The sequence below is a fragment of the Citrus sinensis genome, chromosome 9, assembly GCF_022201045.2.
Source record: "Citrus sinensis cultivar Valencia sweet orange chromosome 9, DVS_A1.0, whole genome shotgun sequence".
NCBI lineage: Eukaryota > Viridiplantae > Streptophyta > Magnoliopsida > Sapindales > Rutaceae > Citrus > Citrus sinensis.
This window is the reverse complement of record NC_068564.1, coordinates 3,755,951-3,900,129: the sequence shown is the minus strand read 5'-3', so window position 1 is coordinate 3,900,129 and position 144,179 is coordinate 3,755,951. Positions and strand designations below refer to the sequence as shown.

Sequence of the window (144,179 nt, the reverse complement as noted above, 5' to 3'; positions counted from 1 at the left end):
ACAAGTTTTTTATTTTTTGCTTTGAAGGATATACTATCATAATTGACAGTATATGGAGTTATAAGATTTATAAAAGGAGTTCCCAAAATGATGGCATGATGAATATCATTTGTGAGGACAAAAGACGTTTTAAAATCAAAACCATTATTATGGATTGAGGCTTCAACCTTGGAACTGACATTCAGTTTTGAATTATTAGCGGCATAAAGTCTTTCTCTTGTTTTTTCATGAAATCTTTTGGAGACAATATCTTCTCTAATGCAATTTAAATTGGCGCCAGTATCAAAAAGAGCAATGGCGTCCATTGCAAAATCATCAGAAAAGATTAAAGTGACTTTAACCAAATACTTTCTTGTGGTGATTTGCTTTAAAACAAATAGGAAATCATTGGGTATTAACTCAATGTTTTCTACTTTAATGTCATCACCATCATCAGGATTAGATTCATTGTCTGAATTATCCTGCAATTGTTTTTGTAAAAGAAGTTGGATAGTATCAGAATCACTTTTTTGTTTTTCTTTTAAATCTCTGATTTCACATTTGATTTCTTTTATCTCTTTCTGAAGATCTTGGATATTATGAACCATCTTCTTTGTTTACTTTTTATCCAAAATTTGATTAAGATCATAAGAATTCTTTTTAACAATTAGGACTTTAGAAGTCTCAGCTTTATTAAAATCCAAAGTTTTCAAAAGTTTATCAAGATATTCTTTTTGAAGGTTTGGATCAGAAATATGCTTTACAAGTTCAAGAAAAGTTTCTTGGTCTTTAGTCAAAACATTGATTTTCTTTAAATATGAATCAGATTCAGATTCACTACTGCTGGATACAGAGTCATCTGAGTCAAAAAGCTCATCAACTTGATATGGATCACTGTCTCCCGACATGGAAGATTCGGAATCAGAAGATTCGACAAGAAGGGGGGCTAATTTGGAAAGGATCTCTTCATCGAGGTCAAGTTCATGAAGCTTTTTGTTCATCCTGCAATAATTTGCAGTATGACCTTTCATGCCACATTTATGACATATAGCTTCTTTGTAATTGAAAGGGGTCTTTGGTTTAGCTCTAAACTCTTTTCTTTTAGAGAATTTGGGTTTCTTATAAGGCCTCGAAGGTTTCTTATAAGGAAGTTCTCTAAAATTACGGAAGGGTTTCCTAAAATTTTTTGATTTGTAATGTTTCCTGCGAGGTTTAGTAGAACACTCGCCATTACAATCCTTGGAGATAGAAGTTTTAAAGGGGTCATAATTGAATTGTTTACAGAAACCGTCTAATTCTTGTTTAGACTTCTTAAGCTCCCACTTAAGTCGTTTCTGTAATTTCAAATCTTGACAAATCTTTAATCCTTCTTTATTGACAAAACTGACGAGTTCACCATAGGTGAGCTCATCATAAGAAATACGGTTATCATAAAGGGCTTTAATGGAATTTCTTACCTTTTCACCTAGAAGAGTAGGTAATCCAGCGAGAAAATTTTCTTTCCAAGTTATATGATTTGCATCATCCCTTAGAAATAGTCTGGTAAAGAATGAGGTTTTGTAACTTTGAAATTCACTAAGTTTCCTACATCTTAAATTATGTAGTAACTCAGCGTTTTTATCACGAATGTGTGAAGGGTCACCAATGAAATGGAGGGAAATGGTTAAAATTAGAGTAGCAACAGCATCCTGAATTGGATTGTTGAACTCATCAAGAATAGGGACTCCATTTTCATCGACTTGAATGGAATTTAGAATGTCTAATTGTTGCTGATTAGTGAGAAGATGATCCCACCAACCTTTTAATTGACCAGTAAAACCGGCAATGAGGATTTCTGATATAGCACGATCAGAAGTTCCTGCTTTGGTTTTATAGGCATTGGCTGCCATTGTCATTTGTTGCAACAATCCTAGGATATTGTATTCAGACATGCCGTCAATATTCCACTCATAGACTGAAGATGCATTATATCGGGATTGATTTAATGCACTTGGTCTATTATCTATTGCTAGATCCGGTGGAGTCTTGACAGTGGGAAGGGCTAATTCCCAATGAATTTTGTTGGCTTTAGGAGTAGAAGGTTCTTCTTTGAAGGCTTCTATATCAGAAGAGGCTATAGACATTTGGTCTTGTTCTAATACTCCAATCTTGCTAGATTGAGGAGTATCAGGGGCTATCTGAACTTTGCTAGATGAGGAAGAAGCAGCTTCTATCCTATCTAATTGTTCTCTAATGGCTTTAGCAAAATCTGATTTCGACTCTTGAACAAGCTTTTGGCTAGTTTTCGAAACCTGAAAGGGTTTGAAAATAGGTTCCTTAAGCTTTTTGTCAGAATCTGATTTTGTTGGAATAGGATAAGTTGATGGAACAGTAATAGTTGACTTCTGGATTTGGTTTTCTATCCTAGTCAACTGCTTTCCGATTGTATTTAAGTTAGTATTACAGAAATTATTCTGTTGGATAATACTACTTAAATTTGCCTCTGAATCATTTGGTTTTGAAATTTTGTACGGTGAAGCTCGAATTTGGACAGGAGGTTCACCGTGATCAACGGTTACACTCTGAAGAGGTGGGTGTTCAGACTCTATAGTTCTTTCACTATCAAGAAGTTTCCATTCAGGAACTTTCTTCCTAATAGTAATAGGGTTTGACTCTTTAAAAGGATAAGAGATGTTATTATCAGAAGAATATATCTCAAACCAATCAAAAAACAATATATGAATTTTATGAAAATTCACAAATTCATAGTAAGTTTGTTGGATTTCTTTTCTTTGGTTTAAAAAGTGTTTGAAAAACCAAAGTCTTTTTTCTTTGTTTAAATCAGAATAAAAATCATTATGCAGAGAAGTTTTATCTAATTCGAATTCTTTTTCAATGACATTAATGACATTTTCTGTAACAGCAGAAAACGTAGGGGAAGTTGGAGGAGAAGGTTCCTTCTCTTCCTGACTTTGTACATGTTGATTACTAGTGTAGATCGGATGAGGAACACTAGTGGTGTAATCAACTGATCGGATGGAGGTACTAGGTATATCTGAAGTAGAAAACCTAGGTTGACTTTTTATGGACTGAAAAGGGAGATTTATAACAGAGGGTATTTTTGTAAATTTCCTTTCCAATGAAGGAATGTCTGAGCACGAAGCTTTATCAGAAAATTTGGATGAGGTAGATCTCCTGAATGACAGTTTGACTTTACCGTCGGAATACTGAGTCACATTTTGCAACTCTGTATTAGGCTCAAGTTGTTTTGGAATCGCTGGTGGAGCGGCTCCTTCAAGGATCCATTCCTCTGGGAGATTTACATCTTTCCATTGGGCTATTGATGTATGTATGTATGTATGTATTCTATTTTGAAATTTTAAAATGCGGGAACGTTCATGAAAACATATAAACCGTGTTGTTTATAGTGTAGACACCCTTATTTTTTACATACAAATAGACTTTTAAACTGTAAGATTTAAGAGAGTTAGTTTTAACTTTTTTAAACTGCATTAAAAAAATATGTGAGTGTCTACATATATATATATACACAGAGAGAGAGAGAGAGAGAGAGAGAGAGGCTATGTTCCTTTCACAAATTGACGCCTGTCCCTTTGCGTCCTCATCATACAAATAAAAATTGAAATTAGGGCAATTAGATTAAAGGTGAGATGGAATGCAAATATGGAATCATTGATTATTGTACCAATCTAATGGTCCTTTCCCTTTCAATACTTATTGTATGTATTTGCAAGGAAACCTCTATCTTTCTTCCAATTAAGACTTTTTACATCCAATTAGTGTCAATTACTTCTCAATGTGTTGACGAAAAAAACTTGAAGACTTGAGAGGGCCAGCGTTAATTCAAAGTCAAGACTAGCATTTTAGCTTGCAGAATTATTGGTAGTGAGAGAAAAGGTTAAAAAATGCTGGGGAAAAGGTTTTTCAAACTACAATTTATAAACACGATTGAATATGGGAGTAAAGAAAATTCTTTTGAACTTTAAACCTTTAATTGCTTGATTAAAGTTGATGAATACATTTACAGCTATAGCACTAATCTAATAAGCCATGATTCACTATCCTTCATAAAGGATAATATACATTTGTCTTATATAATTCCCTATGCTTATCCATTGAGCTATCTAGAGTTTTCTGAATATGCTGAATCACCCGTTGAGCCATCACATGTGCTGACTCTGTTGCCATCTCAATGCTTTTTGGAGAGTGAGGCAATATTGAAGTTCTAGCTGAGGCTACTCACATTCATTGTGTTAAGATTGGGTGTCTTGATATTCAAAGTTTGAATATCAAAATCAAACTTCTAGATATTCAAACTTTGAATATCAAATTCAAAATTCTAGATATTCAAAGTTTGAATTTTGAAATTTTGAACAATAATAAAAAATACGTGAATAGTAGCCAAGATTTTTGGCTATAAATAAAGGGACTCATTCCCTCATTTGCTTATCCAATTCCATCGAGAGAGAAGCATTGCCTTCCTTTAGAGTTAAGAGTATTAAGAGTTTAATAAACTCTTGAGTGATTAGTGTTCTGAGAGTTTGGGTGTATTGGGGTTGTTGGGAAGTGAGCTAAAATATTACAATACTTGTAACTCCTTTTCACTAGTAAAATATTTCCTTCTGTCTTCGCCCGTGGACGTAGGCTAAAAGCCGAACCCCGTAATTTTCGGTGTCTTCTATTGTGCTTGTTCTTTATTTTCTTCCAATTTTACTTTAGCTGCGTGTCTGCTTCACCCACCAATTTTCTAACAGTGGTATCAGAGCTATTGGTTGTATTTTTTGGAGTCGGATACTGTTCACGTAAGGGATACTATTCATGTATATGGTACTATTCACGTATATGGTACTATTCACGTATACGGTACTATTCACGTGAAACAGTGGGAGCAATCCAAGAATTTTACATTGCAAAGCAGGGAATAGTGGTGTGAGTAAAACAACTGTGTGGTTTTGTACATGTCTAGGAAAATTCTGTCACAAAGGCGATAAGAGCTTAAGGAGTCTGGGTTTTAAGTGGGACCATTGTGACCCCTCCAGTCTTTCCTGGGAACTTTCCTAATGTGCATTCTCACACATACTCACAACTATTCAAGGTGGTATACTAGCTTGTGTGCAGTATTTATCAACAAAATGGCGGCAATGTATGAAATTGAGAAATTTAACAGAAATAATTTTTCGTTGTGAAAAATGAAGATGAAAGTTGTATTGAGGAAAAATAATTGCTTGGCAGCAATTGGAGAAAAGCCCATGGAGATAACTGATGACAAGTGGAACGAGGTAGATGGCAACGCAATTTCTGATCTACACTTGGCACTTACAGACAGAGTATTATCCAATGTGGCAGAGAAAAATACAGCGAAGGAAATATGGAATACTCTTACAAAATTGTACGAGGCTAAATCACTACACAACAAAATCTTCTTGAAAAGGAAACTTTATACTCTTCGAATGGCGGAATCTACAATGGTGACCGACCACATCAACACTTTGAAGACTCTATTTTCACAACTCACAACGTTGGGTCATAATATAGAGGAAAATGAACGTGCATAGCTTCTACTTCAAAGTCTACCAGATTCATATGATCAACTCATCATCAACCTGACAAACAACAATCTAGTGGACAGTCTAGTTTTTGACGATGTTGCAGCCTCCGTATTAAATGAGGAGAGCAAGCGGAAAAATAAGAAAAACAGACAAGCAAGTTCGCAGCAAGCGAAGGCGCTATTGGTGACAAGAGGGAGATCAACGGAACGTAGCCCCAGTAGGAGTCAAAATCATGGTAGATCAAAATCCAGAAGTAAGAAGAATGTTAAATGCTACAACTGTGGTAAGAAATGGCACGTCATAAAAGAGTGTTGTAGTAACCAGAAGAGAAAAGAGGGAAAAAAACCTGAGTCATCAAATCCTCAGGGGTGTGTAGCAAATACCTCAGATGATGGCGAAATTCTTTACAGCGAGGCAACAATTGTTTCAGAAGGCAGAAAATGACTATATGATGTTTGGCTTATAGACTCAGGAGTTACCTGGCACATGACCTCTAGGAGAGAATGGTTTCACACATATGAACATATCTCAAGAGGATCTGTATATATGGGTAATGATCATGCCTTGGAGATTGCTAGTATTGGTACTATCAAAATAAAAATGTTTGATGGTACAATTCGCACAATTGGAGAGGTACGACATGTCAAGGGCCTGAAGAAAAATCTATTGTCTTTGGGACAAATGGATAGTCATGGGTACAAAACTCATGTGGAGAATGGAATTATGAAGATCGTTAAAGGCGCGCTTGTATTGATGAAGGCAGAAAAGATCGATACTAATCTATTCATGCTTAAAGGAGAAACACTACAGGAGGCTGATGCGTGTGTCGCGTCAAAAGGAGAAGAGTCAATGATGATGCGGCATCTCAAACTTGGCCACATGTCAGAACAAGGTTTGAAGATTCTCTCTGAGCCAAAATTGCTTCCAGGGCTCAAATCGGTAAGTTTACTATTTTACGAGCATTGTGTTATAAGTAAGCAGTATAGATTAAAATTCAGTAGATCTATTGCTAGAAGTAAATGCATTCTACACTTGATTTATTCTAATGTTTGGGAATCACCGGATATATCCATAGGAGGTGCAAAGTACATGGTGACTTTCATTGATGATTATTCCAGAAGATGGTGGGTGTATCCAAATAAGAAAAAGTCAGATGTATTTTCAGTGTTTAAAGAATATAAAGCGCGGGTGGAACTTAAATCTAGTAAAAAGATCAAGTGCTTAAGGACGGATAATGGTGAAGAGTATACAGACGGCGAGTTTCTTGCTTTCTGTAAGCAAGAATGTATTCAGAGGCAGTTCACTGTACCATACACTCCTCAATAAAATGGAGTGGCAGAGCGGATGAATAGAACTCTTACAGAAAGGATAAGAGCTATATTGAGGACTGCTGGTCTACCCAATTCATTCTAGGCCGAAGCAGCCAAAACTGCCTGTTATATAGTAAATCGATCGCCATCTACAGTTATTGGGCTGAAGACAACGATGGAGATGTGGACTGGAAAGCCAGCTGATTATTCCTACCTACATGCATTTGGATGTCCTGTGTACGTGATGTACAATGCCCAAGAAAGAACAAAGTTAGATCCAAAATCTAGAAGATGTATCTTCTTGGGATATGCTGATGGAGTAAAAGGGTATCGTCTGTGGGACCCCACTGCCAACAAGATCGTCATCAGTAGAGATGTTATCTTTATAGAAGATCAACTGCAAAGGAGAGATGATGATGATAATAGAGTAAAAGAAAAGTCAAAGACTATACCAGTATATGTAGAAAATAATCCAGAAGATTCAGATTCTTCGGAAGCAGCACCAGAGTACGAAGAACAAGAACCAGTCGAGTTCGAGGCTCCAGAAGTTCGTCGGTCAGCTCGTGAGAGACGACCACCAACGTGGCACTCGGAGTATGTCACAGAGATCAATGTTGCGTACTGTCTTCTAACAGAGGATAGAGAGCCATCAACTTTCCATGAAGCTTTAGAAAGCTCAAATGTTGCTTTGTGGATAACAGCAATGCAGGAAGAAATTGAAGCTCTACACAAGAACAAGACATGGGAACTTGTACCACTACCATGTGGTAGAAAAACCATTAGAAACAAATGGGTCTACAAGATCAAACTTGATGTCAATGACCAAGTGGAGCGGTATCATGCGAGATTGGTGGTGAAAGGATATGCTCAAAAAGAAGGTATTGACTTCAATGAGATATGTTCTCCGGTGGTTCGACTCACAACAGTCAGAGTAGTCTTGGCGATGTGTGCTACATTTGACTTACATCTTGAGTAGTTGGATGTGAAAATATTTCTTCATGGAGAACTTGAAGAAGAAATATATATGCTCCAACCAGAAGGTTTTGCAGAAACAGGAAATGAGAACTTGGTTTGCAGGTTGAACAAATCTCTATACGGTCTCAAACAGGCGCCGAGGTGTTGGTATAAGAGATTTGATTCCTTCATTATGAGCCTTGGATACAACAGACTCAGTTCAAATCATTGTGCATATTACAAGAGGTTTGAAGATAATGATTTCATTATTTTGCTGTTATATGTGGATGACATGTTAGTAGCAGGCCTCAACAAAGATCGAATCCAAGAATTGAAGGCACAGTTGGCTAGGGAGTTTGAAATGAAGGACTTGGGACCAGCAAACAAGATTCTAGGGATGCAAATTCACCGAGATAGAAATAATAAGAAGATTTTGCCTTCACAAAAAAACTACTTGAAGAAAATCTTGCGGCGCTTCAACATGCAAGATTATAAGTCAATTTTTACCTCACTTCCTGTTAATTTCAAATTATCCTCAAGTATGTGTCCTAGCAATGAAGCGGAGAGGAAGGAGATGTCTCGAGTACCGTATGCATCAGCAGTGGGAAGTTTAATGTTCGCTATGATATGTATAAGACCGGACATTGCACAAGCAGTGGGAGCGGTCAGTCGATACATGACGAATCCTAGTGGAGAGCATTGGATAGCTGTGAAGAGGATTCTGAGATACATCAGAGGAACCTCAGATGTTGCATTATGTTATGGAGGATCATAGTTTACTGTCAGGGGATATGTGGATTCAGATTTTGCAGGAGACCTTGATAAAAGGAAATCCATTACTGGTTATGTGTTTGTACTTTCGAGAACAGTTGTAAGCTGGGTTTCGAAACTGCAGACCGTTGTGGCTTTATCTACAACAAAAGCAGAATACATGGCAGCTACACAAGCTTGCAAGGAAGCTATTTGGATACAAAGATTATTGGAGGAGTTCGGGCACAAACAACAGAAAATTTCTGTGTTTTGTGACAGTCAGAGTGCCTTGCACATTGCAAGGAATCCAGCATTTCATTCCAGAACAAAGCACATAGGAGTTCAGTATCACTTCGTTCGAGAAGTAGTGGAAGATGGAAGTGTCGATTTGCAGAAAATCCATACGAAGGAGAACCTAGCAGATGTTTTGACCAAGCCGATAAAAGCTGACAAGTTTATCTAAAGTAGATCCTCCTGTGGCCTAGCAAAAACGTAGGCAACATGATTATGGCGAAGCAGAAAGGATGGTGTGGAGATTGATTGTTTTTCAATTTAATCTCCAAGTGGGGGAATGTCAAGATTGGGTGTCTTGATATTCAAAGTTTGAATATCAAAATCAAACTTCTAGATATTCAAAGTTTGAATATCAAATTCAAAATTCTAGATATTCAAAGTTTGAATATCAAACTTTGAATTTTGAAATTTTGAACAATAATAAAAAATACGTGAATAGTAGCCAAGATTTTTGGCTATAAATAGAGGGATTCGTTCCCTCATTTGCTTATCCAATTCCATCGAGAGAGAAGCATTGCCTTCCTTTAGAGTTAAGAGTATTAAGAGTTTAATAAACTCTTGAGTGATTAGTGTTATGAGAGTTTGGGTGTATTGGGGTTTTAGGAAGTGAGCTAAAATACTACAATACTTATAACTTCTTTTCACTAGTAAAATATTTCCTTCTGTCTTCGCCCATGGACATAGGCTAAAAGCCGAACCACGTAATTTCTGGTGTCCTCTATTGTGCTTGTTCTTTATTTTCTTCCAATTTTACTTTAGCTGCGTGTCTGTTTCACCCACCAATTTCCTAACACATCGAACACTCGACTTGTTCTAATATGATATGATATGTAGGATATATCACTCGCACGTTAAAATTATATACATTTTCCCCAAACATGGACCCGGATTCATTTAAAGTAAAGATTGCCATGCTTGAGTCTCTAGTTTAATAAAGGTTTTGAAGTAATCGGCAATTAATTTTCTTCCCAAAACCTTTCGGAAGAACATTTTGAATATTCAACTTTTCGTAAGAACTGGGCTAGAGCCGAGTCAACTTTCCTGTAATTTCTTTGAACAGCAATGCTGACCCAGCCAGATAGACCCCTTGGCCCTTGCCAATCGATTAACCGCTATAGGTTGTGACAACTATAACACAATCCAACGGACAAAATGATCCATCCATTTTTGGTGAGTGTCTGTCGATTTGTGCATGTGACATGATACTAGTTGACTGTTATATTGAGTTAAAATGAACTTACCCACATCATTATTTGATTTTAATTTAATCGATGTTAAAATTATCATTTATTAGTGTGGACTGATTTTTTTTAGTGGATTAAAAAAAACAAAATGGTGAATTTGTCTAACATTCACATAATGCAGTCCTCAAGTACTCAAAATTGTTTTGTTCCTTTCAAGTTTGCGTTGAGTACCTGTCCTCCCGCTTCTTCATACCAATAAAAATCGAAATTTTTGTGTACAAACTAGCTATACTAAGATAATTGATTATTTCCCTCCATAAATATCATTATGAATAGGCTTGGCAAAATCTGAGCTCAGTCCGGGTTTTGGTGTTGCCCGGGACTGGACTGGATGAGTGAAATGCAAGATTGGACCCGGGTTAAAACCTAGTTTTTTTGGATGCGGTCCGAGCTCGAGCCCAGCACCTTCCGGGTTTGGGTTTTGATCCGGGCTTCTAAACCCGCATGTGATAACTTCAATTTTTTTTCTTCAATTTTTTCTATCATTTCTCTAACAATGTAAATTTTAAAAAAGAAAATAATCAAACAAACTCATTCAATCTCAAGCTTTAAAAAAGAAAATAGTCAAATAGAAATATATAACACACTAACAATGCAAATTTTGCACAAATGATAAATAAAAATTATTTCAATTTACTTTCTAATACCTAAATGCATTCAATTTCTAACTTAAACTCATTCAATCTATATATAAAATAAATAAATTAAATTCAACAACACAATAATCACACAATAAATTTAAAAAACATCCAACATATCATAAATTCATAATTATACATTTATATTTTTTTTTAATTTATTAAAAAATTGGGTCTGGTTCGGGTTTCCCAATTTTTTGTGTTGAACCCGGACCCAGGCCCGAAAATGTCCAGGTTTGAGAATTTCAAACCTGGGTTCGATTTTTATGTGCATGTGGTCCGGGTTTTGCCAGGACCGGATTGGTCGGGTCCAATCCAGGCGGGCTTTTTTGACACCCCTAATTATGAAAGTGGCAAACATATAATTTAAAAGGAGGATTCTGTGTCATGGACACGTCAGCTAAATAGAGACAAATAGCTGATTCTCCCGGAGCATTTTAGCTCTTTCCAAAAACATTGCAAAGATAGTTTCTATTCAATTTTCCTTCATTTTAATACCTCTGCAAGTGCCAAACAGATGCTTAAAGTTTTAGGAATTTGAAGACAAGAAGGACAATTCAGTCTTTTCGCAAAGTTATAGAACTATAAACATACTATTTGACTAAATATTGAAAATTATGGAGGAGAAGAACTTGAAGACTTTTCCATATATGTAAATTAAAAAGTCAATATTGGCTTGCAGGAAATTCGGTCTTGACTTGAAGAACTTTCCTGGGTGTGAGAAAAAAGAAATTAAAAGGAAGATGCAAAGAAATCAATAGAAGTATACCGGGCTGTTTATCGAGTTTAAAATCTCCAGTTTCCAACACTAATTAAAGAAATTGAAAAAGAGTAAAGGTAGTGCAGGCATAGGAAACATGAGAATGGCTGTTCTGGTGTTGTTGCAGATAATTTTGCTGCTCTGGTCAATCGAAGTGTCAGCACAACGTATTTGTCGAAGTGAATGTGGAAATATCAGCATCAGCTATCCCTTTGGTATCGGGAAAGGGTGCTTCCTTGATAAGAGTTTTGAAGTAATCTGCAATTACTCTGGGAAATATCCCAAAGCTTATCTTCCTGGCATCAACAATCTGGAACTATTGGACAGAGACTCCTACTACGAGAGTACTATCAGAGTCAACTTTCCTATAATTTCTTTGAAGAACTCAAGCAATGCAAAAGGCGTCAACCTATTAGGTAGCCCCTTCATATTCTCTAACATTTCCAATAGATTCGCGGCCATAGGCTGTGACGACTATGACACGGTTGATATTAACAATTCAACCGTTTCTGGTGGGTGCCTGTCTATTTCTACATGTGACCCTACTTCCAAGAGAGGCTGCTATGATTTCCTATGCGCCCTTTCTCCAAATATTACTCACATTTTCAACGCAGATTTATCATACTTTTATTCTCAAAATATTAGCCAGAAATGCCGGTCTGTTTCCGTGGTTGAAGAAAATTGGGTCGGCTCAAAATACCTGGAAAATCCTCGTGTTTTGAAACAACAAGCACGTGGCATTCCTGCAATGTTGGACTGGGGAGAAGAGATAGGCAGTTGTTTTGAAGAATTTAGCTCATATTCTACTATTTGTGGTGATCGGGAGAATGGATGTTCAATAAAATTAAGCTCTGGCTATATATGTCGTTGCGATGCAGGTTTTTACCGACCGCATGGACTCTGCTCAGGTACACATCGGTCTATTTCTTAAAAATTCTTAGGATTACATACAAATGAGTGAAAACACACAGGGACACACGGATACATACATATATAATTCTTCTCTGGAGTCTTTTACAATGCAGTAAACGAACTTTTTCACATATTTACAGTGCTCTAAAATTATACGTCTTTGTGCAAATGTCTGCACCTAAGAATTTATATATAAAAAAACTTTTGTTGTGGCATCCCGTAAATTAATTAATTTGCTGAATCCTGCAACAAGGCCATTGCTTCTTTTTAAATTTTTTGCACATAGTGGGCACAGTGGGATCCATGCGTCTTTGTTTCATTTTTCACATTCTAAAATCATTGTGCGTGTATGTATATTCTCTCTTTCTGTAAAGTTCTATCTAACAGAAAATTTTCAAAATGAAAAAAAAAAATAGAGAAACGAAGAAAAAGGGAACTAATAACCGATAGCCATGATTTACTTATGATTTTCTCTTTTCTGTTTTCACGTTTTGTAGGTACCTTGCTCTGTATAAGTGGCCATAATTGCTCCAAGTGTCCTTACGGTTATTTCAGGTACCCAAGAAACTCAACTGATTGTTACGGCGGGACTGCTTATTATTCATATTTCACCAGAAAATCTCGGGTCAAGTACATTATTATAGGTATGCATTTACATTTTTGTCCTGTATCCTGCATCCACAGTAATGTTTAATCCTAGAAAAATTTTATTAGGTTGCAGTGGTGGGCTTGGACTTCTGTTCCTACTCGTTGGAATATGGTGGTTGTACAAGTTCGTAAAAAGAAGAAAGGAAATCAAGCTCAAACAAAAGTTCTTTAAAAGAAACGGTGGTTTGTTACTGCAACAAGAGCTGTCTTCAAACGAAAGCAATATTGAGAAAACAAAATTGTTTACTTCAAAAGATCTGGAAAAGGCCACTGACAACTACAATGCCAATCGGATCCTCGGTCAAGGAGGCCAAGGGACTGTGTACAAAGGAATGTTGACAGATGGTAGAATCGTGGCAGTCAAAAAATCCAAATTAGTGGACGAGACTAATGTTGAGCAGTTCATCAATGAAGTCGTAATTTTATCTCAAATCAACCACAGAAATATTGTTAAGTTACTGGGATGTTGTTTGGAGACAGAGGTTCCTTTGTTGGTCTATGAATTTATTCCAAATGGAACTCTGTATCAATACATACATAACCAAATTGAGGAGTTTCCAATCACATGGGAATTGCTTTTACGCATTGCTGTAGAAGTTTCAAGTGCTCTTTTCTATTTGCATTCAGCTGCTTCCATCCCTATTTATCATCGAGACATCAAGTCTGCAAACATACTTTTGGACGATAAATATCGAGCCAAAGTTTCGGATTTTGGTACTTCAAGATCTGTTATGGTTGATCAAACTCATTTGACCACAAAAGTTCAAGGAACTTTTGGATACGTAGATCCAGAGTATTTTCAGTCAAGTCAATTTACTGAAAAAAGTGATGTTTATAGTTTTGGAGTAGTTCTTGTTGAGATTTTAACTGGACAGAAACCTATTCGTGCAATCAACACTGATGAAGACAAAAGTTTAGTGGGATATTTTCTCCAAGCAATTAACGAGAACCGTTTGTTTGAAATCCTTGATGCTCGAGTTCTTAAGGAAGCTAAGAAAGAAGGGATTATGACTGTTGCTACTCTTGCAAAAAGATGCTTGAACTTGAATGGGAAGATGAGACCTACAATGAAAGAAGTGGCATTTGAATTAGGGGGGATAAGAACATCAACTGGAGCTTCAATTTTGCAGCAGAATTGTGAAGAGATTGATTTTGTGGATGGTGATATAAGTGGACATTCTTTAGAAACTGGTTCATCTTCTACGGGAATGTCAATCTTAAACAGTAGTTCTGCTTTTTCTATAGATGCACACCCTTTACTTTCAAACAAGTGGGGATGAAATAAACTGGTTGTCTTGTACTTACTATATATTTTCATTTCATGAATAAAAGTGAGATTTTTGCAAAATATCCTATTGTTTATTTTGAACAATGCAATTGGGATCAATGATAATTAGGCCAGTCCCAGAGTAGCCAATACTGAAAGAAATGTAAAGGTAGATCCATTAAATCATCAGGTCAGGTGGTGCCAATAACCTGGCAATTGAAAGATTCGAATATCTTAAGAAGCAAGATTCTTATCCTAAGAAGGATATTGCAATTGATAGGCGAAATTGAAGAAACAGAGGACTTGCACTACAACTTAGAACTGGTGACAGATATTAAAGCATTTGCTGAGTCATTAGCCATGTCAGCAGTTAGTTATGCAGGCAGATTAGTTATTTAAGAGTTTGTTATAATTTTCTCTCTCAAAGTTTGTTACAAGTGCTAAGGTCATGCTCATGCTTTCGTTGCTTATAGAATCTTCTGGACATGTGCATATAAAGCTTTGCAATCCTTCAGTTTCTGATTTTTATTGATGGAATGAATTCAGTTCAATAATTTTCTCTCTAACCTTCAGAATTTTCTCTTCAACCAAACACAGCATTTTCTTTAACTACAGAGAATCCTGCATGCAAGTCAATGACGCACAACTTGTGTCCTGTCCATCCAACGATTGAGTATGGGAGTAAGGAAACATCTTTTAACATTAATGTCTTCACTGATACTTAGAGTTGATGAATACATGTACAGCTATACCACTAATCTAATAGTCATGATTCAAACATTTGTCTTGTAGAATTTCTTATGCATATCCATTTGGCTATCTAGAGTCTTCATGAGTATGCTGAATCACCCGTGTAAGTCATCACATGCTGCTGAGTCAGTTGCCATGTCAACTCTGGCTGGATAGTGGGGCGATGTTGAGGTTCTAGCCGAGGCCAGAGGCTGCTCACAGAGGCATTTCATCGAACATTTAATTCATTTTGTCAAACACGTGATTAATTCTAACATATGACCTGTAAAAGGTATTTTATCACTCTCAAGTAAAAATTTTCTACATATACCCAAACATGTACCGAGCTTGATTTTGTCGTATGATTTGGGTCCTACAAACCTACCAATTTATAGATTCACTCACATGGTTCGCAATTCAGTCGTTTCTCTAAAGACAAAACGAGCTAGCTGTACGCAAAAATAATTCAACATTAAACAATTAACCAAAAAAAAAAATTTATCATCAATCAAATCGCATAACGTGTAAAGAACCATATATCGTCCTTCATCATTGATGCTCTGTGAAACATGATACTATACTAATTACTTCATTTTAATCTTGATTAAGTAAGAAGAACATATTCTAAACCTTTCGGCTGTTAATGGTAGACATGAATCCAGTACTTGTTCTTACACGATTAGCGTATAATCTTGTAAATATTCCACGTTTTGAACATACATAGATTATTAATTATTAATGGAGTATCAAGTATCTAATATCTTTTAGCATCCAGTTTCTTTTCTAGACGCTTGAACAAAATCAACAATAAGAATTTTAATTAATTACAGAAAGCATGAAAGTGACATATAATCAGCCACACAAATGAAGATTTTTTTATGGATCCGCCTAAGTTACAGCTCTTGTAACTTACGGCTCTTTTGTCTTTTCTTACTTTGTTATTGTAAAATTTCATTGAAGCCCTTACACTCTGTTTTATTTTATTGAAATCCTTAGAGTATCAAATTTAAATTCCGAAAATATCTTCCATTTAATTAAAAAATATAATTATTATTAAATGGATTATAATTTTTAAATAGATTATTATTATTATTAACAACAATAAAAGATAATATAATTAATTAATATATTAACAATAATTAACAATAATTTTTAGTTAAATTGTTTAATTATTATTAATCATTAATTTTTGAAAAATAATAATCACAATAACTAAAATATAAAGTAATAATTATGATAAAAATTAATTAAGAATTTAATAGTAATTTGTTACAGTTTAACTCATTATGATTTTGATTCTAAGACAAAGTAAACACATCAAGGGCAATACAATTCATTCTAATTATGATTCCTACAATTCATATAAATAAATTGTTCTGATTTCAATTCTTCATTTCGATTCTAGCTATTCTCATTCTAACTCATTCTAATTTCAGTTAATTTTGATTCTCGTTCAGTGAACATACTATAAAATTGTAAACATTTCATATTTTTTTTCCCATTTCTTATTCCCTCTCTCACTCTCTCTCTATGTACTGAGTCTTATGGTGGCTTTAATTGTTGATAAAGGTTGTTGAAGAGAAATTGATAGTGGAGAGGGATGGATTCAAAGGGATTTTTATTTTATTTTATTAATCCTTTTATCATGAAAGTAGTAATTATTATCAGATGATATTATAAAGAAGATGAATGGTAATATCCTTAAAAAAATTGTTGATGATGAGTGATGAAAGATGAGATGCCGTAATTTTTCAAGAGAGAAAAACGCTTTTTTTTAGTACTCATTTAAGTATATTTTTGTCTTTTTATTAATATTAGTGTGTTATGATAACTAATGCATCATGGTTGTAAACAAAATTTCTTTTGACACTTACAAAAAAAATAATAAGTAAAAAAGAGTATAAGGAGATAAATTGAATTTTCATAGTATAAATAAGCAGAAAGTTTCATAATACTTATAAATAAATTATAAATAAAACAGAGTAGTACAATAGTTCAATGAAATTTTACAATATCAAAATAAGAAAAGACAAAAGAGCCGTAAGTCGGAAGGTTTTACATAAGGCTTTGCGTAATCACATACGGATCCGGGATGACGTTGCCTGTGCTATGTCATCTTAGTGACGTCATCGCAAGAAATTAAGTTGAGCACTGTCAGGTCCCATCTGTGTCGCATGCAGGGCCAGAGGGTCTACAGCTCAAGATACCCACTTGAATCATATGAAACAAGAAACAACTATTAATTAGGTAACAAAAAAATATAGCCGAGGAATTAGGTGCTAGTCCTAATAATTAATATAAGTTTTGTGGAGAAAGATCATAAGAACGACAATTTGTTTATGTATATTCAATTCATCTGGGATCTATCATTTCTTCAGCGAAATTTTCGATGTTATCATCTAATGTGACGTATCAAAGTGATATAGGTAAGAAAGAAAATTGCCGACCCAGAAAGACAATTGTTTTAAAATTTTGTAACAAATGATGAGTTGCCAAATCTATAGGCCATCGTTTTTGGCTTATCTTCTTGTTAGAAAATAGAAACTCAAAGCAATCATGCAACTGGTGCACCAGTTCATGAGGTCAGATAGTCACCGGTTGTCGGTGAATGGTGACGTAACGCTGTCAAGTTCAGTAGTATCGTTTAATTTCCTCTCACCACCTCTGTATTGTCTATAAATAGGATGTCACCAGGACCTTCGGTTTCATCAGGAAATTACAATTTTAATTAGCAAATATAATCAAGCTCTTCGTTATAGGCCTTTGGACATGGCGGCAGCCACCACTAAGCTTCTACTATCAGACCTTGCATCTACCGTCAAGAGTGTTCCCTCTAACTATATCCGCCCCATCTCTGACCGTCCAAATCTCACAGAGGTTCAGATATCAGACGGTTCAATTCCTCTTGTCGATCTCCAAGTCCTTAACGGTCCTAGCCGCCTTGATACCATCAAACAGATTGGACAGGCATGCCAGCATGACGGCTTCTTCCAGGTGAGGAACCACGGGATTCCAGAAACGATAATTAATAACATGTTGACAATTGCTAGAGCATTTTTCAAATTGCCAGAGAGTGAGAGACTGAAGAGTTACTCTGATGATCCTTCAAAGTCTACAAGACTATCCACTAGTTTTAATGTTAATACGGAAAAGATTTCCAACTGGAGAGATTACTTGAGACTTCATTGTTATCCTCTTCAGGATTACATGCATGAATGGCCTTCGAATCCTCCATCCGTCAGGTATAATTAATAAGATTGTGTAATCTACTTATTTTTTATTTTTCACATGTCCAGTTATTTTAACTGCTGTTAACACTTGAAAGGGAAGTTGTGGCTGAGTACTGTACAAGTGTAAGAGGGTTAGTGCTGAGGCTACTTGAGGCCATATCTGAGAGCTTGGGGCTTCAAAGGGATTTTATAGACAAGGCATTAGGCAAACACGGGCAACATATGGCTTTGAACTACTATCCACCCTGTCCTCAGCCCGATCTAACTTATGGATTGCCAGGACACACTGATCCAAATTTAATAACTGTTCTTCTTCAGGATGATGTCCCTGGATTGCAGGTACTTAGAAATGGGAAATGGCTTCCTGTCAGTCCTATTCCCAACACCTTCATTGTCAACATCGGCGATCAGATGCAGGTTCTTAGCAATGATCGATACAAGAGTGTGCTCCATCGAGCTCTGGTGAATTGCGACAGGGAGCGCATATCCATTCCAACGTTCTATTGTCCGTCACCTGATGCTGTGATAGCTCCTGCTAAGGATTTGATCGATGAACGTCACCCGGCTGTCTATAAAAATTTCACGTATGCTGAATATTACCAGAAATTTTGGAACAGGGGACTTGACGAACGTTGCTTGGACCTGTTCAAAGCTTCAACTGCTTGATCTTGTCATTAATTATGTCTTTGAAGATCAAATAGCTGAACGCTGCTTTCGACATGTTCAAAGCTTCATGCTGCTTGATCTTATCATTATTATGTAGTTGGAGATCAAATTTCATTAGCTCTAAATTAATAATTGATCATATTTCATCTGTTATCAAACAACTTGCTAGGTATAATTGTACTTCTAAATCTACTTTGTTTTAACCGTTTCAGATTAATGATATTTTTATATTTGCTGCTGAACTTGTAAAATTAATTTGATTGTATGGCTAGGGTTGGTAATGGGATGGGATGAGATTGTTCCGTATATGCAAGTGGGATAAAAAAAAAAACTACTTTTATTCTTTTTTTTTTTTGGGACAAAAATATGTCTCAATCTCATCTCGAAAGAGTTGAGATCCTGCGGGATCCCCTCTTAATTGAAAAAATTTTCATCCTTAGTCGCCAATGAGACGGGATGGAACGGGATTTGTCAATTTCAGCCTCATCTCATATATGCAAGTGGAATAAAAAAATGTCTTATTCTCCTCTCTATATATTTTTGTAAGACAAAAATATATTTCAATCCCGTCCTAAATAGGATGGGATCCCATAGGATCTTATCCCATCATGAAAAATTGCAATCCCTATTCATGGCCTGTTTGGGATTAAATGTTGCAGCTTTAATCCATGAGAAATTTTAGAACATACCATACGTAACATGTCATTCATACAACAAATAAATGATGTTATTGACATGCGTATTGATACATGTGCATATTTATTCTAAAAAACTACTATGTAAGTTGTGATTATAAGTTCAATAATATATGTCATACATGCACTAACTAATTATATTACTTCTGATACATTCTATAACTTCTCTTAATTCACAATTCTTGTGAAAAAAAGGTTACTAGTACTAGGTAAATATTGTCTTAATCTTTATATTTTGGATTGAGTACTCGGTTAGTCCATTTATTTTAAAAAATGCATCAAAACATCCTTACTGTTGAATATGTGATAATCATGCTCTTATTTTTCTTTGCTTTTACAATAATACCCTTGTGATAATATTCTTGGGAATATTAATTAAATTTTCTATAAAAATAATTAATTAACAAATTAACCTTAAAAGTAATTTTTTTATAAATAGTTATTAGCAAAATTATTGCAAAGGTATTAAATATTATTTTAAAATTGTAGTAAAGGTTATATTGTAAAAGAAGGGAGAAAAAAAAAGCAAATAAGGGTATAAATGACACATATTTAATAGAAAAAATGTCTTGAGATATTTTTTAAAATATAGGGATTAAACAAGCATTTACCCCCTAGTAATAAGGTAAAAGTTGTGTTTACCAAGTTTTTAAATTTGAACCGTTTGTAAAAGAGAAGATTTTGTGTGTTGCATTACATTATATTTGTTGTGTTGCATTTTTGTGTATTGTATTTAGTTATAACACAATACCATATTTTGTCTAGTATGGACAGTATTATTTTGTCATATTATTTTTTATTAGTATTAAAATTAAATTAATATTATTTAAACTTATTAATATTTTGGATGTTATATTATGAATTCTTTAAATTATTTATTAAATTATTATTTTCATATATTAATTTTTAAAATATATAAATAATTTAATAATACACTATCATCAAATAAAAATATTATAATAATATCATACATTATTGTACTATTATTACCTAGTATTATATTATAATTTAATTTATTTTTATATATTAGCTATTATAATATAAATTAGATTACATAAATTACCTAATATAGAATAAAATATAATATTAAATATTAAATATAATTATGAATTAAATTTTATTTATTAATGTTGAATACAATTTCTAATTAAATTTTATTTTTAAATTTAATATTTTAGTAAATAATAAATGATTAATTAACAGAAAGAATGTCTTGAGACATTTTTAAAATATAGGCACTAAACAAGTATTTATCCTTAGTAATATGGTAAAATTATATGTTTACCAAGCTCTTAAATTTGAACCATTTGTAAAAGAGAAGATTTAGTGCGTTTGGCACACTATTGCATTACATTATATTTGTTTTATTGCAATATGGTGTATTGTATTAAGTTATAACGCAATAACATATTTTGTGTAGTATAGACTATATGATCTTGTCATATTATTTTATATTAATATTAAAATTAAATTAAAATTATTTAAAATTATAAATATTTTGATGTTATATTATGAATTCTTTAAATTATTTATTAATAATTATTTTCATAAATTAATTTTTCAAATATAAAAATAATTTAATAATACACTATCATCAAATTAAAATATTATAATAATATCATATATTATTGTTATGTTATTACCTAATATTATATTATAATTTAATTTATTTTTATATATTAGTTATAAATTAGATTATATAAATGACCTAATATATAATAAAATATAATACTAAATTTTAAATTTAATTATAAATTAATTTTTATTTATTAATGTTGAATATAATTGTTTGATTAAATTTTATTTTTAAATTTAATATTTTAGTAAATAATAATGATTAAATCATTAAAATACTTTTTACATATTTAAAGTAAAATAATTAAAATGATGTTATGTAATAAAAGTAAAATAATGTATTATCATTTGTTTATTAAATATTTAGGTTTATTAATATTTTATATTATCATTTGAATTAAATTTTATTTAAATATAAATTTAATTTATTATAAATCATTGAATAAAAAAAGTAAAATGATTAAAATTTTAAATATGAACAATATTTTAATGTAATACAACATAAACCTTATCCTTACAGAATTATTTTATGGTTTTTTTATTGCATAAGCCACCTTTTTTCTAACTGAATAAAGTCATTAAAATTCCTTTCAAAATAATTTACAATTTCAAACTAGAATATTAAACAAAAATCTAACTTTAGACGGCATCTTTTCAAGCCAAATTTTGCAATCTATGAGCTTTAGAATATTGAACATAACGTGTCTTTTTTTGTTTTTTCTGCTTACTTTCATAAATCTCCAAGACGGAGCATTACATTTCCTTATCCTCCACTGAATGTGTACATCATTTTTTATCAGATTCAAAGATAGGGATCAGAACAGCCTTTTGACAACAAAATTCTAAATTTGCAAAAGGAAAATTATTTCTTGCCTTCCATGACTACATCTATTATTCTTCTTGTTTAACCAAAGAAATTACAATTCAAACAAAACAACAAACAGTATACGTTTTGTAATATATTAAAATAATAAATTGCCGCACATTCTAAGATATGTGATTCAATACATATTTTTCATAAGCCTTTTACAAAACAAGTAAAAGAGCCAAAAAAGAAAGTACTATTTCAATTAACAGTTCATAAGGTACTATCTTCATTCAGTAAAAAGAACAAACAATGAGAAGACTATTTACAATTACGTCTCTAACCAATTCATCCAACATAAAACAAAAATTAACATAGTAATTAAGCTAAATGAACTCACCCATTAAGAAACTTAGCCATGGTTAACTAGGTTCTAACAAACCATCACATATGTTCTTTGTTGAGGAACATCAATCTCTACCGTGAATTTCATACTTTCAACAATTTTTTATTTAATGACTAATTTATGTTCGTATGGGTGATACTTAATTATGGGGACGTAATGAAATTGGTGGATTAGATCACGCTTTCTAAAACAATTGTCCATACACAAAATCATAATTTATGATTTTTATTTGTGAATCCCAACGGTATGAGAGAACTTTACTAACGGGGGGTAATGAAACTTTTACCCATCGATAAAACATCGAGCTATAAGATAAATCAAAATGGAATGCGTGCATATTACAAGTCAAACAACAAATTGAAACTCCAACGGCCGCCGAGCAGCCAAAGAAGAAAATTCATGCTAACCTGCTCACAATTTCTGTTCTTAATTCAACAAATTTGAGGGAAAAACCAACTACTCAAGAAGCAACTCGTATCCAAGTTTTGTGCTTTTACGAGCTAAAAAAACAAAATACTATTCAAACAATTGACATAAAGAAAGGGTACGGGGACCAAAAAAAAAATTCATTAAAATAATATAATAAAGAAAGTAGGTACCTCAATGTGACTGAAAGCTAGTTTCACTTTATATATAGATAAAAAAAGATAAAATTATAATAAAGTTAAAATGAGGATTAGATGAGATTAATTTATTGAGAGAAAAAAATTAGTTAAAAATTTTTCATGACAAGTTCATTTAGATTTATTTTGAGATAAAACATAAGTGCTTCACACTCTAAACCATAAGCTGTGCTTTTCTCTGGACATGGATGATGAGAAAACCAGGACATAGAGAAATAATAGAATATGTTTTATAGATCCAACAATTCTTGTTATTTAGCTGGTCATGAAATACTGCTAGGCGTCATTCATGACTTGTAGCAACCTTAAGATCATTATTGCTAAAGGATATTAGTAGTGCGTCTTAAGGTCATTAGCAAAGTACTAATTGATGACTAAAGAGTTTAACATCTTTTAATGAATAAAGAGTTGTCAATAAAATAGTTCTACTATCGTATAACAAAGAACCTAAAAGGTCACACACCTAATAAAAATTTTAAAAAAAAGTTACTAGAAAATGAGAAGTTAAATTTCTGAATTTTAGGAAGATCGGTATATATGTTACAATTCATTAAAGAATGAATATGTATCTTAAATATGATTTAAGATACAAATTTTGATGTTTCATAAATGGCTTAAGGAACAAAATAAATTTCATAAATCCTTAATCAAACATTAGGTTTAAGATCGAGCATATAAAATGACCATATTGGACATGTTTTGGTTCATAAATGATTATGGACTTCTAGACTAATTTTGGGTAAAGATTTTTGGGCTTTTATTGGACCTAATATGGATTAAGGAAAAAGTATTAAAAAAAAAAGGTCAAAAAATAAGTCCACAATTAGCCATTTGATTTGATCAAAATGAACCTAATTTGTTAAGGACAAAATTAAGTGATTAGACTATTTATTTATTTAAAATTAATTTAATTAAATAAATTATTGAAGTGATAAAATAACATCTAATTCAAAATTAATTTTTTCTTTTAAAAAAATGCAATAAAGAATGACTTAGTGGGTGGGTCTAACTCATTATAATGTTTGGTGTCATTATTGAAAAGATAGTAGTGACTTTATTTGGTGAAATAAAATAATCATGAACCAGTAATCATGTCTTATTCATTTTTATCCCTCTCATTTCAAAGTGGAATTTTGGTGATTCCAAATCCTATGAACTCCTATAAGATTTTTAAGTGGATTGATTAGAAGTAGCAAAATTGAGTTGCTTAAAGGATCTCAAATCGCGCAAAAACAAAAGATGTTAGTGCAGTGGTCTATTTCCTGGACAGTCTTCATAACTTTCTGTTTTTGGTCTTTGTCTCGTACCTCACGAAGTTGTTTTTCAAATTACAAGTGAGGTAATTAAACTTCAATATTTCCTCTTGATTATTTTTTTGAATGAAGCTAATTCGAGGTTTCTAGAGTTTCTTCCATTCGTATCAATTTTACTACTTAAAAGTTGTGTTTTCAAGAGCCTCATGAACAATTGTTGTCCTTTAAGTGGTATTGAGCCATCTTCATTCAATTTTGAAATTTTAAAGTATGATTTATATTATTTGCATTTATAATAGCATGACGGATGATCATGGAAAGACATAGATAATTTATGATCTATTTTTATCACGTGATGATTGAATATATGCATGTTGTATGAGCTATTGGTTTACTTGTTGATTTTGGATGATTTCTAAATGCTTAAATGGTTGTAGTATTTTAAATAGGGACTTGCATAATCCCTCCCTCTATTAGAATCTGATTGTATCCCCTTAACCCTAAATTTGTACTCTGATTCTTCTAAATATGTAACTTCTACAATATGATTGTATATAGAAGGATGGCGTGTTTACAATGCCTTTGAGTAAGAAGACTTTATGGATCATTGCTGCACTTCCAATGATATTTTGGCCCTTCAAAGGGAAACTGATAATTGTTTTAATTTGAGGCATAAGATGTCTCAAAATCATTATTGCTTGTTTGATACCTAGATGGGCCTTAAAACCCATTTTGGCTCAAATTGGTTTTATTAGAAAATTCCATGACCATTCTTCATTTAGTTTGTCTATAATATGTATGAGATGTATATGAGCGTAGACATATTTGATTATTGAAAATGGAATAACATCTAAAAAGTGAAACTATTATAAAAGAGCAAATACTCCTAACTAAAATTAACATAATTATTGTTCAGTTGTAATGAAGGATATTAAGAATATCTATCATGGCCTACTAATACCAATGGAATGTTTAAAATATTTTATGCTTGGGCTAGTTTTCATGGATACATGAGCTACTCATTCATTAAATGTTTGAAAAACAAACTATATATCATATGATGATGCATAATTCGCACATTAAGCTACCAAGAATAGTTATGTGAGGTTGGTAAGATGTTTTAAAATATGCAAGGGCATTAGGGTAAACTTAACTAAATCATTTATTCTAAGAATTGTTAGGTGAGGTATTTATGATTTGGAGGCCGAAGGATAATCAATACATGCAAGAGATGCATTTGGTAAGAGTTATCTACTCATTAAAATAAGTAAGCGAAGAACCATTAGGTAAGGTAAACTTAAGCGAGAAAGAATTTAATTCCTACTAAAAACTTTTACCAATGAGAGTTTTCGTTTCTTGCGTATAGGAGTGTAATGAAATGATAAAATAGTGGGAGGTGCTATTTGATTTAAAGACAAAAATCAAATAGATTATAATAAAAATAAAATGTTAATAATTTAATTTTCTGCAGTCATATTTAATAATGAATAATCCATTGGCACGAATTCTAGATAACTACCGTTTGACGGTACCCAATTATGTTGATTGCTTACAAAATTTAAGACTTATTCTTAATTATGAGAAAATTAATTATGTTCTTGATGCACCTAAGCCAAATATAATTCCTGAGGGAGCAAGTAAGGAAGAACTTGTCGCTTATTACAAGTGGCAAGATGATGATCTACGAGCTAAGAGCTATATATTGGCATCGATGTACAATGAGCTACAAAGGCAATATGAAAATATGCCTAGAACAAGTTCTATGCTATTTCATTTGCAAGAATTGTATAGTGAACAAAGCAAGATAGTTAGATAGGTAATATCTGAGAAACTGTTTAGAATGAGAATGACTGAGGAGTCAGTCAATGAGCATGTACTCAAAATGATTGACTATATAAAGCAGCTGAAAGCTCTTAATTTCTCAATGGATGGAAAATTATCTATTGACCTTATTCTACAATCTTTGTCAAATTCATTCTCTCAATTTATCATGAATTTGACATGAATAAAATGGAGTGCACTCTTGTTGGACTGCTAAATGCTTAACGTTGTTGAAACTTGATAAAGAAGCTAAGAGATGTTATGGTTATGAAAGGGCACTCAATTAAAAAAAAAAGTAAAAAGAAAAAGTTTTAATCCAAGGCTAAAGGTGGGATCAAGAAAGGGAAGGCCAATAAGCTCAATGACAAGGGAATATGTTTCCATTGTAGTAAGGATGGACATTAGAAGAGGAACTGCAAAGCTTACCTCAGCAACTTGAAAATCAAGGTTAAAGAGAATCCTTCTGAAGGTTTACTCATTATTGGAACTAATACTTCAATTACTCATTATACTTCTTGGATTTTAGATTCCACAGCTACTACACATATTTGTATGTCAATACAAGATCTAAAAAGAAATAGAAGACTTAAGCAAGAGAGGTGTCTCTTAGAGTGGGAAATAAATCAATGGTTGTTGCCTTAGCTGTAGAGACATTTTTCTTAAAAATGTCATCTAAGGATGTAATAAGTTTAAATGACTACTTATTTGTTCCTTCTACTGCAAGGAACATAGTTTCAATTTCATGTTTATGCAAAGAAAACTACAAATTTTATTTCAAAAATAAAATTTATCATGAGAATAAGTATGTTGTACATGGTACTTTGGATAATGATCTATATGTACTAAATATAAAAGAAAATAATGAGCATGCTATGAATGTAAATACCATGACACAACAACGTGAAAGAGCATAAATAAACCTCAAGTATAAGTGGCATTTAAGACTAGGTTATATTGGAGAAGATAAGAGTCACAAGATTGGCTAAAGATGGACTGATAGGTCCATTTGGTTTAGAACCTTATCCAACTTGCGAATACTGTCTCTAAGGAAAAATGACCAAGACGCCCTTCGTTGGGCGAAGTATAAGGGCTACTAATTTACTTGAATTCATACATATTGATGTATGCAGACCATTTAATGAAATGGCAAGGGGTGGATATTACTACATCATAACTTCTATCGATGATCTCTCAAGGTATGGTTGTATGTACTTAAGGATGCATTAATCTAAAGCCTTTGAAAAGTTCAAAGAATACTGAAATGAGGTAAAGAAACAAACTGGAAATGTTACTAAAACCCTACAATTAGATTAAGGTGGTGAATATCTTAATGGAGAATTCTAGTCTTACCTTAAAGAAAATGGTATTGTTTCATAATGAACACCTATTGGTGCATCAGAGCTTAATGGAGTATCCAAAAAAAAAAAAACCACAACTGTTAGACATAGTTCGATTAATGGTGAGTTATATTGGCTTACGGATTTCTCTTTAGAGATATGCTCTCCTTACTACAACATATGTACTAAACAGAGTGCCGTCCAAGGTTGTACCTAAAATACCATATGCGATATGGCATAAAAAAACTAAGCCTAAATTATCTTAGGAGTTGAGGATGTCATGCTTTTATCAAGAGACTCAAGAGTGTGAAGTTTGAAGCTAAAACGGATAGTGAGAGTTTCATTAAATACCCAAAGAAATTATTGGGTAATTATTTCTACATTCAATTTGACCAAAAGGTAGTGGTCAATAGAAATGTCAAATTTCTTGAAAAAAAATTTATTCAAAAAGGTGAATAAGGAAGAAAATTAGAATTTATAGAGAATTCTAATGAAGATAAATCCAGTGAAGAGCCTGTTAAAGTACAAACAGAAGGGACACAACAGCTCCATAGATTTAGTAGGGTAATTTATCCGCCAGAAAGATATAATTTACTTTATTAGATAAATGATATATTTTTATTAGGTGATATAGATCATAGAGATGATCCTACTAGTTACGAAGAGGCAATATCGGATATTGATTCTAAGAAATGCCTTGAAGCCATGGATTCAGAGATGGACTCTATGAAAGCTAACTAAGTCTGAACTCTAATGGATCCACCTAAGAGTATTATACCTAACGGATGCAAGAAGATTTTAAAGAGGAAGATAGACTTAGATAGAAGTGTAGAAACCTATAAAACAAAATTGGTAACTAAAGGTTATAGTCAAATACAAAGTATAGACTATGAGAAAACATTTTCACTAGTAGCTATGCTGAAGTCCATCAAAATCTTATTGGCTATAGTAGCACATTATGACTATGAGATTTGGTAAATGGATGTCAAAACTTCATTTCTTAATCAGTACATTGAGGAAGATGTCTATATGATATAATTCGTGGTTTTGAATCTAAGATAGATCCTCATAAAATATGTAAGCTAAGAAAATCCATTTATAGGCTAAAACAAGTCTCTATGAGCTGGAACATCCGATTCGATAATGCAATCAAATCGTTTGGTTTCATCAAGGACGTGGATGAACCATGTGTTTACAAAAGAGTCAATGGGAGTGCAGTAACACATATAGCACAAGGAAAGTTATTTCATATTAGCCATATTGGTCATACACTTATCTCCATACAGCCAAACGTGACCGCTATAGCTGGATCTTTTTCTTGATCAGGAATTAATCTTTATGCTTTCACATTACATATATGTCTATGTATAAGACATCTGTGATGCCTCAGGTTTAAAGACCATTACTAAACATAATGTCTATAATAATGTACAATAAGCCATTAACACTTAAGACCAAATGGCTTATTATTATTTGGTCAAGTTTAGTAAATTTGTTCTTGCAACAAGTATGTATGTGTTTGACGCAGCATCTATTTTGATGTCTAGTCCTAAATCCACCAATAAAAACTATTTTAGAAGTATAGTACAAATGATACAAGTTTTATTAATCTAGAGAATGTGTTCCTTAACTATTTTACTTATTAGACTATATTCATTAATATAATTTATGAATATTGATAACTTTCCCATTTTATAAATATCAAAATACTAATAAAAAATAATAATTCCCTAAAAGCAAGTGCCAGTCGATCGACCTTTACGGCATATCACTAACAAAAAGAGTATAGGGACAAAAAAAAAAGTTTATATTTAAATGTGACTGAAAACTAGTTTCATTTTAATATGAAAAAAGATAAAATTATAATAAAGTTAAAATGAGGATTTGATGAGATTAATTTATTGAGAGAAAAAAATTGATTAAAATTCTTTTGGTGAAGTCATTTAAGAAACATGGCCTAATGTGATAAATTAACGATATTAAATATCATTACTTCACTTATTGGATTTAAATTTTCTTTTTTGCTTTTAAAAAAAAACTAAATAAATAAAGTTTCTATCGCTTCGTCATTGAGGTTTATTAAAAAGTCGGTAATATATGATAACTCACTTTGTATAAATTATATTTCTGTGTAGTATTATTATTGTTTTCAATGTAATGAATGAAAGCTCTTTTTTTCTTGGAAATGAATTTCATTCAAAGATTAATAATGGCCAACAATAACATTCAGTTTAAATACAATATATAGAATATGACCTAACACTGAAGTTTAAAATAAATACGGCTTCTATCAACCATCACAAATAATAAAAAAAAAAGAGAAAAAAAAAATCCACTTATTAAAACTACGTATTATAGCTTGATTGCCATATTCTTCCCCTTCGAGTCCCGCACTTACAATGACCTGGAAGCTGATAATTGCGTCATGGAAGCGGCACGCCAGTCTGTCATTTTACTGTTGGAATTTTAACTTGTCAATATTCCAATCTTAAACGGACGTGACTTTGTTTTTATTTGTTTCTATTGCTTGTGCGTTACTGCTTTGGCAGAATTAACGCAGCCAATCGATGCTTATTTTATGGTCCAATGAATTATATGTACTGCATGTACTTTTGTTCGGTTCTGTAACGAAGCTACCTTCCTTTTGAATTGTTTATGACCCAATTCTGTCCCTATTGTGATTTTCATAATAAGAATCTTAACCGTGATTAAGCAAGCCTTTTTACTTTATCTTTTGTCGCCGCCCTTCAAGTAATATTATAATAACGTTTGACCTATTCTAGATTTCTAGGTTTGGTTTTCGTGCAAAAATCAGAACAAGTACAAATAGTAATTATTGTTTCATATATCTGGCTAAGCGATGCTTGGAGGTTGAAGCAATAGTAGGGATGACAAGGAAATTCGAATTTAGCTCGTATTTGTGGACTCGCCTATGTTGCAACCGTTGCAACTGTACCACTACTTTTGTCATTTTGTAGTTTAATTACACCACACCACTTTATATTTTCTGTAAAATTGAATAGGTACTAAAAGTTACAAACTTTTACATAGAAGTCCTTTTTTGATAAAATAGCATTTGAAAAGAATTTTAATTATTGTTATTATTTATTATTAATATCATTATTATTATCTAATATTATTGCTATTAAATTTTATTATTTTAATTATCATTATTTATTATTATTACTATCATTAATGTCATTAATAATAATAATATTATTATTATTAGAATTTATTACTTTATAATTTTAATTGTTATTATACTGTAATCAAATCATTATTATTAATATTAATATTTTTATTATTAATATTATTTTTATTATTAAAATATATTTAACTTTATTATTTTAATTATTATCATTATTAATATTAATATTGCCGTTAATTTCATTGTTGTTGTTATTATAATAAATTAATTTTTTGTCTAATGATAATAATAATTATTATTTTAATTATAATATATACAAATAATATTCGAGACATAATTGACAAATGACATTTTAGTCTATTCTGATTCTAAAATAAAGGGAATGCTATTCATTGTGATTCCAATTCCTATAATTCAAGTAAAATAATTTATTCTGATTCAAATTCCTTATTACGATTCCAATTCATTTCTATTTATGTTTAGTAAACGCACCATTAGAGTGTGTTTGGAACATAGTATTGTCTAATATTATACAATTGTTCGCATTAATTTATTACTTACCTATGTTTGGATGTTTTGAAAACTACATTGTGGTTCATCATATAATTCACTACAATGCGCCAACTTTTTCCTTAATTGAAATACTAAATATATTTAAATTTTTATTTTTATTATAATAATTATAATAAAATTTATTTATAAAATTATTTTATTATCATATTTTATTTATATATTAATAATTAATATAAAAATAATTAATAAAAATAAATTTAAATAATGAGAGTAGATCTAAAAATGATAGCAATAATTGGAGAATTATGAAATAATTAAGAATTTGTGGAATAAATCAAAGGATTTATCTTTCTAAAGTTAAAGAGCAAACATAGACTTTATTTTATATTTAAGGGATTGTGGCACTCATAAACAAATACTGAAACATGCATTGTAATTGCCTAATATTAATAATAAAAGTTCTCTCAAAATTTCCTACTTTATTTTTATTCATGTCATTTAACAACTTAGCCAATAAATAAAATAATAATAATTATATTTTTTCCTGACATTTCAAGAAACATGAGGGATTAAAATGATAATAGCCTAAGTAAGTCCATCCCCGCCGTTGCATTTACTTTTGCCATTTTTGCCTTGAATCCAATGGTTAGACAAGAAAAAGACCAAAAATGTGGTATTATACAATTGTTGCAAAATAGGCGGACCCCATATTTGTGAAAACATGAAAAATTTTGATTTTGAAAAGATTTAAATCTGCATAATAAAAATACACATGGATCTAAATGTAATTGAATATTCGAATCGACATTTTTTTAAAAATAAATTTAATACACGCACACACCATACAATTTTAAAGTATTATGAAAAAAATACTTTAAATCACAGATTTTAAAATTTTTTAAAACTTTTCTACACTTTAAAATCCTGAATTAAAAATTTTATATATATATATAACACAAACTTTTGGATAGAAACACATTACATATAACACCATAACACACCTGAGTATCCATTACCCAACAATCATCACCCACTTCAGCTGCACACCTAAATTGGCAAATCCTCACCCCAAATCCCTCATCGGCAGACGGCAGCAAATAGTCCGTTCCCCCAAAGCGGCAGCCCACGCCGTCGCTGATCAGTCATCACTTCGTCACGCTGTCGCTGGCCTATGCCGTTCAGTCATCACTAGTCTTCACAAGGTCAAGCCCTCGTTCCTCAGTCCTGAAGAAACACCGTCGCTGCTCAGTCCCCTCCCGTTGTTGCTGCTCAATCCCTTCGCGCCGTCACTGCTCCACAAAGTTTGCTTACTCCCAATTGCTGTGGATTTGCCATTTATGGTGTTGTTAGACTTGATCGTTAGTAACAATTAATTTAGATTTGTTTAGTATTTGATTTTTTTTTTCAATTTCTTTAACAAGTAAAATGCTGTAAATTTGTGAATAAATATTTTAAATTCCGGATATACATATTTTAGAATATCCTTCTAAAATTATACAAGTATTATCCGTATTCAAATCTATATTTATTTATTTATTTATTTTGCGGATGCAGATACAAATCCTAAAAAAACAATCCAGATCTAAATCCGAGTTAAAAAAGAAAAAACAAAGGATCTCCTTTTTATTTTAATGTGGCTCATATGAAGCTGCAAGGGATTTACTTCAAATTAAAAAGATATTCTACTCCTATAATGTTTGGAGACTTGAAAAATGTTACTTATTAGGACAACTGCGGGTCAAGGCAACAATTTGATAAAAATGGAAGACAAGTTCCTATTTCTGGAAATGATAAAAACCCGGGACCCATGTCAATAATTCGATTTTCTTTTTTCTTTTTATCAATTGTAGTAGTATATCAATGCATCAATATCTTAACCAATAAAATATTTAAGAGTCGCCTGGCAATTGAAATTTCAATCCATGAATGCAAAGATCACTTGTTGATTCAATTTAGTGGTCATCCTATAGAGTGCGAAATGGGGGATCTCGGATCCTTATAGCCACATTTTTCGAGGTCGTCAATGTTTAAAACCTCAAGACCAAATCATATCTTTTAATATATAATAATCATTTTTTGTTTGTGCGAACAGAAAGTTTCTTGTATCCCAAAAGGAAATCGAAGGAACTATTTGTTTGAGACAAAAAAAAGGGGTAATTATAACAAAATTATCTGTTTGAGATAAGAAAAAAGGGTAAATATATTAAAATTTGGGCACCATCTCATATGATCAATTTATATTAAAATATAAGATACCATTTTAATTTTTGTGGGTGAATTTTGGGTTTAGCGATTTTATATAATTTTCTTTAACCAGTTATTTGTATTCAAATTTTGAAGAAGATAGAAGCAAGCCACCCACTCCATATCACTTTTTAAAAAATATTTATAAAGAAGACTTAGGGTAATACTTTAATTTATTATTTTAGTAGATGTTGAAGATTTATTTGATACAAATAAACAAACGATGTCATTATTTTCTAGAATGCGAAAGCTAAGGGATCTAACTAGAGTTATAACCCGAAACTAAATATGTAATTTTTTTTAATCAACATGCCAATTTCCGGAACCGACCAAATTTTAGTGGCCACTAAAATAATCCACTATTCTCTTCTTTGAAATATTTTTTTAAGTCGATATTCAACGTGGAAAGTACTGGCCAAATACGATGTTAAAGATGTAAAATTATAAATTATTCTCTATTACTCCTCGCTGTATGAGTGGGATTTTTTTTTCCAAAGTGAGAAATGCTTTCATATTGTCGAAGTGATTATCAGAAAATTGAAAATACCATCTTCCTGAATTTATGGTCATTGCAATTGGGCAATGTATGTAAGTGGACAAAATAATAACAAAGAATTTTAAAAAGTATTGTGACAAACGAGAGGAAATTCTACAAAACCCAATCCAAAAATATCAAGTGATCAAAATCGAATGAATGCGTGTCACATTTGAAAAAAAGTAAGGGATTATTGCGTAGGGACGCATGAATGAAGAAGTAATAGGGCATTTATTTGTGAACCTATGAACAAGGAATTAATGGACCCATTGATTAGATACGAATACAAGATGATGAAAATCGAAAGAGACATTTATGAAGTCCCTATCTCCCCTAATATGGAAGGAGAATGAGAAGAATGTACGTTACTGACCTGACAACTTCGTCTCTGCTTGCTCTACCCATGTGCAACTTTATCTCCCTCTTTTTGGTTAATCTATAGTCAGAGTGTGTGTTGCGTAACATAACGGCTGTAAAATAATATGTTACGAAAACTTCGGTAATAACACAATAATATCTCTATTATTCTAATCACACATTTCTCATAATAATTTTATTAAATTTAAATGTCTCAAGTTTTTGAGTTATATTTGTTTTTGAAGAATGAAAATTCGAGACACATGTAACCAATAATTAAGAAATACAGTAAAAAAAAATTAATGGTGCTCACTTTTTCAGCTCATTTTTTAGATTAAAAATTTAAGTCTTTTAATGTGTATTGTGAAGTATAATACTTCTTGAATTTGGAGTATATCTCTCATTCCTTTGAGCAGATTTCCACACTGAAATTTAAAGCACTATGTCAAGTAAGATTGTAACAAATTTTATAATTGTATTATTGATAAATTTACAATGTAATATTAACCCAAAAAAAATTGTAAGCTTGTAGCCGCCGTTCCTTTTTTTTTTTTTTTTTTTTTACACTAACAAGTACCAAATGTCCAACTCTAAGAAACTTGTTACAGGGTCCTGAGAAATTCCATCAATTTGTTATTCCAAATAATAAATTTTCATGTACATGGGGACAAATGTAATTCAAAATCGAGATAAAACAACTTGGTATGCTCGAAAGTTGAGAAAAGTCAATAATGCATTTAATAAAAATAACTATCTAAATAATTCTATTTATATGAGATCAATTTGTGTGTGTGTGTGTGTGTATAATTATTTGTTGTTTTATCATATTTATCGTGTAAAAACATGACATATTTTCTTGTGAGTCAATAATATTTCGTAATAAACATCATCTAACGGCAGCCCTTTTATGTAATTAAATATATGTCACAAACTATTTTCAAAATTTTTGACATTAATCCGAACTGAATTAAATTTTATTTTGTAAGTTTGTATAGGTGGATAATGCCCCGGTCTCTAGTTTAGATTAAACATTAAAGAGTCTACTTCATTATGATAGAATGAGTTATGATGACTACAATTCACTAGTTTTTATTAACATTTTTGTATTCTCCTTTTGTCATCTTCTTTTGGATTTAGGCTTGATTGGGGCGACCTTTTTCTTTTAATTGATCCTTTAGTTTTATTAAAAAATATTATATATATGTTGATGATCATCATATATTATTATCAATAATAATCTAATTAATAAAAATAATACAAGAACGCCAACATTTAATATGAATCTTCGTCTACATTTTAATTAATGTGACATTCATCTATTTATTTGAATTTAGTGCTGAATTGATATTTTTGCTAATCTTTTAAAAAGATACAATTAGTAGTTATTAGATAAGAATATAAAAATAATTAAATATTAATCGTATATAACAATACATCCACGTGTAGCGAAAAGATTATAAAGGATTGAACATATATCAACTCAATATTAGATCCAAATTCAAATTCGAATAATAGTAGTTTGTGCTTGTTATCATTAATAAATAAATGTACACATATAGTTGAGAGATATGAATTAAGATTTGAATATTGAGATTCTTAAAATTATTAATGTTAATAAGGTAAGCTATTATTATAAGGCAAGAAGTAATAATACAATCGATCTGTAAACTTTTTAATCTCTCTTTTTCGCGTCTAACGTGGGAATTTTTCAAATCTAATAACCTTGAAAGGAATTAGGTAAAATTCCCATTAAAAAAATTCCAAAATATGTAAAGATTTTCTCCAATTTAAGCACAAGAACAGAATTTGTTTCTTTTCTCTCGATGGCTCGAAATGGAATTAGCCAACTCAGCAAAGATTTGTTTCCAAGTTGAAAAGCCAGAGAGCAACACACGAGAAAAACCCAAGGGGCTGAGTTCGTTCAATTCATGTTAGGGTTTGGTAATTGGTCGGAAGTGGGGCCCAGAAATGGAAAGGGCAAAAAAATGTTAGAATCTTCAGAATATTTTTTGTGGGGTTTCACATTGTTGGTTGGAGCTGTGCATGTGAGGGAAAACGCTTTCTCGGGAAAATTTGAACGTTAGAATGGAAAATGGAAAAAAAAAAAATCCAGCAGATTTGGTCATTAATATTTAATAAAGCGTGGAGACGCCGAAACTTGTGCACTCTCTTGTTGGCTTTGACGACTGGGTTTGGCTGTCACTCTCCCCCCATCCCTATCACTTCCCATTTTCCACTCTCACCGGCTGCAGTCGGTTATAAGAAGGTCATGGTGTATAATTTTTGAAATTATTGAATAAAATAGTGTAATCGTTTTTTACAACTGTTTACATATACTATAGTTGAAATTCTAGAAACTTCTACTCATAAAAACATAAAAACGAGAAAATTTACTTCCATAGGCCAAAATATTTATTCTTGAAAAAAATTAGACTTCAGACATATAATACAACTAGAAAATAGAACCGCGTTTCACGCGGCTTTGAAAAAAGAATTTAGTATTATCCTTTTTTCTTACTTTACACTTGATAAAACTGATAAAAAAAATAAATTAATTTTTTTAAGATAAGACAGCTTTATAAAAAATAAAAAAGCTATTAGCCAGCAATACAAATAAAGAAACAACGCAAGATAAAGAATAAAATGAGAGAATATATTATAGAGTGATTTTATTCATTCCAATTGTGTGTGTACAAAACAAAAAAATGAGCTCTCCTTTTATAGTTACATAATCACTCAATGAAATTAATAAAAAATTATGGATCATAATTTCTTGTGAGATAGTGAAAGTTATAGGGAAGCTAAAGGTTGCTAATGGGAGATAGTGGAGAGACTAAGAGATATATATTATGAACATCTATATTTATTTTAATAAATTCATAACACTCCCCCTTGGATGTTCATTACAAAGAATATGCCTCATTAAAAGTTTTACATAATTGTTATTGTGTAATAACAATCAAATTAATTATGAGAAGATGAAAAACTAAATCTAAAAAAAAAATTCTCTATTTATTAGATAATAGAGAATATACAAAGATGAGAAATGGTGATGCCACATCACCTCCTCAAGTCTCAGCTTTTTATATATATATATATATATAGATATAATCTCCATGAATGAATACCCAATAAATTAATAACTTTGATTACATAATAAATTTTTATAGTCTTGACTTGGGTTAATAAGCTAAACTAATAACTTTGATAAATTAATAAGATAATACTTTTTTTAACACCATCATATAACTTTATGGTTCCATTCATATTATGATTTAATAATTTACTAAAATTACAAATATAATTGTTATGATATTTTATTAAATAAAATATGGGTAGTTGTTACTTATTTTTCTTAAAATTTAAATATAGTATGATTTCATCTCATGTTCTCGAATTCAATTTGCTTATTGCTTGTAGTAGTTATGAGTTTGAATTCCCAAATTGCGAGAATTTTTTTTTGTTGTTAATTTATTCTATAGTTAGTGGGTTAATTTATTTTTAATTGATTAGATGGGTAAAATACGATGAATTTTTAGTTGATTAAACGCATGTTCATTAAATTACATATACACTCAATGAATTAATAAATTAATAATTTATCAATCAATTAATACCTCTTTAAATTAATAGATTTTTGTGTGGTTCCAATATTATTAATTTATAGATGGTTTACTTTAGCTTCATATTGAATCTCTTTAGAAAGAAGACTTTTTTTATCTTATAGTTGCCCATTATGAGACTTTTATTGTTAAGTTAGTCATACACTTCACATGTTTCTTGTAATTTACACGGCATCATCAAAGACACAAGTCTTTGGTAAGAATCTGCAACGCACTAGAACCCCCTTATTGACAATTCTTTATTTTGTGAGCATATAGGGTTTTCCTGAAAAATGTGATATGTACTAATCTTAATGATACAATTTAACATAAAATGTTTACTTTTAAATAAAAAGAAAACTGCTCCGACAATACATATGGAGAGACTCAAACCTTTGCCTCAATAATTAGGTGAGGAAATGTCCATCGCTAGATTAATGACTAATTGACATTAATTAATATACTTTTGACAATTAAAAACTGCATATGATATATTACATTTTATGAATATTAAGAATGTTAAATGTCAAGTATAATCTCAAATATTCAAATTGTTTTTATTAATGCTTTATTAGTTATGTTGTAATATGTAAAATAAACTATCATGAGTCTTAAAGTACATTGTCTTTATAGGCATAATCAAGTGATTTTAGTCTCTTTATTCAACTAGTCATTTGAGTTTGACTCTTAAATGAGTTAGGGGTTAAAAAGTATATTTAAGCCTTAGCCACTCACTGATATTCTTTTTCCTTTTGAAAAAAAAAAAAATCTTGGATCACACAACTATAAGTAAAATGTTATTTTATTTTATCCAATAAATGGATCACTATAAGAAAAAGGTTAAATAATGTAAACTCATAATTCTATTGTCTTAAGAAGTATAAATATAGGTTAAATATGGTTTATTGATATTTGATCGGATAAATATCAATAAAACGGATTTCAAGACCAACCGTAGTGAAATTAATGGCGTTTTGAAAGAGAAAAAAGTGTATCACTCAAATCATTCATTGCTATGAAATTTCATTGTGTAATAAATCAAAATTCAAAATCATTATCGGACAAATACAATGTCAAATTTAAGAAGACCATTTTAATGACATTCACTTAAAATGGATAATAATTGTTTTTCTTCTGATAAGGTTAAAAATTATAAATGATTATGATCGTATTAAAATTTTTAAGAAAGCACATCAGTAATGAAATTAACTTTTGATTGTTGAGTAAACAACTCGAAACAAATTTTCTCCAAATTTGTTTTAATGACCCAAATTAAAAGCTCTAAAATAGGATTAATGTGTACACGTATATATTCAGACACAACTGGTGAAGCCGGTTACCCACGCGGATTCTGTTTGTTTTCTTGCACACTCATAGAACTTCAAATACAACAACTCCTATAAAGAAGCCGCTCTCCCTCTTTCTCACTATTTCCCTGTCTGATAATGTGAAAAAATAAAAAAAATAAAAAAACAATCTTAAAATCACTGAAAATTTTCCAAAAAATCCAAATACAAACAAAAAAGTTATATGGCTTCGTTAAGGTTCTTGTCCCTGTTTCTGGTTCTTCCAATTCACATTGCTTTGTTTTCAAGCCTCTGTTTTGCTGAAGACGATACTATCTTCTACGATTTCAAAGTCTCTTACATCACTGCTTCTCCTCTAGGAGTCCCTCAACAGGTTCACCTTTTCTTATCTGGGCTGTTATTATTTGGTTTAAAAAGTTGTAAAAATAGTAGTTTTTCGTTCTGTTGAACTCGTTTTCTGTTTGGTTTTGGTTTTGGGTCTACTGGGGTGCCACTAAAGAGTAAAGGCACTGTTCTTTTGTTTTTCACACTCAATTTTTTTGGTTAATGTTTAAAGTTTTATGCTTTATGTTGTGCTAGCTGTTTTTATGATGATCTTGTGATCTGGGTTTTGAATTTTTTTCCTCTCCTTTTACAGTATTTGATTTTTTTTTTTTTGTCATTCTTGTAAACGGGGAATGAAGTGCTAGTGAATATGTTCATGATACATATATTGTTTTTTTCTTTTTTGGGTTTATTTTTGAATGTTGTTGGATTTGATAGTGCAGTTTGAGGATTGTTGAAGTAGTCTAAATGTAATTATAGGCCAATCTTGAATATGGGGTTCGTGCTTTTGATTTTATCTCTCTTTATTTTGTGGCAAAGGCTATTTATTTAGCCACATTGGATAGTGTGGTTTCATTGTTAGTGAAGTGGCTTAATGATGATACGATAGTGGTGTTTTAATGTTTGTTGAGTAATGGTTGGTTGTGTGTTGCTAATGTGCCACCTCCGCAAATTTGAACGAGTTTTATTTGCTCATTTTCATTCGCACGTTCTCCCCCCCAGGGGCCCAAAAAAAAAAGTTTTCTTAAATCACAATGGTCTTTATTGAATGTGTGAAAAAGTTTTTGAATTGAGTAGTATGTTTGCTTTTTAGTGTTTTCAGTAATCTATGGTTTATGTTTCAAATTTTATTGTGTGAGAAACTATGACTTTGCTGATGGTCAATTGGACTAATTGTACTTCTGTTAAATTACTTGTGGATGCAGGTTATAGCGATTAACGGAAAGTTTCCCGGTGCGGTTCTTAATGCTACTACTAATAACAATATTGTTATTAATGTACAGAATGATCTGGATGAAAGTCTCCTAATGACTTGGTATGTTTTAGCCAGAATTTCTTATATATATATATTATTTTTATTAAAACCAATTTCAGATTCAGTTGTATCCATTTCCTGCCTTTTCTTGGGTAATTGATTTTTGCGAAAATTATAATTGATGCATTTGCAGGCCTGGGATTCAAATGAGGCGTAACTCATGGCAGGATGGTGTCCAAGGAACAAATTGTCCAATCCCTTCGCAATGGAATTGGACATATCAGTTTCAAGTCAAGGATCAAATTGGAAGCTTTTTCTACTTCCCATCTCTCAATCTTCAAAGAGTGTCTGGTGGTTTTGGTCCTGTTATTATTAATAACAGGAAAGTTATCCCAATTCCTTTTGATCAGCCAGAGGGGGATATTATTTTTCTGATTGGTGACTGGTATACCCGCAACCATACGGTTAGTTCTTTTTTTGAGTTGATTCTTTTTCTGAACACGGAAAGGATAAACTCTATTTTGGACTCTAATGCTGGCTTCTTTCTTGATGTAAGGCGTTGAGGACAGCACTTGACTCTGGGAAGGACCTTGATATGCCAGATGGAGTTCTCATTAATGGGAAAGGACCATATCGATACAACACCACTCTTGTTCCTGGTGGCATTGAGTATGAAACTATTAATGTCGATCCAGGTAATTGTTCTGTTGTTATAGAGAAATGTATTTTTCCATAATTTTTTTTAATCTTGCATTTCTAACAAGTTTGCTTTGTGCTGCTTAGAATACTGTTTCTTCTTTTAAATTTAGACAAATCAGTTGTCTCTGCTGTTAACAGTCGTTTAGTTGATAAGCTTGTTTACCTACTTTCACGTGATTGACTTTTCATAATTTCATGTTCTTGACTAAATGGAAAAACTTTAGTTATTGCAGCCTGAAATTTCTTTTACAAATGTGAATAGTGAGAGGCTAATTGTTGGTCATATACCAGCAGTAGTATCTGCAGAGAATTGTTTGAAATACTAACTGCTTGTGGCATAATATTGTGCAGGCAAAACATATCGAGTTCGAGTGCACAATGTTGGGACTTCAACTAGTTTGAACTTCAGAATTCAGAATCATAACCTGCTTCTAGTTGAAACAGAGGGACATTATACATCCCAGCAAAATTATACCAGTTTTGAGATTCATGTGGGCCAGTCTTATTCGTTTTTAGTTACAATGGATCAGAACGCAAGTTCTGATTATTACATTGTGGCCAGTGCTAGGTTTGTGAATGAGTCAGTTTGGCAAAGAGTTACTGGTGTTGCCATCTTGCACTACTCCAATTCTAAAGGAGCAGCAAGTGGTCCTCTGCCTGAGGCACCAAGTGACATTTACAACCAATGGGCAGCAATGACGCAGCCAAGGTCCATCAGGTATGTTCTTGAACACGGAAAGTTTCTAAGACAGAAATTTTTCTCTCTTGGCACTGTCTTTAAATATTATGTCAGAGACATTCTCTCAGACATAATGGTTTATTTACTTCTTGTGAAATTGCCTTTACCCAACTTGTCATCTATTTTAACTATTAAGGATACTGATCTAGCATTATTTTGACATAATTTTTTTTTATGGTTATTACCTATTTATCTACCTTTATTAAATTCACAATTTTTCTGTTGATTAGGCAAAATACATCTGCAAGTGGAGCTCGTCCAAATCCGCAGGGTTCTTTTCATTATGGTTCAATCAATATTACTGATACATATGTGTTAAGGAGTTTGCCACCTGTGACAATAGATGGGAAAGTTCGTTCTACGCTGAATGGGATTTCCTTTGTGAAACCCGAAACACCAATCAGGCTTGCTGATAAGTACAATGTGAAGGGAGCTTATAAGCTAGATTTTCCAAATAAGCCGCTGACTAGACCTCCCAGGACGGACAGATCTCTTATTAATGCTACATACAAGGGATTTATAGAAATCATATTGCAGAACAATGACACCAAGATGCAGAGCTTTCACATGGATGGTTATTCATTTTTTGTTGTTGGGTAAGAATTTTTTTCCCCACTTTTCTTTGAAATTCACTTATGTGGTGTATTAGTTCAAAGCATCATAATAATTGTGCTTGAATGCAGGATGGACTTCGGTATATGGACAGAAAGCAACAGAAATAGTTATAATAAGTGGGACGCGATTTCTAAGTGTACAACTGAGGTTTGTAATACGTATCCTACAAGCTTTATTTTATACATCAATTGCTTAATATGTTTTTAAAGGATTTTATAGATTTCTGCTGAATTTTGAGTCGATTTAACACCATATCTAGTTTGCATGTAAAAATGAAGCATCTTATTTTTAAAAGCAAATATGGGAATGACTCTTGACTTTGATGGTACTCACAAAATATTTGTTCTTACTTTTTCCAGGTAATTTATCTAATCTTTCTTCTATGTAGGTTTATCCTGGGGCATGGACTGCAATCCTTGTTTCTCTCGATAATGTTGGAGTATGGAATCTTCGAGTGGAGAACCTTGACAGATGGTATCTAGGCCAAGAAACATATATGAAAATTGTCAATCCAGAGGAAAATGGCGATACCGAGATGGGACCTCCCGATAATGTTTTATATTGTGGTGCCCTTCAAAGCAAGCAGAAGTAGCTATCTGAAACTTTATTATATAATCTCTCTTTACTCACTTTTTAACAAGCATGCCTAATGCTGATTAATTTGTTTTATTGTGATTTTCAGGGCACAAAAACGTCATCACTCTTCTGCAACATCACTTGTAACTGGAATCTGGAATCTCGTTCTTACTTTGGTGATGGCAGTCTCTGCTGGAATTTTGCTCTGCTGATAGGTAACGAACTGAAAAAAAAAAAAACACAAAAAGCAAAATACTGATTCTCATTTAATTGTAGTCAGTGATGTGAGTGAAGTTAAAGGGTTTAGAAATTAGAATAGATCCGCAAATTTAGTCTTGTTTGTAAAATTTTTCATTGTTTCTGACATTTATTTTGTAATCTTGCCCTTTTTTTTAAATATTGTTAGGTCATTGGGGATCCATCATTCTTTATGTTGTTGGAAGATGCATACTGATGATTAACCCATTCTCAGTGCCATTTTGACTTTTTCATACTCTGAATTTACAGAACGATAGCGCTTCAACTTCCTCTTGATTTGCTAATTAATTTTAGATATTTTGTGCACATCGCTACCCCACACAAATGAAATTATAACATATGATATAATTGTAATATTTTGTCATCATTTTGGCAATGATATCAATAATGCATCATTTACCACGGTGATGCGTGCTTTCAAATTCCAGGGAACAATAGGGATGGGATAAAAAAAACGTTACGTTCTTGTTGGGTCCAATACAAAGGGATTTTTAGGTTATGCCTGAGTGGTGATTTATAAATAAGATTTATGAAATAACATGATCTTGATAGTATAAAATGCATCAATGCAACAAAAATACTAAGACTCAGTTCAATGTTAGAAATTTATTTTAATCGTTACAAAATTTAAAGATATATTATAATATGAGGTCTAGAGAGATACTAAATATATAGTTTTGAAGTATAGTATGACAGAGACTCTGGATACATATAGATTTATATACAACTCAGGTTTTTGCCAAAACTAAATCGGAAATCTACTATGAAGAAATCTATTCATATTCTACATTGTTTGTGGAGAGAAGAAAGAGTTAGTTCTCATTAAAGTTTCAGTTGGTGCCATCAGAATTTGAGAGCGCCAGTTACATGTTGGACGACAAGTTCAATGACTCAATGTTTAAACTTTGATACGAGAGTGTATATACAAATAGCTAAACTAAATTGATTGTTCATGAATTGGGATGATTACGCAGCTCCATATTACTAAAATTGGGACCAAAAGTTTTCTCCTCCCTTAAGAAAGAATTGGGAAAATCAAAGATGGTATTCCTGTGATGTGGCGGAAGAGTCAAAGGAAAATTATTAAAAAGAAGAGACTTATCCTGCGTCTCAAGTAAAGCATGCCTGATCATTAGAAAACTCTCATGACTAACTTGAATAATTAGTAAGCAAATCCCATGTGACTATTGCTTGAACCTCGCTACGTGTAATGGTTTAATTGGTTAAAAAATGTGTAAAAACTCTTAAATGCGTGCTTTGAGGGGACAATAAGCTGTCTTCTTGGGTCCTAGAAACATGATCAATCAGTAGATTAAGAAATTGTTGGCTCTAAGCAGAGCAATTCATTTTTTTGTAAGTAAACAATAATAAGTAGGGTTAATATATAACAACATTAAGATTCTACTGCAAGTATTGGATAATGTTTGTGGGTAGAAAGACATAATAGCAGTCACATGGACTTGTTACAGAATGTGCAAAAATATGATGTTATCTTCTCACACAAACAACATTTTAATTAATAAAACCCTAATTATTCAGTCACCCACGATCACTGCGTTGTTCATTTCATGCGCACTTCTATCTTTGACTACACAGTGCACTCTTTCTTTCAGTTCCTGATCAGAAGGAGAAGAAAATGCATGCCCCACATCAAATTGAGTCAGAGATAAGCACTGACTCCAATACTAGTTGGCTATTTTTGTGCTCCTAGGATTCTTTTTGTTTATTAACTGTCTCTTTAGAATGTGAGATATTGGTCCACGAGTACACCACTCACTATGATTATGTCGTTTGAAAATTTTGAAAAATCCCATTTTGCTTAAAAGTTACAATCAGCCTTGACTTCACAACAAGTAAACAATCTGTTCATATAAATATATAACATGCTGTAAAAGTTTGAAACTATAGAGCGGCAGATTCCTGGTATCACTCCTTGCCAGCTCTTTCTTTTAATTTAGAAGATAGCCGATAGCTCTAGCTAGAGAGTTTCTTAATTCTACCTTCATTCATGCTCATGCATGCATGCTTCTCATTCTTCTTTGGCCTATGCAAATCTACTATTTCGCCTTGCCTGCGTTCTCGCATGCAACGAGAGAGACTAGCAAAGACTGTCTAGCAGGTAATGAATTTAATATACTTGTTCTTTATCCATATGCGAAAGTAATCTTGGGTTATCAAGTTCTTGATATCTTCCATACACATTATCTCTCTTTTCAAAGTTTCAACAAGCTTAATGAATCAAGTTATTATTAATAAAAGAATGACCATTTTGCTTCTTCCGCCACTTATTTCATAATCTTCCAGCAGATTATATTAACGCACAGGATCCATTTTTCTCGGAAAATGACACTTTCCTCTTTTCGACATCCATTTGCTTGTCCTCTTTTGGATGAAGTATTGAAACTTTGTTATTCTTTCAGCTCATGTTTAAAGCTTGCTGCATGAATAATATGTGGTGATGGTGCTACTGTTTTGGTCACACAAGATACACTTGATCACTTGCCGTGCATGCGTCTCTGCACCGCACGCTCCTTTTTTTTTTTTTTTCTTTTTTCACTCTAATGGATTTATCTAATTTATTTATGGTGTATATTTCCCAATAGATTATTATCACGTATGTATTTACTCTTACATAATAAGTTTAAAGGGGTAAACGTGCAAGAATCCAACAGAAAATTGTGTATATAATAAGAACACCTAAACTTTCTATTAGTTCATGCTAATAATATAAGTTCAAGAGTATGATTGAATGGTTTTCTTTAGCTGACTACCCGAATTTAAATCTTAAGAAAAGTAAGAGAGCAAAATAATTGATTTGGATATTACCACTTTCTAGTTGTTCTCTTTTTTTTAAAAAAAAAAAAAAAAATTAGAGGACCCTCAACTAATGAGCTAGCTTTTGGCTATCGCACTTATGCTTGTTAACCAAAAAAATCTATGAAATGAAAGTCTTACGTAACTTCTAAATAAATATATAAAACTTAATGATGCCCAAGAATCCAAATCATAAAATCAATAATATTTGTTTGTCTTCTAAGCTTTCAAAAAGAATATTAGAGTGCGTATGTGTCTTTGCCATACTTCACAGCAAAGCATTCAGTACATTACCATTGAACTGTGTACAGAACACTTTGCAAAAGTCTATTGCATGTTACGGTTTTGAATGTCCAATAATTAATTAATTGAATTGTTGGATAACGTTTACTTCAAATTTGGTCTGATTTACCCTTAACCATTAGTCCTCGTATATATCGAGCATTAAGACGCTTTGTCTTTCAGACCCTGTAAAATAGAACATGTACATTTGGAACCCCATCAAAGCAGAAATTCAATATGTAGTAAAAAGAAAAAAAAAATAAAGTAAATTGTAAGCTAAATATATTTCATCGAGTTGAACATACAAACTTATAAGCAATCGATCTCCCTGTCGATTCCATAAACAGCACATGTGGCTCTTAAATGTGCAGGCTAGATAAAAGGCCTTTACATATATAACCAGACAAATATATTTGCTGCAACTCCACATCTTACAGCAACTCACTCAGCTCCACATTCAACCTAATAACACTTAGAAGTTAATACTAGATTAATTTGAAATATTAACTTAATACTAGGACAAAGACCTAGAAGCTCTCCAAGAGAGCCTAAAGTTATAATATTGTTATGTTTTATTATTTACAGGAATTTAGATCGTAATGATTTCTTCCCTTTAATTAATTACCTGTAAACTGAATGTCCTATAATCAGTATATACTGTTTGATAGTTATTATGAATAATATGTGTCACTTCCATAGATCAATTTGACAACTGGATGTTGAGGTTGAGGCATTTTCCGGCGCCATTTCTTGCTTGTTCATCAGCTGTCTCACCAGTACATTATTTGTCTGCTCATTTCCCCGAAAGACGTTGTTATTGGCAGCAATTGAATCCTCCTGGCTGAGCTGAGAAGCAACAAACTTGTCGAGAACTCGCCAGTCAGTCACTTGATCCACTGCCTGCTCATAGTTTTGATCCCTGCCGAAAAATTGCAAGTTTTGTTGCATATGTTCTTCCTGTGTAAGTGATGAAGACTGCTGCAAAGTGCTTGCATGGTTCATGTCTAGACCATATGCAGTCATGGGGTTGCCGTTTACATTGGCAGCTGCTTGCATAAGTTTCGGGCTCTCTAGAAGTGGGAGCTGAAGGAAGTGTTCATGGGGAACTTGGTATTGCAAATGATGATCTAGCTCTTTCTTGCAGCCGTAGGGGATATGGTAAGCCAAATTGCTATGCTGTGAATTTGGCTTTGGTGAGTCTAAATCTTGCATGAATGAGACTTGATCTTCATACCAGCATGGAGATTCATGCTCACTCACTTTCCTCATGGTTGTTATTCTCTTCTTAAACACTCTACACACAACCCAACCTTCTTCCTGATTCAATTCACCCAAAAATATTATCAATAAATTTACTGCAAATATGATCATGTCTGAAAAATCTTCTTCTTGGAATAGCATTAAACTAATTGAATCTCTCAATTCTTCAGTTAAATGGCTAAAATGACAATTTCATCTCTCTTAGAATTTGTTTCTACCATTTAGGTTCCTGATATATTTTTAAGGCCTCATGTGTAAACAACAAGAAAAACACTTATACTATTCATTGGTAAATGTGACAATTTTGTGAATTGATTATCTGAGATCTGTTTGAATTAAAATTAGTCAGTGTTTTAGTTAAAATGTCACATTTATCCTTTAACAATATTTTCATTGTTACTGTTTTAACAACAAAGTATTAAAATCTTTTAGGGACCTGAGAATCATTCATCCAATTCATAAATATGAAGTTTTATTGCGTGACCTTAGTTACTTACCTGTGGAGTTCCGTTTTCATCAGTTTCAAGCCGGTATTCATGCATAATCCAGTCTGATTTTTGCCCATTTGGAGCACGGCCTTTATAGAAAACTAATGTCTTCCTCATACCAATCAAGTCTTGCTTAGAATAAATAGCCTTGTCTCTACCAGTTGCTTTCCAAAATCCTGCAGCAGTTGCTCTATTTGTGCGAGTCCCAGTTGGATACTTCTTATCTTTATGGCTGAAGAAATACCATTCGTTTTGCTCTTCTGTCCCTATCCTGCATAGCTCTATTTTCACAAAATTTTCGAACATATGCAACAATTGTAAGTTATATGATCCTTTGAATTAATTCCTTCAATTGAAGTTGATTATATATATTAATTATGATGTCATAATTTTGTTATTTGCACTATACCTTGAAGATCCCAAGGCTCAATTTTGTAAAGGTCTACATCTTTAATGACGTCGAGATCAATCCTTCTTGAAGTGATTTTCTTTCTGAGGTAATAATCAACAAGTTCTTCGTCAGTCGGATGGAATCGAAAGCCAGGGGGAACATGGGAAAAAGCATTCATTTTCTCCTCTTCCAGTTCTTGAGTCCTGCAATTAATCTGCATTTCACCAAACTCCATATCAGTATATAGCTTTATTCTAACAGCAAGTATATATGTTAATTAAATAATAATAGCATAAGTAATTTTAAATCCAAGGATATTGAGTGTATAATTCTCGCGTTATTAAATTCATTACATAATGAAAGGAAAGAATTTTGTGACAAACTTATACAGCAACCCATATGAGGAGAAGCATATTACTAATATGTTGTTAATTTCCAATTTCAATGTTAAGATTGACAAAATAATGTAGGTAAGGAGAGCTAGACCAAATAAATAATTTTAGGGGAAAGCATTGTTCTCTATTTTAAATTAATCGGAATGTCTAATTAAAATGAATATTATACGAGTAATCTAGAAATTAGGAATTAATTATAGAACATTAATACATCTATCTCTACTTGTTGTTCATGCCAAAAGTGAACTGATTGAGTTGATCTATAGGTAGTTAATTATCAATATAATCCATTAGTGAAGGTTATAAATATAAAAGAAAAAAAAATAGGACAAATTTTTTTGAAGTTTGCTATAAAATAAAAACTCTTTTATCATGATATATTATATGTCAACAATAACTTTCTTTTTTTAATTATCTCTATCGAAGTGAGAACTTCCCTCCTAAATCCTTCTCATACAGTGTGATATCTGGAATTATGAGATTGCTCTGTCATTGTGTGTTCATGTGCATGTCTTTGTATGACTAAACCCAGCCTTGTGATACAAATGAATTTAATCTTTTCATTAAGACCACGAAAATGAATAAATTAAATACAGGCATTCTATGTTCTAGCAAATAATTATTTAAACATGTGTCCTTAGAAAACATGTTAAAACAAATAAGTAATATATTTGCAGAATTTCTATTTAAACAGTGTATTATGATATCTATTGACTCCATTTTATTTATATGCTTCTGTCATATTTGTTAAAAGTGATGCCTTACATAACATATACTTGCACCAAAGTTTGTGAAGAGGATAAAAAATTGATTTCTATTTTCCCGGATGACCAAATATTTTTAAACCAGAAGAGGACATATGCATAACACATAGCTAGACATTAATGATGAATGCAAACTTATATTTTCGAAGAAATTATACAATCACTCCTGGACTTTAACAAAGTCTAGGAACCTAGACCAAATAAGTACCCTTATTTTTCGTGCTTGATATGATATAACATCAAACATGTATGGAAGCTGTATTTGACTTGGCCAAAGAAGAAAAAGGAAGTACTTCATGAGCTCAATTATAAGCAAGGCTAACTTTCCAAATATATGTATCTATGCAAACGGTAAAATGGAATTGAACTAATATTGTATGATCAATATTACCGTTGTTGTGATTTTGTATGCATTTTTATTTTTCCTTGACAAAATGTAATGATCATTATTTTGTTTTATGAGAGGGGTCAAGAGAGGAACCGAATGAATAATGATTCTTTTGAATTTTGGTGCCCATTTGATGAACAAACAAATGAAGAAATAAAAATTTTTGAATTGACGACTAAGATTATAAGAAAAAAAAAGAAGAATATCAATTGAGCACATGATTTATATGCCCTTGTTCACTAGAAGACCTATAAGTGGAAGACGAAAATGTCAGTTGTGAACGTGATAATGAAAAAGCGGAAGGTTATCATGAAATATTAAACTAGATGAATAATTTCATTTAAACAATAAATAAGTAAATAAGTAAATAGCTCTCCTAAGGTCCTCTCGGATGAATCATCATCCAATAGCTTGTCGTCCTTGTTCCTGTTACAATTAGAAAGATAATTTCTAGGTGGACGATGATTAATGTATGGCTTATAGCAAATTTACTTTCATAATTCAGATATTAAAGATAATTACATGCTTTCTGATATATATGTTGATTATTAATTCTTATAGTGGAATATCAACAAAAAATAATTACTTGATAAGAATTAAATTCATGCTCAAATTGTTGTTCATAATCATCATGATTTTACAATGAATCTGGATTGCATAAAATAAGATATATATCAAATTTCAAACACAGAGATCAGACATATCAAAACATAATAATCAACATAAAATGTTGCATCAAAAAGATAAAAAAAGGAGATCAGAGAAGAGAGAGAGAGAGAGAGAGGGCTCACGAACAAGAAATCAAGATCTCTAGCTAGCTCTTGTAAGTTGTAATACCACAGATCTGAATTGATTGAATCTTCTTCCAAGAATCAAATTTGTCTTCTAGTTTCTAAAAACAAAAGAATCGAGGGTTTCTTAAGAAGATACCCACTTCACTGCAAGGGAAACTAGACAACAAAAAGAAAAAAAAAAGTATCCTCGGGAATTGAACCACGGCAGAAAGACTGTTGTCGAGTTGTCGGATTATTTAGCAGATCCCGAGAGAGGAGAATCACACGAAAAGAGAAAGACTGCGAGGAGTGGAAGAATGTGAGAGTTGATAGGGTTAAATAAGGAGCAAAAGCATAAAAAAAAGTGAAGAGAGAGAGAGAGAGAGAGAGAGAAACCCTAATGATATGAAATAATTATTATCAAACTTATTACTTGCTTAACATTTCTATCAATATCATAAGCTCTCATTGTCTCTCACTCACTGTCGGTTTGAGCTAAATTGGTGCATAAGCTTTGGGCGGGAAAAAAGGTGGCGCAAGATAGGGCAATATTAGGGCAATAAGCTAACTGTTAATGTGCCTCTTCTTGCTGCCAACTCTACCCGCAACTGAAAGAGACACAACTGAATGTTTGTGTTTGAGTTTGTTTGAATATATGAATGGAAAATGAGAAAGAAGTTAAAGAATAAAATAAAAAAGCGAACGGTGAAGTCAGTCAGAGGAACTAACGGCACAGACCAATGAAATTTCAGTCTCCAGAAGAACCCAAAAAGGGTTAATAAAAAAATGGGGTGATATTGGAGGTGACGTAACTGAACAGCCACCAGCCAAAAAGTTATCTCACTGAAAGTGGGGGATAATGGTGGCCCTGCTGCTGTGAGCCCCAACTCCATTCCTAGTCCCTACCATTCAAGAGTCTTTTAACTGCTGCTGTGATAATCAAAATCAATATATATGATGATGTTGGAGTGAGGATGCGTTTGGTGTAGCAGTAATCTTGTGCAGATGTAGCCATAGAATTTGAGAATTGGCTTTATTCTCTTTTAGATGTCATGTCTTTCTGATTTGTTTGGTTTAAGTAATTAACATTTCGTTAATTGTCATTTCTATGGGATTTGAGTTAGATGGATGCATCAAATTCAACAATCTCATAATTAATCTTCATCTTTGTCTCATATGATGTCTTTCCAAGCATGCAATCCTCTGAACCAATACTCCTGGACTATTTAGTCATTGAAGATGGGAAGCATGTTATTATCATCACTCAGCTATGGCATCAATTTATGTAAATGAACATTTTATCAAACAATAATGATGTATACTTCAGTTCATATGCAAATGTATCAAGTATATAGTATTGACAGTCACATAATTGCAAAAAGATATGTGTGGAAATCACGATCAAAACATTGGTGTTGTACCATGAACTTCATACTACTACTAATAAAATTAGTTTGTTCTAGCTTGCGAGTATAGATCGATTGCTCGTGAATACACTTTACACTCGCAATTACTCAAGTTTAAGTAATAGTAAAAAATAAAAATTTTTATTTATTGAGTAAAATCTTTTATTCCCATCTAAACTTCAAAAAATAAACAAGAATTTATTAACAACCACGTAACTTTACTCTCAAAATTACCCTCATTCATCAAGCTATATTCCTATTAGCCTATGACCTGATGAAATTATTCGACGTATCGGTTTTGCTCGTGACTAATACGCATTCGGCTCCACTAATAACAGCCATAATGACACATTTTTTATATACAACTTTTCCAGCTCAAGTACATTATTACGGAGCCCAAGCCCCGTTCCAACAGCTCACAGATTAACCCGGGTCCGTCCCGGTTTTTATGGGCACTTTCGGAAATGCATCAACAAATAACGTCTACGGCCGCAAACGTGTCTCCGTCTGGTTGGTTCGTAATCTCTGCGGTTTCTGTTACTAAGTTTTCACAAGTGGGGCCGCCTCAAAGTGAGCCCCACCAACCGACTAATATGATGATATCAGAGAAAGAGACAGTCCTCCAAATATTGGATTGAGCCGGCTTAATCAGCTGAGCCGAGCTACAGAAGGCACGGCACGGACACGGAGGGTATGGTGGAATGCGGGTCCCACGCCCGGAAATCAGTTATGATGGCCCCGGGTCTCTGTACTTGGCGGCTTCCGGTCCGGCGTGGACTAGCCACTATCATTGGGCTCGCAACTTGATGCGATGAATTTTGGGGCTTTTGGCTGAGTTGTACTTGTAGGGCCCGCCGTGGATCCCACTAAACTCTGATCGTGGGTCGCACTCCATGGTCTCCATTGTCCCTTCGCGTGGTCCCCACTACCTCCCACATCTTTCCCACCCGTTTTATTTTGTCACCAGTTTACAACACGGGAAAGCACTAGTAAATTAGTAAATTAGGGTCCGGTTACGTTGGAAACATTATAAAGTAGAGTATGCGTTCATAATTATCTATTAAAGTTATAATTTATTTTTTAATATTTATTACTTCATATATATGGTTATAGTTTGTACTTTATTTTGGAACAGCTCCAAAATAACTATTGTTGGCAAATTATTATAAAGCAATTTTAATTAATTTTCATAACTATCCTTTTACTTGAATTTATTTGTATAAATATAACTTTATCTTAATACTTATGTTACGAGTTATGACATAATTCAAATTTTTGGATTCGAAACATATCAAAATTTAAATATATGAATTCGTAATAGAATTATATGACTAATGAGTGATTTTTAAAGTAGTGATATTTTTTTAACTGATACTTTCTAAATCATTGTATCTAACTATATTTATGATTACTTTTCCCCAATTGGTACCAAAATAGCTTGTTAAATTAAGAAGTAAAGCAAAAGTTGGACACGTTTTGATTTTTAATTTCGCTACTATCAATTCGAAATTTTACATCACCTTTACGTGTTAAATTTAAACGCACATGGCTCAAATCAATTGGACACAATAGGACCACGGAGTCCCTGACGCTCTCTTGTCTTCTCCTTTTGTCAATTACAAAGGTGCACTTTGTGGGCGTGGGGCTGAAATTTAATCAAATGGGTCCCCACTAATATTAATCATGATGGCTCCGAGGCAACCATGTGTTCCCTTCGGACGTTTCAGGAGAGGGGAGAGGAACTCCGTTTGATCTGACGTGTCGCCGTTTGGATGGTTGAGCTTGCCCGCAACCAATAGGGATGCGGCTTCCCTAATACTCCTTGGGACCCACTTAGATGTCAATTTTGATTTCATCATGACTTCGCTATTCCTGCAGGTTCACCCTATTGCCTACGGACACACGGAACGTTTTATTGAATTTTTTAATTCGAATCAGCACGTTCCACGTGGACGGAATTGCCCCTGTTGGGATTAAAATGTTTGTAATTAGTGAAAATAATTACAACTACATTAGTTGTGAGTTAATTTCATGATTAACTCTGTTAGTGTCTCCTAAAGTATCTGATTTCCTTTTATTATAACTATTACATCATAGCTAATATTTATAGATAAGTATTTTATCGAAACTTCCTCAATTAGCCATTTGTTGATTCGATTCGTATATATGTAGATTCAAAATAAATCGAATTCACTTTCAAATATTTGGAAGTAAATGAACCTCTAATTTTTTTCCCTTGAGCTTAATACTTAACTTTTCCTTCCTTTTACTATTTTATACATCTCTAGATGAGTGATGGTAAATCATAAATTGATTTTTTTGAGCTCCCATATTTTCCTAAATAAAAAGGAATATATCAGAAGTTTCATATGCTTATATACAGAAATTTATATACAAAATATTGTCTTCAAATAAAGGAAAAACAATAAATCAAATTAGTCATCTTTGTATACAAGAATAAAAAGGTTCAAGCTAACTTTTTGACGTCTTTTACCTCGACTAATCAAAGTATGAATCTTCATTCCAAGTTAACATCTAATTTGATATGAATCTTGAACATACAAACTTTTAAGAAGTATGTATATATAAATTTGTTTGTTTAAAAAAAAATGATTTTAACTCTATCGAACCAACTCTTAACTCCATCGTTACACATATCAAAGGGAATCACTACTACAGCATGCACTTAATTTCTTTGTCCATATGTAATATAACACTTCACGATATATATTACTACGTGTGACATCGTAATTTGAATTTGTGAAACAAATTATTATTCTAAGAAGTGTGAAAACAAAAGACTATTGAGATTCTTGGCTCTTGAGAAGAGTTGAGCTAATATCGTCCATTCGATAGTAACTTTTATTTTATATATATAATAGAAACTGATAGCAAAGACCATGACTTGTAAATTTAATTGCTACAATAATCAATTCAACTTCGACTAATATGCACTAATATATGATTAACCATGTAGCATGACTAGATTATTTTCTTAGCAATTAATTAATTTGTATCAAAACCATTAGCTAGGGTTTGATTCTCAGCGAAAATGGGGTAATATAGGAATTGAAATAATGAAAATAAATATCTAAAAGGTATAATGTACCACCTGCCAGAAGTATGGAATACTCAATCTCAGAGTATGAATACAGGGTAGGCCATGTGTGAGTGTGATAGAGAGATATTTTATACATCATCATTTCGTATACAAAATTTTGAAAGAACAGACAGTCTAGCTACCAGCCGCTGCTTTCAATTTCCCAATTTATAATATAAAAAAGAATAAGAGCCAAAACCAAAATCAAACTCTTCGTGGGAACTATAGGCCATCCAATTTTAGGATCGTGCAATTGTAGCATTCAAGTTATCTCATGAATTCGATGCCATTATAGCTAGCTAGAATGAACATGAAATTATTGGTCCCCCAATCCTGGCCTGCAATGTCTCGATTGTACAGCTTTCTTCTTCTTAGATATTTTGTTGGTTTTTAATTATGAACCTTATTTTTTGTTTGTTTATTTATTCATCGTGGCAACTTTTTTGGATATTTTGTTTGGTTATTAATATTGATCTCCATATGTTATTTATTTACTTAACCTCCTATTTTCCTGAGGTTTGAACTCAGAGTGACTAGTTAAATAGAACTGTCTAAACCTAACGAAGTGCCTGGAGTGATCTTCATATGATTTTGCTTCCACATGATTTATAATTGATGACTCTTATAGGGTACTTGTATTATTTTAGTATTTGTTTTTTCATATGTTATAAGGTATATAATTTTACCATTTCCTATATATAATTCTGTTCTCAACCTCGCATGCCTTGCAATAAGTCAATTCATGCGTGCGCCGTTCGATAATGAACCCTATAATTTTCACCATCGATTAGGTTACTGCTGTAGGTTATAATTTGGTTCACAACTTGGACCATTTTTTTTTTCCTCCCTTTTGCCGTTCATAAGTCATAACTTGGATATAGGTAAATTTCTGTCAGTCACTAGGACTAGGTATGAATTCTCAATTGATCCTTGTAATTTAAAAAATATTTCGAAACATCCAACCATTACTTTTATTGGTATTATATATTAATTTTGTAGTATGAAAAACTACTATTAATTATTTTTACGAGTAACGGCAGATTTGTTAACCACTTTTCATCAAAAAGTAAATGTTTAGTCTCCTTCAGTCCTTAGGATTTGAGTCAATTGCCCCGCTAATCCATGTGCACTTTTAAAAATTACCCAAATGGTATTGTGTTTATGTTAAAAACCTACCTCATTATTTTCTTTTTTTTCAACTATTTATTAATGCATGTATGTTTTTGTTAGAATTTTAAACTGTACTAGGAAAAAATTTTACTAAAAAATTTAATTTAAATAGATATAAAAGTAACAACACAGATGTTTTAGGTAATTTTTAAAAATACAGAAATTAACTAGTAATTAGCCCAAACTCTAATGACTAAATGAGAATTTACTTAATTTTATTTACATTTGAGAAATAGTTGAGAGTAAGTAGAAAAAGTAACAATTATGTTACAATTTAATTATTTAAAACATTTAATTGGAGTGATGCTATACTTACTTAGTTGGGATATTTAGTTTGTATCTTAATTGATCTGTCATCAAATAAAATTTCACCATTTGGATTAGAAATGATAAATCTTAATAATTAACCATCACTTGAGTCAATCAAATAATGACACATCATTCGCCACATTAGTTGGGATACAAACTAAGGTGGCGTTTGTTTTTTTGTCTAAAATATGAATAGATCTGAATTAATCTAAATTCTGAATAGGTCTGAATGTCTGAATCTGAATAATATGTTTGTTTTTTCGTCTGAATCTCAGAAAATAAGGATTAAGTTGTTTGTTTTTTTTTAACTTAAAAAGCTGAAAATATGTACTTTTACATTTGTATCCTTATTAAATTTGAATGTCAAATAAATAATATATTAAATACCACAATATTTTAACATTTATAAGTAAAACTATATTCAAGTGAATACATAATTATTTTGGAATTTTAATATATAAAATACCATAAATTTCAAATTTTATGGTATATAATATAAGAAAGAAAAAACAGGGATATTTTTATGTGGGGTAAATATCTATAGGTGAGTTTTGGAATAGACATGAAAAATAAATTATAAAAAAAAGGATATTTTGGACATTAGCAAGTAATTGACTTAATTCAGATTTCTCCATTAAATAAAAAGCCAAAAAAATTAGCTTATTTTATTAAGTCAAAATTATCTAAAAAGTCTCATTAAGTTATAAAAACAAACATCTCTAATTAACTTAATTAATTAAGTTAAGTCACTTTAAGTCATTAAGTTAAAAAACAAACGCTACCTAAGTATCCCAATTAATTAAGCATAATATTATTGTTTTATATGATCAAATATTTCTTTTAAACCTATAAAATAAAAAAATTGATAAAACTATGCAAAAATCCAAGAATTTATTACATAAATAAAATTAACTACCTAGGCAGGGATGGACAAAAAGTCTGAGCCACTGAATTAACCGAACCAAATCTAAGATTTTTAAATTGTGAAAAAATCGATTGGTTTAAAGTAGAAAAAACTGATAAATACAAAATATTTAAACTAAAAAAATTGAAAAAACTAAACCGAACTAAACTACATTTGAATCCAATTTCAGTTCGATTTGATTTATTATTTTTAATAAGTTAATTCGATTCAGCTCGATTCAACGAAAAATCAAAACGAACCATGCTCATCATATAACGATATGATTTTGCACGAAATTACCTTACTTCAAAACTTCAAAGAAAAAGTTAGGATTCGCAAGTTCACTTAAAGATTCGAATGGACCATACAATTTTGAATTATCTCACCATCGCAAAAGAAGGGGGCAAAAAAAAAAAAAAAAAAAAAAGAGAAGAGAAGTTCAGTTAAAGATTTTGTGAAGGCCCATGAATCATTTTTCTTTTTCGAGTGCACACGCGCACACACACACACGTTAAATCAAATTGGTCCACTAAGAATGACTTTATTGATAATAATACACTTGATTTCAAGAATAATTGTGTTTTGGTGTCTATTAATTCATTGTGTTGTTCTCACTTTTTTCTTTGAAATGGTAAATCTTACCTAAAAGCAAATTATTAACAAGACGGGAGAATTTTTTATCATTGCATTTTGGTTTATATGTCAACATCAAGATAGTAATACCAATTATAACTATAATTATATGAACAAGAAATCGCAACAAATAAAGATTAAACAGTGGAAGCTAAAATGATTGTGATCGTGTTTCTAGGCTTCTAGCCAAGTATGTTAATTCAGATAATTTAGATGCTGACGTGTGGTGGGAAGGGTTTCAGCCATTTCATTCGTCTTGAACAGATTGATTGGACACGCCCTCGAGCTATTGAACAGATTGGGCCATAAGAATATGTGGTCTGGGCCTGTTCGGAGATGATCTGCTAATCCGTCGAGTCGTTTATTTGAGAGTCAAGACCAAAGGTTTCACTAATTCTCGTGTTGTGATTTTGGGTGGCGTGATAATGGACCTATTTCTAGATGGTGGTGTGAGAACGGAGTGCACCGAGTGAATAATGGAGAACAACAGCAAGGTTTTACGCGAGAAAGCTTAGGATGCTAGTTAACTGGGCTGCAGAATACGGACAACGCTTGACATCATAGAACTAATTTTGTTTCTTTTAATCAGAAAGAAAAAAAAAATGACTTCACACACCAAAGAGATCTAATGATCATGCACGAAGTCTGGCCTGCTCTTGACACTTTTTGTTTTTTCTTACCCATTGCAAGTATTGTAACTTGTAAGTAAATGCCTCATTAGAAAAAAAAAAAAATTATCCACCGTGCATGCTAAGATAAGATAAAATGTAACAACAAAAACAATAAATCAAATAGTCAATAAAATCAACTGCTCGCAAAAACAAAATTAAACATACACAATCATAATTCCGTTGAATAAGATATGTACAAACCTTTCTCGTTCGGTAGCCATTTTGGTCTCCGTTTATCGAACAAATTTGTCAGTTGAAGACTAAAAACTATGACTTGTCGTTTATCACTTTATTGGCATTCTAATTGAGGATAAAATTGTCATTTTAGTAAAAATTGTGAGTCGGGGTTGGAGATGATAAAATGTGGGGGTTAATTAGGAGGACCCATTTTCTTGTTTATTTCAGGTTCGATAAACCAGGATAAGGATGTTCATGTGATGGCTTATGGGCTTTATTTCAGGCTCAATAAGACAAGTCTAATGTTGTGTTTACTTACTGGAGTGGGAGTGAAGAGTGTGGATTTCTCCCACTCCAGCGTTTATTTATTTAAAATGGGAAGGGATTGGGAATCCCACTCCGTAGGCCCCACCTATTTTTGGAGTGAGGAGTGAGAGTGGGACTCCCATTGGGGGAGGTGGGAGTGGATTCCCACTCCCACCTCTCCCATTTCTACTCTTTTTATTTTATTTTATGTTTTATAATTAATAAAATAAAATAAATAATATTATATTTATTTAAATAATAATATTATATTTAACTAAATAATAATTTACATTGATTCTAAGTTAAAATTATTTTAAAATAATATTATTACATTAATAGAGAATTAATAAATATAATATTATTATATTTATTTTAAAAATAATAGTACTATATTTATTTAATAATAATAACAAATACTTTATTCTAAGAAAATATTAAATTTGTACTAAATAATATTATATTATTATTTTATATAATAATAAATTTAATATAATTATATTAAATAAAATAAAATAACATTTCATTTTATATTAAAATTACAATTAATAATTTATTGTTCATAATTAAGAATATTAATAATTATAATAAATTTACAAATATAATAAAATAAATATTATTTATTAAATATATTTTTTATTAGTTTTGTAATTAAAAATTATAATTCTTAAATAAGAATAAAATTATAATTTGAAATTATTTACTCCCAATCTAAGACAAAGTAAACACATAAATTGGATTCTGATCTCCATTCCATGCTTCCATTCCAGTGTAAGTAAACAACCTACTCTCACTCCCACTCCACACTCCCAATCCTAAGATTCCCACTCCTCAGAATTCCCAATCCAATCCAAAAAATAAACACTACCTAATTTACTAAATCCCCAAACTTTCTTTGTCCCCAAGAAAAATAATAAAAGTTTCTGCCATAGTTAACAAATAAAAGAAACAAAAAGAAAATGATTCATAGAATAAAATTCTTAATTGCCTGTATTTACTACTTCATAATTATATTTGGAATTAAAAATTTATAATTATTCTCCTATTATTACGTGACTTAACTTTCAAGTACCAAAATATAAAACGTTTTAATATTTTATTAATAAATAACTAATTATTTTCTAAATAAATCCGGTTCAAGCCGCTAAACCCTCACCCTGTCAGCGGCGCACCCCGGTCCCCTCCCCAGGGTTTTATCGGCCCGCCACTGATTGAACACCACAAAACAGGCAAATTTATTTGCTCACAATCACCTCCTTCTTCTTGGGGTGGAAAAAAAAACAGAAAAATTCATTCTTTTCATCTGGGACAGTGTCAAAAATGGATTTTTGTGTTTGCTAAATGAAAGCCCGCACTGTGTTACAATTTTCAAAAGAATGGTAACAAGAAAGCCTGGTTCAAGCCACTTCTTGTCTAAAACAAGAAGAAGAGCAATAACAAGTTGTACACTTGAAGTTGAGCGAGAGCCACTGGCAAACGTGGCCTCAGCGTCACAATCGACCTTCAGTGACCACAAAATGTTTTGCTTCTCCTTAGCTGACCAACTTATTAATCGTGGCCTAATTGCATCTGCCCAGCAAGTAATTCAGCGCCTTATAGCTAATTCTGCCTCACTTTCTGATGCACTTTCAGCAGCTGATTTTGCAGCTGTTCGTGGCATGAGGTTTGATTCGGGTAGCTATAGTGCGCTTATGAAGAAACTGATTAAGTTTGGTCAATCCCAGTCAGCTCTTTTGCTTTATCAGAATGATTTTGTTGCTTTAGGTATTGATCCTGACCCTGCTATTTTGAATTCTGTCATTATTGGTTACTGTAAGCTAGGGAATATAGAGGATGCATTACGACATTTTGATAGGCTTATTTCAAAAAATATTGTTCCTATTAAACTTGCATGTGTTTCTATCCTCCGAGGGTTATTTGCAGAAGAAAAGTTTCTGGAGGCTTTTGATTATTTTATTAAAATTTGCAATGCTGGCGTGGATTTGAATTGTTGGTCTTATAATGTTTTGATTGATGGGTTGTGCTATAAAGGGTTTTTAGATGAAGTTTTGGAAGTTGTTAATATAATGCGTAAGAAAAAAGGGTTAGTGCCTGCACTTCATCCGTACAAGTCTTTGTTTTATGCTCTTTGTAAGAATAGACGGACTGTGGAGGCTGAGTCGTTCGCCAGAGAAATGGAGTCGCAGGGTTTCTATGTGGATAAGCTGATGTATACTTCTTTGATTAATGGGTATTGCAGCAATAGGAATATGAAAATGGCAATGCGACTTTTTTTCAGAATGCTCAAGACAGGTTGTGAGCCTGATAGTTATACTTGTAACACATTGATTCATGGGTTTTTCAAGATGGGTTTGTTTGATAAAGGGTGGGTTCTGTACAGCCAAATGAGTGACTGGGGATTTCAGCCAAACATGGTGACCGATCTCATTATGATCAGTAATTATTGCAGGGAAGGGGAAGTAGATGCTGCTTTGATGCTTTTGAATAGCAAGGTAAGTAGCAATTTAGCTCCTAGTGTGCACTGTTACACAGTTTTGATTGATGCTCTTTACAAGCACAATAGGCTAATGGAGGTAGATGAATTGTACAAAAAGATGCTGGCCAACAGGGTTGCTCCTGACCATCTACTATCTTTTATCCTTTTAAAGAACTGCCCGGAGGGGACGGAGCTTCAGCATGCTCTGATGTTGTTGTGTGAATTTGCCAAGATTGGATGTGGTATTGATCCCCTGGCTCGCTCAATTTCTGCTACTCTGAATCCCACTGGGGATTTGTGTCAAGAGATTGAGCTTCTGCTTAGGAAAATTGTGAAAAGTGACCCAAAGCTAGCTAACGTGGCATTTACTATTTATATCAGCGCCTTGTGCAAGGGAGGAAAATATGAAAAAGCTTATGTTTGCTTGTTTCAATTGGTTAATTTTGGATACAGACCTTTGGTTTTTACTTGTAACACTTTGATAAAGTGCTTCTATCAAGTGGGTTTTCTTGAGGGGGCTAATGCCATAGTTGAACTTATGCAAGATACTGGTACGGTTGCGGATGTTGAGACTTATCTGATAATGGTAGAGGGAAACTGTAAATGGGGTAATCTAGATTCAGCCTTGGACATTTTGGATCAAATGGAGGTGAGAGGACCAAAACCTAGTGTTGCGATTTATGATGCAATTATTGGTCATCTGTGCAAGGAGAAAAGAATACTTGAAGCAGAGGATATGTTCAAGAGGATGTTGAAGGCAGGAATAGATCCTGATGAGGTCTTCTTTACAACAATGATCAATGGCTATCTCCAGAATAGAAAACCTATTGAAGCTTGTCAGCTGTTTGAGAAAATGAAAGAGAATTCTGTTCAGCCGGGATCCTATCCTTATACTGCTCTGATCAGTGGGTTAGTGAAGAAAGGAATGGTGGATTTGGGATGCATGTACCTTGATAGGATGTTAGCAGATGGTTTTGTGCCAAATGTTGTGCTGTATACTGCTCTTATCAATCATTTCCTAAGGGCGGGCGAGTTTGAATTTGCCTCTAGACTAGAGAACTTGATGGTCACAAACCAGATAGAATTTGATTTGATTGCTTATATTGCTTTGGTCAGTGGTGTTTGTAGACGAATAACTGGTAGGAAGAAATGGCTTGACGTAAATAGATGTTCTGACAGTGGAAAAGAAATGTTGTTCCACAAGCTTCAGCAAGGAACTCTTGTGACACGTACAAAGAGTACAGCATTTTCTGCTGTTTTTTCTAATGGGAAAAAAGGGACTGTACAGAAGATCGTGCTGAAAGTTAAAGATATTGAGTTTATGCCAAACTTGTACCTCTATAATGATATATTTTTGTTACTTTGTGGGGTAGGGAGGATGGATGATGCTTATGATCATTTCCAAATGATGAAAAGAGAAGGATTACGTCCCAATCAAGTGACATTTTGTATTCTCATTAATGGGCATATTGCAGCTGGTGAAATTGATCAAGCCATCGGGTTGTTCAATCAAATGAATGCAGATGGTTGTGTTCCAGATAAAACTGTTTACAACACTCTACTAAAAGGTCTTTGTCAGGCTGGTAGATTGTCTCATGTGTTTTCAGTCTTCTATTCAATGCATAAGAGGGGATTTGTCCCTAAGAAGGCTACTTATGAACATTTACTGGAATGTTTTTGTGCTAATTGTTTGAGCATTCCTGCTTTCAACATGTTTAAAGAGATGATTGTGCATGATCATGTACCTTGTCTGAGTAATTGTAACTGGTTGCTCAACATCTTATTCCAAGAAAAACATTTTCATGAGGCTCAGATAGTGCTTGATGTGATGCATAAAAGAGGGAGGCTCCCTTGCAAATCCACCAGAGGATTTTGGAGGAAACATTTTATAGGCAAAGAGAAATTCAATTTTTAGACCAGAGATGATATCCTTACTTCTGCTGGTTGGTAAGGAATTACCTTGGTGCATCTTTTTATAATTGCCTTATCTTGTTCTCTCATTTCTGTTCTTAAAAAATATTCTCATGTTCCAAATGCAGTCATAATGAGGCCTCCACAGCCAATGAACAGAAAGTTCAATTTGGGTCTGATGGGGCTCATGGAGAAAATTCTATGGCGTTTCTGCTAACCATCAGGTAGATTATCATTATTATTGTTATGAAAAAAGAAATTCCATTGAACTAATTTCTATACTGAACTCAGAGTTCTAAAATTGATATTATGCATACAGTAATAATCAAATGCTTTTATATATTCATGAACGATAGCAATACATGAAGGATGCCATTTTTAGAGAGGATTAGCTTTTTGACAAAACATGGGACTTTTATTTTGTTTTATATATTTGGGCATGTTAATCTCCTTTCGTTAAGGGTTCCTGGTCTCAATGTCTTGGCAGTTCAATAATATTGTCTTGGATGGGATAGAAGAGGAAGATGGTCCATGTATTCTCACTAATTAATTTGAAGCTTGCTTTACATATTTGCTGCAACTCGGAAATATTCAAATTGAGCCTTTTATTTTCCTTTGCCTGTTGGGCATCCAATAATGGAGTCCCAAAGTTCTCTCTCACTAACTGAGCCTTATTTAATCCAATGGCTTTTATTTCTTTTCAGTTTTTCGCTCCTTGAGCCTTTGAGCTCTTTGCTGTGCGGGAAAATGCAAATAAACTAAATTGCTTTTCTTCATTTTTACTTCTTTAAGCCATATAAGGTTCTTTATTTCTCTTCATATTTGATTTTGTGATATGGGTTCTTTGTTTTCCTATTATTCTGCAGTATTTTGGGTTTTCATGTTGTGTCTGCACTGAATTAGTGAAGGGTATTTAAGTGCCACAGTAGATTAAGGTCCAAACATGTCATTTGAAATGATTATTTTCTTGGCATGGTTTTCTTCTTTTAATTTGTCTTTTTGGGATCATGGTTCAATGTATTGAAATAAATCTTCAGGAATTATATCCTGATTGGTGATTTTTGTTTCTCCAGCAATGAGTGCATTGTAATCTCTGTCGCTTTTAAATGTTGCAAGCTCTGTTGTCTGTTTCAAATTTGAATTTTTTTATGAATGGAGAGGCTTGTTTTCCCCTACTAATTTTTTTTCCCTTTTGTGACTTGAGTTTTTGGACCAGCGACTGTTTTTGATCAATGCTGGAAGCTGCCTTGGATGGGAAACTGAGTCCACATCCTTTCGGAGCTGTTATGGTACGAATCTGGACAGAGTCATACTTCCCTTTCAGGTCAAATTGAACTGCAGTAATTTTTTCCTTTTTTTATCACCAATTATGATTTTATGTAATTAACTTTTACGATTTGCTCTCTTTTCATTTTTGGTGTTGAACAAATGATTTAACCTGCTATGCTGCTGGTATTTCATTGTTGTTTGCTGATAGGTACCCATTTATGTTATTCCTCTTTCATTGCCCCAGCCATATGGTTGATCTTTTCTTCTTGCTGCCCGCGAAAGAGTAGAAAAAATAATTCTTGAAGTAAGGCGGTTCCATAAATTCAGAAAGGAAACAGAGGGTTTGTTACATTGTCCAGCGCATATCAAGCTGACTTGCACACATCCATTCTGAATTAGAGAGTTGATCCTTTCCTTCGAATGAAACCGGCATTTTCTTCAAAAGTGGTAAGGTCTCAGTGAAATCATTTTATGACTTGCACGGAGATTTTTTTTTTTTTTTTTTGTCCCCTCTTTTGTGATGTTTGGACGGGGGTACAGTAAGTTAGTTTAATGAGTTGTTAAGAATCAATATATTGTTATTATATTTAACCACTCATTAATACAAGTTAGAGTTGCTAATATATGGCTAGTTTTGCTAGGTTAGGAGTAAAGGCTAAAGAACTAGAAATTGATATCAGTACATGAAGGTTATTTAACCATATATGAGAGAACAATTCAAGATTTAGAAAGGTCATAATTTTTTTTTTTTTGGGGTTTTTTGTCAATTCTTGGGTCCAGACAAGCAGACAAGGGCCTTTAAAACTTACAAGATTCAACTCTTACTCAAAGTTGATTTGAGATTCAATTTATTTATCTCACTTCTTGTCTTAGAAGCAAACAAAATGGACAAAACAGATCTTGTTGATTTACTGTTTATTTTCTTTGTGCCCATGGTGTATGTCGATGTTCTATTATCAGAGGTTGTAATTATTTTGTCTATTGGATTATTAACTTCATTAAAGTGCATCAAATTAAAAAAAAAAGTTGATTTCCATGTTGAATATGTTCCTTGTTTGTGTTTATTTTAGAGGTGCTTGATTTAGCTGAATTAATAGGACATTGGCTAAAGGACTCCTCATACAGTCATACGAATAGACCCAAAAAAGAAAAAAAAATGAAAAAAGAAAAGCCCAAATTCACTCTGGTTACTAGAGATGTTCAGTTCATATGCTTTTTTGGTACATCTGCTGATGGCGCTTGTGGATACGCTGGATTAAACTTGGAATGGCCCCAGAAAAGGTCTAAGAGTTTCTCTCGTTGGCTAAACCGAACAAAAATATTACTTAAATCATTGTCTCATCATAGAAATAGGCCATTGCTAAAGAACTCAAACCATGTCCTCTCTGGATAGGAGAGATTTTCAACGTAGATGTTTTTTTGGACATCTGCTGATGTTGCTTCTTCCCTTGGCTAGAAATTGGATTAGATTGACCTGGAGTCCACTTTTGTTGAATCTTATGCTTAGCTGGTTAGTGATAAATCAAGCTGTTTATTTTCTGTGATATTAGCTATTGGAATTATGGTTGTTTAGATTGAGTTGTAAATGATGATTGTTAAATTATCTTTTTACCCAAAAGCTTAGGTCATATGTATTAGCACTTGCCTGAATAATAGCTTTTAGACGGTCACACACCTCTCCACAAGCAAGATACATGAACTAAAACTCAACCACACCCACAAACTTCACAACCAACAAAAGCAAACATAACTTATTATAGTCTAATCACTTCAATTAATCAAGTGATTCAAACATTTGACCACTTGATCGAAATTCGGATGCAATACCATATCAAGTTTCCTCTTGACTCAAAAGCTTAAACTCTTAGGTATTATCAACCATACTAATGTTTCATATTTCTTCAGTTGACCAAAGTGAATCTTTGAAGCTGCGTCCAACAATAAATTATGTCAAAGATTGTTGTTACAGCTTCAGAACACAGAATAATTTTTTCAGGTAGTTTCCATCTGATGTACTTCAGTTCTATAATTGTTTTACACGTGTTTGACCTGAACTTAATTTTTTGGGCACTTTGGTGAATCCTACATGCAGGCTTAAAAAGAAGCAGCTGAAACTATTCTCTTAGACGACTTCAAACAAAGCAACTGGATCTTATGGAGGACATTTCCTTGATTACAATAGCTCAGCCCTGACATGTCTCATGCACTTTTGTCCTGACCCACATCAGCAATGATGGTACCTTTAACTCTTTCTCCTCTTTGTTAATGGATATTTTTGCTCTCTGTTTTTTCTTGTGATTGATTTTTTAACTGTTTATTTTTTCCTAAAAGTCTACAATTATTAGAACTAGAACTGATACTAACTTTAGGAAATGGTTTGATGTTATTCTCGAATATAGTGATGTCAGCTTCAATTCATATCAGATGACTATATTTAAACTGGATGTGCAATATTTTTATTTTCACTTGTTGAGACTTGTTATATTTAGATTAAATTACAAATAAAGGAGAAGAGTTCGTGTATTCTAACAAGTTTCTGCAATTAATGCCATGTGCAGTTGATCCTGATGCCGTCATAAGCTGCATGAATTTATGGAGCCGGCAGTAGCTGTGAATTTGGAAATGTGTAGTTCTCGAAGTCTTTAACCAGCCTGCTTGGTTCGTTTGATAATTGATGCCATTCTGTTCTGTATCGAAAGTAATTTTTATACCCTCTTGGATACGTGAAGAAGAATTTTATTTCTGTTCCATTACATTTGGAATTTACAAGGAAACAACTTGTACAATCACTGAGTATTAATCCCACACGCAATTGAATCGTGAAATAATTAAAGAACAAAATAATAATAATTATAATAATAAAAACAAAAGGATTGCTACTAATGTTGAACACGATCAAAGGCCAGACCTGAACGGCACACCAGTCGCTGGCAGCCACGAGTTTCCGGTAATGAAGCTTCCAACTGTGAACTTTGAGGCTTCGGTAGCGCTGGTTATAACCCGGTAGCCGCGCCACTTCACTCTTCCACTAGTTGATGCAGCCGGGCCAATGTTCTTATACTCCCCATAAAACAGTGTGTTGAGAGCAAAATTGCCACTCCATTCAAGCCAACCAGCAGGATCAACCAATGAATCAAGGTACGTTTGCATGTAAACTGTACGTGAGTATTCTTTCCATGGTCGTCCTAAGAACGTTTTGAATTTGCTTAGCACTGGCACAAGATCCGGTGCTGCCATAACTCGAGAATTATGTATCGAAATCCCTGTATTTTGATTAGGGTCTGTTCTGCCTTGGGCGGTGACCACGTTCTTCTGCTTATCCATCGGCCTTCTTGCGTAAATCATACAGTTTTGCAGAACAACGGCGGCATTTCCAAAAATGAAGTCAACTGTGCCATAGATGTAGCATTCTTTGTAGAATTGTCTTTGTGAATGGACGTAGAGAGTATCTTGGTAACCTTCAAAGCCACACTGGTAGAATACCGAGAGATCAGAGCCTGCTCGGAGGGCGACTGCTTGGTGGTTCTGTGGGCCGGCTGTGTTGCGGAATGTGATGCCACGAGCAATGAACCCATCTCCGGTCACAGCTGAATCAAGCAAAAGAACATTAACCTTCGTTACTTAAAATAGAAAAAATTTGTAAAATAGATAAATTATGAACGTGCTTATATACCAACAGTTGCAGAGTTGAAAGTCGTAAAGCCACCGCCAACACTTCTGCTACCGGTAATGATAGTGTATCTCAATCCATCACCAACCAGCATAATGTTTTTCATTTTGTTACCAATCTCAAGATTCTCCTTGTAAACTCCTCTCTTAACATGTATCACGAATCTCCCACTGCCCGTTCTCTTCGCCGCAGCATCAAGCGCTGCCTTGATAGTCCTGTAATTCCCTGATCCATCTTGAGCCACCACAAGATTTGGTCTCACTGGAGATGTTTGTAACAGCTTCCTGTCACCGGGTTTGACCCAGCTGGGGAACCCGCCTTTGTAAGTTTCAGGAACAGTTGAAGCGTTTCTCAGAGCCAATGTGTTGCTTATGAGCTTTGTGACATTGTTAGACATGAGGGGGAGTACGTAATCCGGCACGCCTAGCTCAACGAACCCTGCTCGACAAGTTTCAAGGTTCGTTAAAGCAGTGCTAAGCCAAGTTTGGGCATCAAAATCGGTGCATTTTGTGTTGGAGTCAAGGGTATGGTTGAGTTGATTGATGGTATCTTGATAGAGCTTCAAGCAATCAGCCCATGCAACCTTTTCTTTGTGGTTCCTGCATTTGGAACCAAGCCACTTGTTGTGATTCTGAGCAGTGAGTGCCCGGTCCAATGCAAGGCTCATTGCCATTCTACGAAACTCGGATTTTTGCTTAGGGACGGCGAAGTGTTTGGAGTTTTGTTGCATGAAGTACTTGCATGGTTCTGGGTGTGGAGTTTTGCTGCACCAATAGTCGACGCCATTGGAGGCCACGCTTGAAAGAGCAGGGGCAAAGAATGAAATTAAGGATATGAATAATAGGAATACGCTTAGCTTCATTGCCATTAATGCGGAAGCTCAAAGAATTGAATTAATGCTTGTTTTGGTAATGAATATGTGTGGGAATGAATCTATATATATATAGGAGATCGCCAATAGGTTGGTGGTAGCGTGACAGACTGGCAACGTTTGAACAAAGAGAAAATTACTGCGATTTTATATAATGAATTCTAACAAAGATAACAATACAGAGATTCTCTATCGTTGTCTATTTTTCTTTCTTTAGAAAGCCCTCGATCGCTGTCTTATTGTTGTTGTTTATACATTATGTATGTCGTGGTCTTATTTTTGTTGTTTATTCATTATGTACAAGTTACGATACCCCTTTTGGTCCATGCGTGAGGATATGGTGTTTGCGCATATTGAAATGGGTTAGTTTCATTTGGCCCCTAATATTTCCTAAGAAACTTCAATACCGCCCCAAATTTATTGTAGTTCTACATTCCATCCCATGTCTTTACACTTCATAGTTAAAATACGCGAGGTTCCAGGTGAAATTGTTTTTTTTTTCCTTTTTTTTTTTGAAGTGACATTGCATCCCCACCCTTTTCTACCCTCAAATTAAATTATACCATCCTCTTAGATTTAAACTCGTGACCTGTTGTTTTCACTCAAAAGATACACAAACGAGATTTTAATTTAAGAATAGTTCAAGGTAATTTTTTTTCCTCAAAATCATAAGAAGTTTTTTTTTTTAAAAAAAAAAAAAAACTATTTTCAATGATCTTTCTTATTTTTCTCTTCTATCTTTCTTTAACAATTGCAAATGTCTTGCCCAATTGGCTAACCACACATAATATGAGAGGCCGTATGTGGCTAGTAGGTATTACGACCATGCAAAGATATTGATAATCGCTTAATTAGATTTGATTTGGATGATTTTGAGTTTGATTAGCTCTACGTAGGTTTGATTTTGGATTGCTGATTTATAGAGCAAATAGAAAATTGAGGGAAGCGGGGAGGGGGATTGAGAAATGAATTTTTTTTTTCTAAAACTGTGTAGTAATTTAACACCCTTTAAGATTCAAGATGCTAAGCCACTGCCCAGGAGACTCAAGTTCTTGATCAAACAAGTTGCATAAGAAACCAAGATCAGATATCTAGTATTCAACTCAATCCCAATAGGCTCTAGATCTAATGATTAATATCAGTGTTTTAACCTAAACAAGAAACAATTCACAATACACAAGAACAGAATATTACGTGGTTCAATTGTGCATTACATGCACAATTTACATCCACGGGAAAAATCACAGGAAAAGCTTTATTGATGAATCAAGAAGACACAATACAGAGCTTCTAAACAAGAGATTACAAGCAACAAGAATAACCTCTCTCACTTTCTGATCTCTCTCTCAAGCTCTTTCTCTGAACCACGCTATTTCTCCCTCAGTGACTAGTTTTATACCACTGATGCCGAAACCCAGATTGCACAGAATCTGGACACGTGTGTAACGGCTTTTAACAGCCTTGATTCCCTTCTTCACGAGCTGGCTCACGTGCTTCACTTATGTTTCTCCAAAACGACAGTTGCTGAGTCATTTAGCCTTTGAACTTTAAAAGCCACGTATTGCACGTGACAAATGACTGAATCATTTGATCAAAACAAACCGTTTTGGGACTTTGAGTTTTGGATTCATTTCACTCAAGTCCACATTCTCCACCTTGAATCAAAAACTCCTTTTCATGCTTCCTTCTCCTTCTGCTTATCAACTTAAAGGCTGCTCAGACCAGCTAAGTCCAAGCATATGTTGAACTTTGCTGAGGGAACTGCCTTAGTCAGCATATTTGCTGGATTCTCATCTGTATGCACCTTGGCCATCTTTACAGCTCCTTTAGACACTTCGTTTCTGATGAAATGAAGCTTTATGTCTATATGTTTGGTTCTTTCATGGTGTGCAGGGTTCTTGCACAAATGAATGGCACTAGAACTGTCACAATGTATAGTCACTGACTTCTGCTTCACTCCTAATTCACCAAGCAGCCCCTGCAGCCATAAAGCTTCCTTTACAGCTTCTGTAGCAGTTGTATACTCAGCTTCTGTAGTTGAGAGAGCAACTACATGTTGCAGGGAAGCTTTCCAGTTGATAAGGCATCCTTCATACATAAACATGAAGCCTGTGAGTGACCTCCTTCTATCCAAGTCTCCTGCATAGTCTGAATCAACAAACCCCAGCAGCCCATCATTTCTTCCTTTGGATCTTCCATATACCAGTCCATGGCTTAAAGAGCCATTTAAGTACCTCATGATCCATCTAACAGCTCTCCAGTGTTCTCTCCCTGGTTGTGCCATATATCTGCTAACCACACTCACTGAATGGGATAGGTCTGGTCGAGTGAGTACCATAGCATACATTAGGCAACCTACAGCATTTGCATAAGGGACATTCTTCATATCAAGCTTCTCTTCATCAGTTTTTGGACACAACTGATTACTTAGCTTGAAGTGAGCTGCTAGGGGAGTTAGTACAGGCTTGGAATCCAGCATCTTGTAGGTTTCCAGAACCTTAGTCAAATATCTCTCTTGACTGAGAAATATTTCTCCCTTTGTTATGTTTCTTTTAATTTCTACACCCAAAATCTTCTTAGCAGTCCCTAAGTCTTTCATGTCAAATTCTGAGTTCAGCATTACCTTCAACTTTTCTATTTCATCCCTTCTTTTGCAGGCTATTAGCATGTCATCTACATATAGGAGGAGATAGATGTAGAGATCATCTTCTAGCAGCTTGAACTACACACAGCAGTCATAATTGCATCTTATGAATCCATTTGTTATCATGAACTCATCAAATCTGAGATACCACTGCCTTGGGGACTGTTTTAAACCATAAAGAGATTTCTTGAGTAAGCATACATGTTTAGGTTTCATGGAGTCCACATACCCCTCAGGTTGAGTCATGAAGATTTTTTCTTGGAGTCTTCCATGCAAAAATGCAGTCTTGACATTGAGTTGATCAAGTTTCATGTCTTGTACTGCAGTCAAAGCTAGGATCACCCTTATGGAGGCATGCCTGACAACTGGTGAGAACACCTCCTTGAAATCAACCCCTACTTTTGTGTATACCCTTTAGCCACCAGCCTGGCTTTGAATCTCTTTGGTTCATCTCTTGTCAAACCATCTTTAACTTTAAAGATCCATTTGCAGTCTACAACCCTCCTCTTATCAGGTTTCTTAACCAGTTCCCTGGTGTTATTCTTATAAAGGGACATAATTTCTTCATACATGGCTTGCTGCCACTCTTTGCTAAACTTGCTTTGGACTGCTTCTTTGTAGATTTTTGGTTCATCTTCATCAATCTGATGTGCAGCTGCTAGAGCATATGAGATAAGGTCAGCATATCCATACCTTCTGGTCTGTTTGATTTGTCTCCTGGCTCTATCTCTAGTTAGTTGGTAGTCTTGCTCATGTCCTTGAGACTCTTGTTTTTGTTGAGGAAGTTCTGGATCACCTGAGCTGTCAGTAACTCCACCTGAATCTCCAGCTTCCAGTGAGTCATCAGACTTAGAGAGCTCTACCTCAAACTGTTGCTTTTTACCAGTCTTAGTATCTTCCTTAGTTGGCTGTTGAGCTAACTTCTGATTTAGTAATTCTTTTTCATTAAATGTCACATCCCTGCTTATTATGCATCTGGGTGGACTTAAGTCTGTGCACCAGATCTTATAGCCCTTTACTCCCTCTGGATATCCTATGAAGAAGCCTTTCAAAGCCCTAGGAGCTAGCTTTCCTTGGCTTGTATGAGCATAAGCTGGACAGCCAAAAGCTCTCAGGTTCCCATAGTTAGCTGGTTGTCCTGTCCACCTCTCATAGGGTGTTTTGAAATCAATTGCTGTAGAGGGACTCAGGTTAACCAGATGACAAGCAGTTAAAAGTATTTCTGCCCACAAAGTCTTTGGAAGCTTGGATTGAACCAGCATACTCCTCACCCTCTCCATGAGTGTCATGTTCATCCTTTCAGCTAACTTATTCTGCTGAGGTGTTAACCTCACTGTTTTATGCCTAGCTATTCCTTCCTTTGCACAGAAGCTATCAAACCTTTGATTACAGAATTCTAAACCATTGTCTGTTCTGAGCTTTTTAACCTTCTTACCACATTGATTTTTAACCAAGTTTTTCCATTCAAAGAACTTCTCAAAAACTTGGTCTTTGCTCTTAAGAGTATAAACCCACACCCTCATAGAGTAGTCATCTATAATGGATAAGAAGTAACTATTACCACCTAGAGACACTTGTTGAGCAGGTCCCCACAAGTCAGAATGCACATATTCCAGCTTGTCATTTGACTTGTGTATTGACCTATTAAAACTAGCTCAAGTTGCCTTCCCTAAGACACAACTCTCACAGAATTCCAAATCACCAATCTTATCACCTTCTAGTAAACCTTGCTTATCTAATTCTTTAAGCCCTCTCACCCCAATGTGCCCCAACCTCAGATGCCATAGTCTGGTTTTATCAGTATTGGCATTTACTGACACCCCAACTTCACCAGTAACTACTTCCCCATCTAAGATAAATACTCCATTCTTCCTTAAACCCTTCATGATGGTTTCAGTGCCTTTAATTATCATCATTTCCCCAGATTCAATCTTAACACTATATCCCATTTGATCAAGCATTCCTAAAGAAATCAGATTTCTCTTAAGATCAGGCACAAACCTCACATGTTTAAGCTCTCTTATGGATCCATCATGGAGTTTAAGCCTTATGTTTCCAATACCTATGATTTTACACATGGCATTATTGCCCATCATAACTCTAACCCCATCCGAGTCATGATACTCAGTCAAGTAATTTTTATAAGGGCACATATGGAAAGTACAGCCAGAATCAAGCACCCATTTACCTCTGTCTTTGCTCTCTGTTGCTACACATACACCAGCAGATTCATATCCTTCCTCCTCTACAACAGCTGCATCACCATCTTTTCCCTTTTTCTGAAACTTCTTTTCTGGACAATCCTTCTTGAAATGCCCATCTTTGTGACACAAGAAACATCTCAGATTCTTTTGCTTTTCTTTATTCTTTCCTTGCTTCTTTTTCTTCCATTCTGGTTTTGCTTTTACAGTTAACCCCTCACCAGAGCCATTTCCAAGGCTTTCTTGCTTCCCTTGCAATTCTTTAGTGCTAAGAGCTGACTTCACTTCATCCAGTGACAATGTCTGCCTTCCATACATCAAAGCATCAATAAAGTGCTCGTATGACTTAGGCAAAGAACTTATCAGAAGCAAAGCTTTATCCTCATCTTCCAATGCTGCATCTATGGTTTCAAGAGTGTCACACACTTTATTAAACTCATCAAGATGTTTATCTAGAGATGAGCCTTCAAGCATTTTCAACGTGAACATCCTCTTCTTGATATACAATCTGTTGGCCAAGGATTTTTTCATGTAAATGCTCTCTAGTTTTGCCCATAGGTCAGCAACAGTAGGCTCTTTAGCTACTTCTCTTATCACAGAATCTGCAAGACTCAAGATGATAGTTCCCTTGGCCTTCCTGTCAATCTCTGCCATCTGTTCTGGAGTTTTTGATGTAGAGATATCTTTCCCCTCCTTCTTGGTTATTGGTAGCAGGGCATCTCCAAGACCATGAGTTATTAGTACTGCTTCCATCTTCACCTTCCACATATTGAAATTGTTTTTCCCATTGAACTTCTCGAGATCAACCTTGGTAGAAGTCATACTTGGATCTTGGACTTCAAGACTCCAGCTCTAATACCACGTGTAGTGATTTAACACCCTTTAAGATTCAAGATGCTAAGCCACTGCCCAGGAGACTCAAGTTCTTGATCAAACAAGTTGCATAAGAAACCAAGATCAGATATCTAGTATTCAACTCAATCCCAATAGGCTCTAGATCTAATGATTAATATCAGTGTTTTAACCAAAACAAGAAACAATTCACAATACACAAGAACAGAATATTACGTGGTTCAATTGTACATTACATGCACAATTTACATCCACGGGAAAAACCACAGGAAAAGCTTTATTGATGAATCAAGAAGACACAATACAGAGCTTCTAAACAAGAGATTACAAGCAACAAGAATAACCTCTCTCACTTTCTGATCTCTCTCTCAAGCTCTCTCTCCGAACCACGCTATTTCTCCCTCAGTGACCAGTTTTATACCACTGATGCTGAAACCCAGATTGCACAGAATCTGGACACGTGTGTAACGGCTTTTAACAGCCTTGATTCCCTTCTTCACGAGCTGGCTCACGTGCTTCACTTATGTTTCTCCAAAACGACAGTTGCTGAGTCGTTTAGCCTTTGAACTTTAAAAGCCACGTGTTGCACGTGACAAATGACTGAATCATTTGATCAAAACAAACCGTTTTAGGACTCTGAGTTTTGGATTCATTTCACTCAAGTCCACAAACTGTAAATTTTTTATTTTTACACGTTCAAGGGCAAAATTGAATATTGGAGTGTAGAGTAGATGGTGACGACATGGGGTGGAGAGCAGAGTTGCAATAGATTTTGGAGTGTATTTACGTTTGCCAACAAATGATGGGGTGGAATGAAATAAAACCCACTAATAGACTTAGGAGAAACACGTACGTGGAATAAAGTCAAATCATATTCGCAGCGCGTATTTTGATTGGATTTTTTCAGCCATTAGAGCCTGCACACAGCACAGAGCAGCTGGTATCCTTTTTCAATGTACGTCCAGTCCTCCAGGAAACTTCATGCATGGTGAATAGGATTACTCAATTTTCATTTTCCTTCTTTGGTTTTAGAAATTTTGAATGGGCCAAAATGTATTTAATGATCACTTAGACAAATGGATTGTACACGATACACTTTGGTAAATAAACATTGAGTAATAATTGGCTGTTGACAAAATCGCAAAAAATTATATTTATTATTTGAACGCTGATTTTTGAGTTGGGTGACCGTGACCCCAATAATACAGAATTAGTGTTGAATACGCAGTACTTTTACGCACGTTTACATTCTCTTCTGAGGAAGAGGTGGCAGCCATGAGCCACCCACCAAATTTGAAAGACTAAACTTTGCCATCACAATTGAATAATGGATTCTATTCATATTAATTCCAATCATGGCATTAACCTGTTAGCATGTAACTTGCATGCTTTTGTTGTAGGGCATGGCCGTATATACAAAACCAACGTGCAGCCAGGCCCAGCGGTGTTCTGGTAATGAATAAGAACGCCAACAAGAATGCAATATTAATTAATTAAATAACTTTCAAAAGATGTAATTTGACTTTTGATTCTTAAATTAATCCTAAAACGCGTCATGTCATTCGAAATGGTAGCGAAAACCGACATGGCGAAAGAATGTCGCCGTGGAACTTGATGACTTTGATAAGGCACTATGAAGCCTGAGCAAGCGAGCATAATTATCAACTCTTCCTTTTGTTCAGATCAATTTTTTAATACTTCCAAATTAAAAAAAAAAATTCGAAGAAGATTATTATTTTTTTCTATTTTTGAGCTTAATAAAAAAAAATTCCAACTGCCGGAATCAGTGGTTCGTCCTGCAGCTTCAGCATTTTAGGCTTATTATGGCAAAGTTTTCCCCTTAAGGATGATTATGGCACTATTCAAGCACTAAATAGAGAAATAAACAGTAGAACTAATTTATTAACTATGATTTGAAAAAAAAAATCAATTATTTTGATGAGATAAAGGCATATGAAAAGTAATGTATAAACTTTATTGCATCACCCTCAAAAAATTAATTACTTATTAAAAGATTAATGTGAGCTAAAATATGAAAGCATTTGGGATTTGTTATATAGGAATCAAACTACGACATATATACACAAGCTTAATACTAAACAAACAATATCCTTAGCATCAAAATAATAGTGATTACTTATGATTGGTGGAATGTCAATATAACATAAAATATTCCTTAAATTTGCTGCCGGACTTGGAATTCGTTTTCTCTTTGAACCATTCATTAATTAAGAGCTTGATAATCAAATCATTAGTGATATAATCAGGCTGGAAAAGAATTAATATATAATTAAATGAATTAATTTATAAAATTAAGTTACAGTTTTGTCATTCTGTGAGCTTTGAATGATGAGTGGTGGGCAAGAGGTCACATCTCCAGGTCTTATGTGATCTAAATAATATATTACACGAGTTTGAAATAACATACAGCTCTCACATTAGCTGGACGACTTGCAACAACTGGGCTCAATTTTGCTCGCCAGCAGGGAAAGAAATATAATCTTTAATGATGCTCTAACTTTCAACGTTCCTAGATCATCTTTTATATTCGGCGTTGGGCTGTTGGCTAACATCAGCTTGGATTTGTAAAGAAATTTAGATTGTGCATTCTTCGTGCTTGAAATTTTATTAGCATTATCTTTCGTATTATCGCTTATAACAACTGCCTGACAATTATTGTTATTACTGTATTTTTTACTCCCGTAATTGTACAAAAACTCAAATCATTCGTCTTATAAATAAGGTGAGGATTTGCCAAACATCTCAATTAATAATTGCTGGTGCTCGACTATTATTGCCTAACTCAGTGTGTGTGTAATTTAAAAAGAGGTTATAGGTTTAGTCCAATACATACTCTTTCATAAGGCTGGCAATATTTCCACCTCATTATTTTTATAAATTCACCTCACTTCAAGAAAATAATTATGACAAATTCACATTATTTATAAAATAAAAAATTAAAAAAATATTTAGATAATTAATCAATTAAATTCTTCATACATTTTTTTTAAATAAGTATGTTTGACCATTACACACGCTTTATTTTAAGAATGATTTTATTTAACTAGTTTACCTTTATAATGTAAAATGACCAAATTACCTTAAGAAACATGAGCTCTTGTAGCTTAGGTATTTAATTTTATTTGATTAAATCTCTAAAATTTTTCTTTAAAAAAATTATTTAAAAATAATGTATTTATTGTGATTATTTATTATAGGTAGGGTGAATTTCTAAAACTTGTGGGGTCAAAATATCAACACCCATCATACAAACTTTACTTTTGGGCTCACAAGTCAGGCTAATGCTTGGGCTTTCTTTGGGCTCCCGACCCATAATGTTGATGAACTTAAAACTCTCTCCATCATATTCCGATCAATTTATATTTCAGTTTTATCAAAATTTTTGTCATGCATGTTTTTCTATCATGCTTCTTTTTTAAAGTTTATGGGTTTTTATTAGATATTACTAGATCTTTTGATGTATTTTTTATTGAATTAAACTTTTGTATACGGCATTTTTAATTCAGAGACCGCAAATATAATCGTTGCATGTACACTTCCTTTTCTTGAAAAGATTAATCCAATTGACTTTGTAAACAAATATCAAGATAAAAAAACCTTTTTTGTATAGATAATTAAGGAATAAATCAACTACGAGTACAAAAGCATCGATGCTTCGAAAGAGTGTTAATCTCTCAAGCAAAAAGCATTTGGAAGAATTCCAACTTAAATTACAAGTCTTGCTAGATTAATCCCTCTCATTAAATCTTTCAAGAAACAATTTTAACTGCACAAATTCCTTCAAAAATTAGTCAGTTCACTTTGTTTGAATTCACTTGAATTGTCACCGAAAATTCCCATCCTAAATAGAGGATGTTAGTATCACAGTCAAAAGAAAAGATTGTATCCACGTTGGATTCTTTAGTTCTTTTTCTGGGTATATTAATCATCCATATTTTAATCATATAATATGATTATACATATTCTAGTATAAAATGTCTGAATTTAAGTTTAAATCACACAAAATAAGCCTCTATTAACAGATAAAGACAATGAATAATGATTAATTTACAGGCCTAAAATGAATGGCACACCAGTTGCCGGCAGCCATGAGCGGCCGGCAATAAGGCTACCAACGGTGAACTGCGAGGCAACCTTTGGGCTTGTTATAACATGAAAGCCTCGCCACTTGACCCTATGTCTAGTGGAAGAACCAGGACCGTAATTCTCATACTCCCCATAAAACAAAGTGTCAAGTGCAAAATTGTTGCCTGGTGACCAAGTTGACCAGCCAAGCGGACTGACAAAGCCATCGATATAAGTTTTGAGAATCACGGTTCTTGAATACTGCTGCCACGGCCTCCCCAAGTAGGTCTTAAAATTACGAACCACTGGCTTAAGGTCATTGGCAGGCAGGACACGGGAGCTGTGGATTGAAATTGCAGTGTTTTGAAAAGGGTCATTGCGGCCTTGTGCTGTGATCACGTTGGCTTGTCCCTTCAAGGGTTTTCTTACAAAGATGATGCAATTTTGGAAGACCACAGCTGCATTGCCAAATATGAAGTCGATTGTGCCGTAAATATAACATTTTTTGTAGAATTGTCGTTGCGAGTGGACCATGAGGGTGTCTTGGTATCCTTGGAAGGCGCAGCGATAGAAGACTGAGAGATCTGAGGCTGATCGTAGAGCTACTGCTTGTCCCTTTAAAGGACCTGCTGTGTTTTGGAATGTGATGTCCCGACCCATGAAGTGAAGTCCATCAATGCCTACAGGAAATTGGTTAATTAATTATAATACATATATTAGCCGAGGGTATATTTAACTAATGACTTAGGATAGTAATATATATTAGCGTACTGGTAACAAGAATTAGGTACGTCAAAGTATGTACAATAATTGAATAGAATCATGACATATTTAGAAAAATCTACACATTTAATGCTTCTATTGGTTGGTTGTACGTAAAACGAATGCCTCTAAAAGATCTTTTCACATCTTATTATAACTTTGAACATTGGGTGTAATTACAATGTGCACACTTTACATATATATATATTTCATGATTTTACTGGTCAAGTTGTATATATGCCGGTTGTATAAAATTTCTATCCTCCTAATCTAGTGCCACATCCACATGTAATTATTGCATGATCAGAAAATTTTCTTAAAATTTATTTTTACTAATAAGTTAAAATCGAAGCAAAATTATTTTCTAAGAATTTTATTGTATATATATATATATTATATTCTTACCGGCAGTTGCAGAGCTGTAAGTTGTGGAACCGCTTCCAACACTTTGGCCGCTTGTGATTATTGTATTTCTCATGCCTTCACCAACCAGCATAATATTATTATTATTAAGACCAACCTCAATATTCTCCCTATAAACCCCTCGCTTCACATGTATTATAAATCTCCCACTTCCTCTCCTTCTTGCAGCAGCATTGATAGCAGCTTGAATGGTCCTATAGTTCCCCGAACCATCGGTTGCCACCACAAGATTTGCCCTTGCTTCTAAAGATGAGGACTCCAATAAGTTCCTTTCATGCCCCGAAAGCCAACTTGGAAACCCATTTGTGTAGGTGACATTTTCACGCTTCAACAAAACCCCATTAACAGCCAAACTATTGCTGATTAGTTGAGATAAATTATTAGACATTACGGGTGTGATGAAATCGGAAACGTTTAATTCCATGTACCCTGATTGGCAAGTTCGGATATTTGTTAGGGCAGTGCTGAGCCATGTTTGTGCATCAAAATCAGTACAACTCCGGTCGGATTTCAAGCCTTGTAAGGTGCGGTTTAGTTGAAGAACGGTGTTAGCATATAGCTTTACACAGTCGGACCACGCAGCTTTCTGATGCTTGTTTTCACAATTTGTTCCGAATTCCATGACTTGGTCGTGCGCTTTATGGGCTTGCTCTATGGCTACCTGGACTATAATTTTCCGAAAATCGGACCGATGTTTGAATGTGTAACGGTGGTGGCTGCGGCTCAAGAAGTACTTGCATGGTTCAGGATGTGGGGTTTTGCTGCACCACCACGTTATGTTTGTTGCCGAGGGTCTCCTTGATAGAGCAGGATAGAAAATTGAAGACAAGGATATGAAGATAATCAGCAGGCTGATGTTCTCTTTGGCCATTTTTGTGTATTTCTTTTGCTTCTGTGAATTTGGGTTCAGGATTTTTAAGGGTCATATTACTAAGAGATTTGTTTATGAAGGAGAATATTGACGAGATTGTTTGGAAAATGGACAACGACTTGGTATATAAATGCCAACTCATGGGCAAAAATTTCCATGATGCTAAGATATTCCATGTTAGCTTTGCTTCCAATTGTGTGATGATATGTTTCCTTCTTTACGTAAAAATATTCCATGAGACATGAGATCTTTCAAAGGAAACGAGAGAAAAGAACTACAAAATATCATGATTTTGAAGAAATGTCTCACAATACTATGCATAATTAATTCATCAGAGTATTAATCAAATTATAACTTTTGTCAATGGATTGAGTGGTAACTCAGCAAGTTTATAAATTTTCTTTCAGGAATTTAAATATGTCACGCCATTTTCAATCGAGATTTTAATCGTCTAATGAATGTATAGTATATCATCGCGAGCCTTTTTCTCCACGTTGAATAATATTCTAGGTTTTGTTAATGCATTAATTTGATTAATCATTGTTTTAAAAATCCACTGAAATCTGCCTGTGCCTGACATTACGATATCAAACAGCTCGATATTCTTTTTGGAAGGTAATTTAGTCTTTTTGTAATAGATAAATTTAATAGTTGAAAAATGATTCTGGCAGATTTTATTCATAAAGGAAAATTGGGTAAATTCGCCAAACAAGAAGGGGATTTTTGGCCCTTTTCCTAATTATGTACTCGAATAGAATTTGACAAGTTGCTTAAGGTTTTATATATGACTTGGACTTTGGTAAAATTGCTAGCGTTGCTTGCGGTTGTCATTATCAAGCTAAGCAAATGGTTGAGTAGACTTTATAATACGGACCAATCATATATCATGTTCTACACACATGAAACCGTGGACGAAAGAATTGTTTTTTGTATTTGTTGAGTATATTAGTGCTCACTTGAGCAGAAAGTAAGTATCCCTTGAAAGGAAGAAGCCATGTTCTTTTAACATACTATCTCCAAACAACACCTAAAGTCACAGGAATCCATGTGCATTTTAGTTTGCAATACACGCTTGCCATTTCTCTTAGTGTTCAGTAATGAAATTTCACCCCCAGGCTAAATATATAAATAAATAAATAAAGCGAGAAAGCAGCTGAATGGTGATCTCTCAATCTAAGTGTGAATACTTTGGTTCTTTTCAGATTACAGCTTCAGGTAAGCAATTTTCAACTGCAAAACTTGGGAGAAAAGATTTCTTAATCTTTGCCAGTTGACTTGTCTCAAAATGTTTTTACCCTCTAGGTTTCTCTTTCAAATTACTTATTACATTACTAATGTTTGAATTTTACTGCTTAAGGATAAATGTAACATCTTAACATACCAAACCTTGTTTTCCAACAATCGGACTTGTAGAGCGCTGTAAATTAAATAACTCTACAACGATAAACTTCAAGCGTTTTAAAAGTTATGTAGTGATATTTTTTCGGTATAGATACGTTGCCCACAGAAATTTAACTAGCTAGTTTTTAGGTAAATTTCTTTACTAGCCATCTGTATTTAAATTTTAGAAGGACTAAAATGTCAATTTGGATTTTACCTACTAAAATTCTAGTTAGGCAATCCAAGAGGGGGGTGAATTGAGTTTTAAAAAAAATTCTTCAACAATTGTATCGCCCAAATTTCTATTATTTTATTTTGTTTTAATAGAATTTATAAATGACATTATTGCCCTTATAAATAGGGTTATTCATGGGGTAATTTTTTGAAAAAAACTTATTTTTTTTTCTAAAATTAATAGGGTTTCTCGAGACTCCCTATAAATTCCTACTTTTCCCTCTTCCCTAACCCTAAGTACACAATGTTTTTTTTTTCTTTTTCTTTGCTACTCATTACACTCTTAATCATACCTTAGGATTCATATATATCTTTGTTTAGGAGAGAATCATAACGGTTGGGTTTGGAGGTGTTTGAGGCTCTTAGAGGCTTAGAGGTGTGTTAGTTCAAATTCTTTTGTCGAGATAAGTAACTTCATTCTTAATGTACCGGATATGTATAATTATTATAAGTGTTTTAATACTACTTAAAAGATTAATTGATTTTCATAACAAATTAAATTAGTTTATGTAAATGTTTTCAAATCTGAAAAATTATTTTACTTTTATTATTTTTAACAAAATATTTTATAAATGCTTTTAAATATATAAATTATTTTGTTACATGACTACCTTTTATGGTTTTGTCTATAAAATATTTTGCAAGTCTAAATTATTGTTATGGACATTTATTAATCAAATACGATTGTTTTGTCCCTATGTATGATTTAAATTATTTATGATTGTACATGGATCACCTCTTGAAGGTCAGAGCGCCGCAAAGTGCCACATATAGTGTAAAGTGCCACGTATAAGTCATTACATATGAAAAATTGATTTGAATGTTTGACTCATTCTCCATAATTATTCTGATTCTGACTCTGATCGTATTATACGATATATATGCTCTGGACTAGTACTAAGTTTTTGTTCTAAGTGTGCACATGATATTCTGATTTTGATTTTGATTATGTTTCTGGCCGGGTCACCGAGATTACATGTGACACTATGTGACATTAGCTAGCTTTTTGTTTTATGTGTATGTGTTATACGATTTGCTTTCATATGTTACTATGCGCTTTTGATAATCTGAATTACTATGAATTTCTGTCATCTTATCGTGATATGTTGTTTTATGAAATTTATGAATTATAATACATGTTTTAATAAAAAAAAAGTGCTTGCAATATTTTGGTATCGATATGGCTAGTGTGTTGCGAATGATTTTACTTATCGAGTTGACGGCTCACCCTTCGTCATTACTTTTTACAAATTAAGTTCCGTATTGAGAGGTGTGCTTATCATTGGAGTTAAATATTTTGTTTCCTTTTGCTAATTGAATAAGAGAATGATAGACTCATGTTTCTTTTTAGTTTATTTATTATATGAACTTGTAATTTGGGAGTTTTGAGACTTTTGTATATTTATATCTTCGAGAGAGATTATTTAGTATTAGACATATGATTTGTGGATTTTCATTTTTAAAAATATTTGAGGTATTTCAATTTGAAATTTATGTGTAAGGATTATGATTGGTAAGTAACCTTCTTCATCACGTGCATTGCACGTGTTAGATTTGGGGTGTTACGTAACATTTTAAGCGAATCCCACATCAGTAAAGCACGAGAGAGATACTGTATTTATAAGGGGTGATCCACACTTTAATTAGCAAGACGTGTTTTGGAGTTTATAGGCGCCTCAAAAACAAAATCGTTCAGACTTTGTTAAGGCTCAAAGCAGACAATATCTTACCAGGTCTGGATTGGGTCATGATAGATGGTATCAGAGCAGCTTTGCATGTCCTTTTGAGCGATGGTGGGGCAAACCTTAGCAATGAAGTTGAGTCCCTAAGGGGGGTGTATGTAACACCTTAGGCGAATCTCATATTGGCAAAGCATGAGAGAGATACTTGGTTTATAAGGGGTGATCCACACCTCAATTGGCAAGACGCGTTTTGGGGTGTTTGGGCGCCTCAGAAACAAAACTGTGCAAACATTGTTAAGGCCCAAAGCGGATAATATCTTACCAAGTTTGGGTTGGGTCATGACAACATCAATGTCATAATTCAATATCAACAATTACCACAACCAATAATAGTAATAATTTCAACAAGAAGTAAATTTAAAGGGTTAAGGATAGCGAAAATGAACACGACAATTTTATGTGGTTCGGCAACCCGCCTATGTTCATGCCTCCAAGAAAACCAAACATAAAGATTTCACTAACTAAGCCTTACAAACCAATCAAGAAGTTTATAATTGATTTCTAAGGTGTTAATAAACCTTTACAATTCGAGATTATTGCACACCTCTTTTCTCAAGTGTTTCTCACACTTATAATCACTCGATTTTTAATGTTGAAATGAAAATTACAAAAATCTCACTCCTCACAAGAGTATATAAGCAAATAATAGCTCAATAATAAATCAATGTTTATGAATAAGCAAATAAAAGCTCAAGATGATTTGTATGAACAAGTTTAAGCTTGATAAAGATTTAAAAAACTTGCTTGAAAAAGTTTGATTTGGCTTTGTTTAGTTTTAATAAAACGATAGTTGTTATTCACTTTCTGGGAGTTATCGAATCACCACTAATTTTGAAACAGATCACCGTTTGGCTTATGTGATAAGTTACCATTATGAAACGATTTGAAAATTCGTCGCCTAAGAGTTATCAGTTTACTATTTAATTCCAGAGACTCCTTTGCTTGAAGTTGGCTTGCTGCTTGTGAGTAAATGGTTTCCCGTTTAGTTCTAGAAAGCTCCTAGAATATTATCAGATAGCTGCTAATTCTCTAAAATTATAGTTTGGCCCTAAAACTTTATAGAATTATATTACCGTCCAAAATGTTATAGAACTTTTTAAATAGGTCTATTTCATAGTTTCAAATAATACTTGTTTAGTTCAAAGTTCTCAAAAAAAATTTCAATTTAGTCCATAAACTTGAAAATAATCAATTTCATAAAATTATTTTTCTTTTAAGTATAGAACCTTTATATTATGAAAATAATAATTTATTTAAAATGTCAAAAAAATAATTTGAGTTTTTAAATGCGTAATCATAAATACATTTAATCATACTAGCTTTACAAAAAATGTAACAAGAGAAATCATTTAAGCTAGTATCTTTGATGCTTGTTCTTGACCTGGTTTGCTTTTTATCTTTATCCATTGAGTGTCTTGAACTTGATCTCACATGTACAATTTTTGCCCTTCAAAAACTAGTGAGATTTGAAACATATACGTATACATATATATAGTACATCTTCTCCCCCCCCCCCCCCCCCAATATACTCTTGACACATTGTTTGTTATCATGAAAATCAAAGTCCATATAAACTGTTTAGGCCTAGCACATACCCCTATAAAAAATTGAGGATTTTTATCAAATTTTTTTTGCTTATAACATCTACTCTATTCATTACGCTCAAAAGTTTTGGCAGAAATTAGTTGCACAATAATTAATATCGATTATGATGCCAACTTAATTTGTTTTTCGAATTTTTAATTATATGCTAGGTTGGGCAATTATGTAATAAAAGAAAAAGAAAGGGCATCACATGGAAAAAAATATTGATAATCATAGTTATATTTAATTAGATCAATTCTAATTGTCTAAGGACAAAATTAAATCAATCATAAATGTTTAATTACTTAACTGGACCTACTAAAACTTCAAAACTTATCATGACCAAGTTACTAATTGGCAGCTGCTGGAAATTTTAGTTAATTGATTATATTTTTAAAATTTAAAGGACAATCTAATTGACTTAACGTTTGCAGTAACAACAAGAGGTTACGGGTTTAAGTCCAACGAGATAGATTTAAGTTGAGAGTGGGAAAGGGCGAGGTGCAATAGAAAAGCAATTAATAACATGAAGAATTTGTTTAAACCAATATAAACATGGACTATCGGAACTATATTAACAATTTACAATAATAATCACTACACATGGGGAAAAACCACTTTCCTTTATTTTAAAGAAATACCCCGATGCCCTTGTGATGATTGAATATTGAATCAATTGGACATTCTTAGGCCATATTGAATGGGTTCTAAAATTTCAGCCCGAGTGCCCGACCCAAATTATTTTTATTTTTATTTAATTTTTTTGAAAATGACCCAACTCATTTTCTTTTAAATTTCAAAAGTTTTGAAGCACTTGGTGTTACCATGACGTTAAGGTCGGGAGATTAATAATTCATACAAGTCTAAGCAATTTCAATTTTCAAATGAATTGTTTAGCTAAAATACTAATTTTTTTAAAAAAAATTTAGCTTTATTACAATTTGACATATATTTAATAAATTATCTTATTAAAACCTATTTATTTGTAATAATATGTGGATAAAAACATTCATTAACTTCATATTAGCTTTTAGAGTAACAGGTTTAGAAACCCATAATTGTTTTCTTCAGTTACAATTTTACAATAATAAATTTATTGCTATTATCATATTGGCGGTTACAAGTTTTTTTAATGCGCCATCAATATTTTTAATCATTTAGGTTAAGTATATTTTTGAGTTACAAATAATAAAATAGAATAGAAGAAAACTGCCAATATCCACAGCCACTCGTGTAGAGATGGACTCTGCGGCTTTAGGACAATGCCATTTAATTTGCGTGCCTCTTCCAGTCTTCCTGCTTAATTAAGGTTTGGTTTTGTTTTCCGTAATCCATATTTGACTTTATATCCATGTTTTTTTTTAAATATTTCATACTTTCTTGCTACATGTTTTATATTTGTTAGAATGGCTCTTTCTCCATATTTTTTAAGGGTTGGGTGTTCCTTCTTTCCAATGTTATGCTTGTTTTTTGATTCAAAATTTTCAACAATGGAGTGAACATGAATAATAACAATAATACAATGATATCTGGACTATCCCACTTGTGATATTAGCATATGATATGTGAGATTGGACTAAAATTTTAATATATCAAATGCCATTAGCCAATTTTAATTACCACTCACAAATTGCAAACAAACCCTAAGTTAGGTGAAAAAGTAAATTTTGCTTAAAATTTGGAAAGGTACTGTTGCTTGAGCACGAGTGCAAGGGATATCCCCGAAAGCTTTAACAACAAAGTTAATTCAGTTGCATTCCGCAATCGCTATCTTCACTATCTTCAATCAATCCTCGGAGTCAGCTGACCCACGTAAAGGTAACCAACTTTTTTCAGTTTCCACGTTCCCCCACTTTTATTTTGGGCTCTCATATCATATCTCGTTAGATTTTTTTTTCTTTCGTCTCTTTACACAACAACTTAATTATCACTATCAAAACGTTTAAAGTGGAAAAGTTGTGAGGTTACGTACGTACCCATCAATGCCTGAACAAGCATTCCTTATTTCCTTCCACTTCAGAAACAAGGATTTTAATGCTTTTTTCTTTTTTCTTTTTTTAAGTTAATAAGATAACTTACACGAGTATTGCTCTTCATCCAAATACAGTGAAACTACCATTCACCGGCGGCTCCCCGAGTGCAAGCCACCATTTGTGTAAATGCAACTCCCTCTCAATTGTGAAACAAAAAGGGTTCTTCTAGTATTTGATTTCTTTACTCATACGTGCACCTTCATTTTGTGTACATATATATAGATCCTCGATTCAATGGTAGTTTCAACTGGAGAAAGAAAAAGAGACGTGTGAATTATACTTTGATGGAGAGATGAAGACGACGAGTTTGTTAGTGGTAGTGGGGATGATGGCAATGGCGGCGGCGGTGGCGTCACATGATTATGGAGATGCATTAGCGAAGAGCATTTTGTTCTTTGAAGGCCAAAGGTCGGGGAAATTGCCTCCTAACCAGAGGATGACTTGGAGGAAAGATTCTGCTCTTGAAGATGGCTTTCAGATTGGGGTAAGTCTCCCTATCTCCTGTCTGTTTTGTTACTGCTTTTAATTCCTATCTATGCTTGGTGGCCCCCCTAGTCTCCCATATAATTTTTAATATTATATACTACTGTATATTTACATCAGAAATCTGTAAGGAAAATGAGTATGTTACCAATTGTAAGAGAAAAAGTTAGGTGGCAGGTTTTAATTGGATTTTCTAATATTGTGCCCCGTGTTTCAAATGTTACATGTGATGGTAGTTAGAGGTAGAGTACCATTGGCATTAAAGTTGAATACTAATTCTTATTATAATATACAATTAGCTAGACAGAAAAAGGCTCCGAGTCCAAGATGATGCAAGACACTAAATTAGTTTAATAATTGTCCTCAGGTTGATTTGACCGGTGGATATTATGATGCCGGTGACAATGTTAAATTTAACTTTCCGATGGCATTTTCAACAACTATGCTGGCGTGGAGCGTGTTAGAATTTGGAAAATCCATGGAGTCAGACCTGCAACATGCACTAGATGCCATTCGATGGGCAACTGATTACTTTTTAAAAGCCACTAGTATTCCTGGCATTGTTTATGCTCAAGTTGGCGAGCCTTATGGTGACCATGATTGCTGGGAGAGACCTGAAGACATGGACACGGCTAGAACCCCTTACGCTGTGAGCAAACAGTTTCCAGGATCTGAAGTCTCAGCTGAGATAGCTGCTGCTCTTGCCGCTTCTTCCATTGTGTTTAGATCAACTGATTCTACATATGCTGTTAAGCTTCTCAACAGAGCCAAAACGGTAGGTTTAATTAATTTATTAGTCCTCTCTTAACAAAAATTATTTTGTACATCAGAGGTAACACAACCAATTAGACTAAGTATTCTCATTATTATTTTTCGTATGGATAGGTTTTTGTCTTTGCAGATAGGTACCGGGGATCCTACAATGATTATCTGGGAAAATGGGTGTGTCCCTTTTACTGTGATTTTAGTGGCTATGAGGTAAGTCTGTGTAAAGCTTAATTAGAAAAAACTTCTCTTCATCCACGATAACAAATAAAGATTCACATATTTGTATCATAGGATGAATTGGTATGGGGAGCGGCATGGCTATACAGGGCAACTAAGGCACCTAATTACTGGAATTATGTTGTGGAGAACATATACAACCTAGGATCCGGAAGAAAAATTACAAATGGTGTCTCATCTAGTGGTGGTAGTGTCACGGAATTCGGATGGGACAACAAGAATGCTGGCATTAATGTACTTGTGTCCAGGGTAAGTATTTTCACTTCTAAACTCATCAAAACAGGACACTTTATGCTCAGTCTCAATATTTGTTTCTTGTTATGTTGGCAGTTTATTAATACAATAAACTCAAATTCTTCCAATCCCTTCATTCCGAAAGCAGACACATTTGTGTGCTCTCTGTTGCCTGAATCACCTACAAAATCAGTCTCATACTCGCCCGGTAATTTTCCAAATTTTGCTAGCATCGATCCATTGTTCTTATAGGATATGAGTTTTCTCCGTTGATTTGTCTTGTCTTGTTTTCGGAAATTCACATTAGGTGGCCTTCTGTTCAAACCGGGAGGAAGTAATTTACAGCATGCAACAACTTTATCCTTTCTCCTCGTTGTTTACAGTCGCTATTTAAAACAAGCTAACAAAGATATACACTGTGGCAATGTTGTTGTCAATCGGGCTAGGCTCGTACAAGTTGCCAAAGGCCAGGTATACATTCTTACTTGAACAACAAGTAATGCAATGGTTTGCTCAGAGGCTTACATTTGCATTTGGAAATTGATATGCAGGTGGATTATATACTTGGAAGCAACCCATTGAACATGTCATACATGGTTGGATATGGCAAAAACTTTCCTCAAAGAATACATCACCGCAGCTCGTCTTTGCCTTCCGTTGCTCAACATCCAGGGAAGGTAGGCTGTCAAGACGGAATCGCGTATTATGACAGCAAGAATTCAAATCCCAACGAGCTAACAGGGGCTGTTGTTGGAGGACCTGACGCCAACGACTCGTATGCTGATTCTCGATCTGATTTTGTACATTCTGAGCCTACCACTTACATCAATGCTCCTCTTGTTGGCCTTTTGGCTTACTTCAAATCAAATTCAAGGTCTTTTTAGTCTTAGAGACTAATTGTATATGATTGATTTTAGTACCACAAAAATTGTAAAGTTACAATTAGAGTGTAGAAGCAAAAGAAATTCATTAGTGACAATCAAATTTGATGATCTCAGCAATTGTTCAGCTAGAAATAAGAAATCTTTACATTCTTTTCAGTTGACCTCACATTGTGTGGCCGAATCTTTCATCTTTGCAATTAACTCCACTTTCACCATCCATGGGTCTACAAAGATATTCAGCGGGGTTCAGAAACTACTCTAGTTGTATTTATTGTGCTATCTCTTAAGCCCACTAAGCCCAGTCCAGAATAGCGTATTCCACGGCATGTTAGGGTTTTGCATTTTCTTTCTGTTTTTATTTATTTATTCTTGGTTTAGTATTGTTTTTTAAGCTTTACGTAGAAAAAAAGGAAAAAATTGAAATATGGTGAATAAATGAAGAATTAACAATAAGAGAGTATAATATCCAAATAAAAGTGAAACTACATTCAACAACAGCCCCGGCATTGCTTATTTGGCTTTTGAGTTGATGCATATCTCTCTATATAAAAAGAAAAGTTGGGGCTTTTTGGTACCGTATATGTATCGTATTTACATCTTTTGAACATTGACCATCATGGGGGTGTGTATGTTTGTGTGCGGAGGGGGGGGGGGGGGGGGGAGAGAGTAATTGTCAGAAATTTTTGGCGAGTACATGTATTTTTAGCTAAATTGTGAATTCAAAATCTGTAACATGTACCTAAGTGAAAAGGAATGTAAAAATTTCATATTGCCTAGTTAGAAATGAGGTATATATAATAAGTCATTTACTACATAGTATGATATCTTTTGAGTGGATCTAAAATAAAAATAATGGGGGCTCAAATCCAACGTCTGACAAATCATATTGTGTGAGAGATAGATTAGTGATTCAAAAATAATTGTTTATTTTTATTTTGATAAATTACCTCATTCTATCAGGATTAGATAAATAAAATAATACTAAGATGAATATAGAGAGATATGTGACAACGTTTTATGAAATGAGAGAAATGGACGAGATATTAAACTAAATATTTCACCTAAAATTTTCTCAGCCATCAGAATAAAGTGAAATTTTTTAATGTGTTTAATAATAATATTAGGTAAAATGTAAGACAAGTAACAAATTCAAAGCATGTGACTTGTTGATTCCACCTAAATGATAATTTCTCAAAAAAGTGAAATAAAGTGAAAAGAGGTTCTATTTGGGATTGTGGTTGGATAATTGTAATTTAAAAGTTATATGATTAAAGTTTTTGATAAACATTAGCTGCTATAACTGAAAAATTGAGTTTATTTAATTTTATACTTGTATGATAAAAAATTTATTATATCTTTACTAATTTTGTCAAAATTATTGTTTAAAAATTATATTTACTATATACTATTAATTTTTATTTTATAATTACAACTTTTTTTTTCCACAATAGCTAATTAGCTATACTTTTTAAGATACAACACCTCAATATCAAACAAGCCTAGAGTCATATAACTCCTGCAAAACAAGCTAATATTGTTAAATGTGGTGTCAAGAAGGCATACTTTGCTTGTTAGATAAAACGTGGGCAATAAATTAAAGCATGTGACTTGTAGAAGGTTACGTATAATTTTTGTCTCTTTAGTTTCCTAAGAACGTGAAGAGTTGGGCAAATTAGAGACCGAGTGATGGTGGCATTGAAGTTAAATTTACGTACGTATATGACACTATACAGCTATTATATTGCATCGCGCTAGAAGCTTTTCGAGCTCACGCCTAATGCCTTATATATCTTTTTTTATTTGAAAAAAAAAAGTTTATACACCTTTTAAATTACAAAAATGAATTGATTAATCATCTAAGCTACTTTGTTTCTATGGTAGAATATTTGCCTTTTTCCCTTCCACTTGGTGGACATAAAAATCCAATAATGTTTTGCTGGAAAAGCAAAGAATAAAAAATGATTGTTGATCGCTCTAATTGTTAAAATCCTGAATTCTCCTTCTTTTTATTCTATATTGAGTATTAATATACTTATAAGAGCTAATGATAAATGAATAAAATCATAATAAAACAACAATAAATTTTTTGTCTTTTAATTAATTTTGAAGATTTTTAGGAAAATAAAAATATAAAATCACTAAAGAAAAAAATTCATGAAAAGATGATTTTTTTAATTTTTTATAATTTCTTTATAATTTTCCTACTGATAAAATTAAAATATAAAATTTTACCCAAATTAATTAATAGGTGGATGAAATCATCTTAGGATCTTGGATCTTAACTACTAGTCCAGACGACTCTTAAACCCCAAGAATTCTTTTTTTTTTCTTTTTAATATCAAAGAGTGGGACTTGGCACTCCTTCAAAATTCTCATAATTAAAACTTCCTTTTTAATAATATTCTATTTAATGACAAAAATACCTTTATTTCTAAATAAACATTCTTTTTCATTTGTAAATATTTAAAATTTTCTCTCTTTAAAATCTAAAAAATATAAATAATCAATACGAATAAAGAAACAAAAAAGAAAGATTTGTTTTTAATTAGTTGCGAAACCAAAATGAATTTAGTAAAAATGATAACCATCTAATATTCAGAACTTGTAAATGAAAATAAGTAACGCTTAATAGGTTGTGGCCACAGTATTTTGTTTCCTTGAAGCTCCTATGATTGCATTTCATGCACAATGTGTGCGTCTTATTCCTTCTCTTACCAAAAGCTTCATGTTCCTTTTTCATTTCTTCTGCTATTTCAAAAGTGAAAAAAAAAAAAATTGAGATCTGAGCTACTTAGGAAAGAACAAATTGGATTTAAAATTGAAAAAAATGAAAAATCATACTTGTGAGAGGGAGAGAAAAAAAAAATAAATTGGGTTAATTCTTTTTGCGTGTCTTTAAATGTAATTGCAATACCAAATGGTTTTATGATATTAATAAAGGGATGCCAACAATTCAACACTATATGCAATTCAATCAAAATCAAATATAATTGAAGTCCACTTAAACGTACACTCAACCCAACATAAAGTTCAATACAATTGGAGTCTATTGAAGCTCAATATAACAATAAATCCCTACAACCATTGAGAAGATTCAAATGCTCTACCTTAGAGTTGAAGAAAGGAGGTGTCGACCAACCAAACTAAATAATTATTGGCTTAAACACAATATTTTTTTTTAAAAAAAAGCTTATAAGATAAACAACCCTATAGGAGAAGTAAAAAAGAAGATTTTATTATTCAAAATTATGAAAATGAATGAGATTACACACAGTAAACTAATTGAAATACTACTCAAAATAAAGCAAATAACCTTTTATTCCAATTGGATTAAAATACTAAAATGCACTATAGCTCAAACATTAAAAATAAATTAAGATAAATACTATTAAAATAAAAAAAACTGAAACAAAACCAAATAATTATTCTAGACTTCTAAAACTTGTCTTTCTTTAAGAAAAGAGAACCTTATTTGCCAAATTAACATGATAAATTCTACTCTTATAATATATGTAGGAGAATCTAATCCTCAATCTCAAGAAAAAGGTGATATGTATCAACCACTATCGCAAAAAAGAAAAATCTTTTAGTCTTCGAATTCTTAACATGTACCTTCATTTTGGAACGATGAATACTATAAATATCTTAGTTACATTAAGTAGCTTCAACTGAGGAAAACAAAAGGAGAAAAGAGCATAGTTCTTTGGCAAAGAGAAAGGGGGAAATAACAGAGAATTAAGATGCGTTCAATACAGAGTTTTCTGTTCGTAATACTAGGGTTGATGGCAATGTTGGGGACAGTGGCATCACATAATTATGCAGATGCATTGACTAAGAGCATCTTGTTCTTCGAAGGCCAGAGGTCTGGAAAATTGCCCCAAGACCAAAGGATGACATGGAGGAAGGATTCTGCTCTAAATGATGGCGCTGACATCGGTGTGAGTCTTCCTCTCTTCTTTCTATTGATTGTTGCTTCATTTACTAGCTTGCATTTTTGTTCCATATTTCATTTTCCTTCTAATTTTATAACTTATTTTAATTCCTTGGTTACAAACGTTAGCTAAATTACATGATTTCTTAGAGCTTTGATGATACTTTTTGATGCTTTTAGTACCAACATTGATGTTAACATATGATACTGTATATTGCTTGTTTATCTATGATATATATGATAGAAATAATCAACACATTGATTGAAAATAATTCTTTGAATTAAATTGTATAAGTTTGGTCCACTCATGAATTAACTTTTCAGTATAATGCTAGACACTAAGTGCTGTTGTGTGATTTAACTTTATGGAATTGCTCCAAGAAGCTAGATTGGGATACTTTTATTTTTTGTTTTGTATTATGTGCATGTATTTTTAACAATTTTTTCGAGGTCTTTTATTATAAATTTTAATTTTGTACATGTTTTAAAGGTAAGGTTCATTACATCCCTTAGTAAATGATGATCAATGAACAGAAAAGAAAATACAAATTATAATTTTTTTTTTTAAAAAAAACTCTGATTTGTTATTTGTAAAGGTTTTTCTGAAAACTTCTAAAACTTACGCTCGAATTATTCCCTTAGTTTTAAAATGATAGTACCAATTACCAAATATGCGAAGATTAGTAAGAACAATAATCAGAGAGTATCATTAAATTGAAGAGTCGTTGGTAATCTTTATCATCTTCAATCATTCAAAAAATGTGAACAAGGCCCCCCAAATAACGCCCGTATTTAAATTAATTTTTTCCCTCTCCCTTAGGTTGATTTGACCGGAGGATACTACGACGCCGGCGACAATGTTAAATTTACTTTTCCCATGGCATTCACAGCAACCGTGCTGGCTTGGAGCGTGCTAGAGTTTGGGGATTCAATGGGCCCAGACCAGCATCATGCGTTAAATGCTATTCGATGGGCAACTGATTTCTTAATGAAAGCCACTAATAAACCTGACACTGTTTATTTTCAAGTTGGCCATGGTCAAGAAGACCACAATTGCTGGCAGAGACCTGAAGACATGGACACACCCAGAGCTGTTTTTGCTGCTACTATAGAAAAACCAAGTTCTGACGTTTCTGCTGAGATAGCAGCTGCTCTTGCAGCCACTTCTATTGTGTTTAAATATTCTGATCAAGCATATTCTGCCACACTTCTCAGTAGGGCAAAAAAGGTAGGTAAAATCAATTTTATACCCAAGTATCTGGGAGGTGTACGTGTATTGAAGTCATTAAACGAGGGGTATATTGAAGTGTATCAAAATATTTTAGGGGTTGGTGAAAATCTTCTCAGCATAATAATTTACATAATATGGAAGAATTATAATTTTATAAGAAATATAGTTTTTATAAGGTAAAATGACATGTTCTCCCATAAATATTATTTTTATCATTTTAACACTGAGAATGTAATCGGATAGGAATTTTCTAAGTTAATATTTTAAAGTGTGGGAAAATTCGAAAAAACTTTAAAACCATGTAGTTTTAAAGTGTTAATTTCATAATGTTTTAAAATCGTGAGGTTTTAAAACTTTTCCGAATTTTCTGCACTTTAAAATCACGGATCAGATCCCGAATCAGAAAATTACTAGGTAACCGGATACTACAAATTTATCAGGGATCTAAGTGCTCAAAATTAAGAAATTTTATAAGAGATAAAGTGTCCTTCTCCCTTCTTATAATTAATTAGTACATATATTGTCATTATAATTTTTGCTTGAAATAGGTGTTTGAATTTGGCCATAAGCATCGGGGAAGATACAGTGAAAATTATGCGAAACCCCCAGGGGCGGTGTGTCCTTTTTACTGTAGCGGTGGAATCGCAGAGGTAAGCTCTGGAAAGTTTAGTGCAATTGCTTTCATTTTGCCTTTAACATAAGTGCCAGAAAGATTGTTGTATTTAAGGTCACAAAAATTTCAAGTGATATTGTCTCATATGTATAGTGTACATAGGATGACTTGGCATGGGGAGCGATGTGGCTATTCAAGGCAACCAATTATGATCATTATTACTGGAATTCTGCTGTAAACTCAAGTAAAATTCTGAACCATAATCTGCATGAATTTGGATGGGAAGGCAAGAATGCTGGCATTAATGTACTTGTCTCCACTGTAAGTATTTTATAACTTTCATATTATCACGACAGAACCCATTTTACCCAATCTAAGTTTTTGTTCTTGTGAACCACTTGGGCTTAACCCAAGTGGCTAGAGCCACTCCCTCACAATTGCGAGGGAAGTGGTTCGAACCCCCGCAAATGCATTGCGGGGGTTTAATTTAAATGTCCTTCCTTGGAGCCTCAAAACTTGAGTGAAGGCAGTCTTTCTCCCATAATGGGAGTTGGGCGTCCCTCGAATATTTGAGAGGGTTAAAAAATTTGAACGGTGCCATATCAAAATAGATGTAAATGGGTCTCAGTAATTTGTATGGTGTAAATATCATGAGCAATAGTTCTCTTAAAAAAAAAAAAATTTTTGTTCTTGTGTGTCGGCAGATTGTTAATAAGGATGGTGGTACCAACAAATCAGATACCGATCCTTTCATTCAGAATGCGGATAAGTTTGTATGCGCACTAATGCCTGAATCGCCTACAAAGGTAGTCTACTACACACCAGGTATTTTAACTTGTGATCATTTTATTAATTGATCCATTGGAACAGAATAGTAGAATTATTTTATGATTTGATTTTGGATCAAAACATTATCAGGTGGGCTTCTCAAATTACAGGGCGTAAATTTTAAGCATGCTTCTTTAACCTTTCTCCTGGTTGTTTACTCTCGATTTTTAAAAGAAGCTAACAAAGAAATACATTGCGGTCATGTTGTTGTTAAAAGGAACAGGCTGATAGAGATTGCCAAAGGCTATGTAAGTCATGAATGTTTCTTGTGGGAACAATTTTTTTTTTTAATAGAGAAAATGATGAAAATCCCTTATTGTTTGTCGAAACATATAATTTCTCCCTTCATATTTTAAAACTCATCAAACCTCCTGCTGTTAAAAAAATTATTAACTTTTTTTGTTGTGTCTTTTCCTGTTTTACTGCTACAAATTTGTATTGATTAACGAAGGATTTTACCACGTTAATGGTAAAATAGTAAAAGACACAAAAAGGGGAAGTTTGCCATTTTTTTTTTCAACAGCAATGAAATGGTTTTTTTTAAAACATGAGGGGTGAAATGATTAATCATTTTTCCTCTTTTAAATTTTTGCCAGTGAATTTGTTCGATTGTTTAACAGCTTGTATTTGGAAATTGATATGAAGGTGGATTACATGCTGGGAAACAACCCAATGAATATGTCATACATGGTTGGATATGGAAAGAAATTTCCTCATAAAATACATCATCGCGGTGCATCTCTTCCTTCCATGGATAAACATCCAGCGAAGATCCCTTGTGCAAACAATCACTTTTTTCACCACTCTGATCTCAACGAGTTAACTGGGGCAATTGTTGGAGGACCTTTTGATAATGACTCTTATGTTGATGATCGAAATACAGTTGAACGATCAGAGCCCACAACTTACATGAATGCTCCTTTTGTTGGCCTTTTGGCTTATTTCAATAGACCACCACCAGCTTACATCTAGAGGATATACTACGATGGAAATGTTACTTAATACAATAAGAATGTAAGAGTTACAATATCATATTTAATGTCCGCGATTCCTCTTTTGATAGTAAGTCATCTTTGCTGCCTTTTCAGTTCATTTTAGAAATTTTGGATAGCTCTTATCTCTATAACTATGATGAGCATGACGGCCTCCGACATTGTTTGTAAATTAGGATTCTCTGCCAGTATGAGCTTAATGATAGGAATGAGATGAAGATCATAGAAATTGTTCATTAGTGAGCCTAAAAGATAAAATAATGATGAGATGAAGCGTATCCCGAATGGATTCCATTATTATGACACAATTTTGCTCCTAGTATATGTTGAAGTGGTTTCCCAACACTTTCTTTGACTAACCACCCATGTCAGAGTTGAGGCTGCCGTAGACTGATGATTAAAAAAACTGGTCCGCCCCTCACAAAATAATAACCACAATAGTAAAATTAAATTTAAACAGAAATATAAAGCAACTTGTGTTCCCAAAATAAATTCCTTTTATTAGTGAAGCTATAATTACTGTATTCCCTTTTATCAAGGCAAACAACTATGATACTTGTATGGTTGCCTTTTATAGGAATGGTATATAATTAATCAAATTAATTCCTCTCCCCTTTTTATAGTATAATTTGAGATATTAAGGTAAAGTATTCAAGCTGGTTTCCTTCCTTTCGAAACAGTGCGTATAAAATCTTGCATTGTCTAGACTTCACATACTTGCTAAGAAGATTAAGTTTGTAGTAGAAAAATTAAGTGGTGGACCGAGAGTATAGAAAAATGAAGAGTGGAAAATGTATGATTATCCAAATATTGTTAGGGTTACTGGTGGGGATATTGATGGTGGCAAGGGTGGCTTCACATGATTACGGGGATGCATTGTCTAAGTGTATTTTGTTCTTTGAAGGCCAGAGGTCGGGAAAATTACCCTCTACTCAAAGGATGACTTGGAGGAAGGACTCTGCTCTTTCTGATGGCTCTGATGTTGGTGTAAGTCTCAAACTTTGATTCTTTTTTCTTTCTTTACAAGCAATTCTAAATATTAATAACAATAATCTTAGTGACACTTCATTTAATTATGGTATAATATTAGTGAAAGTTATCTCATGGTGGACTCTGATATGTTCTTGAGTTGAATAGGAAAAATCATTTACTCAATCAATTACATAACAATTTTCAGGTGGATCTAGTAGGAGGTTACTACGACGCTGGTGACAACATAAAATTCAGTTTTCCGATGGCTTTCTCAACAACAATGCTGGCATGGAGCATATTAGAATTTGGCCATCTTATGGGCTCAGAGCATGAAAATGCATTAGAGTCTCTGAAATGGAGCACAGACTATTTCCTGAAAGCCACCAGCGTCCCTGGAAAAGTTGTTGCTGCAGTTGGTAACCCCAAAGGTGATCACAACTGCTGGGAGAGGCCTGAAGACATGGACATTCCTCGGACCTCGTATCTTGTCAATACAACAAAGCCTGGTTCGGAAGTTTCTGCAGAGATTGCGGCTGCGTTAGCAGCTTCTTCCATGGTTTTCAAGTCTGTTGATTCTCAATACTCCAATCTTCTTCTCCAAAGAGCATTTCAGGTACTTGAGATTCAACTTTTTTCAGCTAAATGACGTTCTGAATCTTTAAGGTATTTATTATTTGTGTTTCTTGGAATAGGTCTTTCAATTTGCAGATCAGTATCAGGGCTCTTATAATTACAGTGTGGGGGAAGGGGTCTGCCCTTTTTACTGCGATTATGATGGCTATATGGTAAGAACTTGGGAATGCAGATCGAGCTATGAACTTATTTCTTTTCAAGACTGTTGCTCGGGGTGAAAATTCAAAAATTAAATTCACTGATTCGTTCCAGGATGAGTTGATATGGGGGGCAGCCTGGTTGTTCAAAGCCACCAACGAGCAAAAATACTGGAACTATGTTGTTGAAAACATTCACTTCCTGGAAAATTCTGTCGAAACAGAGTCCAATAAAGCTGTGTATGTAGGTGGTTGCTTTGCAGATTTCGGATGGGATGGAAAGAATGCTGGCATCAACGTACTTATTTCCAGGGTAATCATAATTTTTTTTTCTTGAATTAGTTGCAATATACATATAATTACTATCTTGGGTTTGCTAAGAGTTTAAGTTCATACACTTTTATAATATAATCCAGAGATCTACCAATCGAAACACTGCACAAACTAGAGATGATCAACCTCTTCACCTAAGGAGGTAGTATATCTGCTCCAATTAATATTTGGGAAGATATATCTACCCCACTTACGGTTATGGTTCGTAGATTTGTTTTGAGTCCTGCATGAGATGACTCGAACTAGAAGACATCAGCATACCACTATGATATGGCCTAAGCGGCAGAATAGTAATTAATTACATCATTTTTTTTTCCTTGTTACAAAATATCATTACAAAATTTAATTTTTTTTCTTGTTTTCACAGTGGGTGATGAACACCTCTAAGTCCGATCCGTTTGTAAGCTATGCCGACAAATTTTTTTGTACTGTATTGCCTGAATCACCTACCAGATGGGTTACATACTCTCCAGGTAGCAATTTCTTTCGTTAAAACTTGCCTAAGAATTAAAGAAGTGCAAACAAGTTGATTTGAGAAGCTATTGCGTAGTTTAAGAAATGGGTATCTATATATGTATTAGGTGGTCTAATGTTCAAATATGGAGCAAAAAGCATCGTGAACTCGCAACATGTTACAGCTACGTCCTTTCTTCTTCTGGTTTATTCTCAGTATTTGACAATGTTCAATAGAAACTTTCAGTGTGGCGACGTTGCTGTCAGTCCATCTAGGCTCGTGCAACTGGCAAAAGTACAGGTAGATTTTTTAATCCTCTATTGATTTCATAATATTTGTTAATGGATCATCCTACTCTGAACTACAATTTTTAAAATATATGCTTTTAACTTTGTCTAAAAAAAGATAGACAAATCAGTTAGTTTGATCTCTTGCGATAAAAATAAGATGTTTAGGGTCTAAAATCTCTCACCGACGGAAAAATTCAATTTAAAATTTATGAGACGAAGTGTATTGTAATTAGAAATAATAATATAAAAAATTGGGCGAGAGACTTGTACATATGATAATAAAATTTAAATTCCTATCATTTTGTGGCGAGCAATCCCAAGATTATAGAGCTCAAGGGCAAAGCAGTCTTTTTGTGTGTTTTCAAAAGTCCGTTACTAAAGCTATTGAAGGAGCTGAAGTGGCCAACCACCGGGGCCCCACTTGCAGTTGTTTTTAATACTGAGGACTAAAATTTTTAAGCTCCGTTCAAGGCTGATGAACAGAGCAATATAAAGGGCCAAAATCTTTGAGTACAGAGCATCGATTTGCTTGCATCTTGTATTGATATACTGTTTACAATCTTTGCAACACAATGACAGAACAATGGTTCCTTTTGCACCCACAGATGTTGGTCACATTGACCGGACCATGACGGTTTCATTTTTCTTTGTTTCTCTGATCATGATCTCTTGTAGTTGATTTCTTTTGAGCTAGTGTGATTCTCGACACAATGTCAATTTTTGGGAGTTAAAGTTGAGTCATCCTTAAATTCTTAACAGCAAGAGGGTTCTCTCATGAATGGATTATGTTAATTGTTAAAATGGATGCAGGTTGATTATGTACTAGGAAGCAATTCAATGGGAATGTCATTCATGGTGGGATATGGCCAAAAGTTCCCTCAAAGAATACATCATCGAGGCTCTACCTTACCTTCCATTGATAAGTATCCAAAGCGCTTAAAATGTCATGATGGCGATGAATTCTTTGAAACAAAAGATCCAAATCTGAACGTGCTGACAGGGGCAATTGTTGGAGGACCTGATATCAATGATAAGTTCGAGGACGATCGTAGTAATTGGAAACAATCAGAGCCAACCACCTACATAAATGCACCTTTTGTTGGAGTCCTAGCTTACTTCAAAGTGTATCCCAATAGTTAGAAATAGACGAAGTCAAAGGCAGACCCAGAAGGAACCGGTCGGTTAAAGCTCTTTTGAATGAAATCTTGGAGAGTTGTGTTTTGACATGTCAATTAATATTTTTAATTTTCTTATAACTAAATTATTGAAATGCATCCCAAAACGAATAGCTGAGTTGTTTTGGTCTAGATCTATTGGTGGGTGCAAGTGGTCAAAGATCAAATAATTCCCTTCACACCAGCATTCGATAAAGAATTTCTTTAACAGAGGCAAACGATTATGCCTTTTATGGTTCCTAACATAGGCGTGACCCATAATTAATAAAATTTAATAGCTTCTCTTTTTATAGTATAATATTTCTATTTTTAGATTTCAAGTAGAATATAAAATTTTCCTAGCGCCGTTTTGAAATGGTAGTTAATGTATGAAAATTTGCATAGCATAGACTTCAAATAACTGAAGACAAAGATCCAATAGAACACTTAAGGCAGTGGGAGGACAGTACATAAACGATAATCCAAATATTGTTAGGGTTGGTGGGGATGATGATGGTGGTAAGAGTGACAGCTTTGCATGATTACGCCATTATGGGGATGCATTGGCCAAGTATATTTTGTTTTTTGAAGGCCAGAGGTCTGGGAAATTGCCCTCTACTCAAAGGATGGTTTGGACGAAGAATTTTGATCTTCTGGACGGCTCCGATGTTGATGTAAGTCTATCCATCTTTCTAATATTCCATCAGACTCAGTTTTTTTTTTAAAGATCCCATTTACATCTTATAGCCTTTTGAGCTTTTTTCCTAATAACCCATTTACATTTTATAGCCTTTCTTCACTTAGTTCAGTTAATTCCCAAACTTCATTTTTATTAATTGAATTTATTTCTTCTTCCATAGCTTTCGACCATTCAGATAAATCCGATGAATTCGCAACTTCTCTATAATTTTTAGGCTTATCTAACGATTATATTTTGTTAGAAACACAATAATCTTTAAGATAGGAAGTAGGTTTTCTTACTCTTTTCCTCCCACTAGACATAGGATGTGTGGAGAATTCATTCTACTTAAACAATTGTAGAGAACCTTGATTTACGAATACTATCTCTTGATCTACATCCAAAGATGAATTATTATTAGAGATATTTGCATATTCGTCTTTGAAGACGTGTGTGTGGACTAAAATGAAGAATATGGAAAAGTTGAGAGTTGTTGTGCAGATTGACTCCAGTTGATGGGGTCTATTAGATATTATCTGCTGACGTGGCATGAATTCGTTATAATCTATTATAACAAGTTCAATATATCACTATATAACAGAGCTGATGGGTGGTGCATGTTTCAGTGTCTTTTTCGTCTTCATTTGTTCATTATTATGCATAGAATCTATTCCATTATGATCTGTGCATAATCTTCTATAAAATCACTTGCGATTGGATTAGTTCTTGATCAATAATAAAGAGTAAATTTTCCTTCAAAGGTTGCTGGTCTGTGTCTCTGTTTTTTGTTCCAAAATTGTTTATTTATTCTGGCATCTTTGATTCGATTGTATTCTTGGTGTTTCTACTCATCAAGATTTGTGAGTCTTGTTGAGATTAAAGGCTTAATAGTCTTAATAAGTGGTATCAGAGCCTGGTGAATCTCAGCCATGTCTATTCTGAATCATGAAATTGAAAAATTCACCATTGGTGGTGATTTCTCGCTTTAGATATTGAAATGAGGGCTCTTCTTGTGCATCAGGGGCTTGAATCTGCTCTGGAAGAAGAAGATCCAGAGGCTGCTACAAGTTCTGTGACTGATGATAAGAAGAGACAAATCCAAAATCGAGCTCATAGCACTCTAATTTTGAGTCTTGGTGACTCAATCTTGAGAGAGATTTTTGAAGAGAAGATAGCCTTAGGGATTTGGAACAAGGTAGAAGCTTTGTGTATGAAGAAGTCCCTGGCTCACAGACTGTTCTTGAAGAAAAGGTTGTACACATTCTTAATAAGAGAAAGGGGTTACAATTTAAGATCACATTGATACCTTTAACAAGATCATTCTTAATTTTGAAGGGGTGGAAAATGTGAAAATAAGTGATGAAGATAAAGCCTTCTTCTTGTTGCGTTTCTTACCAAAGTCTTATGAAGGCTTTGTAGATACAATGCTTTATGGCAGAACAATATTAACTCTTGAAGATGTTAAAGCATCTTTGAGTTCAAAAGAGATTCAGAAGAACAATGGGCTTGAAACGAGTAATAGTGATGGGCTGATTGCCAGATCAGAAAAGAAGAAAGATCAGAAGAACAAAAATCAAGGAAAAGGGCATGGAAAGAATTAAGAAAATGCAGACAAGAAGAAAAAGAAGAGGAAATGTTTCTACTGCAAGAAGGAAGGGCATTACATCAGGGATTGTCTTGAGAAGAAAAAGAAAGAAAGTCAAGAGAAGTCAAGGGATGTAGCTGTAGCCTCTGATGATGCCTCTAATGGATATCACAGTGTTGATTTACTTGTGACCTCAAATAGCAATACTAAAGGTCAGTGGGTCATAGACTCTGGGTGCTCTTTTCACTTGTGTCCTGATAAAACTCTATTTTACAACTATGAAGTTGTTGATGGTGGTAGAGTCTTAATGGGAAACAATAATATGTGTAAAATTGTTGGTATTCGCTCTGTGAAGATCAAGATGTTTGATGGAACTGTAAGAGCTCTACATGAGGTGAGGCATGCTTATAGGCTAAAGAGAAATTTAATCTCTTTAGGCATGCTAGACAGCTTAGGGTATTTTTTTTAAATCAGAAAGTGGTGGTTTAGAGATAAGAAAGGGGACTGAGATAGTGATGAAGGGGGTTAAGGAGAATGACTTATATGTATTGCAAGGCTCATCAGTGCCTATTCAAGGGGGAATTTTTGTTGTTTCTGAGGAAAATATAATTAAGTTGTGGCATCTTAGACTTGGTCATATGAGTGTCAAAATGCAAGAGTTCAGCAAACAAGAGCTACTTGGTAGGGATAGAATCCACCAGCTGGAATTATGTGAAAACTGCATTTTTGGCAAAGCTCACAGGTACAAGTTTCACAAGGGGGAGCATATGTCTAAGCAAGTTTTGGACTATGCACATGCTGACCTTTGAGGGTCTGCTCAAGTCCCATCCTTGAGTGGTGGCAAGTATTTCATGTCACTAATTGATGATTACTCAAGGAATGTGTGGGTCTACATACTCAAGATCAAAGATCAAGCCTTGGAAAAGTTCAAAGTATGGAAATCTTTGGTAGAAAATCAGTCTGGATTCAAGTTCAAATGCTTGAGAACTGATAATGGCTTGGAATTTTGTAGCAAAGAATTTGAGGAATATTGCCAAAAACATGGCATAAAAAGGCACAAAACAGTCAGGTTCACCCCTCAGCACAATGGCTTAGCTGAGAGGATGAACAAGACCTTAGTAGATAAGACCAGATGTATGTTGATAAATTCAAAGCTTTCAAGAAGCTTTTGGGCATAAGCTGTCAATACAACAAGTTATTTAGTTAACAGAAGCCCATATTCTACAATTGGCTTCAAAACACCAGAAGAACTGTAGAAGGGAAAACTTGCAAATTACTAAAATCTCAAAGTTTTTGGCTTATCTCCACATCAATCAAGGCAAGCTGGAAGCAAAGGCCTTGAAATGAGTATTTGTTGGATATCCTGATGGGGTTAAGGGGTACAGAATCTGGTGTATAGAGTAAGGGAAGTGTATAGTCAGCAGGGATGTTGTGTTTCATGAATCTGTATTGCTGAAAGAAAATGCAAAGAATGATACTGGACTATAAGATGATTCAATAATTAACAAACAATCTGAAACTTCCAAGGTTAAGGTGGAGCTGTTTGGAGATAAAGACAGAGAAAACGAGGTAGCTGATTATGAAGAGAGAACCACAGTTGAAGTTAAGGAACATGAGTCATCAGAGTTACCAGACTTGCAGACTTATCAGTTAGCAAGAGATAGGGTTAGAAGGGAAGTCAGAGCACCAGTGAGGTATGGTTATGCTAACTTAATTGCTTATGCATTGTTGTGTGCTGTTAATATGGCAATTGAAGAGCATGCTAACTTCTCTGAAGCTATTGAAAGTATGCATTGTGATAAGTGGCTTGAGGCAATGCAAGATGAAATGGAGTCCCTTCAAAGAAATCAGACCTGGACACTTGTTCCAAATCCAGGTAATAAAAGGTTGATCAGTTGTAAATAGATCTTCAAGAAGAATCAAGGAATTCCAGATGTTGAACCTCCCAAATATAAAGTAAGGCTAGTGGCTAGGGGGGTTTACACAAAGAGAAGGTGTAGATTTCAATGAAAATTTTTCCCCTGTTGTTAACACAGTTCAATAAGAATCTTATTAGCCATGGTAGCCTTACTTGACTTGGAGCTTGAGCAAATGGATGTAAAAACAACATTCTTTCATGGTAATCTTGAAGAACAGATATTGATGGCACAATATAAAGGCTTTGAGTGCAAGGGAAATGAGTATTATGTTTGTTTGTTGCATAAGTCCTTGTATGGACTCAAGCAATCCTCACGGCAGTGGTACAGAAGATTTGATGATTTTATAGTCTCAAAAGGCTATCACAAAAGCAAATATGACAGTTGTGTTTACTTTGGAGGATCAGATCAAGGTGGAGTTGCTTATTTGCTTCTGTATGTTGACGATATGTTAATTGCAAGCAAATATAAGTTGGAGATAGAGAGGTTGAAGAATTTGCTGAAGGCTGAGTTTGAAATGAAGGATCTCGGCAGTGCTAAAAGAATCCTTATGATGGACATTACAAGGGACAGATATGCTGACACTTTGTTCTTGAGTCAAGAGAAATATATCAAGAAGGTTCTAGAGATGTTTGAGATGCAAGACTGTAAACCTGTCCAGACACCATTTGGTCCCCAATTTAAGTTGACAGCAGCTCAATCATCAGAAGACGAGTCTCAGGTGAATGAATTCCCATATGCACATGTTGTAGGGAGCCTGATGTATGCAATGGTATACACCAGGTCATATATAGCCTATGCAGTAAGTGTTATCAGCAGATTTCTCAGTTGTCCAAACAAGGTTCACTGGAATGCTGTCAAATGGATAATGAGATACCTTAAGAGCTCTTCTAATTGTGGTTTGTTGTATGGAAAGACTAAGAGTGACATAAATGAAGTCATGGGGTTTGTAGACTCTTACTTTGTTGGAGATCTTGACAGAAGGAAGTCAACCTCATGGTATATGTTTATGTTAAACAATTGCTTGATTAGTTGAAAGTCATCACTTTAGTCTGTGGTTGCTTTATCCTCAATTGAAGCTGAGTTCATTACAACTGCAGAGGCAGTAAAGGAGGCAATGTGGCTAAGAGGTTTGCTTAATGAGTTATGGTTAAATCAAAAAATTGTTCAGGTTTTCTATGATAACCAAAGTACCATACACCTAGTAAAGAACCAGATGTATCATGAAAGAACCAAGCACATTGATGTGAAACTCTAGTTTATCAGAGATGAGGTTGGAAAATGAACTGTAATTATGTCCAAGATCCATAAAAGTGTGAATCCAGCTGATGCTTTTACAAAAGCACTTTCCACTACAAAATTTGAATTATGTATGAATCTGATAGGCATCTCGCCCAAACCTAGCTCTCAACTTTTTCATATTCTTCATTTCAGTCCACACACACGTCTTTCAAAGGTTCAGTTTGGAGAGTATTTATTTCATAGCAAAAGTGATGGTTGTCGAAGCCAACAAAAATAAATTCCTACTCTAAATAAATTGTGTATAGTGATTGAGCAGGGTCGTGTCCACAGAGATCGGTAATTAATTAAATCCTTTTGAAACGTAAAACGTAAAATAGGGGAATTGTTGACAATAATAAAAATCAAATTAAAATAACAAGAATGCAAATTAAAGTTGTAATTCAAATTGGAGAAAGCTCTGGTTGAAGGAATTAACTCAGCTTGATTCGACTACTGATCATTGATTCAAATATAGATTATTATTACTCATGAATAGACCGGTTATAGCTACTGAGACCTTCTAATAGCCAATCTCTCCTTAACTAGTCGATAACCAAGGTACGACCGTTGGTTATTTCCCTAATCAATAGACAACCCTAGATACGATCATAGAATTTAATCAATTGACAGCCTGAAAAACCAGAGAGACCCAAATCCTAATCAACACATATGATGATTCATTTAAATTAGATTGTTTATTCTCACAACACAACTCTCTGCTATGTTATTTGTCACAAACATTAAATTCTTCATACGATGAATCCTTTAATTGACAATAGATTAAGTTGATAATTAAATAGTGGCCCATTACCTAATTAACAAACATAATCATGAAAATAATTCAGAGAATAAACAAATACCCAAAAAGTAATAAAACAATTAAAGCACAAGAAAGATCTCACAGTAGTGATGAATCAAAGCTTCATTAACCTTCAACCAGAAAAATGGGTTTAGTTCCTCATAGAGAGAAGAGAAAAATTAGATCTAGGGTTTCTTTTTCTCCAATCCAAAATCCCCCCTTTTCACAATAGATTCCTCCCTTAAATACTCTCTCTCTCCTCTCTTTTAGAATTCTATTTAAAATAAAATACTAATATCTGAAATATTAAATTCGTAATTACAAAAATAACCAAAAATACAAAACACGTTAAACTAAAAACTGCAGGTCCGCAGTTGACAGCACGCGCCCACGCCTTATCAACAAAGTTCTTCTGACGCTCATAATTTCTCCAAGAGAACAATCATCCTTAAACATCATCTTATAGCTCAATTTTATCATCAATCAATAGAATTGCACCTACAAAAGTAAAACATAAGTAAATCACTATTATTAAGTGCAAAACATTGATATTAAGGGAAGTAAATAATGCAAAACTAGTGCATAAATTGCACTCTAACAAATTCCCCCACACCAAGATGATGCTTGTCCTCAAGCATATAACTCAAGACTAATCTCAAATCTCCACTAAATTCTCATCTCAACTCATCCAAAAATAATTTTAAGCAAGCATACCTCAAGAAATTAAGTCGTTCAACGTTCGAGAGACAAGGATTTTAAAGCATAGAATTTCATAAGATAGAATAAGAACATTCAACCACCAAGAAGATTCGTTCAAAATTCAAGTGCAACAAGATGTAATAGCCCTCTCAATAACTTCACTCCATGCACTCAAAGTGTTTAGGGTGTCATTTATCCACTCAAATCAAATCAAAGAATGCTATTACCATAAGCTTGCTCATATATCACATCTCAATCCACAAAACATGAATAAAATGCAAAAATTTAAGGGTCTTAAAAGGGTTGTAATGGGGTTAAATGTGTTAAATGAAAAAGAAAGGTTTACGAAAGAAAAAGAGATCAAAACGAGAAGAATGAACTCATTGAATGAACTTATGATATCAAAATGCTTATTTCTACTCAAGTCACCAAGAATGTAAACATTTTTTATTTCGATTTTTTTTTCAATTTTTCTTTTTTCTTTTTTTTTTCTTTTTTTTTGTTTTTTTGTTGTTGTTTTTTTTTTTTGAATCAAACAAAAGAAACGAACCTTGCACAATTTAATTCAAGCATAATGCTTGTTGATCTAATTGAGAAACTTTATTACAAGGTAGAAAAAGCAACAAAATATATCCACACAATGAGTCCAAAAATCTCCTTAAATTGAGGCTCAAAAAGAAGAAAAATGGTTAAGTAGACGGAGAGAATTAGATGGGTAATGGTTAAGGCTCAAACAAAGATAGCAAATAAAGGTCTTCGGGTAGAGAAAAAGGAAAATGCGAGAATAGAAAAATGGTAAATGGTTTGCCCTTATCATTTTAATGCATAAAATCTTGTAATGTGGCTTCAACATGCATAATAAAGCAAGTTCTAGAATAAACAAACTAGGATTGATATTCACATAACAAAAATAATTAGAGCAAAGTGGTTGCTCATAGGCTCAAATCCTCACAAAGTTGGTAAATTTGCCATCAAATCCTGTACACTCTTCAAATGAATCAACCATCAATAGTGGTGTAGAATGAGAAGAAGGTATGAGTGAGATATAAAAGGAAAGGTAAAAAGGATAATAAGCAAGAAAGATGTATGTAGTAAAAAAAATGAAAGATAAAATGTGAGTGATGAAAAAGTATGATAGAAAAAAAAATAGATGTAAATAATGTGAGATAGATGGGAAAAGAGTAGTGAGAGATAAAGGAAAAGAAAATTAATAATATATAAAGCATACTAACTCCAAAATCATTTAAGGATGAGTAGAGTGAAAAAAAAAAAATAAGTAGAGTGAAAACAATAATTCCAGACATCAATAATGCAAAAATCCCTCCCCCACACCAAGAACTTACATTGTCCCCAATGTAAGATAATCAAAGCTCACATAAAAATTAAAGCGTCAGGATAAAAGATTAAAGGCAAAAACTTCCCTGAATTGTGAGCTTTGATCCTCATAACGTCTATGGGCTTGGCGGGAATGGTGGGATAAATCCCACACTCTTGAAGTATGCGGCCAAATTCTGCTCCATCTTGTCACAGATTTCGATTCATGCGGCTGGAATGCAGGTCGTAGGCTGGTTGCGGACTATTGCTGCTCGACTGGAGCTTGCGGGTACACGGCTGCTGGTTCAGTTGCGCGCGGATGGGACTGATGCTGCGAACTGGTGACGCTGGATCTGCGTGCTGCGGCTGTTGCTGCGCGCTGGGGGATTGCTGATTGCGCGCTGGTGATGCTGGTTGCGTGCGGGATGCTGCGCGCTACTGGGGCTGGTTCTGCTGCGCTAGTGGGTTGCTGGATCTGCGCGCTGGGGTTGATTGCACGTGAGAGCTGGGCTGACGTTGGTTCTGCGCGCTGCTAGGCAAAGGCTGGATCTGCGCTCGCGGGTTGCTGCGTGGCTGCTCGGTGAAGGCTGAATATGCGCACGCGTGGGATGGAGCTGGCTGCGCGCACAGTTGCTGCTGCTGCTGCGTGGGCTGGTTCGCGATGGTGGATCGCTGGTGCTGCGTGGCTGCTCGGTGAAGGCTGAATATGCGCACGCGTGGGATGGAGCTGGCTGCGCGCACAGTTGCTGCTGCTGCTGCGTGGGCTGGTTCGCGATGGTGGATCGCTGGTGCTGCGTGGCTGCTCGGTGAAGGCTGGAGAAGAAAACCAATTCTGTGAATTAGGGATTTTGTGAACAGTAAATTTTATTTTTTTTTCGTTTTTTTTTTCAAATAAAAAAAATATATATATAAAAAAGAAAGAAAAGAAAGGAAAAGAAAAAAAAAAGTTTTTTTTTTAATTTTCAAATAAATAAATAAATAAATAATTTTTTTTTTATGATGAACTACTTTGAGACACAAAAAAAAAAAAAATTTCAGAAGTACTTTTCTAATAAGCACGTGGGCACGCCTTAAAACCATTTCACGTTAAAAATCACAGAAGTACTTATTAGTTAAGACGTGGGCACGCCTTATCAAAAATTTTCTTCTGACCAAAATAAGCAAACACATTATTTTTTTTAAAAAAAATCTGAATCAAAATTAAAAGAAGATATGACAAAAACCAAAATAAATAAATCATTTGGGTTGCCTCCCAAAAAGCGCCTTTGTTTTATGTCTTTGGCTAGACACATTTATGCATCAATCTCCATAATTGGGACTCTCGAGAGCCACATCCTCCACGATATTCACCGAAAAACCTTCATAAAAAGATTTTAAGCGATGACCATTAACCTTAAGAACTCTGTCAGAGGTCGGACTCCGAATCTCAACTGCACCATGAGGAAAAACATTAGTAACAATAAAAGGTCCAACCCAGCAAGAACGTAATTTACCCGAAAAAAAGTTTAAGTTTAGAATGAAAAAGAAGAACTTTTTGACCAACAGAGAACTCCTTTCTCAAAATCATTCTATCATGAAATGTCTTCGTCTTTTTCTTGTAAAAAACTTCCTGCACTATAGGGTTAATAACATCCACAGAGAATACTGAATGTTCATCACTATGATATTTCATGGCATCATTCATATTGAATTCTATAACCTCTCCATCAAACTCCATAGTGAGAGTCCCTTTATGTACATCCATTTTAGTCCTAGCAGTCTTAAGAAAAGGTCTTCCTAGCAAAATTGGGACAGAATTAGAGGAGTTATCATCTTCCATATCAAGTACATAAAAATCAGCAGGAAAAACTAACTCATTAACTTGTACTAAGACATCTTCTAATACCCCATCAGGATATGCATTAGACCTATCGGCTAGTTGAATTATCACGCCAGTTTCTTTTAATGGACCAATATTCAAAGATGAATAAATAGAACGAGGCATGACATTAATAGAAGCTCCTAGATCTAACAAAGCCTTTTCAATTCTAACACTACCAATTTTACAAGGAATAGTAAACATACCTGGATCCTTGCACTTAGGAGGTAGTTTCTTTTGAAGAACTGCTGAAATATTCTCCCCCATGTGAACTTTTTCACCTCCTCTTAATTTTCTCTTAGAGGTGCATAGTTCCTTAAGGACTTTAGCATATCGAGGTATCTGTTTTATAGCATCTAATAAAGGAATATTTACCTCAACCTTGCAAAATGTCTCAAGGATGTCTTTCTCTTGTTCCTCCTTTTTGGATTTTGCAAACCGGCTTGGAAAAGGAGGAGGTATCACAATAGGTAGGGGTTTCGCTCTGGTGGGTTGCGCATCTTGAGATTTAGGCATCAATTCATTCTTCTCAAGCTCATCTTCTACATGCTTTGTCACTTTCTTACTAGGCTCTTGCAACTCCTTCCCACTTCTAAGGATGACAGCACTAACGTTTTGCTTTGGATTCACCTCAGATTGTGAAGGCAATCTCCCTAATACTTGAGACTCCAGACGGCTCACTGCAGTCGCCAATTGACTCATTTGGTTCTCCAAGTTCTGAATGCTTGCCGTAGTTGCCTGCTGAAATTGTTGAGTGTTAGTCGCAAGTGATTTAACAATTTCTTCAAGAGGTATACCTGACTTGGAGTTTGACTGTGGAGGTGTTGGTTGTCTTGGTGGATACTGTTGTGGGAATCCTGACGGCCTAACTCCATAGCTGAAGTTGGGATGATCCTTCCATCCTGGATTGTATGTTTGTGCATAAGGATCATACCTCCTCTGAGGCATGCTTGGAAATCCTCCAACTGCATTGGCTTGTTCAACGGGTTCTTCTTGAAGTGTAGGACACATATCAGTTGAATGACCCATATTGTAACAAATGCCACAAGTCTTCACCTGTTGCACATTACCTACAACAAACTTTTCCACAAGAGAAGTAAGTTTATCTAAACGTTGTTCAACAGAAGAAATATTTACCTCATTCACCGTTCTTGAAGTGGCATCTTGTCTGCTGCCAAATTGTTGTGCATTGGCAGCCATATTTGAGATCAACTCCCTTGCTTGAGTAGGGGTCTTGTTCACCAACACGCCTCCACTAGCAGCATCTATCATACTCCTATCCATCAATGATAATCCTTCGTAAAAATATTGAATAAGAAGTTGATCAGAAATCTGATGTTGAGGACAGCTGGCACACAATTGTTTGAATCGCTCCCAATACTCATATAAAGTCTCCCCAGGAAGTTGTCTGATCCCAAAAATGTCTTTTCTGATGTTAGCAGCTCTTGAAGCAGGAAAGTACTTCTCGAGGAACTGCTTCTTCAAATCATTCCACGTTGTAATCGATCCAGGAGGCAAGTAATACAACCAATCTTTAGCTAGCCCATCTACAGAGAACGGAAAAGCACGCAGCTTAATCTGCTCTTCAGTCACGCCTTGTGGTCTCATACTTGAGCACACAACATGAAACTCCTTAAGATGTTTATGAGGATCTTCACCTGCAAAACCATGAAACTTGGGTAATAAATGAATAAGACCAGACTTTAATTCAAAATTTACCTCCAAATCTACATATTGAATGCAGAGTGGTTGCTGATTCAAGTCTGGTTCAGCTAACTCTCTAAGAGTTCTTTCTACAGGTGCAGGTCTATCCATCACTTGTTCTTCCGAATCGCTAGATGATTCAACTAAATTAGGCACCGTATCTGTTTTAAAAAGCAAAGGCGACGAGGATCGTTGCTTAGCTCGCTTAGTCTGCTGTCTCAGCTGGCGAGCTGTCTTCTCAATTTCAGGATCAAACGAAAGTGTACCTGTACGAGAAGAACGAACCATACACCAAGTAAAACGTAAAAAGGATTAAATAAATGACACCAATCCCCGGCAACGGCGCCAAAATTTGATGGTTGTCGAAGCCAACAAAAATAAATTCCTACTCTAAATAAATTGTGTATAGTGATTGAGCAGGGTCGTGTCCACAGAGATCGGTAATTAATTAAATCCTTTTGAAACGTAAAACGTAAAATAGGGGAATTGTTGACAATAATAAAAATCAAATTAAAATAACAAGAATGCAAATTAAAGTTGTAATTCAAATTGGAGAAAGCTCTGGTTGAAGGAATTAACTCAGCTTGATTCGACTACTGATCATTGATTCAAATATAGATTATTATTACTCATGAATAGACCGGTTATAGCTACTGAGACCTTCTAATAGCCAATCTCTCCTTAACTAGTCGATAACCAAGGTACGACCGTTGGTTATTTCCCTAATCAATAGACAACCCTAGATACGATCATAGAATTTAATCAATTGACAGCCTGAAAAACCAGAGAGACCCAAATCCTAATCAACACATATGATGATTCATTTAAATTAGATTGTTTATTCTCACAACACAACTCTCTGCTATGTTATTTGTCACAAACATTAAATTCTTCATACGATGAATCCTTTAATTGACAATAGATTAAGTTGATAATTAAATAGTGGCCCATTACCTAATTAACAAACATAATCATGAAAATAATTCAGAGAATAAACAAATACCCAAAAAGTAATAAAACAATTAAAGCACAAGAAAGATCTCACAGTAGTGATGAATCAAAGCTTCATTAACCTTCAACCAGAAAAATGGGTTTAGTTCCTCATAGAGAGAAGAGAAAAATTAGATCTAGGGTTTCTTTTTCTCCAATCCAAAATCCCCCCTTTTCACAATAGATTCCTCCCTTAAATACTCTCTCTCTCCTCTCTTTTAGAATTCTATTTAAAATAAAATACTAATATCTGAAATATTAAATTCGTAATTACAAAAATAACCAAAAATACAAAACACGTTAAACTAAAAACTGCAGGTCCGCAGTTGACAGCACGCGCCCACGCCTTATCAACAAAGTTCTTCTGACGCTCATAATTTCTCCAAGAGAACAATCATCCTTAAACATCATCTTATAGCTCAATTTTATCATCAATCAATAGAATTGCACCTACAAAAGTAAAACATAAGTAAATCACTATTATTAAGTGCAAAACATTGATATTAAGGGAAGTAAATAATGCAAAACTAGTGCATAAATTGCACTCTAACAAATTCCCCCACACCAAGATGATGCTTGTCCTCAAGCATATAACTCAAGACTAATCTCAAATCTCCACTAAATTCTCATCTCAACTCATCCAAAAATAATTTTAAGCAAGCATACCTCAAGAAATTAAGTCGTTCAACGTTCGAGAGACAAGGATTTTAAAGCATAGAATTTCATAAGATAGAATAAGAACATTCAACCACCAAGAAGATTCGTTCAAAATTCAAGTGCAACAAGATGTAATAGCCCTCTCAATAACTTCACTCCATGCACTCAAAGTGTTTAGGGTGTCATTTATCCACTCAAATCAAATCAAAGAATGCTATTACCATAAGCTTGCTCATATATCACATCTCAATCCACAAAACATGAATAAAATGCAAAAATTTAAGGGTCTTAAAAGGGTTGTAATGGGGTTAAATGTGTTAAATGAAAAAGAAAGGTTTACGAAAGAAAAAGAGATCAAAACGAGAAGAATGAACTCATTGAATGAACTTATGATATCAAAATGCTTATTTCTACTCAAGTCACCAAGAATGTAAACATTTTTTATTTCGATTTTTTTTTCAATTTTTCTTTTTTCTTTTTTTTTTCTTTTTTTTTGTTTTTTTGTTGTTGTTTTTTTTTTTTGAATCAAACAAAAGAAACGAACCTTGCACAATTTAATTCAAGCATAATGCTTGTTGATCTAATTGAGAAACTTTATTACAAGGTAGAAAAAGCAACAAAATATATCCACACAATGAGTCCAAAAATCTCCTTAAATTGAGGCTCAAAAAGAAGAAAAATGGTTAAGTAGACGGAGAGAATTAGATGGGTAATGGTTAAGGCTCAAACAAAGATAGCAAATAAAGGTCTTCGGGTAGAGAAAAAGGAAAATGCGAGAATAGAAAAATGGTAAATGGTTTGCCCTTATCATTTTAATGCATAAAATCTTGTAATGTGGCTTCAACATGCATAATAAAGCAAGTTCTAGAATAAACAAACTAGGATTGATATTCACATAACAAAAATAATTAGAGCAAAGTGGTTGCTCATAGGCTCAAATCCTCACAAAGTTGGTAAATTTGCCATCAAATCCTGTACACTCTTCAAATGAATCAACCATCAATAGTGGTGTAGAATGAGAAGAAGGTATGAGTGAGATATAAAAGGAAAGGTAAAAAGGATAATAAGCAAGAAAGATGTATGTAGTAAAAAAAATGAAAGATAAAATGTGAGTGATGAAAAAGTATGATAGAAAAAAAAATAGATGTAAATAATGTGAGATAGATGGGAAAAGAGTAGTGAGAGATAAAGGAAAAGAAAATTAATAATATATAAAGCATACTAACTCCAAAATCATTTAAGGATGAGTAGAGTGAAAAAAAAAAAATAAGTAGAGTGAAAACAATAATTCCAGACATCAATAATGCAAAAATCCCTCCCCCACACCAAGAACTTACATTGTCCCCAATGTAAGATAATCAAAGCTCACATAAAAATTAAAGCGTCAGGATAAAAGATTAAAGGCAAAAACTTCCCTGAATTGTGAGCTTTGATCCTCATAACGTCTATGGGCTTGGCGGGAATGGTGGGATAAATCCCACACTCTTGAAGTATGCGGCCAAATTCTGCTCCATCTTGTCACAGATTTCGATTCATGCGGCTGGAATGCAGGTCGTAGGCTGGTTGCGGACTATTGCTGCTCGACTGGAGCTTGCGGGTACACGGCTGCTGGTTCAGTTGCGCGCGGATGGGACTGATGCTGCGAACTGGTGACGCTGGATCTGCGTGCTGCGGCTGTTGCTGCGCGCTGGGGGATTGCTGATTGCGCGCTGGTGATGCTGGTTGCGTGCGGGATGCTGCGCGCTACTGGGGCTGGTTCTGCTGCGCTAGTGGGTTGCTGGATCTGCGCGCTGGGGTTGATTGCACGTGAGAGCTGGGCTGACGTTGGTTCTGCGCGCTGCTAGGCAAAGGCTGGATCTGCGCTCGCGGGTTGCTGCGTGGCTGCTCGGTGAAGGCTGAATATGCGCACGCGTGGGATGGAGCTGGCTGCGCGCACAGTTGCTGCTGCTGCTGCGTGGGCTGGTTCGCGATGGTGGATCGCTGGTGCTGCGTGGCTGCTCGGTGAAGGCTGAATATGCGCACGCGTGGGATGGAGCTGGCTGCGCGCACAGTTGCTGCTGCTGCTGCGTGGGCTGGTTCGCGATGGTGGATCGCTGGTGCTGCGTGGCTGCTCGGTGAAGGCTGGAGAAGAAAACCAATTCTGTGAATTAGGGATTTTGTGAACAGTAAATTTTATTTTTTTTTCGTTTTTTTTTTCAAATAAAAAAAATATATATATAAAAAAGAAAGAAAAGAAAGGAAAAGAAAAAAAAAAGTTTTTTTTTTAATTTTCAAATAAATAAATAAATAAATAATTTTTTTTTTATGATGAACTACTTTGAGACACAAAAAAAAAAAAAATTTCAGAAGTACTTTTCTAATAAGCACGTGGGCACGCCTTAAAACCATTTCACGTTAAAAATCACAGAAGTACTTATTAGTTAAGACGTGGGCACGCCTTATCAAAAATTTTCTTCTGACCAAAATAAGCAAACACATTATTTTTTTAAAAAAAAATCTGAATCAAAATTAAAAGAAGATATGACAAAAACCAAAATAAATAAATCATTTGGGTTGCCTCCCAAAAAGCGCCTTTGTTTTATGTCTTTGGCTAGACACATTTATGCATCAATCTCCATAATTGGGACTCTCGAGAGCCACATCCTCCACGATATTCACCGAAAAACCTTCATAAAAAGATTTTAAGCGATGACCATTAACCTTAAGAACTCTGTCAGAGGTCGGACTCCGAATCTCAACTGCACCATGAGGAAAAACATTAGTAACAATAAAAGGTCCAACCCAGCAAGAACGTAATTTACCCGAAAAAAAGTTTAAGTTTAGAATGAAAAAGAAGAACTTTTTGACCAACAGAGAACTCCTTTCTCAAAATCATTCTATCATGAAATGTCTTCGTCTTTTTCTTGTAAAAAACTTCCTGCACTATAGGGTTAATAACATCCACAGAGAATACTGAATGTTCATCACTATGATATTTCATGGCATCATTCATATTGAATTCTATAACCTCTCCATCAAACTCCATAGTGAGAGTCCCTTTATGTACATCCATTTTAGTCCTAGCAGTCTTAAGAAAAGGTCTTCCTAGCAAAATTGGGACAGAATTAGAGGAGTTATCATCTTCCATATCAAGTACATAAAAATCAGCAGGAAAAACTAACTCATTAACTTGTACTAAGACATCTTCTAATACCCCATCAGGATATGCATTAGACCTATCGGCTAGTTGAATTATCACGCCAGTTTCTTTTAATGGACCAATATTCAAAGATGAATAAATAGAACGAGGCATGACATTAATAGAAGCTCCTAGATCTAACAAAGCCTTTTCAATTCTAACACTACCAATTTTACAAGGAATAGTAAACATACCTGGATCCTTGCACTTAGGAGGTAGTTTCTTTTGAAGAACTGCTGAAATATTCTCCCCCATGTGAACTTTTTCACCTCCTCTTAATTTTCTCTTAGAGGTGCATAGTTCCTTAAGGACTTTAGCATATCGAGGTATCTGTTTTATAGCATCTAATAAAGGAATATTTACCTCAACCTTGCAAAATGTCTCAAGGATGTCTTTCTCTTGTTCCTCCTTTTTGGATTTTGCAAACCGGCTTGGAAAAGGAGGAGGTATCACAATAGGTAGGGGTTTCGCTCTGGTGGGTTGCGCATCTTGAGATTTAGGCATCAATTCATTCTTCTCAAGCTCATCTTCTACATGCTTTGTCACTTTCTTACTAGGCTCTTGCAACTCCTTCCCACTTCTAAAGATGACAGCACTAACGTTTTGCTTTGGATTCACCTCAGATTGTGAAGGCAATCTCCCTAATACTTGAGACTCCAGACGGCTCACTGCAGTCGCCAATTGACTCATTTGGTTCTCCAAGTTCTGAATGCTTGCCGTAGTTGCCTGCTGAAATTGTTGAGTGTTAGTCGCAAGTGATTTAACAATTTCTTCAAGAGGTATACCTGACTTGGAGTTTGACTGTGGAGGTGTTGGTTGTCTTGGTGGATACTGTTGTGGGAATCCTGACGGCCTAACTCCATAGCTGAAGTTGGGATGATCCTTCCATCCTGGATTGTATGTTTGTGCATAAGGATCATACCTCCTCTGAGGCATGCTTGGAAATCCTCCAACTGCATTGGCTTGTTCAACGGGTTCTTCTTGAAGTGTAGGACACATATCAGTTGAATGACCCATATTGTAACAAATGCCACAAGTCTTCACCTGTTGCACATTACCTACAACAAACTTTTCCACAAGAGAAGTAAGTTTATCTAAACGTTGTTCAACAGAAGAAATATTTACCTCATTCACCGTTCTTGAAGTGGCATCTTGTCTGCTGCCAAATTGTTGTGCATTGGCAGCCATATTTGAGATCAACTCCCTTGCTTGAGTAGGGGTCTTGTTCACCAACACGCCTCCACTAGCAGCATCTATCATACTCCTATCCATCAATGATAATCCTTCGTAAAAATATTGAATAAGAAGTTGATCAGAAATCTGATGTTGAGGACAGCTGGCACACAATTGTTTGAATCGCTCCCAATACTCATATAAAGTCTCCCCAGGAAGTTGTCTGATCCCACAAATGTCTTTTCTGATGTTAGCAGCTCTTGAAGCAGGAAAGTACTTCTCGAGGAACTGCTTCTTCAAATCATTCCACGTTGTAATCGATCCAGGAGGCAAGTAATACAACCAATCTTTAGCTAGCCCATCTACAGAGAACGGAAAAGCACGCAGCTTAATCTGCTCTTCAGTCACGCCTTGTGGTCTCATACTTGAGCACACAACATGAAACTCCTTAAGATGTTTATGAGGATCTTCACCTGCAAAACCATGAAACTTGGGTAATAAATGAATAAGACCAGACTTTAATTCAAAATTTACCTCCAAATCTACATATTGAATGCAGAGTGGTTGCTGATTCAAGTCTGGTTCAGCTAACTCTCTAAGAGTTCTTTCTACAGGTGCAGGTCTATCCATCACTTGTTCTTCCGAATCGCTAGATGATTCAACTAAATTAGGCACCGTATCTGTTTTAAAAAGCAAAGGCGACGAGGATCGTTGCTTAGCTCGCTTAGTCTGCTGTCTCAGCTGGCGAGCTGTCTTCTCAATTTCAGGATCAAACGAAAGTGTACCTGTACGAGAAGAACGAACCATACACCAAGTAAAACGTAAAAAGGATTAAATAAATGACACCAATCCCCGGCAACGGCGCCAAAATTTGATGGTTGTCGAAGCCAACAAAAATAAATTCCTACTCTAAATAAATTGTGTATAGTGATTGAGCAGGGTCGTGTCCACAGAGATCGGTAATTAATTAAATCCTTTTGAAACGTAAAACGTAAAATAGGGGAATTGTTGACAATAATAAAAATCAAATTAAAATAACAAGAATGCAAATTAAAGTTGTAATTCAAATTGGAGAAAGCTCTGGTTGAAGGAATTAACTCAGCTTGATTCGACTACTGATCATTGATTCAAATATAGATTATTATTACTCATGAATAGACCGGTTATAGCTACTGAGACCTTCTAATAGCCAATCTCTCCTTAACTAGTCGATAACCAAGGTACGACCGTTGGTTATTTCCCTAATCAATAGACAACCCTAGATACGATCATAGAATTTAATCAATTGACAGCCTGAAAAACCAGAGAGACCCAAATCCTAATCAACACATATGATGATTCATTTAAATTAGATTGTTTATTCTCACAACACAACTCTCTGCTATGTTATTTGTCACAAACATTAAATTCTTCATACGATGAATCCTTTAATTGACAATAGATTAAGTTGATAATTAAATAGTGGCCCATTACCTAATTAACAAACATAATCATGAAAATAATTCAGAGAATAAACAAATACCCAAAAAGTAATAAAACAATTAAAGCACAAGAAAGATCTCACAGTAGTGATGAATCAAAGCTTCATTAACCTTCAACCAGAAAAATGGGTTTAGTTCCTCATAGAGAGAAGAGAAAAATTAGATCTAGGGTTTCTTTTTCTCCAATCCAAAATCCCCCCTTTTCACAATAGATTCCTCCCTTAAATACTCTCTCTCTCCTCTCTTTTAGAATTCTATTTAAAATAAAATACTAATATCTGAAATATTAAATTCGTAATTACAAAAATAACCAAAAATACAAAACACGTTAAACTAAAAACTGCAGGTCCGCAGTTGACAGCACGCGCCCACGCCTTATCAACAAAGTTCTTCTGACGCTCATAATTTCTCCAAGAGAACAATCATCCTTAAACATCATCTTATAGCTCAATTTTATCATCAATCAATAGAATTGCACCTACAAAAGTAAAACATAAGTAAATCACTATTATTAAGTGCAAAACATTGATATTAAGGGAAGTAAATAATGCAAAACTAGTGCATAAATTGCACTCTAACAAATTCCCCCACACCAAGATGATGCTTGTCCTCAAGCATATAACTCAAGACTAATCTCAAATCTCCACTAAATTCTCATCTCAACTCATCCAAAAATAATTTTAAGCAAGCATACCTCAAGAAATTAAGTCGTTCAACGTTCGAGAGACAAGGATTTTAAAGCATAGAATTTCATAAGATAGAATAAGAACATTCAACCACCAAGAAGATTCGTTCAAAATTCAAGTGCAACAAGATGTAATAGCCCTCTCAATAACTTCACTCCATGCACTCAAAGTGTTTAGGGTGTCATTTATCCACTCAAATCAAATCAAAGAATGCTATTACCATAAGCTTGCTCATATATCACATCTCAATCCACAAAACATGAATAAAATGCAAAAATTTAAGGGTCTTAAAAGGGTTGTAATGGGGTTAAATGTGTTAAATGAAAAAGAAAGGTTTACGAAAGAAAAAGAGATCAAAACGAGAAGAATGAACTCATTGAATGAACTTATGATATCAAAATGCTTATTTCTACTCAAGTCACCAAGAATGTAAACATTTTTTATTTCGATTTTTTTTTCAATTTTTCTTTTTTCTTTTTTTTTTCTTTTTTTTTGTTTTTTTGTTGTTGTTTTTTTTTTTGAATCAAACAAAAGAAACGAACCTTGCACAATTTAATTCAAGCATAATGCTTGTTGATCTAATTGAGAAACTTTATTACAAGGTAGAAAAAGCAACAAAATATATCCACACAATGAGTCCAAAAATCTCCTTAAATTGAGGCTCAAAAAGAAGAAAAATGGTTAAGTAGACGGAGAGAATTAGATGGGTAATGGTTAAGGCTCAAACAAAGATAGCAAATAAAGGTCTTCGGGTAGAGAAAAAGGAAAATGCGAGAATAGAAAAATGGTAAATGGTTTGCCCTTATCATTTTAATGCATAAAATCTTGTAATGTGGCTTCAACATGCATAATAAAGCAAGTTCTAGAATAAACAAACTAGGATTGATATTCACATAACAAAAATAATTAGAGCAAAGTGGTTGCTCATAGGCTCAAATCCTCACAAAGTTGGTAAATTTGCCATCAAATCCTGTACACTCTTCAAATGAATCAACCATCAATAGTGGTGTAGAATGAGAAGAAGGTATGAGTGAGATATAAAAGGAAAGGTAAAAAGGATAATAAGCAAGAAAGATGTATGTAGTAAAAAAAATGAAAGATAAAATGTGAGTGATGAAAAAGTATGATAGAAAAAAAAATAGATGTAAATAATGTGAGATAGATGGGAAAAGAGTAGTGAGAGATAAAGGAAAAGAAAATTAATAATATATAAAGCATACTAACTCCAAAATCATTTAAGGATGAGTAGAGTGAAAAAAAAAAAATAAGTAGAGTGAAAACAATAATTCCAGACATCAATAATGCAAAAATCCCTCCCCCACACCAAGAACTTACATTGTCCCCAATGTAAGATAATCAAAGCTCACATAAAAATTAAAGCGTCAGGATAAAAGATTAAAGGCAAAAACTTCCCTGAATTGTGAGCTTTGATCCTCATAACGTCTATGGGCTTGGCGGGAATGGTGGGATAAATCCCACACTCTTGAAGTATGCGGCCAAATTCTGCTCCATCTTGTCACAGATTTCGATTCATGCGGCTGGAATGCAGGTCGTAGGCTGGTTGCGGACTATTGCTGCTCGACTGGAGCTTGCGGGTACACGGCTGCTGGTTCAGTTGCGCGCGGATGGGACTGATGCTGCGAACTGGTGACGCTGGATCTGCGTGCTGCGGCTGTTGCTGCGCGCTGGGGGATTGCTGATTGCGCGCTGGTGATGCTGGTTGCGTGCGGGATGCTGCGCGCTACTGGGGCTGGTTCTGCTGCGCTAGTGGGTTGCTGGATCTGCGCGCTGGGGTTGATTGCACGTGAGAGCTGGGCTGACGTTGGTTCTGCGCGCTGCTAGGCAAAGGCTGGATCTGCGCTCGCGGGTTGCTGCGTGGCTGCTCGGTGAAGGCTGAATATGCGCACGCGTGGGATGGAGCTGGCTGCGCGCACAGTTGCTGCTGCTGCTGCGTGGGCTGGTTCGCGATGGTGGATCGCTGGTGCTGCGTGGCTGCTCGGTGAAGGCTGAATATGCGCACGCGTGGGATGGAGCTGGCTGCGCGCACAGTTGCTGCTGCTGCTGCGTGGGCTGGTTCGCGATGGTGGATCGCTGGTGCTGCGTGGCTGCTCGGTGAAGGCTGGAGAAGAAAACCAATTCTGTGAATTAGGGATTTTGTGAACAGTAAATTTTATTTTTTTTTCGTTTTTTTTTTCAAATAAAAAAAATATATATATAAAAAAGAAAGAAAAGAAAGGAAAAGAAAAAAAAAAGTTTTTTTTTTAATTTTCAAATAAATAAATAAATAAATAATTTTTTTTTTATGATGAACTACTTTGAGACACAAAAAAAAAAAAAAATTTCAGAAGTACTTTTCTAATAAGCACGTGGGCACGCCTTAAAACCATTTCACGTTAAAAATCACAGAAGTACTTATTAGTTAAGACGTGGGCACGCCTTATCAAAAATTTTCTTCTGACCAAAATAAGCAAACACATTATTTTTTTAAAAAAAAATCTGAATCAAAATTAAAAGAAGATATGACAAAAACCAAAATAAATAAATCATTTGGGTTGCCTCCCAAAAAGCGCCTTTGTTTTATGTCTTTGGCTAGACACATTTATGCATCAATCTCCATAATTGGGACTCTCGAGAGCCACATCCTCCACGATATTCACCGAAAAACCTTCATAAAAAGATTTTAAGCGATGACCATTAACCTTAAGAACTCTGTCAGAGGTCGGACTCCGAATCTCAACTGCACCATGAGGAAAAACATTAGTAACAATAAAAGGTCCAACCCAGCAAGAACGTAATTTACCCGAAAAAAAGTTTAAGTTTAGAATGAAAAAGAAGAACTTTTTGACCAACAGAGAACTCCTTTCTCAAAATCATTCTATCATGAAATGTCTTCGTCTTTTTCTTGTAAAAAACTTCCTGCACTATAGGGTTAATAACATCCACAGAGAATACTGAATGTTCATCACTATGATATTTCATGGCATCATTCATATTGAATTCTATAACCTCTCCATCAAACTCCATAGTGAGAGTCCCTTTATGTACATCCATTTTAGTCCTAGCAGTCTTAAGAAAAGGTCTTCCTAGCAAAATTGGGACAGAATTAGAGGAGTTATCATCTTCCATATCAAGTACATAAAAATCAGCAGGAAAAACTAACTCATTAACTTGTACTAAGACATCTTCTAATACCCCATCAGGATATGCATTAGACCTATCGGCTAGTTGAATTATCACGCCAGTTTCTTTTAATGGACCAATATTCAAAGATGAATAAATAGAACGAGGCATGACATTAATAGAAGCTCCTAGATCTAACAAAGCCTTTTCAATTCTAACACTACCAATTTTACAAGGAATAGTAAACATACCTGGATCCTTGCACTTAGGAGGTAGTTTCTTTTGAAGAACTGCTGAAATATTCTCCCCCATGTGAACTTTTTCACCTCCTCTTAATTTTCTCTTAGAGGTGCATAGTTCCTTAAGGACTTTAGCATATCGAGGTATCTGTTTTATAGCATCTAATAAAGGAATATTTACCTCAACCTTGCAAAATGTCTCAAGGATGTCTTTCTCTTGTTCCTCCTTTTTGGATTTTGCAAACCGGCTTGGAAAAGGAGGAGGTATCACAATAGGTAGGGGTTTCGCTCTGGTGGGTTGCGCATCTTGAGATTTAGGCATCAATTCATTCTTCTCAAGCTCATCTTCTACATGCTTTGTCACTTTCTTACTAGGCTCTTGCAACTCCTTCCCACTTCTAAGGATGACAGCACTAACGTTTTGCTTTGGATTCACCTCAGATTGTGAAGGCAATCTCCCTAATACTTGAGACTCCAGACGGCTCACTGCAGTCGCCAATTGACTCATTTGGTTCTCCAAGTTCTGAATGCTTGCCGTAGTTGCCTGCTGAAATTGTTGAGTGTTAGTCGCAAGTGATTTAACAATTTCTTCAAGAGGTATACCTGACTTGGAGTTTGACTGTGGAGGTGTTGGTTGTCTTGGTGGATACTGTTGTGGGAATCCTGACGGCCTAACTCCATAGCTGAAGTTGGGATGATCCTTCCATCCTGGATTGTATGTTTGTGCATAAGGATCATACCTCCTCTGAGGCATGCTTGGAAATCCTCCAACTGCATTGGCTTGTTCAACGGGTTCTTCTTGAAGTGTAGGACACATATCAGTTGAATGACCCATATTGTAACAAATGCCACAAGTCTTCACCTGTTGCACATTACCTACAACAAACTTTTCCACAAGAGAAGTAAGTTTATCTAAACGTTGTTCAACAGAAGAAATATTTACCTCATTCACCGTTCTTGAAGTGGCATCTTGTCTGCTGCCAAATTGTTGTGCATTGGCAGCCATATTTGAGATCAACTCCCTTGCTTGAGTAGGGGTCTTGTTCACCAACACGCCTCCACTAGCAGCATCTATCATACTCCTATCCATCAATGATAATCCTTCGTAAAAATATTGAATAAGAAGTTGATCAGAAATCTGATGTTGAGGACAGCTGGCACACAATTGTTTGAATCGCTCCCAATACTCATATAAAGTCTCCCCAGGAAGTTGTCTGATCCCACAAATGTCTTTTCTGATGTTAGCAGCTCTTGAAGCAGGAAAGTACTTCTCGAGGAACTGCTTCTTCAAATCATTCCACGTTGTAATCGATCCAGGAGGCAAGTAATACAACCAATCTTTAGCTAGCCCATCTACAGAGAACGGAAAAGCACGCAGCTTAATCTGCTCTTCAGTCACGCCTTGTGGTCTCATACTTGAGCACACAACATGAAACTCCTTAAGATGTTTATGAGGATCTTCACCTGCAAAACCATGAAACTTGGGTAATAAATGAATAAGACCAGACTTTAATTCAAAATTTACCTCCAAATCTACATATTGAATGCAGAGTGGTTGCTGATTCAAGTCTGGTTCAGCTAACTCTCTAAGAGTTCTTTCTACAGGTGCAGGTCTATCCATCACTTGTTCTTCCGAATCGCTAGATGATTCAACTAAATTAGGCACCGTATCTGTTTTAAAAAGCAAAGGCGACGAGGATCGTTGCTTAGCTCGCTTAGTCTGCTGTCTCAGCTGGCGAGCTGTCTTCTCAATTTCAGGATCAAACGAAAGTGTACCTGTACGAGAAGAACGAACCATACACCAAGTAAAACGTAAAAAGGATTAAATAAATGACACCAATCCCCGGCAACGGCGCCAAAATTTGATGGTTGTCGAAGCCAACAAAAATAAATTCCTACTCTAAATAAATTGTGTATAGTGATTGAGCAGGGTCGTGTCCACAGAGATCGGTAATTAATTAAATCCTTTTGAAACGTAAAACGTAAAATAGGGGAATTGTTGACAATAATAAAAATCAAATTAAAATAACAAGAATGCAAATTAAAGTTGTAATTCAAATTGGAGAAAGCTCTGGTTGAAGGAATTAACTCAGCTTGATTCGACTACTGATCATTGATTCAAATATAGATTATTATTACTCATGAATAGACCGGTTATAGCTACTGAGACCTTCTAATAGCCAATCTCTCCTTAACTAGTCGATAACCAAGGTACGACCGTTGGTTATTTCCCTAATCAATAGACAACCCTAGATACGATCATAGAATTTAATCAATTGACAGCCTGAAAAACCAGAGAGACCCAAATCCTAATCAACACATATGATGATTCATTTAAATTAGATTGTTTATTCTCACAACACAACTCTCTGCTATGTTATTTGTCACAAACATTAAATTCTTCATACGATGAATCCTTTAATTGACAATAGATTAAGTTGATAATTAAATAGTGGCCCATTACCTAATTAACAAACATAATCATGAAAATAATTCAGAGAATAAACAAATACCCAAAAAGTAATAAAACAATTAAAGCACAAGAAAGATCTCACAGTAGTGATGAATCAAAGCTTCATTAACCTTCAACCAGAAAAATGGGTTTAGTTCCTCATAGAGAGAAGAGAAAAATTAGATCTAGGGTTTCTTTTTCTCCAATCCAAAATCCCCCCTTTTCACAATAGATTCCTCCCTTAAATACTCTCTCTCTCCTCTCTTTTAGAATTCTATTTAAAATAAAATACTAATATCTGAAATATTAAATTCGTAATTACAAAAATAACCAAAAATACAAAACACGTTAAACTAAAAACTGCAGGTCCGCAGTTGACAGCACGCGCCCACGCCTTATCAACAAAGTTCTTCTGACGCTCATAATTTCTCCAAGAGAACAATCATCCTTAAACATCATCTTATAGCTCAATTTTATCATCAATCAATAGAATTGCACCTACAAAAGTAAAACATAAGTAAATCACTATTATTAAGTGCAAAACATTGATATTAAGGGAAGTAAATAATGCAAAACTAGTGCATAAATTGCACTCTAACAAATTCCCCCACACCAAGATGATGCTTGTCCTCAAGCATATAACTCAAGACTAATCTCAAATCTCCACTAAATTCTCATCTCAACTCATCCAAAAATAATTTTAAGCAAGCATACCTCAAGAAATTAAGTCGTTCAACGTTCGAGAGACAAGGATTTTAAAGCATAGAATTTCATAAGATAGAATAAGAACATTCAACCACCAAGAAGATTCGTTCAAAATTCAAGTGCAACAAGATGTAATAGCCCTCTCAATAACTTCACTCCATGCACTCAAAGTGTTTAGGGTGTCATTTATCCACTCAAATCAAATCAAAGAATGCTATTACCATAAGCTTGCTCATATATCACATCTCAATCCACAAAACATGAATAAAATGCAAAAATTTAAGGGTCTTAAAAGGGTTGTAATGGGGTTAAATGTGTTAAATGAAAAAGAAAGGTTTACGAAAGAAAAAGAGATCAAAACGAGAAGAATGAACTCATTGAATGAACTTATGATATCAAAATGCTTATTTCTACTCAAGTCACCAAGAATGTAAACATTTTTTATTTCGATTTTTTTTTCAATTTTTCTTTTTTCTTTTTTTTTTCTTTTTTTTTGTTTTTTTGTTGTTGTTTTTTTTTTTGAATCAAACAAAAGAAACGAACCTTGCACAATTTAATTCAAGCATAATGCTTGTTGATCTAATTGAGAAACTTTATTACAAGGTAGAAAAAGCAACAAAATATATCCACACAATGAGTCCAAAAATCTCCTTAAATTGAGGCTCAAAAAGAAGAAAAATGGTTAAGTAGACGGAGAGAATTAGATGGGTAATGGTTAAGGCTCAAACAAAGATAGCAAATAAAGGTCTTCGGGTAGAGAAAAAGGAAAATGCGAGAATAGAAAAATGGTAAATGGTTTGCCCTTATCATTTTAATGCATAAAATCTTGTAATGTGGCTTCAACATGCATAATAAAGCAAGTTCTAGAATAAACAAACTAGGATTGATATTCACATAACAAAAATAATTAGAGCAAAGTGGTTGCTCATAGGCTCAAATCCTCACAAAGTTGGTAAATTTGCCATCAAATCCTGTACACTCTTCAAATGAATCAACCATCAATAGTGGTGTAGAATGAGAAGAAGGTATGAGTGAGATATAAAAGGAAAGGTAAAAAGGATAATAAGCAAGAAAGATGTATGTAGTAAAAAAAATGAAAGATAAAATGTGAGTGATGAAAAAGTATGATAGAAAAAAAAATAGATGTAAATAATGTGAGATAGATGGGAAAAGAGTAGTGAGAGATAAAGGAAAAGAAAATTAATAATATATAAAGCATACTAACTCCAAAATCATTTAAGGATGAGTAGAGTGAAAAAAAAAAAATAAGTAGAGTGAAAACAATAATTCCAGACATCAATAATGCAAAAATCCCTCCCCCACACCAAGAACTTACATTGTCCCCAATGTAAGATAATCAAAGCTCACATAAAAATTAAAGCGTCAGGATAAAAGATTAAAGGCAAAAACTTCCCTGAATTGTGAGCTTTGATCCTCATAACGTCTATGGGCTTGGCGGGAATGGTGGGATAAATCCCACACTCTTGAAGTATGCGGCCAAATTCTGCTCCATCTTGTCACAGATTTCGATTCATGCGGCTGGAATGCAGGTCGTAGGCTGGTTGCGGACTATTGCTGCTCGACTGGAGCTTGCGGGTACACGGCTGCTGGTTCAGTTGCGCGCGGATGGGACTGATGCTGCGAACTGGTGACGCTGGATCTGCGTGCTGCGGCTGTTGCTGCGCGCTGGGGGATTGCTGATTGCGCGCTGGTGATGTTGGTTGCGTGCGGGATGCTGCGCGCTACTGGGGCTGGTTCTGCTGCGCTAGTGGGTTGCTGGATCTGCGCGCTGGGGTTGATTGCACGTGAGAGCTGGGCTGACGTTGGTTCTGCGCGCTGCTAGGCAAAGGCTGGATCTGCGCTCGCGGGTTGCTGCGTGGCTGCTCGGTGAAGGCTGAATATGCGCACGCGTGGGATGGAGCTGGCTGCGCGCACAGTTGCTGCTGCTGCTGCGTGGGCTGGTTCGCGATGGTGGATCGCTGGTGCTGCGTGGCTGCTCGGTGAAGGCTGAATATGCGCACGCGTGGGATGGAGCTGGCTGCGCGCACAGTTGCTGCTGCTGCTGCGTGGGCTGGTTCGCGATGGTGGATCGCTGGTGCTGCGTGGCTGCTCGGTGAAGGCTGGAGAAGAAAACCAATTCTGTGAATTAGGGATTTTGTGAACAGTAAATTTTATTTTTTTTTCGTTTTTTTTTTCAAATAAAAAAAATATATATATAAAAAAGAAAGAAAAGAAAGGAAAAGAAAAAAAAAAGTTTTTTTTTTAATTTTCAAATAAATAAATAAATAAATAATTTTTTTTTTATGATGAACTACTTTGAGACACAAAAAAAAAAAAAATTTCAGAAGTACTTTTCTAATAAGCACGTGGGCACGCCTTAAAACCATTTCACGTTAAAAATCACAGAAGTACTTATTAGTTAAGACGTGGGCACGCCTTATCAAAAATTTTCTTCTGACCAAAATAAGCAAACACATTATTTTTTTAAAAAAAAATCTGAATCAAAATTAAAAGAAGATATGACAAAAACCAAAATAAATAAATCATTTGGGTTGCCTCCCAAAAAGCGCCTTTGTTTTATGTCTTTGGCTAGACACATTTATGCATCAATCTCCATAATTGGGACTCTCGAGAGCCACATCCTCCACGATATTCACCGAAAAACCTTCATAAAAAGATTTTAAGCGATGACCATTAACCTTAAGAACTCTGTCAGAGGTCGGACTCCGAATCTCAACTGCACCATGAGGAAAAACATTAGTAACAATAAAAGGTCCAACCCAGCAAGAACGTAATTTACCCGAAAAAAAGTTTAAGTTTAGAATGAAAAAGAAGAACTTTTTGACCAACAGAGAACTCCTTTCTCAAAATCATTCTATCATGAAATGTCTTCGTCTTTTTCTTGTAAAAAACTTCCTGCACTATAGGGTTAATAACATCCACAGAGAATACTGAATGTTCATCACTATGATATTTCATGGCATCATTCATATTGAATTCTATAACCTCTCCATCAAACTCCATAGTGAGAGTCCCTTTATGTACATCCATTTTAGTCCTAGCAGTCTTAAGAAAAGGTCTTCCTAGCAAAATTGGGACAGAATTAGAGGAGTTATCATCTTCCATATCAAGTACATAAAAATCAGCAGGAAAAACTAACTCATTAACTTGTACTAAGACATCTTCTAATACCCCATCAGGATATGCATTAGACCTATCGGCTAGTTGAATTATCACGCCAGTTTCTTTTAATGGACCAATATTCAAAGATGAATAAATAGAACGAGGCATGACATTAATAGAAGCTCCTAGATCTAACAAAGCCTTTTCAATTCTAACACTACCAATTTTACAAGGAATAGTAAACATACCTGGATCCTTGCACTTAGGAGGTAGTTTCTTTTGAAGAACTGCTGAAATATTCTCCCCCATGTGAACTTTTTCACCTCCTCTTAATTTTCTCTTAGAGGTGCATAGTTCCTTAAGGACTTTAGCATATCGAGGTATCTGTTTTATAGCATCTAATAAAGGAATATTTACCTCAACCTTGCAAAATGTCTCAAGGATGTCTTTCTCTTGTTCCTCCTTTTTGGATTTTGCAAACCGGCTTGGAAAAGGAGGAGGTATCACAATAGGTAGGGGTTTCGCTCTGGTGGGTTGCGCATCTTGAGATTTAGGCATCAATTCATTCTTCTCAAGCTCATCTTCTACATGCTTTGTCACTTTCTTACTAGGCTCTTGCAACTCCTTCCCACTTCTAAGGATGACAGCACTAACGTTTTGCTTTGGATTCACCTCAGATTGTGAAGGCAATCTCCCTAATACTTGAGACTCCAGACGGCTCACTGCAGTCGCCAATTGACTCATTTGGTTCTCCAAGTTCTGAATGCTTGCCGTAGTTGCCTGCTGAAATTGTTGAGTGTTAGTCGCAAGTGATTTAACAATTTCTTCAAGAGGTATACCTGACTTGGAGTTTGACTGTGGAGGTGTTGGTTGTCTTGGTGGATACTGTTGTGGGAATCCTGACGGCCTAACTCCATAGCTGAAGTTGGGATGATCCTTCCATCCTGGATTGTATGTTTGTGCATAAGGATCATACCTCCTCTGAGGCATGCTTGGAAATCCTCCAACTGCATTGGCTTGTTCAACGGGTTCTTCTTGAAGTGTAGGACACATATCAGTTGAATGACCCATATTGTAACAAATGCCACAAGTCTTCACCTGTTGCACATTACCTACAACAAACTTTTCCACAAGAGAAGTAAGTTTATCTAAACGTTGTTCAACAGAAGAAATATTTACCTCATTCACCGTTCTTGAAGTGGCATCTTGTCTGCTGCCAAATTGTTGTGCATTGGCAGCCATATTTGAGATCAACTCCCTTGCTTGAGTAGGGGTCTTGTTCACCAACACGCCTCCACTAGCAGCATCTATCATACTCCTATCCATCAATGATAATCCTTCGTAAAAATATTGAATAAGAAGTTGATCAGAAATCTGATGTTGAGGACAGCTGGCACACAATTGTTTGAATCGCTCCCAATACTCATATAAAGTCTCCCCAGGAAGTTGTCTGATCCCACAAATGTCTTTTCTGATGTTAGCAGCTCTTGAAGCAGGAAAGTACTTCTCGAGGAACTGCTTCTTCAAATCATTCCACGTTGTAATCGATCCAGGAGGCAAGTAATACAACCAATCTTTAGCTAGCCCATCTACAGAGAACGGAAAAGCACGCAGCTTAATCTGCTCTTCAGTCACGCCTTGTGGTCTCATACTTGAGCACACAACATGAAACTCCTTAAGATGTTTATGAGGATCTTCACCTGCAAAACCATGAAACTTGGGTAATAAATGAATAAGACCAGACTTTAATTCAAAATTTACCTCCAAATCTACATATTGAATGCAGAGTGGTTGCTGATTCAAGTCTGGTTCAGCTAACTCTCTAAGAGTTCTTTCTACAGGTGCAGGTCTATCCATCACTTGTTCTTCCGAATCGCTAGATGATTCAACTAAATTAGGCACCGTATCTGTTTTAAAAAGCAAAGGCGACGAGGATCGTTGCTTAGCTCGCTTAGTCTGCTGTCTCAGCTGGCGAGCTGTCTTCTCAATTTCAGGATCAAACGAAAGTGTACCTGTACGAGAAGAACGAACCATACACCAAGTAAAACGTAAAAAGGATTAAATAAATGACACCAATCCCCGGCAACGGCGCCAAAATTTGATGGTTGTCGAAGCCAACAAAAATAAATTCCTACTCTAAATAAATTGTGTATAGTGATTGAGCAGGGTCGTGTCCACAGAGATCGGTAATTAATTAAATCCTTTTGAAACGTAAAACGTAAAATAGGGGAATTGTTGACAATAATAAAAATCAAATTAAAATAACAAGAATGCAAATTAAAGTTGTAATTCAAATTGGAGAAAGCTCTGGTTGAAGGAATTAACTCAGCTTGATTCGACTACTGATCATTGATTCAAATATAGATTATTATTACTCATGAATAGACCGGTTATAGCTACTGAGACCTTCTAATAGCCAATCTCTCCTTAACTAGTCGATAACCAAGGTACGACCGTTGGTTATTTCCCTAATCAATAGACAACCCTAGATACGATCATAGAATTTAATCAATTGACAGCCTGAAAAACCAGAGAGACCCAAATCCTAATCAACACATATGATGATTCATTTAAATTAGATTGTTTATTCTCACAACACAACTCTCTGCTATGTTATTTGTCACAAACATTAAATTCTTCATACGATGAATCCTTTAATTGACAATAGATTAAGTTGATAATTAAATAGTGGCCCATTACCTAATTAACAAACATAATCATGAAAATAATTCAGAGAATAAACAAATACCCAAAAAGTAATAAAACAATTAAAGCACAAGAAAGATCTCACAGTAGTGATGAATCAAAGCTTCATTAACCTTCAACCAGAAAAATGGGTTTAGTTCCTCATAGAGAGAAGAGAAAAATTAGATCTAGGGTTTCTTTTTCTCCAATCCAAAATCCCCCCTTTTCACAATAGATTCCTCCCTTAAATACTCTCTCTCTCCTCTCTTTTAGAATTCTATTTAAAATAAAATACTAATATCTGAAATATTAAATTCGTAATTACAAAAATAACCAAAAATACAAAACACGTTAAACTAAAAACTGCAGGTCCGCAGTTGACAGCACGCGCCCACGCCTTATCAACAAAGTTCTTCTGACGCTCATAATTTCTCCAAGAGAACAATCATCCTTAAACATCATCTTATAGCTCAATTTTATCATCAATCAATAGAATTGCACCTACAAAAGTAAAACATAAGTAAATCACTATTATTAAGTGCAAAACATTGATATTAAGGGAAGTAAATAATGCAAAACTAGTGCATAAATTGCACTCTAACAAATTCCCCCACACCAAGATGATGCTTGTCCTCAAGCATATAACTCAAGACTAATCTCAAATCTCCACTAAATTCTCATCTCAACTCATCCAAAAATAATTTTAAGCAAGCATACCTCAAGAAATTAAGTCGTTCAACGTTCGAGAGACAAGGATTTTAAAGCATAGAATTTCATAAGATAGAATAAGAACATTCAACCACCAAGAAGATTCGTTCAAAATTCAAGTGCAACAAGATGTAATAGCCCTCTCAATAACTTCACTCCATGCACTCAAAGTGTTTAGGGTGTCATTTATCCACTCAAATCAAATCAAAGAATGCTATTACCATAAGCTTGCTCATATATCACATCTCAATCCACAAAACATGAATAAAATGCAAAAATTTAAGGGTCTTAAAAGGGTTGTAATGGGGTTAAATGTGTTAAATGAAAAAGAAAGGTTTACGAAAGAAAAAGAGATCAAAACGAGAAGAATGAACTCATTGAATGAACTTATGATATCAAAATGCTTATTTCTACTCAAGTCACCAAGAATGTAAACATTTTTTATTTCGATTTTTTTTTCAATTTTTCTTTTTTCTTTTTTTTTTCTTTTTTTTTGTTTTTTTGTTGTTGTTTTTTTTTTTTGAATCAAACAAAAGAAACGAACCTTGCACAATTTAATTCAAGCATAATGCTTGTTGATCTAATTGAGAAACTTTATTACAAGGTAGAAAAAGCAACAAAATATATCCACACAATGAGTCCAAAAATCTCCTTAAATTGAGGCTCAAAAAGAAGAAAAATGGTTAAGTAGACGGAGAGAATTAGATGGGTAATGGTTAAGGCTCAAACAAAGATAGCAAATAAAGGTCTTCGGGTAGAGAAAAAGGAAAATGCGAGAATAGAAAAATGGTAAATGGTTTGCCCTTATCATTTTAATGCATAAAATCTTGTAATGTGGCTTCAACATGCATAATAAAGCAAGTTCTAGAATAAACAAACTAGGATTGATATTCACATAACAAAAATAATTAGAGCAAAGTGGTTGCTCATAGGCTCAAATCCTCACAAAGTTGGTAAATTTGCCATCAAATCCTGTACACTCTTCAAATGAATCAACCATCAATAGTGGTGTAGAATGAGAAGAAGGTATGAGTGAGATATAAAAGGAAAGGTAAAAAGGATAATAAGCAAGAAAGATGTATGTAGTAAAAAAAATGAAAGATAAAATGTGAGTGATGAAAAAGTATGATAGAAAAAAAAATAGATGTAAATAATGTGAGATAGATGGGAAAAGAGTAGTGAGAGATAAAGGAAAAGAAAATTAATAATATATAAAGCATACTAACTCCAAAATCATTTAAGGATGAGTAGAGTGAAAAAAAAAAAAATAAGTAGAGTGAAAACAATAATTCCAGACATCAATAATGCAAAAATCCCTCCCCCACACCAAGAACTTACATTGTCCCCAATGTAAGATAATCAAAGCTCACATAAAAATTAAAGCGTCAGGATAAAAGATTAAAGGCAAAAACTTCCCTGAATTGTGAGCTTTGATCCTCATAACGTCTATGGGCTTGGCGGGAATGGTGGGATAAATCCCACACTCTTGAAGTATGCGGCCAAATTCTGCTCCATCTTGTCACAGATTTCGATTCATGCGGCTGGAATGCAGGTCGTAGGCTGGTTGCGGACTATTGCTGCTCGACTGGAGCTTGCGGGTACACGGCTGCTGGTTCAGTTGCGCGCGGATGGGACTGATGCTGCGAACTGGTGACGCTGGATCTGCGTGCTGCGGCTGTTGCTGCGCGCTGGGGGATTGCTGATTGCGCGCTGGTGATGCTGGTTGCGTGCGGGATGCTGCGCGCTACTGGGGCTGGTTCTGCTGCGCTAGTGGGTTGCTGGATCTGCGCGCTGGGGTTGATTGCACGTGAGAGCTGGGCTGACGTTGGTTCTGCGCGCTGCTAGGCAAAGGCTGGATCTGCGCTCGCGGGTTGCTGCGTGGCTGCTCGGTGAAGGCTGAATATGCGCACGCGTGGGATGGAGCTGGCTGCGCGCACAGTTGCTGCTGCTGCTGCGTGGGCTGGTTCGCGATGGTGGATCGCTGGTGCTGCGTGGCTGCTCGGTGAAGGCTGAATATGCGCACGCGTGGGATGGAGCTGGCTGCGCGCACAGTTGCTGCTGCTGCTGCGTGGGCTGGTTCGCGATGGTGGATCGCTGGTGCTGCGTGGCTGCTCGGTGAAGGCTGGAGAAGAAAACCAATTCTGTGAATTAGGGATTTTGTGAACAGTAAATTTTATTTTTTTTTCGTTTTTTTTTTCAAATAAAAAAAATATATATATAAAAAAGAAAGAAAAGAAAGGAAAAGAAAAAAAAAAGTTTTTTTTTTAATTTTCAAATAAATAAATAAATAAATAATTTTTTTTTTATGATGAACTACTTTGAGACACAAAAAAAAAAAAAATTTCAGAAGTACTTTTCTAATAAGCACGTGGGCACGCCTTAAAACCATTTCACGTTAAAAATCACAGAAGTACTTATTAGTTAAGACGTGGGCACGCCTTATCAAAAATTTTCTTCTGACCAAAATAAGCAAACACATTATTTTTTTAAAAAAAAATCTGAATCAAAATTAAAAGAAGATATGACAAAAACCAAAATAAATAAATCATTTGGGTTGCCTCCCAAAAAGCGCCTTTGTTTTATGTCTTTGGCTAGACACATTTATGCATCAATCTCCATAATTGGGACTCTCGAGAGCCACATCCTCCACGATATTCACCGAAAAACCTTCATAAAAAGATTTTAAGCGATGACCATTAACCTTAAGAACTCTGTCAGAGGTCGGACTCCGAATCTCAACTGCACCATGAGGAAAAACATTAGTAACAATAAAAGGTCCAACCCAGCAAGAACGTAATTTACCCGAAAAAAAGTTTAAGTTTAGAATGAAAAAGAAGAACTTTTTGACCAACAGAGAACTCCTTTCTCAAAATCATTCTATCATGAAATGTCTTCGTCTTTTTCTTGTAAAAAACTTCCTGCACTATAGGGTTAATAACATCCACAGAGAATACTGAATGTTCATCACTATGATATTTCATGGCATCATTCATATTGAATTCTATAACCTCTCCATCAAACTCCATAGTGAGAGTCCCTTTATGTACATCCATTTTAGTCCTAGCAGTCTTAAGAAAAGGTCTTCCTAGCAAAATTGGGACAGAATTAGAGGAGTTATCATCTTCCATATCAAGTACATAAAAATCAGCAGGAAAAACTAACTCATTAACTTGTACTAAGACATCTTCTAATACCCCATCAGGATATGCATTAGACCTATCGGCTAGTTGAATTATCACGCCAGTTTCTTTTAATGGACCAATATTCAAAGATGAATAAATAGAACGAGGCATGACATTAATAGAAGCTCCTAGATCTAACAAAGCCTTTTCAATTCTAACACTACCAATTTTACAAGGAATAGTAAACATACCTGGATCCTTGCACTTAGGAGGTAGTTTCTTTTGAAGAACTGCTGAAATATTCTCCCCCATGTGAACTTTTTCACCTCCTCTTAATTTTCTCTTAGAGGTGCATAGTTCCTTAAGGACTTTAGCATATCGAGGTATCTGTTTTATAGCATCTAATAAAGGAATATTTACCTCAACCTTGCAAAATGTCTCAAGGATGTCTTTCTCTTGTTCCTCCTTTTTGGATTTTGCAAACCGGCTTGGAAAAGGAGGAGGTATCACAATAGGTAGGGGTTTCGCTCTGGTGGGTTGCGCATCTTGAGATTTAGGCATCAATTCATTCTTCTCAAGCTCATCTTCTACATGCTTTGTCACTTTCTTACTAGGCTCTTGCAACTCCTTCCCACTTCTAAGGATGACAGCACTAACGTTTTGCTTTGGATTCACCTCAGATTGTGAAGGCAATCTCCCTAATACTTGAGACTCCAGACGGCTCACTGCAGTCGCCAATTGACTCATTTGGTTCTCCAAGTTCTGAATGCTTGCCGTAGTTGCCTGCTGAAATTGTTGAGTGTTAGTCGCAAGTGATTTAACAATTTCTTCAAGAGGTATACCTGACTTGGAGTTTGACTGTGGAGGTGTTGGTTGTCTTGGTGGATACTGTTGTGGGAATCCTGACGGCCTAACTCCATAGCTGAAGTTGGGATGATCCTTCCATCCTGGATTGTATGTTTGTGCATAAGGATCATACCTCCTCTGAGGCATGCTTGGAAATCCTCCAACTGCATTGGCTTGTTCAACGGGTTCTTCTTGAAGTGTAGGACACATATCAGTTGAATGACCCATATTGTAACAAATGCCACAAGTCTTCACCTGTTGCACATTACCTACAACAAACTTTTCCACAAGAGAAGTAAGTTTATCTAAACGTTGTTCAACAGAAGAAATATTTACCTCATTCACCGTTCTTGAAGTGGCATCTTGTCTGCTGCCAAATTGTTGTGCATTGGCAGCCATATTTGAGATCAACTCCCTTGCTTGAGTAGGGGTCTTGTTCACCAACACGCCTCCACTAGCAGCATCTATCATACTCCTATCCATCAATGATAATCCTTCGTAAAAATATTGAATAAGAAGTTGATCAGAAATCTGATGTTGAGGACAGCTGGCACACAATTGTTTGAATCGCTCCCAATACTCATATAAAGTCTCCCCAGGAAGTTGTCTGATCCCACAAATGTCTTTTCTGATGTTAGCAGCTCTTGAAGCAGGAAAGTACTTCTCGAGGAACTGCTTCTTCAAATCATTCCACGTTGTAATCGATCCAGGAGGCAAGTAATACAACCAATCTTTAGCTAGCCCATCTACAGAGAACGGAAAAGCACGCAGCTTAATCTGCTCTTCAGTCACGCCTTGTGGTCTCATACTTGAGCACACAACATGAAACTCCTTAAGATGTTTATGAGGATCTTCACCTGCAAAACCATGAAACTTGGGTAATAAATGAATAAGACCAGACTTTAATTCAAAATTTACCTCCAAATCTACATATTGAATGCAGAGTGGTTGCTGATTCAAGTCTGGTTCAGCTAACTCTCTAAGAGTTCTTTCTACAGGTGCAGGTCTATCCATCACTTGTTCTTCCGAATCGCTAGATGATTCAACTAAATTAGGCACCGTATCTGTTTTAAAAAGCAAAGGCGACGAGGATCGTTGCTTAGCTCGCTTAGTCTGCTGTCTCAGCTGGCGAGCTGTCTTCTCAATTTCAGGATCAAACGAAAGTGTACCTGTACGAGAAGAACGAACCATACACCAAGTAAAACGTAAAAAGGATTAAATAAATGACACCAATCCCCGGCAACGGCGCCAAAATTTGATGGTTGTCGAAGCCAACAAAAATAAATTCCTACTCTAAATAAATTGTGTATAGTGATTGAGCAGGGTCGTGTCCACAGAGATCGGTAATTAATTAAATCCTTTTGAAACGTAAAACGTAAAATAGGGGAATTGTTGACAATAATAAAAATCAAATTAAAATAACAAGAATGCAAATTAAAGTTGTAATTCAAATTGGAGAAAGCTCTGGTTGAAGGAATTAACTCAGCTTGATTCGACTACTGATCATTGATTCAAATATAGATTATTATTACTCATGAATAGACCGGTTATAGCTACTGAGACCTTCTAATAGCCAATCTCTCCTTAACTAGTCGATAACCAAGGTACGACCGTTGGTTATTTCCCTAATCAATAGACAACCCTAGATACGATCATAGAATTTAATCAATTGACAGCCTGAAAAACCAGAGAGACCCAAATCCTAATCAACACATATGATGATTCATTTAAATTAGATTGTTTATTCTCACAACACAACTCTCTGCTATGTTATTTGTCACAAACATTAAATTCTTCATACGATGAATCCTTTAATTGACAATAGATTAAGTTGATAATTAAATAGTGGCCCATTACCTAATTAACAAACATAATCATGAAAATAATTCAGAGAATAAACAAATACCCAAAAAGTAATAAAACAATTAAAGCACAAGAAAGATCTCACAGTAGTGATGAATCAAAGCTTCATTAACCTTCAACCAGAAAAATGGGTTTAGTTCCTCATAGAGAGAAGAGAAAAATTAGATCTAGGGTTTCTTTTTCTCCAATCCAAAATCCCCCCTTTTCACAATAGATTCCTCCCTTAAATACTCTCTCTCTCCTCTCTTTTAGAATTCTATTTAAAATAAAATACTAATATCTGAAATATTAAATTCGTAATTACAAAAATAACCAAAAATACAAAACACGTTAAACTAAAAACTGCAGGTCCGCAGTTGACAGCACGCGCCCACGCCTTATCAACAAAGTTCTTCTGACGCTCATAATTTCTCCAAGAGAACAATCATCCTTAAACATCATCTTATAGCTCAATTTTATCATCAATCAATAGAATTGCACCTACAAAAGTAAAACATAAGTAAATCACTATTATTAAGTGCAAAACATTGATATTAAGGGAAGTAAATAATGCAAAACTAGTGCATAAATTGCACTCTAACAAAAAGTGTCTCACGAGAGGAGTTAAAATTAAAAAGGAGGAATTTGTAAAATAGATATGAGAGGATATATTATTTAAGGGTGGGCAAAAAAACCGTAGTGTTAAAAAAACCGAACCGAACCGACGGTTTTTTCTAATTCGGTTCGGTTTTTATTTTTTTTAAAAACCGAATATACCGTTTGTAAAAAAAACCGAAATGTCGGTTTGGTATTCGGTTCACTTAGCTGAACCAAAAAACCGAATTATTTTTTGATTTTATTCAAATCAAACATGTGTTATTTCTCTTTATAACATTATGATTATGTTTATATAGATGGAGTATTGGAGTTTTGTTATGTATTTTGAAATTTTAATATTTCATATTTTGGGAGTATCTTATTAATATTTAGTAAGATATTAGTGATAAAATGTGTTTTGAATACTTTGTATTTATTGTTAATATTTATAATAAAATTAGGATAAATTAATTGTTGAAAAAAATTATTACATTCATGAGGCCCAATGGGCTAAAAATTTAAAAATTCAAAATAGGCCCAATAGGCCCAGAACCGAAAGAACCGAACCGATCCGAAAAGAACCGTTTGAGTTCGGTTCTTATTTGGTTCTTTTTATAAAATAATCGATTTAAATCGGTTCTATTTAATTTCGAACCGAACCGTGCCCACCCCTAATATTATTAATTGTTTTGCTTTCTTATTTTTGTTAATAAAGAGATAAAAAATCATGTGATAAAACGTTTAAAAAAAATTAAATAGATAAATATGAACAAACTTTTTATTTATCTTATTTTCTTACCTACCCTGAGATAAATATGAACAAACGTTTACAATTAATTGTATATTTATTTTCTTTTCCCAACTTCTCAACCCATTCTTTTTCTTATTTTTTTATTCACATACATTAAAAAAAAAATCATATTTTTGAATGGAGCTTTTAACACTTGTCTAAAATTCTTGTAACACTCCTTTTTGAATTTTTTGCCTAAAATGGCCCTAGCTTAATTGATTAAATATAAATTTGTAAATTAAAATTGATATCTTTCGATAAAATTTTACCATAAAAAGAACATTTATTTTAATATTTTTATTATACAATTCATAAAAATCACAAAATCTTAAATTTGTTTTATTTTATTATATAATTTTTTCTCCATAACTATAAATTCCTATAGGTTTCTCAAATAATATTGTTTAATTAGAACTTAAAATATAACAAGAAGTTATGAGATGAGATGGTCTAAAATTTTTATTAAAAGAATAATTTATTTAAATGTTAGATTGAATTTATTTGATTATTTACGTAATTTTAATTAAAAAGAAATTTTATGAAGAGTTAAAAAAGGTGTCAAAAGGCCTGCTCTAAGTTTTTATTTTTAAATTTATATCTGGGCTTTCAAACCTTGGTCGGGCCTTTTGCTTGAAGCCTAATTCGGATATGCAACACACACAAGTCAAACCCAGCTCGGACTTTTTTTCCAAACCTATTTTGTAAGAGTGAATGAATGATCAATATTAAGGATTAAAATTCTATTTCTCTCTTTATCTCTCCTAGTTTTTCAAATCTTGTTAAAAAAGGCTGGCTTAATTATATATGAAGTTAAAAATAAAAATAAAAACTAGTTTGATTGTCAACATAAAAATTCAAAATTCATTCCTACCCACTCATCAAATTATGAAAGAGACTAGGTGAGAAAGAAAAAAACTAAGAAAAAATCCTTGCCCTCTATTCTATTTTCAACAGTTTTTTTTTTTTTTTTTGGTTCATTGTTATTTATTGTTATCATTTTATATTGTTATTATCATTACACTTCATAGTTATTGTGGGTGTTTTGAAAGAGACTTGGAAAGTAATTATTTCAGATAAAAATTGTTTGACGACGCTCTCACCCTTCGACTAAATTAGAATTTGGATAAGAAAAAAGGATTATGTTATTAGTTGTTTTGTTATTTTTGTTAATATAGAGATAAAATCATGTAATAAAATGTTC

At 34.2% G+C, this 144,179-nt stretch overlaps 10 protein-coding genes and 5 non-coding genes across 22 annotated transcripts; 12 read left to right on the top strand and 3 right to left on the bottom strand.

The window, feature by feature from the left end:
• Window positions 1-11,414: 11,414 nt before the first annotated feature.
• Window positions 11,415-14,386, top strand: LOC102611431 (putative wall-associated receptor kinase-like 11). The gene is made up of 3 exons (XM_052433533.1): window positions 11,415-12,386; window positions 12,888-13,034; window positions 13,105-14,386. The coding sequence occupies exons 1-3, from the start codon at window positions 11,576-11,578 to the stop codon at window positions 14,316-14,318; spliced, it is 2,172 nt and encodes a 723-aa protein (XP_052289493.1). The 5' UTR covers window positions 11,415-11,575; the 3' UTR covers window positions 14,319-14,386.
• A 3,342-nt stretch (window positions 14,387-17,728) lies between these two features.
• LOC102626553 (protein DMR6-LIKE OXYGENASE 2-like) lies at window positions 17,729-19,172 on the top strand. Its single transcript, XM_006490040.4, has 2 exons — window positions 17,729-18,276; window positions 18,360-19,172. Exons 1-2 carry the CDS (start codon window positions 17,804-17,806, stop codon window positions 18,928-18,930), a joined length of 1,044 nt encoding a protein of 347 aa, XP_006490103.2. The 5' UTR covers window positions 17,729-17,803; the 3' UTR covers window positions 18,931-19,172.
• A 20,067-nt stretch (window positions 19,173-39,239) lies between these two features.
• On the top strand, window positions 39,240-43,504 carry LOC102626256 (monocopper oxidase-like protein SKS1). Its single transcript, XM_006490039.4, has 9 exons — window positions 39,240-39,524; window positions 40,402-40,511; window positions 40,645-40,915; window positions 41,008-41,146; window positions 41,502-41,868; window positions 42,120-42,485; window positions 42,573-42,651; window positions 42,893-43,092; window positions 43,187-43,504. Exons 1-9 carry the CDS (start codon window positions 39,375-39,377, stop codon window positions 43,290-43,292), a joined length of 1,788 nt encoding a protein of 595 aa, XP_006490102.2. The 5' UTR covers window positions 39,240-39,374; the 3' UTR covers window positions 43,293-43,504.
• A 3,195-nt stretch (window positions 43,505-46,699) lies between these two features.
• LOC102625968 (NAC domain-containing protein 7) lies at window positions 46,700-51,442 on the bottom strand. Of its 2 annotated transcripts, none has more exons than XM_052434428.1 (4): window positions 50,912-51,442; window positions 48,592-48,787; window positions 48,192-48,463; window positions 46,700-47,751 (listed from the first exon to the last, which is right to left on the bottom strand). In XM_052434428.1, the coding sequence occupies exons 2-4, from the start codon at window positions 48,749-48,751 to the stop codon at window positions 47,122-47,124; spliced, it is 1,062 nt and encodes a 353-aa protein (XP_052290388.1). In that variant the 5' UTR covers window positions 48,752-48,787; window positions 50,912-51,442; the 3' UTR covers window positions 46,700-47,121. The 2 variants fall into 2 exon arrangements, with proteins under 2 accessions (XP_052290388.1, XP_024947955.2); XM_025092187.2 differs by having other exon boundaries at window positions 50,916-51,442.
• Window positions 51,443-60,723: 9,281 nt separating this feature from the next.
• On the top strand, window positions 60,724-68,008 carry LOC102625308 (pentatricopeptide repeat-containing protein At5g62370). 7 transcript variants are annotated; one of them, XM_052433745.1, is made up of 7 exons: window positions 60,724-63,989; window positions 64,082-64,177; window positions 65,170-65,242; window positions 65,467-65,669; window positions 67,128-67,218; window positions 67,315-67,458; window positions 67,781-68,008. In XM_052433745.1, exon 1 carries the CDS (start codon window positions 60,943-60,945, stop codon window positions 63,955-63,957), a length of 3,015 nt encoding a protein of 1,004 aa, XP_052289705.1. In that variant the 5' UTR covers window positions 60,724-60,942; the 3' UTR covers window positions 63,958-63,989; window positions 64,082-64,177; window positions 65,170-65,242; window positions 65,467-65,669; window positions 67,128-67,218; window positions 67,315-67,458; window positions 67,781-68,008. The 7 variants fall into 7 exon arrangements, with proteins under 7 accessions (XP_052289705.1, XP_024958650.2, XP_006490099.2 ...); XM_025102882.2 differs by having other exon boundaries at window positions 65,431-65,669; XM_006490036.4 differs by having other exon boundaries at window positions 65,170-65,277; window positions 65,431-65,669.
• Window positions 67,943-69,937, bottom strand: LOC102625023 (pectinesterase 2-like). The gene is made up of 2 exons (XM_006490034.4): window positions 68,896-69,937; window positions 67,943-68,809 (listed from the first exon to the last, which is right to left on the bottom strand). The coding sequence occupies exons 1-2, from the start codon at window positions 69,758-69,760 to the stop codon at window positions 68,118-68,120; spliced, it is 1,557 nt and encodes a 518-aa protein (XP_006490097.2). The 5' UTR covers window positions 69,761-69,937; the 3' UTR covers window positions 67,943-68,117.
• Window positions 69,938-79,406: 9,469 nt separating this feature from the next.
• On the bottom strand, window positions 79,407-81,677 carry LOC102611144 (probable pectinesterase/pectinesterase inhibitor 33). Its single transcript, XM_006490155.3, has 2 exons — window positions 80,714-81,677; window positions 79,407-80,226 (listed from the first exon to the last, which is right to left on the bottom strand). The coding sequence occupies exons 1-2, from the start codon at window positions 81,600-81,602 to the stop codon at window positions 79,529-79,531; spliced, it is 1,587 nt and encodes a 528-aa protein (XP_006490218.2). The 5' UTR covers window positions 81,603-81,677; the 3' UTR covers window positions 79,407-79,528.
• Window positions 81,678-88,196: 6,519 nt separating this feature from the next.
• LOC102610838 (endoglucanase 4) lies at window positions 88,197-91,330 on the top strand. Its single transcript, XM_006490154.4, has 7 exons — window positions 88,197-89,059; window positions 89,426-89,833; window positions 89,944-90,036; window positions 90,118-90,312; window positions 90,394-90,505; window positions 90,605-90,768; window positions 90,849-91,330. The coding sequence occupies exons 1-7, from the start codon at window positions 88,868-88,870 to the stop codon at window positions 91,179-91,181; spliced, it is 1,497 nt and encodes a 498-aa protein (XP_006490217.3). The 5' UTR covers window positions 88,197-88,867; the 3' UTR covers window positions 91,182-91,330.
• A 3,376-nt stretch (window positions 91,331-94,706) lies between these two features.
• LOC102629635 (endoglucanase 4-like) lies at window positions 94,707-98,876 on the top strand. The gene is made up of 7 exons (XM_006491420.3): window positions 94,707-95,119; window positions 95,933-96,340; window positions 96,892-96,993; window positions 97,119-97,277; window positions 97,661-97,781; window positions 97,875-98,032; window positions 98,430-98,876. Exons 1-7 carry the CDS (start codon window positions 94,922-94,924, stop codon window positions 98,754-98,756), a joined length of 1,473 nt encoding a protein of 490 aa, XP_006491483.3. The 5' UTR covers window positions 94,707-94,921; the 3' UTR covers window positions 98,757-98,876.
• An 85-nt stretch (window positions 98,877-98,961) lies between these two features.
• LOC102610223 (endoglucanase 8-like) lies at window positions 98,962-103,005 on the top strand. The gene is made up of 7 exons (XM_006490152.4): window positions 98,962-99,763; window positions 99,954-100,361; window positions 100,441-100,533; window positions 100,634-100,831; window positions 101,219-101,324; window positions 101,433-101,605; window positions 102,406-103,005. Exons 1-7 carry the CDS (start codon window positions 99,554-99,556, stop codon window positions 102,733-102,735), a joined length of 1,518 nt encoding a protein of 505 aa, XP_006490215.4. The 5' UTR covers window positions 98,962-99,553; the 3' UTR covers window positions 102,736-103,005.
• An 11,205-nt stretch (window positions 103,006-114,210) lies between these two features.
• Window positions 114,211-114,317, top strand: LOC127900141 (small nucleolar RNA R71). The gene has a single exon (XR_008052161.1). It is a non-coding gene; the product is annotated as a small nucleolar RNA R71 (small nucleolar RNA).
• A 6,410-nt stretch (window positions 114,318-120,727) lies between these two features.
• Window positions 120,728-120,834, top strand: LOC127900179 (small nucleolar RNA R71). Its single transcript, XR_008052195.1, has one exon. It is a non-coding gene; the product is annotated as a small nucleolar RNA R71 (small nucleolar RNA).
• Window positions 120,835-127,244: 6,410 nt separating this feature from the next.
• LOC127900178 (small nucleolar RNA R71) lies at window positions 127,245-127,351 on the top strand. The gene has a single exon (XR_008052194.1). It is a non-coding gene; the product is annotated as a small nucleolar RNA R71 (small nucleolar RNA).
• A 6,409-nt stretch (window positions 127,352-133,760) lies between these two features.
• On the top strand, window positions 133,761-133,867 carry LOC127900177 (small nucleolar RNA R71). Its single transcript, XR_008052193.1, has one exon. It is a non-coding gene; the product is annotated as a small nucleolar RNA R71 (small nucleolar RNA).
• Window positions 133,868-140,278: 6,411 nt separating this feature from the next.
• Window positions 140,279-140,385, top strand: LOC127900176 (small nucleolar RNA R71). Its single transcript, XR_008052192.1, has one exon. It is a non-coding gene; the product is annotated as a small nucleolar RNA R71 (small nucleolar RNA).
• Window positions 140,386-144,179: the final 3,794 nt, after the last annotated feature.

Bases quoted from the DNA above. Each gene is read 5' to 3' on its own strand.
- LOC102611431 (XM_052433533.1), top strand. From the start codon at position 11,576: ATGAGAATGGCTGTTCTGGTGTTGTTGCAGATAATTTTGCTGCTCTGG. The intron at 12,387-12,887 runs GTACACATCGGT...CACGTTTTGTAG, and splicing joins ACCGCATGGACTCTGCTCAG to GTACCTTGCTCTGTATAAGT. The intron at 13,035-13,104 runs GTATGCATTTAC...AAATTTTATTAG, and splicing joins GGTCAAGTACATTATTATAG to GTTGCAGTGGTGGGCTTGGA.
- LOC102626553 (XM_006490040.4), top strand. From the start codon at position 17,804: ATGGCGGCAGCCACCACTAAGCTTCTACTATCAGACCTTGCATCTACC. The intron at 18,277-18,359 runs GTATAATTAATA...AACACTTGAAAG, and splicing joins TCGAATCCTCCATCCGTCAG to GGAAGTTGTGGCTGAGTACT.
- LOC102626256 (XM_006490039.4), top strand. From the start codon at position 39,375: ATGGCTTCGTTAAGGTTCTTGTCCCTGTTTCTGGTTCTTCCAATTCAC. The intron at 40,512-40,644 runs GTATGTTTTAGC...ATGCATTTGCAG, and splicing joins GAAAGTCTCCTAATGACTTG to GCCTGGGATTCAAATGAGGC. The intron at 41,869-42,119 runs GTATGTTCTTGA...TCTGTTGATTAG, and splicing joins ACGCAGCCAAGGTCCATCAG to GCAAAATACATCTGCAAGTG.
- LOC102625968 (XM_052434428.1), bottom strand. From the start codon at position 48,751: ATGAATGCTTTTTCCCATGTTCCCCCTGGCTTTCGATTCCATCCGACT. The intron at 48,464-48,591 runs GTATAGTGCAAA...TTGTGAAAATAG, and splicing joins TGAGCCTTGGGATCTTCAAG to AGCTATGCAGGATAGGGACA. The intron at 47,752-48,191 runs GTAAGTAACTAA...GAATTGAATCAG, and splicing joins ATGAAAACGGAACTCCACAG to GAAGAAGGTTGGGTTGTGTG.
- LOC102625308 (XM_052433745.1), top strand. From the start codon at position 60,943: ATGGTAACAAGAAAGCCTGGTTCAAGCCACTTCTTGTCTAAAACAAGA.
- LOC102625023 (XM_006490034.4), bottom strand. From the start codon at position 69,760: ATGGCAATGAAGCTAAGCGTATTCCTATTATTCATATCCTTAATTTCA. The intron at 68,810-68,895 runs GTATATAAGCAC...TGCTTGATTCAG, and splicing joins TTTCAACTCTGCAACTGTTG to CTGTGACCGGAGATGGGTTC.
- LOC102611144 (XM_006490155.3), bottom strand. From the start codon at position 81,602: ATGGCCAAAGAGAACATCAGCCTGCTGATTATCTTCATATCCTTGTCT. The intron at 80,227-80,713 runs GTAAGAATATAA...AATTTCCTGTAG, and splicing joins TTACAGCTCTGCAACTGCCG to GCATTGATGGACTTCACTTC.
- LOC102610838 (XM_006490154.4), top strand. From the start codon at position 88,868: ATGAAGACGACGAGTTTGTTAGTGGTAGTGGGGATGATGGCAATGGCG. The intron at 90,313-90,393 runs GTAAGTATTTTC...TTATGTTGGCAG, and splicing joins TTAATGTACTTGTGTCCAGG to TTTATTAATACAATAAACTC. The intron at 90,506-90,604 runs GTAATTTTCCAA...AATTCACATTAG, and splicing joins ATCAGTCTCATACTCGCCCG to GTGGCCTTCTGTTCAAACCG.
- LOC102629635 (XM_006491420.3), top strand. From the start codon at position 94,922: ATGCGTTCAATACAGAGTTTTCTGTTCGTAATACTAGGGTTGATGGCA. The intron at 95,120-95,932 runs GTGAGTCTTCCT...CCTCTCCCTTAG, and splicing joins ATGATGGCGCTGACATCGGT to GTTGATTTGACCGGAGGATA. The intron at 98,033-98,429 runs GTAAGTCATGAA...ATTGATATGAAG, and splicing joins TAGAGATTGCCAAAGGCTAT to GTGGATTACATGCTGGGAAA.
- LOC102610223 (XM_006490152.4), top strand. From the start codon at position 99,554: ATGAAGAGTGGAAAATGTATGATTATCCAAATATTGTTAGGGTTACTG. The intron at 99,764-99,953 runs GTAAGTCTCAAA...AACAATTTTCAG, and splicing joins CTGATGGCTCTGATGTTGGT to GTGGATCTAGTAGGAGGTTA. The intron at 100,534-100,633 runs GTAAGAACTTGG...GATTCGTTCCAG, and splicing joins GCGATTATGATGGCTATATG to GATGAGTTGATATGGGGGGC.